This window comes from Delphinapterus leucas, chromosome 14, assembly GCF_059928025.1.
Source record: "Delphinapterus leucas isolate spDelLeu-1000000601 "Yukka" chromosome 14, BTC_Dleu_Yukka2, whole genome shotgun sequence".
Lineage (NCBI taxonomy): Eukaryota > Metazoa > Chordata > Mammalia > Artiodactyla > Monodontidae > Delphinapterus > Delphinapterus leucas.
The window spans coordinates 84,168,703-84,312,881 of record NC_143142.1 but is presented as its reverse complement, the minus strand read 5'-3'; the positions used below and the strand labels follow the sequence as shown (position 1 = coordinate 84,312,881).

At 37.5% G+C, this 144,179-nt stretch overlaps 1 protein-coding gene across 1 annotated transcript; it reads left to right on the top strand.

Annotated features, from left to right (window-relative positions):
- Positions 1-42,029: 42,029 nt before the first annotated feature.
- On the top strand, positions 42,030-128,025 carry NETO1 (neuropilin and tolloid like 1; the record flags this gene model as incomplete). The annotated part of the gene is made up of 8 exons (XM_089895315.1): positions 42,030-42,240; positions 46,937-47,185; positions 89,899-89,940; positions 90,020-90,186; positions 98,870-99,098; positions 123,215-123,328; positions 125,380-125,938; positions 126,895-128,025. Coding segments are annotated over 8 exons (1,632 nt in total), but the record flags the coding sequence as incomplete, so codon positions are not given.
- Positions 128,026-144,179: the final 16,154 nt, after the last annotated feature.

Genomic DNA, 144,179 nt, shown 5'->3' with positions numbered 1-144,179 from the left:
GGAGTGAAAAATGATTGAATTCGGGATTCTCCAAGGAGCATGTACCTAGGTAAGCACACAGGATTTTATATTGGACCCAATAATGCCCACAATGTAGGAATAAAAGCAAACCTGGTAAGCCAGTTATAAAAAAACCCTCAAAGCCAGGTTCCAGTACCTCAGTCCTTACTTGGTTCAAAATTATCTGACCTCATCTTAACTCCATTGCTGGAAGTATAATTCCTCTCTTGGGGAAAATAAAGTCATCTAGATTCTTAAATTATCTTTATAATTTTTCAGACACAGCTCATTATTCAGTCAGAAATAATAATGCATAAGAAAGAAAAGAAATGATAAAAATCAAGAGATAAAAATAAGTGTAGAAATAGACACGTGGGACATGACAATATTGCAATTCACCAATAAGAACTTTAAAATAACCATGAGTAATATAGAATATTAAGGGAAAATAAAACACTACAAGAAGTAATCAAGAGAAATTGTGAAAAAATATAAAAACTGAAACAAGACAATAAATGGTTTTAACACTAGTTTATACACACATGGGTAGAGGAACGGTAAGCTAGAAATAGGCTAGAAGAAAATATACACATAAAGGCACGGAGATAAAAACACGAAATATACAGATACACATGGAAGATACAAATAGAATATAAAGAAAAGGTCTTGAAACAACTGTGATTGGAATCTGAGAAAAAAGGAGGGAGGAAAAAAATGGGATAAAAGCATATTTGAAGATGCATTGGACGAAATCCCTCTCACCCCCAAATATGAAAAAAAAAAACAAAAATATTCGCATTGCTCTATAACCCCAAACAGGGTAAATATAAAGAACGCCACACAAGCATATCACAGCAAAACTTAAAATTTAAGATAAAGAATCTTAAAAGCATCCAGAGAAACATGGACTTCTCAACAAGTAAAGATAGAAGGTTTAAGAAAATGAATAATTACCTTCAAAGTAAAAAAACAAACATAATACTGATCCAGAATTCTATACATAGCAAAAATGTCCTCAAAAAAGAAAGGCAAATGAGTACATTTTCAGATAAATGAAAATTTAGAAGATTAGTGAACAGCAGATCTGCATGAAAGGAAATAATTAGAGGATTCTTCAGACAGAAGGAAAATGATCCCAGATGGAGACATGGATATGCCACAAGGAATACAGAGCCCACTGCAAGTAAATATGTGGATACATCTAAATGGCTATTGATTGAATAAAACATTAATGATAAAGTCTTGGGTATATGAATGTACAGAACAGTAAAATAATTGACAACAGTTGCATGAAAAAATAGGAGTTAGTTAGAGAATAAACCAAGAGTTAAATTGTTTTAAGGTCCTTGCAATGACTAAGTGTTAAAAGTCTACTATTTGGATTTTAATGTTAATGATGGATTTTATAATTTCTATATCAAACCCTAAAAATTAGTAAAATAATATATAATAGAGGAAGAAAATGAAATACAATAAAATTTGGTTATTTGAAAAATAGGAGAAAAGAAATAAAGGAGTATAAAGAGTTGGGACAAAAAAGTGCAAAGAAGATTGTAGATTTATGCACATATACCTGTAATGACATTAGATAAATGAGTAAAATTATCCAATTAAAACTCTAACCTTATCAAATTAGATTTTACAATAAATCTACTATAAGCTTCTTATAAGACATATCCTTTAAATATAAAGCTACAGATAGAGGGTGAAAATAAAAATATTGCAAAAGATATATGTTGCAAGTATGAAACAAAAGAAAGCTGGGAACAATATACAAAAAAACCTACCAGACTCAGTGTTCTTTAAGAAAAGATTACTGAGATAGAAACATTTCATAATATGAAAAAAATCAATACATTGGGAATATATAAAAATTCTAAATATGTTTGCGCCTAATAAAATAGCCTCAAAATATCCAAGGTTAAAAGAAAAACAGAATTAAAAAGAGCACCTGACATGTAAAATCACAGTGGAAGATATTAACATGCTGTTTACATGATTTAGTCGTCACCGATTAAAAGTGATGACTAAAGACAGGAACGATTTACTCCACGCCTGTCGCAGCGTCCTTATGAGTTTACAATTACATGGGTTTGTTGAATTTTAAATCTGTAATTAACATGTGAAATACCTGAGGACCAAAAAGAGCAGAGGTTTAAAATAAATAAGTTGGTGATGCTGTCAACAGCAAAGTATTATTTACTGTCCTTTGAATAAAAATGTATTCTAGTGATGCCTTTAAAACATCTCGAGTGCGATCATACCTTACAAAATAAAAAGGATCATGAAAAAATGAAAATAAATAGCCATGAAAGTTCATGTAAACATAGAAAAGGTTATAGAATCCTGGAGAAACAAGTTGACAAAATGAGTACTGCAAGAGGCGCTGGAGGTTTAAGAAATATATGCACATTGTTCCATAAAACATTGAAGGACCCAAATTTGTAGCAAATTCCACGGCTGTTTTAAAGTTGAGCTGTTATAGTAAACTGGGCATTCTTGATACTTGAGCACGGAATGTGTGCACAGGGAAAGAAAATAGCATTGCATTTTACAAGCACTATATTGTAAGTGGAAAATGCAATGTATTAAAGAAAACTGTATTTAAAATTGGCAAAGAAAAAAAGAAAGAAATGCACAAGCTAGTCCATTCTGAACTACACTCATGATAATACCCCTGAAATCATAGCTTTCAGAATAAGTGCCTTATCAACTTTAAAATGAAATTCTGTAGTATTGTGCTGAATTAGCTCTTAAATAATCTAAACTGATATTACTAGGAAAAGGTTAATTTGTCAGTTTCAGTGATTGTCAACTAAAAAATTTGAAATCAATAAAATTAATATCATTTCTCATCCCATTCTTTATTTTCTACTCTATGTAGACAATTTACATCATGCCTTTATATTTGACTAACATGGAGGTGCTTTGTATGGGAAATAGAATCTTTACTACTATTGTTTCCAATTTGTTAGATAACTAAAATAAAGATACTTTTAATAAAATTAAAAATGATTATTTCTATCTTTACAATTTTCAACAATAGAGTTTTTGTCTGAGAAAAAAATTCAATTACTTAGTAAGGTAGCTGTTTCCTGAAACTCTGTCAAGGATGATTTATTGTCATTCTAAAATGGCCCAATCAATAAGTTATGGAATGTCATGCATGGCACAGATTTCTAAGATTTACTAAAGACAAATGGGATGGAAGAGTACGGATGTTTCCGCTTGGTGCCTCCCTTCCTTCATCTCACAGCATTTTAGTGCCAAGCTCTGCTCCTAGTAGGGGTTTCAGGCTGTGAAGGTCCCACCTCTGTGTGGACAATCTGGATTTGCCTGACCAGATTTTTGTTACTTCCCTTTCATGGTCAAACTCAACTCTGTGCTTCTGAATCTGGATAGGTAGTTCTGTAGCTTACCACACATATAAACAGTGGTTTTCTAGAGGCCTATAAGTTTGTAATTACAATCACAAGTTACAATTTCAGGTATTAAATATCCTATCCACTGAAAATAGTGATGAGTAAAGAAAATCAAGATAAAAATGCTGTTAACGTTAGCCTATTACCAGATTTCTCATGTTGAGGGCCTTGTGCTCATAAACCAATTTTTTTTTTTTTTTTTTTTTTTTTTTTTTTTCTGTACGCAGGCCTCTCACTGCTGTGGCCTCTCCTGTTGCGGAGCACAGGCTCCGGACGCGCAGGCTCAGCGGCCATGGCTCACGGGCCCAGCCGCCCCGTGGCATGTGGGATCTTCCCGGACCGGGGCACGAACCCGTGTCCCCTACATCGGCAGGCGGATTCTCAACCACTGCGCCACCGGGGAAGCCCCCATAAACCAATTTTAACAGGTATCCAGTGAACATCAGTTAGAGGTTGTGGCACTTCACTGTATGTTATTCCTACTGCTTATAATATGAATAAAATGCTATTTTCCCATGATATGCTATCAATTTTGTTGCTAGGCATTGAGCAAAACAACGATGATAGTGAAAAATAAGCAAGAGCTTCACTTGGCCCAGTCAGATAAAAAGCTGTCCTCCCATGGGTCTGCTCTGACTATTGTTTAATGTCATAAACTTCTCAGTAGCTGTTGTAGCACAAGGCATAAATGATGGATTTCTACACTTCCAGAAGAAGGGTGGAAATTCCTTCTTTGCTTATTTATTTATCATGCATCTTCGCAGAACGTGTGGTAACATATCTTGTATGATATTTCAGGGACCTTACCAACCAAAAATATCTTGCCTTTCTTCTTTTTCTTGGATATCCCTAAAGACTAAAACCTCACTCCTTTATTTAAAGATTTCAAATTCTCTGTAGAAAGTTCGTGCGCGCGCGCGCGTGTGTGTGTGTGTGTGAGAGAGAGAGAGAGAGAGAGAGAGAGAGAGAGATTTCATACAAAGAGAAAAAGAGATACCCTATATTCCTTAAATACACTAAATTTAGTTTGAGGTGGGGTAAAATATAGAGCCACTGCTTCTCAAAATTCTGAATGGGTACCTCCAGTGTATCTGGGAACTCTAAGCCAAAGCAACTTATGAAAAAAAAAAAAACCACAAAATTTATTTTACATGTCTCATTTTATTCATAAAATTAGAATTTTTCTATTGTTTTGTTACATTTTATTACCCATTTCACAGAAACATATTTTCTCTATCCCATAGGTTTAAGAGAAAAACTCAGTATTATTTTTCAGTCCTAGTAAGAAGAGCAATCATTAAAGTGACTATCATTAGCTCATAAAAGTCTAATTCTAGTGATTTGTGGAGTCAATTTTACATTTATGATACTTATTTATGGATGGGTTTGTTTATTTCATGCTGAATTTCATTTGGGGGAATCTCTGAACAAATTAAACTGTTACATTTTAATGTAAATATATATCCATATGGAGGACAACTATCCAAAATGACCCATGATCAATTACGACAGGAAGGATCCACATTGTCTTGCTTTCAAAATGCCAACAGGATTATTCTTCAAGTTGTGATATTTTAAATTGAAATTGAAGAGGTGTGGAAATCTTTAAATACATACAGAAATATTCAGCGAGGACTCGATACAGATAAGGCAGTATATTCAATGTCTTGAGTGCACGCTAAAACTTTTTTTTATTTGTCCAACTAAAATCATATCCAAACACTTTGAAATTATGTCCTTGAGATCCTTGTTGAAGGATTCTGAGTAAGCTATCATTTCTTCTAATCAAAAAAGGAGTAGTTTTGTAGACCTAATAATAGTCCAGTGTAAAAATAATAATAGATAAGAGGTCTAGCTTAATCTGTTAGAAAAGTGAATGGATGGTTTCACAGAGATGTAGATTTCAATCAGTTATTAAAGAGCTTTTATCGAGGCTGATTTTGGGTGGTAGAACTTTGAATCAGTCCTCAGCTTTCTCTGCACTAACCACATAGCAAGTGAGTGCCTTGGAGAGCTTTGCTGGTGGTGATGTCCCTTTAGCTACAGAATGATGACAGAATGACGGCTGTCATTATCATTCCCTACTCAGTTGGAATGTGAGAGCTCTTTCAGTCCAGATCAGCTGCCACTGGCCACAATTCTATTTGCAACCATACCGGATAAAAAAGGAGCAGAAGGCTAATGAATGCCTATTTCTTTTCTTCCAGAAACATCATCACTTTGCAGAATTTTATATATTCAAAGCCACTGAATCCATCATTTTTTGTAGGAATGCCATAAAATACACTGAGTTATGTTACAATACTATTCTAGTCATGACACCAAAAAGGAACACGGTGAAGAAAGTGCTAGAACAAATCAATATCAAGTGTTCTTAGTGGATTACCTATCACTTAAATACATGGAAAATAATTTACATTGAGGGTCTTCTACCTTTAGGTAAAGGAAATGCAAGAGTTCTCAAGACGTAGCGCCTATAAAAGAAAACACTTTTGAATCATGCCATTACAAAGCTGGGATCAATGCTGTGGAATGGACAATACAGGCTTCAGAAGATATAAATAAGAGAGTGTTTCCTAAAGAAAATTAACTTTAAGACAGAAAATTAATGAAGAGTTGTTATTAGCCCAGTGAAGGGGGTAAGGATGGGGCCTGAACCAGGTAGAAGTTTCAAAATGACATTAATCAAAATAATAAGTAAAATATGTATCACCTATAATATATACTAGGCATTGTTCTAAGTACTTTTCTTAAAGTAACTCACGTAGTATTCGTAAGAGCCTTGTGAGATAGGGAATATTACTATTTCCATATTGTAGATAAGCAAGTTGAAGCCCAGAGATGTTAATTAACTTCCCCCAATCACACAGCTAATAATACTGGCACCAGATAATCTGTCTCCTGAGTCTTACTATGGCCATTGTCCAAAGGAGAAAGCCTCTCGGAGGTGTCAAAAAACTCTTTAATCAAGATACACATATATCCCTCCTGTCTCATTACAAGGTACATTTCCAATAACATTTTGCTTCTTATGCAATTTACAAAAGTATCATATATTTATATTGTTTTGATTATCTGTTTACCAATAATAATTATGGTACTCCAATTAAGAAGAAAAAAATTGACAATTTAGTGTCACAAGAACATTTTAAGTTATATATATATATATAAATTTATATATGTGTGTGTAGTATACAAACAAATACATATACATCTACATATATATGTGTTTAGTAAAATATTTTCAAAATTAAAGCATATTATTTTAGGATGGGACACTGGAGGGAAGGTAATATGCAATTAGAAATTCAAAAAGGAAAATGCAGCTATGTAAAATTCACAACTGTTAAAGATGAAATTTTTCTGTATGTTTTAAAAGGACTATGGTGAGTGTTGAGTGACATTGGTGTCTATAATCTATGGTATATATTTAAGTGAGAGGAAATAGTTGTAGTTCATATGTCAATATTTCCAATATTGCAAAATACGTCCTTTATAACTATTTAAACTTGAGATGAAAAACATAAGATACCAATTTAAATGTGAGAGGATGATGCTCAAGCACTTAGTGAAAGGATCTGTTTTCCCTCCAAAATCTAGAAATTTTATTCGTCTTACCTCCTTCCCATCACACGGAAGGAAAATGAGATAACCTTCAATTTGGCCCCATCCAAGAGGCGGTCACAAATAACCACCCGGAGGGTATTAGGAAAAAATAAATTACTCATGAGTTACTGATTAAATTCTTAATATACAGGGTATGAGAAATTAACTTATAATGTTTTTAGATTACAAAATGTTTTGGACGTCTGTATCTTTGCAAGACACATCTTGATGAGCCTTTCGGATTCTTAGAAATGACGTGTGTCTGCAGATGGGATATTTCACCAAATAATTTTTTTAGAAAGAAAAGACCCAAGAGATTTGTTCTCCTTTTCATTTTCACTTAAGTTCAACTGTTGTGAAATAAAAAGTATTTGGCAATGTATATTCTGAGATTTTTAAGAGCTATATGTCTATGGCCTTGGCAAGCTGCCAGAGTAGTATTCCAAATTCAGATGAAAACAGGTTATGCAGAAAGAGCTAACCCAGAGTGACTCAATAACGCTAATTATTTGAAACTCCTCATGAGAGTTAAGTACACTCTACAAGCCACTATCAATGTGACAGAGCTGTTCAATTCCCTTTATATTGTAATTACAAAAGAAGTAATTGTTGCTTTTCCACAGTGGAAAACTTTGTCTACGATTGTTCGTTCAACCCCACCCTGTGGCAGATGGAGGGGGGCAAATCCTCAGAGAATGGAAATGGTTCCCAGAGACCTTGTCTTTTTTTCTTTTTTCACACCTACCAGGTAACCCTAGGTCAAAACAATAACAGAAATGAAAACTTCAAATTTCAAACTTTCTAAAAGCAGAAGAGAGTCTCTGGGCCAGCATGGAATCCATCAGTGTTCTCAAAGTGAGGTCCCTGGACCGGCAGCATCAGCACCTCCTTGTTAGAAATATAAATTCTTGGGCCCCAACCCAAACCTACTGAGTCAGAATCTCTGGGGAGGGTCTAGAAGTCTGTGTTTTAACAAGCTCTCCAAGTGATTCTGATGCACACTAAGATCTGGGAGCCACTGGTCTGGAGGAATGTCCATCCTCTTTGGAGGGATCGAGCCCTGAATTTTAATCCCACTTCTGACACTTACGATGCATATAGCATCTTCTCATTTACTTAACATCTCTCAGTTTTAGTTTTGTCATCTATAAACTGGAGACAATATCAACTGAGGTGATGCTCTTGTAGAGACGATGAGGGTAAAACACCCTCTCAGAATGCATGGATTGCTCCTAAATCACCAAAACTAGCGGCGCCATAGAGGCAGATGAGGAGAAGGGAGAAGGTTTCAAGCCTAGGACAGAAGCAGCTCTGTTAGCAGAATCAGATGTATAACTGCACAAATGTTCTGAGAAAGAAAGCTATTCCTGGTGGCTGCTCTCTACCAAATGCCACCAACACACCCACCCATGCTAAAGGGCTAATAACTTGCCTAAAATTGATTGTGGTGCATCTTCCCAACTGGTCAGGTGCATTGTCTGAAAGTAACATGGAGTGCCACACACAAGACCTCAGGAGTAAGAGTATCTACCCAATTTGGCAGAAGGAGACAGGCAAGTTGATATCATTGTTGTCTACATCAGATCAGGAACATTACTTCTGGTTACATTTCAGTGTGAATGAGTTTTTGAGTTCACTTGAACTGGGCTGCGTCTTCTCAGATAGATGGGTGTTTATGTGTCCTAAATATTTAATATCCACTGCTCTTCACGTATGCTCACTGTCTTTACAATGAAAGGATTCTACGTGTTTGTTTCTGACTGTATCCCCAGCACTTAGAAGTGTGTCTGAACATAGCATCTGTTCAATAAATATTTGTTGAATGAATAAGGTTGTCTCTTTGCTATTTTCATTAGTATATAATCTTCAATTATAATTTTCAAGATACAGCTTTTCATTAGAAATGGAATTCTCTCCATTTTGAGAAACAATTTCGAAAATTTTACATTATCGGAAACCTATCATTCCTGTATGCTGAAGAGTCCTTTATTAGAACTCAACACTGTAGCCCACTTTCCCTTTTTATCTGAAGCACTGCAAAATGGCAACCTAAGGAAGATGCCTTTGTTTTCATATGATCCTTTTATTTTAATAGTCAACATTTAAAAATTAAAAGTACATGATGCCACATGAAAATACAGGAAAAGACAATTGCTCAGTTTTCTACAGTAAATCTCTATTTGGAATAATAAAAATAGTCAGCAATCCACAGATCTTGTAGGAAAAAACTTGAAGAAACTGCATAGAAAAAGGTGAGACATCAATTTGCTTTTACAACCTCTCTGACAGAATGGTCAAGAATACCAAGAACAAAAAAGGGAAGAATACAGAGCTCAGTAGGACAGGACCCAAGAACTAGACACCCCCGAAGGAGGGTGGTGTGAGGGACTCTGCCTTACAGCGACACTGGGGTAAACGTAGATCATTGGCTTATTGACAACATATTCATGAGAGATTGCTTGAAAAAATAACCCAAACCTGCCACTGCCGTCAAGTAACTCAAGAAAGAAGAAAATATAAAGGATTAGATTTATAGCTCTGCAGGTGGAGAAAAGTTGAAACTATTTTAAAGGAAAAAATCAGGAGAAAATAAAGGCATGAGCTTTCTGAGTTTATGTCAAGAAAGGAGCAATGGGAGATTAACATTCATTTCTGCTTAACATGGGTTATGTAGAATTTGGCACTTAAGTTATTTTACTCCTGGTTCCTGTTATTTTTAAGAATGTCATTTGTATTCATATCCTTAAAATGACTGGAATGAGGGGTATTTGGGGGTGGGAGAGACATCTCTGGGGCCATCGTTCACAGGTTTTTGTATCACCAAGGATCTTACTTCGGAATTTGGAGGATGAGTCAGGTCATCAAGGTGAGAGGTCAGAGGCATGGGCTTCCTGAGGTAGGTTATCCAACCCACTGCCTGAGCCACTGGGTTTACCGGCAAGACCATAAATTATATATTATTAATTAGATGTCCTAATTAGGGAGCCCTTCCACATCGCTTTGCTTGGACAAAGTCTTGTGTTTGATTATGGTGTGGACATTATATTACCCTAATTCATCCCCTCACTTAGAAAACACAAACTGGGTTTGCACAGTGTGACCTCTGACCTTCACAGACTAATCCATTGCCTACAAAAGTCTTATTATACACACTTCCAACCATGAATTGTATTTTCTTACAGAAATTTTATACAGCCCTCTCAATGTCAGATCCTTCAATTCAATTTAAATAGTGTTTTGATTGGCAGATTCCTTGAATGTAGCAAGCTTTGTTAACAATATTATTTATTCTCACTTTCTTCTGGTTTGAGAATTCTTATTTGTCTGGAAAAGAATTAATTGAATTGATACTACATCCTTTCATTTCTAAGCAAGTAGCAATCACACTCCATTGATGATGCTGAATAAAAGAGATTCATCCAAGAAAAGCTGACACAATTTCCAAAAACTTGAGAAGGTCCTTTAGGTAGATTATCCTGTATGAGCCATTCATCTACGGAGCTTATGGGGGAAGTTAACACAAATAAAGATGTAAACACCTGCCAATCATAATTTATTTCTGTCTCAATTTTAAAAATTTGTATGAAAGTAGCAAACTATATTTTAAATCAAAACTACTGCTATACGGCTGCTTTCCACGAGCTATCTATTTTACATTTGGTAGTGACATATATGTCCATGCCACAGGGAGATGAGCTTGGTGCTTTGTGACCACCTAGAGGGGTGGGATAAGGAGGGTGGAAGAGAGACGCAACAGGGAGGAGATATGGGGATATTTGTATATGTATAGCTGATTCACTTTGCTATAAAGCAGAAACTAACACACCATTGTAAAGCAATTATACTCCATAAAGATGTTAAAAAAAAAAAACTACTGCTATATGTATTACAGGTACATAATTCACAATGAATTCACACTGTGAAATTAATATCCAAGAAATAAACATCTAGACCTTTGCTAGTAAAATAGAAATTCAAAGAAAATTTTAGATATCTTACAAATACTTCCTAAAAGTGTTGCTAGTAAAATAGAAATTCAAAGAAAATTTTAGATATCTTACAAATACTTCCTAAAAGTGAGGAGAAAAGTGATAATACAAAATACCTTCTATAATAAAATTTTATTAGGTCTAGATATTTAATTATTACTTTAGTGGTTTTCTTTTTTTTTTTTTTTTTCTTTTTACACGGGCCTCTCACTGTTGTGCCCTCTCCCGTTGCGGAGCACAGGGTCCGGACGCGCAGACTCAGCGGCCATGGCTCACGGGCCCAACCGCTCCGCGGCATGTGGGATCTTCCCGGACCGGGGCACGAACCCGTGTCCCCTGCATCGACAGGCGGACTCTCAACCACTGCGCCACCAGGGAAGCCCAGTTGTTTTCTATTCATTGCTCTCAAGAGCATCCTAATATCCACTCCCAGTAAAATTTGAGCTAAAAATGAGAAGTATTTCCTGGGGGAATAAAACCTAAACTGACATTCTGTACTATTAGTGTAAATAATATTAGATTCTGATGCTTGGTCTACAGGGTCATATTTATTTGATTAATAAGTTTCAGTATTAATACCATGCCATGGTCATTTAAATCTATGGGGAAAAGATGGATTATTCAATAAACAGTGTGATAATTAGGCAGCCGGTTGGAGAAGGAGAATAATGAATCACAAGTTTAACGCTATTACCAAAAGAGGGCTTTCCAGGTGGTGCAGTGGTTGAGAACCCGCCTGCCAAATGCAGAAAACACAGGTTCGAGCCCTGCTCCAGGAAGATCCCACATGCCACGGAGCAACTAAGCCCGTGCGCCACAACTACTGAGACTGCGCTCTAGAGCCTGCGAGCCACACCTACTGAAGCCCGTGCGCCTAGATCCCGTGCTCTGCAACAAGAGAAGCCACTGCAGTGAGAAGGCTGCACACCCCAAAGAAGGGTAGCACTCCCTCACCACAACTAGAGAAAAGCTGGCACGCAGCAACGAAGACCCAACACAGCCAAAAATAAATTAATTAATTTTAAAAAACACTTTTACCAAAATAAATTGGAGAGGGCTTAATTACATTAAAAAATCATGAAATACTAGAAGAAATATAGATTAGGAAAAAAGTTGCAGTATGGAAGATCTTTGTAAGCATGAAACAGAAATCAAGAATCATTTTTTAAAGGTAAAAGCTATTACCTAAAATATTGTGATATTCTGCATAGCAAAAAATTACCACAAATATAAGAAAAAGTAAGGATGAAAATGAAGAAAAACACTTGTGACAAATATGGCACTGTAAGCTTTATATTACTATATATCAATAATAATAATAATAAATAAACCAATAGAAAAATGAGGAAAGGAAATGTCAGTGTTCTCTTCAAACAAGATTGACTTTTAATCAACATAAAATATTATTAACCTGTTTCCTTATAAGAAGAAAGAAGATGAAAAAGACATTAAGATGTCACTTTTAGGGGCTTCCCTGGTGGCGCAGTGGTTGAGAGTCCGCCTGCCGATGCAGGGGACACGGGTTTGTGCCCCGGTCCGGGAAGATCCCACATGCCGCGGAGCGGCTGGGCCCCTGAGCCATGGCTGCTGAGCCTTCGCGTCCGGAGCCTGTGCTCCGCAGCGGGAGAGGCCACAGCAGTGAGAGACCCACGTACCGCGAAAAAAAAAAATGAATGAAAAAGAAAAGATGTCACTTTTATCTAGCAGTTAGCAAAAATCGAAAGGTTTGATAACTGCTGGCAAAAGTGTGAAGAAAGAGTCATTCTCATATTCCCTATCATTTACTAAGAGGTAATTAAAAACAAACAAACAAGAAGACCACAAAACACAGTGGTCTAAAATAGATGTTTATTTTTCTATCATGTCACTGTCTACCCATTTCAGGGAGCTGTGCAACTCCTCTTCTCGAGTTCATTAAGGGATCCAGGTTTATTCAATTAAACTGTTCTTTTTCTCTCCAAGGAAGATACCCATCTCTGTGTAGTGGAAGATGGATCACTGGTATTTCTGCATTCTGGGAGAATGGAGGAGGGAAAGACAAGTCCCAGGACTAACGATTCCCTTCGAGCCTGAGTCCAGGACTTTCCCCACTCTGTGGGGAAGGCAGAGGCAGGCATTAGGGAACCTCAGATGGATGACAGTCCCTGGTGGGACTGAATATATCTGTGTATCCACCAAAGGTAGTGAAACACTTGTTTCCACTGCGTTTTGTCTGGATTCCCTGACCACATGTGCAAGAGAAGACAGTGACCAAGTGGGATGAGCCTTCTCTTCTCCTGAGCCTGGAGTTGACCAGGAGACCAGGAGGCATAGACTCACTCTTGGTGCCTGGACAGTGAACTGACAGTCCCCTGACGGCCAGCTGCTCCATAATCAGACCTCAATGGCAGATGACATTGGGATTTCCAAATGACATTGTCAGCTCAGGCCATCCATCAACTGACTATGAACCTCAAAGAGTAGGTAGAGAAAAATGGTGTTATCAAAGAGTTGAAACCTCATAAAACACCCATAATGACATAGAGCAGAGGAAGGTGACAGATGACGCCTACATATATAAACAGATAGACAAAAAAATAAAAGCTCAGGAGTACATACAAAGATTCAAGTACAAAAGACTTCCTGGAAATATGTTTTTTTCTAAAAAAAGGTTTAAAAAGAATATACACTATGCTATAGTATGACTGTGTGTATGTGTGTGTGTGTATATATATCCTTGGGGAGATATCAGCCATATGCATACATACATCCCCATATCCCCTCCCTCTTGAGCCTCCCTCCCACCCTCCCTATCCCACCCCTCTAGGTGGTCACAAAGTACCGAGCTGATCTCCCTGTGCTATGCGGCTGCTTCCCACTAGCTAGCTATTTTACATTTGGTAGTGTATATATGTCCATGCCTCTCTCACTTTGTCACAGCTTACCCTTCCCGCTCCCCATTTGCTCAAGTCCATGCTCTATGTCTACGTCATTATTCCTGCCCTGATGCTAGGTTCATCAGTACCCTTTCTGTTTTTTTTTAGATTCCATATACATGTGTTAGCCTACAGTATTTGTTTTTCTCTTTCTGACTTACTTCACTCTGTATAACAGACCGTAGGTCCATCCACCTCACTACAAATAACTCAGTTTCGCTTCTTTTTGTGGCTGAGTAATATTCCATTGTATATATGTGCCACATCTTCTTTATCCATTCATCTGTCGATGGACACTTAGGTGGCTTCCATGTCCTGGCTATTGTAAATAGTGCTGCAAGGAACATTGGGGTACATATCTCTTTTTAAATTATGGTTTTCTCAGGGTATATGCCCAGTAGTGGAATTGCTGGGTCATACGGTAGTTCTATTTTTAGTTTTTTAAGGAACCTTCATACTGTTCTCCACAGTGGCTGTATCAATTTATATTCCCACCAACAGTCCAAGAGGGTTTCCTTTTCACCACAGCTTTTCCAGCATTTATTGTTTCCAGATTTGTTGATGATGGCCATTCTGACCAGTGTGAGGTGATACCTCATTGTAGCTTTGATTTGCATTTCTCTAATAATTAGTGATGTTGAGCATCTTTATGTCTTCTTTGGTGAAATATCTGTTTAGGCCTTCTGCCCATTTTTTAATTGGATTGTTTGTTTTTTTGATATTGAGCTCCATGGCTGTTCATATATTTTGGAGATTAATCCTTTGTCCATAGTTTCTCCCATTCTGAGGGTGTCTTTTCATCTTGTTTATGGTTTCCTTTGCTGTGCAAAAGCTTTTAAGTTTAATTAGGTCCCATTTGTTTATTTTTGTTTTTATTTTCATTATTCTAGGAGGTAGGTCAAAAAAGATCTTGCTGTGGTTTATGTCAAAGAGTGTTCTTCCTATGTTTTCCTCTAAGAGTTTTATAGTGTCTGGTGTTACATTTAGGTCTTTAATCCATTAGGAGTTTATTTTTGTGTATGGTGTTAGGTAGTGTTCTAATTTCATTCTTTTCCATGTAGCTGTCCAGTTTTCCCAGCACCACTTATTGAAGAGGCTGTCTTTTCTCCATTGTATGTTCTTGCCTCCTTGTTGTGAATTAGGTGGCCATATGTGCATGGGTTTATCTCTGGGCTTTCTACCCTGTTCCATTGATCTATATTTCTGTTTTTGTGCCAGTACCATACTGTCTTGATTACACAGCTTTCTAGTATAGTTTGAAGTCAGGGAGCATTTCCACTAAGATCAGGAACAAGACAAGGATGTCCACTCTCACCACTATTATTCAACATAGTTTTGGAAATCCTAGTCACGGCAATCAGAGAAGAAAAAGAAATAAAAGGAATACAAATTGGAAAAGAAGAAGTAAAACTGTCACTGTTTACCGATGACATGATACTATACATAGAAAATCCTAAAGATGCCACCAGAAAACTACTAGAGCTAATCAATGAATTTTGTAAGGTTGCAGGATACAAAATTAATGCACAGAAATCTCTGGCATTCCTATACACTAACAATGAAAAATCAGAAAGAGAATTTAAGGAAACCATCCCATTTACCATGGCAACAAAAAGAATAAAATACTTAGGAATAAACTTACCTAAGGCGGTGAAAGACTTGTACTCAGAAAACTATAAAACACTGATGAAAGAAATCAAAGATGACATAAACAGATGGAGAAATAGACCATGTTCTTGGATTGGAAGAATCAATATTGTGAAAATAACTATACTACCCAAAACAATCTACAGAGTCAATGCAATCCTTATGAAATTACCAATGGCATTCTTCACAGAATTAGAACAAAAAATTTTACAATTCGTGTGGAAACACAAAAGACTCTGAATAGCCAAAGCAATCTTGAGAAAGAAAAACAGAGCTAGAGGAATCAGGTTCCCCAACTTCAAACTATACTACCCTATCCTTTTAAGTGTTCAATCCTTTCAGAACTATGTAGACTTAAGGGATTTAATTAGAAGCCCATCCTGTAGGCTACTAAAAGTCTTCTCAATAGACAGAGTAAATGTATTTAGAATGAAACTTCTTTTCAGGGAAGTGGTTGTCACATATACTTGATACATTTCAAAATATTTAAAATAACTATATCAATTTCAATAATTTTTGGTCCCTGTCAAAGTTTAAATGATAATCTTCATGAATGCATGTCAGTGCCCCATGTGCCATATGCTATAAATCCAAGGAGATTATTGAATTTAGTTATCAATATTTATACAGTAGCTTTTTTGACAAATGCTCGGAGAATTGTAAAGTAGCTATTATGTTTAGAGATAAAGACTATGAGATAGATTTGCTTCATATTCCGACAATGTTTCCTATTGTTTTAAGCCTATACTGTTGCCATAGTTACAGCATGAGGCTCAAAAATCCTCTCTTCTTTGTAATATGTTAAAGGATAACTTTATAATATTCTGGTAGACTATAATGTTCACCAAATATACCATCATATAAATACAGTTCTTATTTTACTATCAGACCCCACTACTTCAAACATGAAATGAGCAGGAATTTTTTGGTATTAACTATGAATAATAATGGTTAATATTTTAGGGATTCTTATCAAAACAAACTAAAGGAAAGGGAGAGAAATAAAATAATTTTTCGTTTAGTTGGTTTTGCTACATTATTACAATTATCATTTTTATTCACAGTACTCTAAGGCAGTCATTTGTTTTTCCAAATCAGTGCTTGAAAATTAGAATACAATTTATAATTTCTACATCAGTGGAGACTTACTGTGTCTTTGAAACAGTGAACCCTGGAAGGAAGCCCTTTGAAGCCCTGTCTTTCCCTCTTCCCGTATCTCAGATCTCTCAGACTAAATGTTCTCCACTCCCCCTTCATCATCGAATTCTGTGTATCATGAATAAGTCACTTATCTTTTCAGTCCTTACTTTCTACCTTGAGAATGCAAGGATGACAGAGAAGTATATTTGACATTTGACATCCCCCTAGCAAAGATAGGAAATGAATAAGATCGGATGTTGTGAGAATGAATGAAACTGCATCTGCAGAGAGAATGTTGAGCTTTTCAAGAAAACAACTAGCACGTTGCAGGTTGTCTGTTGATTGTAATTCATTCTTCAATTAGACAGGCAGGTATAAAAAGCAAACAAATGTAAAGAAACCCCTTGCCCCAAATGCCAACTGCTAAGAATTTTTTATCTTGAACTTCTTGATTTCCATTCTGCCTGTGCACTTTCAGGACAAGGTGAGTGCATTTGCAGCAAAGAAGGCTTTTGTTGAATAACTGAATCACGCAACTCTTCACAAACCATCTACTACCTATGCCTGCCTGAAGTTGCCTCCCTGCTCTAGTGGCTAATTCCTTAAACATACCAGTCGTCTGTCACACTGAAAAGTCCTATGAACGGCTTCAACATGATTTTTTTTTTTTTTTTTTTTTGCGGTACGCGGGCCTCTCACCACTGTGGCCTCTCTCGTTGAGGAGCACAGGCTCCGGACGCGCAGGCTCAGCAGCCATGGCTCACGGGCCCAGCCGCTCCGGGGCACAAACCCGCGTCCCCTGCATTGGCAGGCGGACTCTCAACTACTGAGCCACCAGGGAAGCCCCTGTTTTAGTCTTGACTGGCGGGTATCACCTCCTTCTCCTCCACCTGCTGTTTCTCCAGGCACCTTGTTCCTCTCCCAGCAAGTCTCTGCATTACACAACTTGTAGCAATCACTTAATGCAAAACAATATTTTTGCTATTTGATAATTCTTGAAACTGATTTAGGAAAAAGGGGATGGGATGAAGTATGACATGCCTTCTGGCATTACTAGTTGCAAGTTATGCATTTGATGTTTTATTTTCCTAATACCTAATCCATTTTTTGTGTGAACGTCACAGGGTACTTGTTCAAGGCCCCAATATTACAGAACTTTTTTTCATCATAAATGTTAAATTCCAATTCAGACAAATCTATACACAATTTTAAAAGCTGTATAATCAGAAGCTAAATTTCAATGTGTATTGGAGAAAAATTATTGCATATTTTATTGAAAAATAAAACAATAATAGCATGTATTATTCACTTACTGACAATTCTGGAGGTAATTTCAAACACCCAATGATTTCATCAACAACACATTTCTTTCAATACTCCATACCGCCGTCTTCAGATATTAACTTTAACCGTGAACTTGCTCCTTTATGGTCAAAGTGACCATGAAATCATCTCTTTATACATCTTCAGTTATAAAGATTTATATGATAATGCTCATAATTGCTGTGGATTTGCCTCTAGGCTGACATCATAATAAAAATATAATGGATGATATCATCTTATAACTCACTATTGGCTTTTCCTATAAAACAAAGCAGTTATTTATCAATAACCAACTAAAACATAGTGATGATGTTTTATTTTTTAAAATAAGCAAATTATATAATTTCTTTTGTATTTATCTAAAGAATATTTTGGTTAATTTAATTTTCCAAAGTTGGGTCTTACTCTTAAAATTTTTCTAAATGGCGATTCTAGTAATTTGATTAATTTAACAGATAAACATTATATTTAAGTCTTATATTCTACTATCATGTCAATTTTCTGTTTATTCATTTAACCTTTAATTCATTCACATATTAATTCAGTTTATTTATGTTTTCAATTAAACAAATGATAACATAGTGGGGAGGCAACACGATAAAATGTTCAAATGTGTGGATTCTACAGCAAAACCTTCTGTGTTTGAATCTACTCCTTGGTATATCATTCAGTCTCACTGTGTCCAAGTTTTTCTATCTGGAAAAAAGAGATAAAATGCACATACCTCATAGGGTTATCATCTTTGTATGAGTTAATATATGTAAGTTGCTTAGAAGAGTGCATGGTTCCTAATAATTACTAAATACAAATAAACAACTAAATACACACAACTGAAGGAAAAGATATACTTTTTCCATAATTGCCACACTTAGCTGTTTCTGTATGATTAAAAAGCTCAAGCATCAAAAGCAAAAATAGGGCTTCGCTAGTGGCGCAGTGGTTGAGAGTCCGCCTGCTGATGCAGGGGACGTAGGTTCGTGCCCCGGTCCGGGAAGATCCCACGTGCCGCGGAGCGGCTGGGCCCGTGAGCCATGGCCGCTGAGCCTGTGCGTCCGGAGCCTGTGCTCCGCAACAGGAGAGGCCACAACAGTGAGAGGCCTGCGTACCGCAAAAAAAAAGCAAAAATAGGCAAGTGGGACTACATCCAACAAAAAAGCTTCTGCACAGTAAAGGAAACAATCAACAGGGCGAAAGACAAACCTATGGAATAGGAGAAAATATTTGCAAGCCGTATATCTAATAAGGAGCTAATAGCCTCAATATATAAGGAGCTCCTACAATTCAATAGAAAAAAAAACCCAAATAATCCAATTTTACAATGGGCAAAGGACTTGAATAGATATTTCTCAAAAGAAGACATTTCTCAAAAAGAAGACAAATGGTCAATAGATACGTGAACAGATGCTCAACATTACTCATCATCAGGGAATTGTAAATCAAAACCACAATCGCGTATCACCTCATACCTGTTAGGACGGCCACTAACAAAACAAGAAAACAGAAAATAACACAGTGTTGGTCAGGATGTGGGGAAATTGGAACACTCATGCACTATTGATGGGAATGTAAAATGGTGCAGCCTCTATAGAAAACACTGGGGGGTTTCCTGAAAAAATTAAAAAGTGAACTACCATATGAGTCAGCAATCCCACTCCTGGGTATTTATCCCAAAGAACTAAAATCACAATCTCACAGAGGTACCTGGACTCCCATATTCACTGCTGCATTATCCACAATAGCTAAGAGGTGGAAGCAACCTAAATGCCCATCAGTGGATGAATGGATAAAGAAAATGTGGTTTATAAATACAATGGAATATTAGTCAGCCTCAAAAAAAATTAATCATGCCATATATGACTACATAGATGAACCTTGAGGATATTATTTTAAACAAAGAAGGACATAGTGCATAATTCCGTTTACATAATGTGTCTACGGAAGTCAATCTCACAGAAGCAGAGAGCAGAATTGTGGTTGCCGGGGGCTGGGAGTGGGAAGAAATGGGAGTTGCTGTTCAATGGTATAGAGTCTCAGTCACACAAGATGAAAAAGTTCTAGAGACCTACTCTACAACAATGTCCATATAAATAACAACACTCTACTGTATACATACAAATTTGTTAAAAGAGTAGATTTCATATTATGTGGGGTTTTTTTAAACCACAATTTTAAAAAAAAGTTCAATCAATTCAAACCCACAAAAACTGGGTTTGTTTTGGGTGGATATACCGCACAACCAATGGTCAGCTGATGACCTATATTCTCCATTTTCAAATTCTACTCCTGATGGGACAAAACCTAAAGAGTTTGGGCTTTGTGCTACCACACCTGCTGTCAATCTGACTGGAATAAGATTTTGTCAGACAAAATTAATGTAAATCATATTATATCAATTAGGACCCTTTTCCTGTGCAAATGACAATAAATCAATGCACGCTGACTTTTGCAAAACTGAACTTATTGACTCATAAAACCGAAAAACCCAGGAGTAGTACTTTAGGCACAGTTTAATCCAGAAGCTCAAATTATTTGGAATCATTCTTTTCTGTTCTGCTTTTCTCTCTATTGGCTTTTTTCCCCGCGGGTCCTAATCATCCCCAGGCTCACGTTTTCCTTTCCGGCAGCTGCCCGACCCTGAACGCTGCATGCTTCTTTCCAAGTACACCTGTGTTATCTTATATTACATATGTACCGTATACATAATATATATAGTATATCATCCTATGTAACATAAATATATATAGCATATAAGCACAAAATTATCATTACTGGGTAGTCTAGTAGGTTCAGTAATACTCAACAGACCATTTAGCCATATTATTAAAGCCCTAAAGTAAACATCCATTTGGCTCCTATTATGTGCAGATCCCTGTACCAATGGACTCTCTCTGAATATTTGACAGAAACAGTGTCATTGTATCATTTGCTTGATTTGCTCAAGTGTTCATCACTGATCAGTCGTAGAATTTAACGTATTAGTTGGATGACCCTAAATCACCCTCTACCCTGGAGGCAGGAGTGGAGTAATATATTTTTATATTTTATACTGTTTAAGGAAACTGCAAACTTGTTATATTTTAATAATCTCTTTAAAAGCTATGTTCCATATTTCATTTGTTTTATCCAAATTCTGCTTACAGTAATGGGCTTTAATTTTATATTCAGTATTCCAGGAGAGCAGATTTCCTTTTCAAGCACCTCTATCCATATGTATGTAGTTATGAATCCTAAGTTATGTGCCTAAAATTTTAAAAATGAGTCAAAGGTATATACTAAGAATAAATTATTAAAAAAATCCTCATTGCTAAGGGTAACAAGAACTATATGTTTCATCTTTAAAATAATGTCCAGATTGTCTAAGGAAATGCAAATCCTTCATTTCAAAAAGATGGACAAGCTGGTACTTGAAAGTAAATTCTAGATAGATAAGATATTACATTCTAACATATGTATACATATTCATTCCCTCTCTATCGATCTACTATCTATCTAATATATTTTCATTTATTAAGCACTTTTTTCCCATTTTAGGGAATCAAAATTATAATTATTTTATTCTTTTTGAAAGTAATCTATACTATTAGTATTATTACCTAGGTAAGTTGGCCTTGGATGTGCAAAGCATATCCTGTGGCTGTGTAAGGAGTGTTATTTTAGGACAGCACATTGGCTCTTCATGAATCAGTTTGACCTTCTTCTCTCACTCCCTGGCAAATCTACTCTGTTTATTCAATACCGAACCTTCTTGAAAAGGAAAGCAAACACTCAAAAAGAAGAAGCTTTATATAAGAGCTTTGTCCCTCCCTGGAGGATTTTGTCATCTGAAAACTAATTTGGGAGAAACTCCAAAAACAAACAAAAAAGATAATGTCTACTCACTAAGATGATTGTCATGACCACAAATTTACACAAATAATACATTTGGCATTAGTTTGATTACCCTTCTCAATTATTTGGAATCATTCCTAATATATATTGTAGGCTTCTGCAGCTGTAGCATCTATTACAAATATTTTTCCCATTTTTAGAGTTGAGGTTTCAGGTGGAATCTTCATGGTAGCTATATGAATATCGTGGGGAACACCTCATTCAAACTTGGAAATAAAATTGGTTTGTGGAGCAAAAGAAAAAACTCACTGGGTATGAATCTAACAGAGTGTGTACTCAATGTACAAAAATATGATGAGCTCTATTTTCTTATTTCTAAACTCAATCTAACCTCAAGCTCTAACATTTGCTCAAATACAGGAAGACAATTATTTTCTAAATTGAATATACATAACCACTTACGATTTAAAATTCACTTCCTAAATGCCATTAGCTGATTCTCGACTGATGACTAGGCTCAAGGATCACCATGTCCCAATGGCGGAAATTCTGTTCGTGTTTTGAAGGGAACAGAGTTATTAGTAGGACCTGGGAATTAATGAGCAGGTGCCATGCTGGGGAAAAAATGTAAATATCAGTAAGACATTTTTGACATGGGGGAACTTTCCTATAACTCAGAATTTAACGACTTGACAAGGACATCTAAAGCAAGCACTAGTAGCTACTAATAAATCATTGGAATATCTCTTTGAAGCGTTAAGAAAACAATGGCTTACAATGGATCAGCTGGAGATGCTGCTTTTGAGGGCATGTAGCACCCTCAAGAACCACTCTCAGTTTCTGCTAATAATCTCTTTCATCTCAAAATGGAGACAGGACTTCCCTAGTTAAGCCACGCTGAGATTTGAACCCAGCATTTAGTCTTGAACCTCGTAGCAGGTGAGGTTGGATTTTGAGAGAGCAAGCATCATTCTGTACGGCATTTGCCTTGGAGTAGGGAATTACACGGTTTTGAGACAAGGGGAGGCTGCTTTTCTTGAGCAATTGTAGATGAGACACCTGCGCTGACCCAGAGGATTTGGGGAAATCTGAATGTTCAAAGTTCCCAAGCACAGCCACCATGGTATCTCCATCACAGGTCTCAGGGTCTCACTTCCCTACCCCAGCCTGACTTTAATATAGAGATAGTAGCCATATGGCATATGCCAAGGCACCCTATTCTGTTTTCTATCCCAAATTTCCACAGTGCATAGTTGCTGGTCATCCTTCAGTATACTCCATATCCAATCCTTCTTGGGTTGAGCAATTACAAAAGAAGTCAGATGCTCTGGACAAGAGTAATACTTGGGACGGGGCTATTATGAGATGGGGCAAGGTATAGGGAATGGCTAAATCAAGAGGGAAACATTACAGTTTTTCTGACCCAAGACACACTCCAAATTCCCATCACCTAATTTCAGGTGGAGAAGAACAAGCTAAGACTTAAATTTTTGTTCTTTCTTTACATAAGCATCATATCAAGACAGTTTCTAGTCCCAAGGGAATAATGAAAAATGTCACAATTGCTGTGTAAGCACTCTGAAAGGATGCAAGGCATCTGCATGAGATAATCTTAGAACATCACACACTAATTTAGCCACCAAGTGACTACTCCTGAATGAATGACCTCAGGTCAGACCAGCAGGAAAACTACCCAACTGAACCCAGCTCAAATTGTTGACCCACAAAATCATGAGCTAATAAATGGATTATTGTTTTTAGCCATTAAATTTTGAGTTGGTTTATTTTATAGCAATTAATAACTGACACACAAGGAGAATATATTAGAAATATTGGGCATAACAATAATCATTGTTAAAATGTTAAATGAGTTGATTGAAACAGTCAACATTGAAGTACTTTCCCAGAAGGTATCAGGAAAAAAAATTCTTGGATATGAAGAACAGACGTAAGATTATGCACACATCTCAGAATGAAAGAGGGGTTAGAAAATAAAAAATGGGAAGAAATATTTCATGTTAATAATAACAAAGAATGTTATAGGACCTCGAACCAAAACCACATATGAATACTGAACAGAATATTTTGGCGAGAAAATAAGCAGCTAGAATAACAATAATAAAATTTTATTAAAGAAAAAAGAAATTTCTAAAAGATTATGAAGAAAGGGAAAAAGAAAACAACCAACGCAGATCAACAGAAACAAACACAGATCTCAGAAAATAAGAATTATACTGACAACAATCTTCTGAAAAGAAACATGGGGCACAAAAAAGTCTATAGAGCTATATTGTTAGTGTTAAAGAAAACGCACTTTGAAACTGAAATTTAAAAGCATGTAACCTATCACTTAAATTCAAGAGTGAAAAGAAAGATATTTTTAGCATACCCAATTTTAAAGAATGCTTAGATGATGTGTTATAGCAAGAAGAATAATGCCTTCAGGAGGCTATATTACTGTGTTCTGATATTAGTTCTGTATGTTTATCTTTTGAATTTACCAGTTTTGTTTTTTGCATATGATGTATTTGTTTTTAATAAATGCTTAATAAGAGTTTAAAATGAGTAATAAACTCATTTTGCTTGTTACATTGAATTAAATTTCTGCTTACATCAAATAAATTGAGCTTATGTTCATATGTTCCCAACCTTTGCTAATTTTAAATATATTTAAGCAGTCAGTTTCTGAGAGGATTGTGTTAAAAATCTTAAACTGCAATTATTATTTCATATAATTCACTATTTTTTCATTTGTTCTTTTTTACAAAATGTTAATCAGGCTACATTTTAGCTGTATATACGGTGAGGAACATTATATCAACTTGTCATATTTCTTTCTTTTCTATAAATATATAACAACATTTTTTTTCTCATGATATTTATTTTGCTTTGATTCTATTTGCTTAATATTTGCCATCTCAGTGTACATACCTGACTGGGACATCTTTTGCCCCACAGTGGCCACACCCCTGGTATCCCTTTAGTTTTTTTGTTTTTGTTTTTGTGGTCGCACTGCTCAGTTTGTGGGATATTAGTTCCTTAACCAGCGATCGACCCGGGCCCCCTGCAGTGGAAGCGTGGAGTCCTAACCACTGGACCGCCAGGGGAGTCCCGTGATGTTCCTTTATACTACACGCAGCCTTACAGTCACCTTTATGCTTTCCAGCCCAGAGATAGCAATGGGGCAGGTATGAGAGATCATATATTCTGAAGATGGGCTCCACAATATCTCCAGTCCCTCACCTTCTTCAATGTGACCCTGTCGCTTTGCCAATAGGAGGTAAATTCTACTTCTCTGTTCCCTTGAATCTGAGTGGACCCTGTGATTGCTTTGTTCAGCAGAATATGACAGAAATGATCATGCACTAGTTGAAGAGGACAGTTTCACTGGCCTTGCAGCTTCTATTCCCCGTTCCTCACAAGTCAGAAACCACTGTAAGATGTGCAAATAACCTGATACTACCATGTTGTGAGAAGCCCAGCCCGTGCGGAAAACACTGGGGAATGAAGCATCATTGCTTGAGAGTCAAAGAATGAAAGAGAGAAAAAGGGGCACCAAGGCATCACAAATGGGAGGAAAGAAGTTATCTTGGAAGTTGATCCTCAGTTCTAGCCACATCAGCTGGTACCACATGGAGCAGAAACAAGCCACCCTTCCCCAATCTTCTTGATGGTTTGTTGTAAGGCAAGGTCTTGGAGAAGTATGTTACACAGCAATATATAACTGGAACAGAATTTGTAGCTGGAAGTGAGAAGATGCAGGTGTTAAAAAAAAAATAAGGCTAAATCAAGTGTCATTGGCTTTGGGACTGAGCAGAAGTTGGAAGCCTAAAGGTTTGTAAGGAGACTTAGTGGGAGCTGAGGAGATCATGCAGAAATTGTTATCAGAGGCAGGAGAAAAGTTGACATGCATTGTACAGTGGTGGAAAGTTTAACAAAACTGCCACCTTCTTTAATTTAGAAAATAGAAAATATACCTAATGATGTGATGAATCTGAGCTTTACTAAGAAAATGCCAATAGGCTTATTTTAGCTGTGTGTGCTAAGGCACACCTAGAGAGAGAAAAGCTAATGATGGAACTGTTCACATTTCAAGCAGAATTTAGAGAAAACATAAAGGAGCCAGAACCTGCTAAATTCAAAAAATAAAACTTTTTTCATCCCCAGACTGTGCAGATAGCAAAATACACTCACAATTAAGAAACGACTTCAAAATAAAAGTTAAAACCAGGACATAGCCAGTAAAACAGGACTTCAGGATAAGTTCAAATCAAAGCTGCTGCTGTAAGAATCTTGATTAATAATTCAGCTAGAAGAAAAGGTCTCAAGAATCTTATATGTACATTGTAGATTCTCTCAACTAGACAACAGGGCAACTAATGATCTTAAAGGTATTATTCCACAGCCCCTAACTCTTAGCCCAAGGCAGAGAAGGAAATCTCTCAAAAAGAGTTATTAATGTGATTTTTACCTTATGGAGGAGACCCCAATAAGATCTATAGGAAACCCACAAAGCTTTTAAGAAAAGTGTATTGGCAGAAGTATCCAGAGCAATGAAAGGGAGAGTTGTGACATTATTATAAAGCTCTCTCAGCAAACCCCACTCATAGCCCCTAGTCTTCTCCATCTCTGCTGCAGGCTCCGGTTTTCCCAACTCAGGACACAACTATCTTCTGTTTTCTTGAGAGTTTCTCACATTATTTGTATTAGTTATTTTGCTTGGCTGTGATATATGCCACACTTTCTCAGCTTAGATATCTATAAGTATTTTTATATTGAGCTATAAAAGTATATAGAGCTTGATGATATAGCTATCCTACAGCTATTGCTATAGATAAATATATAGATATAGATGTAAAAATAGGTATAGGTACATGTATAGATATAGGTGTAGATATAAATATTATCCAGGTACCTAGGTTTTTATGGAACTGTTTCCATCTGCAAGACACAAAAATAGGTGTTTTTGATCACTGTGTTAATAAAAACTGGCAATAATTATTTATGCGTGCCTGACACTGTGCTCAGTGCTTTATCTGTCATTCCATTTTTCAATAACTCTATATATTTCTGTTTTAAAGATAAGAGCAAGTAGGCTAAGAAAGTTTAAGTGATTTTATATATCTTCTAATTTACAGATCTGGCATTCTAAAAAGACATTTCTGATTCCAGCGTTCTTAACTTCTATGCCTCACCTTTAAATATTGTAAAAATCTTATTAAAGAATTGCAATTTCTTCTAACAAGTCATATGGTTATTATTCAGTTTGGATATATGCAATGTCTACCCACCTTCTGTCTCCTTATGTTGTGTGTGTGTCTGTGTGTATAATTACTCATTTATTCCAGTAAGACTTTATAACAACACAAAAAACTCTGCCATTCTCCATTTTTACCTTCTATGTCCCAAGAAATTTGTGCTCCCTGAGCTTTCTCTTACAATGCACTTGCTATTTTCTTTAATTGCTTTTTGGATTTTTTTTTTAAGCTAAGGTCCATGGATGCACTTATTACACTCAGCAGTGGCTCCAGAGGCATGCACACTCTGGCTGGATGTGAGTAGTGAAAAAAGCAGAAGAAATTAAGGCTTTCCTTTGAACTCAGGTGAAAAAAATCCAAATTGAGTAGCAAGCTTTTTTTCCTACTTTTCTTCCCCCTGTGAGTTAGAAGATCTAGGATTCCATCAGTTATTAGGTTGCAAATAAAGCAGCATTGGGGAAATCTCTGCACTTCTTTTGGTCTCATTTTCTTCATTTGTAAAATGATAAGATAGGATAAGACTGAGGATTGCTCACTCACATGCACACAGAGGCCAGAAAATCACCACTCTATTCTGTGTCCTAAACAGTCAAAACTGGTATTATAAAATTGTTGACAGAGATGGAAACTATAAGTTAGTGCAGATGAGATGGTAAAGTGGAGCAGATATTCCCTACATAGTATCTCAGAGTAGTTGAGGATGGAGGAGATTGTACGAATTATCAATTGCTCATTCGGATTAAAAGGGCTGCTGACATTTAGGAAGGTCGGTAAACTGTGGTCCACTGAGAATTTTTAAGTGAAGCAAGAATTATCCAGAATTGGACTGAATAAAATACATTACTGAAAAACATCAGCTTATAACCTTTGGACAAACAGAACTATGCTGTGCTTTTCAATTACAAACTAAGATAATTTTAACTTAGTCTTCTGTGATTTTAACTCAGATATTAACTCGGTTCTCATAATCTGACCTGGTGAGAGCATCTAGTTCTTGTAATACCAAAGCATGTCTCCCACCTTATAAGTTGTCAAGAAAGACCTAAAAACAAACATGTTAAAATCTTCAAATTCATATTCTATGCATATATAAGAATTATTTTCTCTTTACTTACCTGTCTGTTTCTTTGACAAAGATCCACTGTGCTCAGAGGACTGTGTTAAGACAGCTTTCAGAGTGCCCCTCCAAATGCTACTGCTTTATGTCATTTCCAAAACCCTTTTCTTTCTTTTCACTCCATTAGAAAGCATCATTTTAGAAGGAAGTGCAATTGTGACAGGAGTTATGTATTGCATACAACCTAGTAATAACTGTAATAAATCCTTTAATTTCCCAGAGAAATATATTGAAAAATTAACTGTGTTTGTCAATTATAAAACTATTTTGAAGACTATTATTTTAAATAATACATTTACTAAAAAACATTGATGACGCTTTTCCTTGATTAAAAAAAATCACAACCATAACTATTTGGCAAAAATTCTGCTGCAGTATCACTCCTTTCTGAAATTGTATTTTTTTGCAAATTATTCTGCCCTAAAACTAGGGGAAAAGAGCTATTTCAAATTTCTCTTTTTGTCTTGCAAAAGGAGACATTTGGGGCATTTCCTTACAATCTATTGAGTATAACAAAAAGTGGACAATCAAAGAAAGAATAGATAGGACACACAAGAAGATGGCAGAAGAGTAAGATGTGGAGATCACCTTCCTCCCCATAGATACACCAGAAATACATCTACACGTGGAACAACTCCTATAGAACACCTACTGAACGTTGGCAGAAGACCTCAGACCTCCCAAAAGGCAAGAAACTCCCCAGGTATCTGGGTAGGGCAAAAGAAAAAAGAAAAAACAGAGACAAAAGAATAGGGATGGGACCTGCACCAGTGGGAGGGAGCCATGAAGGAGGAAAGGTTTCCACACACTAGAAGCCCCTTCGCGTGCTCATGGAACATTCTCCAGGATAGATCATATCTTGGGTCACAAATCAAGCCTTGGTAAATTTAAGATAATTGAAATCATATCAAGTATCTTTTCCGACCACAATGCTATGAGACTAGATATCAATTACAGGAAAAGATCTGTAAAAATACAAACACATGTAGGCTAAACAATACACTACTTAATAACCAAGAGATCACTGAAGAAATCAAAGAGGAAATGAAAAAATACCTAGAAACAAATGACAGTGAAAACACAATGACCCAAAACCTATGGGATGCAGCAAAAGCAGTTCTAAGAGGGAAGTTTATAGCAATACAATCCTACCTTAAGAAACAGGAAACATCTCAAATAAACAACCTAACCTTGCACCTAAAGCAATTAGAGAAAGAAGAACAAAAGAAACCCCAAAGTTAGCAGAAGGAAAGAAATCATAAAGATCAGATCAGAAATAAATGAAAAAGACATGAAGGAAATGATAGCAAAGATCAATAAAACTAAAAGCTGGTTCTTTGAGAAGGTAAACAAATTGATAAACCATTAACCAGACTCATCAAGGGAAAAAGGGAGAAGACTCAAATCAAGAGAATTAGAAATGAAAAAGGAGAAGCAACAACTGACACTGCAGAAATACAAAGGATCATGAGAGAATACTACAAGCAACTCTATGCCAATAAAATGGACAACCTGAAAGAAATGGACAAATTCTTAGAAATGCACAACCTGTCAAGACTCAACCAGGAAGAAATAGAAAATATGAATAGACCAATCATGAGCACTGAAATTGAGACTGTGATTAAATATCTTCCAACAAACAAAAGCCCAGGACAAATGGCTTCACAGGTGAATTCCATCAAACATTTAGAGAATACCTAATACCTAATACCTACAAGCTAATACCTATCCTTGTCAAACTCTTCCAAAATATATCAGAGGGAGCAACACTCCCAAACTCATTCTATGAGCCAACCATCACCCTGATACCAAAACCAGACAAAGATGTCACAAAGAAAGAATACTGCAGGCCAGTATCACTGATGAACATAGATGCAAAAAACCGCAACAAAATACTAGCAAACAGAATCCAACAGCACATTAAGAGGATCATACACCATGATCAAGTGGGATTTATTCCAGGAATGCAAGGATTCTTCAATATACGCAAATCAATCAACGTGGTACACCATATTAACAAATTGAAGGAGAAAAACCATATGATCATCTCAATACATGCAGAGAAAGCTTTCACCAAAATTCAACACCCATTTATGATAAAAACCCTGCAGAAAGTAGGCATAGAGGGAGCTTTCCTCAACATAATAAAGGCCATATATGACGAACCCACAGCCAACATCGTCCTCAATGGTGAAAAACTGAAAGCATTTCCACTAAGATCAGGAAGAAGACAAGGTTGCCCACTCTCACCACTACTGTTCAACATAGTTTTGGAAGTTTTAGCCACAGCAATCAGAGAAGAAAAAGAAATAAAAGGAATCCAAATCGGAAAAGAAAAAGTAAAGCTGTCACTGTTGGCAGATGACATGAGACTATACATAGATAATCCTAAAGATGCTACCGGAAAACTACTAGAGCTAATCAATGAATTTGGTAAAGTAGCAGGATACAAAAGTAATGCACAGAAATCTCTTGCATTCCTATACACTAATGACGAAAATCTGAAAGTGAAATTAAGAAAACACTCCCATTTACCATTGCAACAAAAAGAATGAAATATCTAGGAATAAACCTACCTAAGGAGACAAAAGACCTGTATGCAGAAAATTATAAGACACTGATGAAAGAAATTAAAGATGATACAAATAGATGGAGAGATATACCATGTTTTTGGATTGGAAGAATCAACATTGTGAAAATGCTTCTACTACCCAAAGCAATCTACAGATTCAACGCAATCCCTATCAAACTACCACTGGCATTTTTCACAGAACTAGAACAAAAAATGTCACAATTTGTATGGAAACACAAAAGACCCCGAATAGCCAAAGCAATCTTGAGAATGAAAAACGGAGCTGGAGGAATCAGGCTCCCTGACATCAGATTATACTACAAAGCTACAGTAATCAAGACAGTATGGTACTGGCACAAAAACAGAAATATACATCAATGGATCAGGATAGAAAGCCCAGAGGTAAACCCACGCACATATGGACACCTTATCTTCGATAAAGGCGGCAAGAATATACAGTGGAGAAAAGACAGCCTCTTCAATAAGTGGTGCTGTGAAAACTGGATAGGTACATGTAAAAGTAGGAAAGTAGAACACTCCCTAACACCGTACACAAACATAAACTCAAAATGGATTAAAGACCTAAATATAAGGCCAGACACTATCAAACTCTTAGAGAAAAACATAGGCAGAACACTCTATGACATAAATCACAGCAAGATCCTTTTTGACCCACCTCCTAGAGGAATGGAAATAAAAACAAAAATAAACAAATGGGACCTAATGAAACTTGAAAGCTTTTGCACAGCAAAGGAAACCATAAACAAGACCAAAAGACAACCCTCAGAATGGGAGAAAATATTTGCAAATGAAGCAACTGACAAAGGATTAATCTCCAAAATTTACAAGCAGCTCAACAACAAAAAAACAAACAACCCAATCCAAAAATGGTCAGAAGACCTAAATAGACATTTCTCCAAAGAAGATATACAGACTGCCAACAAACACATGAAAGAATGCTCAACATCATTAATCATTAGAGAAATGCAAAATCAAAACTACAATGAGATATCATCTCACACCAGTCAGAATGCCATCATCAAAAAATCTACAAACAATAAATGCTGGAGAGGGTGTGGAGAAAAGGGAACCCTCTTGCACTGTTGGTGGGAATGCAAATTGATACAGCCACTACGGAGAACAGTATGGAGGTTCCTTAAAAAACTAAACATAGAATTACCATACAACCCAGCAATCCCACTACTGGGCATATACCCTGAGAAAACCATAATTCTAAAAGAGTCTTGTACCAAAGTTTTCATTGCACCTCTATTTACAATAGCCAGGACATGGAAGCAACCTAAGTGTCCATCAACAGATGAATGGATAAAGAAGATCTGGCACATATATACAATGCAATATTACTCAGCCATAAAAAGAAACGAAATTGAGTTATTTGTAGTGAGGTGGATGGACCTAGAGTCTGTCATACAGAGTGAAGTCATTCAGAAAGAGAAAAACAAATACCGTATGCTAACACATATATATAGAATCTAAGAAAAAAAAATGGTCATGAAGAACCTAGGGGTAAGACGGGAATAAAGACACAGACCTACTAGAGAATGGACTTGAGGATATGGGGAGGGGGAAGGGTAAGCTGGGATGAAGTGAGAGCGTGGCATGGACGTATATACACTACCAAGTGTAAAATAGATAGCTAGTGGGAAGCAGCCGCATAGCACAGGGAGATCAGCTCGGTGCTTTGTGACCACCTAGAGGGGTGGGATAGGGAGGATGGGAGGGAGGGAGACACAAGAGGGAAGAGATATGGGAACATATGTATATGTATAACTGATTCACTTTGTTATAAAGCAGAAACTAACACACCATTGTAAAGCAATTGTACTCCAATAAAGATGTTAAAAAAAAAACAATTATTACTGGACCGAAAAGACACAAAACATGAGAAAAAATTCTTCTTAAGAGTGTAGGATCAATCTAGATACCATCTCTACTTCTCCTTGACCCTGTTGTACCAGATCGATGCTTTGTATCTGGTAGGTACATTTTTTTTGAAATATAGTTGACTTACAATATTGTGTTAGTTTCAGGTGTACAGCAAAGTGATTCAGTAATATATTTTTTTCAGATTATAGTCTATTATAGGTTATTACAAGATATTGAATATAATTCTTTGTATTATGCAGTAAATCTTTGTTGCTTAAAAAAAAAAAAAAAGAACTAAGGATACGGATACCACACCAAGAAAAAGCAGAGTTCCCTTTCACCTTAATCAAGTAATCACACATATGAATGTAATCTACAACTAAGTAAGAATTATAAACAGGACAGACATTTGGGGGGGGGAGATTTAACCAAGTTTGGGAGGCTCAAGTGTAGGGAAGTTATGCCTGACAAAGTAACAAGTTAACAAGAAGATGAAGAGTTAACTAGGCAAAGAGTTGGAGGGTGGTCAAGGAGCTTTTCGGTAGGAGAAAACAACATAGGCAAAGGCCCTGTGACGGGGCAGGTGGTGGTGGAGAGTGTCAGTGTGTTCCAGAAATTGAAAGAAGGTAGTAAAACTTAAATAAGAAAAACAAAGGAGAGTAGAGGACCAAATGAGGCAAGAAAAGTAGGAAAAGGTCACACCATTCAGCTCCTTATAGAGCACGCTGAATGAGCTTCATGTTTATTCTAAGAAAATTTCAAAATCACTAAAGTACTTTAAACAAGAGATGTTGTGGGTGTTCTGGCTACAGTGTCGAGAATAGTTTGGAAAGTTATGAGAATAGATAAATGGGGTTTATTACATATACTTTTTGGCAACATTCTGATCTACGTGTAATTATCTTGTTATACCTATGTATATGAGGTGAGTTAAGAGAAGACTTACTGGATACTGGGAAATTTGGGGCAAGGACCTAAAAATAAAAAAAGAATAGATAAATGACTGTTATTATAAGTATATAAAATATACTTTTAAAGTTAATTTATTTCCATTGCCAAAGCTTGTTTCTCTCCTCAGAATTATTTCATGAGTCACATATAAGTCCTGTCCTACTTTAACACTCAGGGTTAGAGTAAGTCCTTTTTTTTTTTTTTTTGCCTTTCTTAAAAAATAAATTTATTTATTTTATTTTTGGCTCTGTTGGGTCTCCATTGCTGCGAGCGGGCTTTCTCTAGTTGCGGCGAGTGGGCTTCACATTGCAGTGGCTTCTCTTGTTGCGGAGCATGGGCTCTAGGCACGCAGGCTTCTGTAGTTGTGGCCTGCGGGCTCTAGAGCACAGGCTCAGTAGCTGTGGCACATGGGCTTAGTTGCTCCGAGGCATGTGGGATCTTCCTGGACCAGGGCTTGAACCTGTGTCCCCTGCATTGGCAGGTGGATTCTTAACCACTGCACCACCAGGGAACCCATTTTTTGCCTTTTTTTAAAAAAAATTTTATTGGAGTATAGTTGATTTACATTGCTGTGTTCAACAAGTAAATCTTGTCTTTTATTATTTTCTAAATCATCCATATAATATCCAATAAATTGTTATAATAATAATACAATATGTCCTAAACTAGCCAAAGCAAGTAAATGTAGGTGATGCTATTAATTTATATACTTAAGGATAAAAAAATTTTACCTAACCCATAAGTATCATTCACACATCTAATTTAGCAATTTTAAGTAGTTTTGTTTTCTTTAATGGATGTTTTGACATGGAATATGTATATTTATCCTACAGCTTAATGTATTTTCTAAATATGATTAAATCCCTTTTTAAACTCTTGATGGAAGCTCATCTTCTCCCCAAAATAACAGTGAGTGGATATAGTACGAAGGTGGCTCCTTTACAGAAAAATGCACTTTTCAATCTCAATACATATCTTTAGAAATGTTCTTTTAGTTTATGCTGATTTACAGATTACTAGTGATTTAATTAGGCCAGTGGTTACTAAAAAATCTCAATCTTATTTTTATAAGCTACTGTCAATTAAAAATGAACCAGAAGAAAAATAAAGGTTTTTAAAAAAGTGTTGGCATAGATTGGTAGATAATGGAGTTATTTTTATTCCCCTCATATTTTTCCAGACATAATAATACATTTTTCTTGGAGGACAATTAACAGTAAATATGTAACAACATAGACAACAGCTACATATCTGCAAGTATAGGTGAAAATTGGTTAAGTAATGTGCTATGAAAGTTCTTGCCCACAAGAGGCTAATATTCTTGTGATATAATACAATACATTCGTACTAGGAAGAGAATCATATGTTATATTCCCTAGCCATTTTCATAACATATCCTGTCTAGTTTAAATGTGAGATTTCAAAGGTCCTATCTGTCTTCTATTTTATGAAGATTTTCTACTCTGTCAGGATACATTTACAGACTGAAAGGAAATGGCTTCATCAGTACTGCTTAAACCCAGTTTCCTACTAGAATATTGCAGATAATTTTCCAAAAAAATTCCATCATTTGGTGGCATTTATCAGGTGTCTTTGATAAACGAATATTATGACTTGTATAGTGAGTTAAAAAAATGGAAGAAACAGAACTTTACAGCTCAGAACTATGTCAATTAAAATATGGTAGGAAAATTTCAAGAAACTCATATAATACAGAATGTATCAGAAACACTATTGATTTTGGTCTTTTTTTTTTTTTTTTGGTAATGTCACTTATTTTAGCTATTAAAAAAAAATCCCTTGAAGATGTCAATACTGTGGATGAATTAATGAAAGATCCCTAGTGGGCCTGGAGCTTTATTATTTTCTATAGAGAATTACGTGTACGTAGCTAAATACTACTTACTTTTGAATCAGAAGAGCAAGTGTCCTACACCGATTCTTTACAGGGTTTTGGAAATCCTCCTTATCACTCATTGTTATAGGGTGCAGGCTCAAAGGAAACCAGTGACAGTGTAAATTGGGTTCAAGAGGCATTAATTCTGCCTTATATCCTATAAGTAGTCTCTACCGCAATGCTAACTTTGGAGAACTGTGACAAAGCACCCTCTTCTAGGACAGCACATTGAACTTATAAAAGCTAGCAGTTTATAAGCTCTCTCTTTCAACAAAATCACATCTTGAAATTTGGCCATATGTGAGCAAAACCTTCCCTTGGAGAAGCTGAACTTTTCCCATATGTCGGCTTTTCTCAGAAAGTAAAAACTCGTGGGTCTCCGTCAGGGAGGCAGCATTACTCAGCAAGCGGTAGTTCAGAACTCAAAAGTGAGAAGAGAGTTTGCCAAGCAAGCAGGATGTGGTGTATAGTTAAAAGTCCTTGTGCATGTGTGTGTGTAGGAAAATGAATGGACTTTTCAAGGAAAAAGTTGCAGCGATAACCTGGAAGGATTAGGGGAGCAGAGTAAAAACCTTAGCATCTGCCTGACTCTGTCTCTTGGTGAGTGAAGAAATGAATAGAGGACCTGAGAGCCTCTGTCACAGACCAGGTCCGGGATGTGCACTCTCATTCCATCAGCACTGAGGTTTGAGCAGAAGTGCAACCCTTCAGCCCCAGGCACAGCCCAGGAGGCAGGCCCCTATTTATGAGAATTTGATCTCAAATACAGACATGCTGGCCAATGGGATATGGGAGGAATAAAGACATGGACAAAAGGTTTGGGTGCCCCTCTTTTTTTTCCCCTGGGATTTCCTTCCTGAATTTCCTGGATCCCCCTTCAGATGCAAGGACCACCCACTGGTCTAGGAATATTTCAGTGGCCACTTCCTTGGCTACATTACAATGACCTGTGTCCTGGGAAAGCAAAGAGAAGGGAAAACATGTTAGACATACTTGAGTGGACGGATTTAGCAAAGACCAACTTTCCCTTCTTCTACCTTCAAATTGCTATTGAGAAATACAGTGGTTTCCCTTAAGAAAAATTTTAACGTCGCCACTGTTTCATTGAAGGATATTTTTTTCCAAAAACTTATTTTTATAAACAAGATTTTTGGATGCAAAAAATAATTACTATCCATTCTTAAACATGTCAACATTCTACTGCCAACTTGCGTCACTGACCAGTTTTCAATGACCCTCCCTCCCCCATCGGTGACCTGTTTCCTTTGTCATCTATTCACCATCTACTAACCGCTCTAACCGTGCACTAGCCACTCTTTCTCAACTCCACTCCCATCCACTCATCCCCCCGCCCTAACACACACACACACACACACACCCCACGCTGGCACAAGAATCGCACGTGGGTCACACAACTCCCTCGGGACCTTCTGCTATTTTCCCCTTTGATCCTTTTACAAGTACATACGTGGGCAGGTACACCCGGATTTTCTGAGACGCTCCTCCGGGCTCTCCATCCGTCAGCTCACCCCTTGCTCCTTTCTCGAGCCTGTAGCTCCCCTTGCAGGCACCAAGTTCAGATGGAGTTGGCGTTCCGCGGGCGCGCAGTCTCTCTCCCTCTCTGTGTTCTCTCTCTGTCTCTGCGTCTCTCTCTCTCTCTCTCCCCTCCCCTTTTCTCTAGGTCCGGCGGTCTGGCGTTCTCCTTCTCTCGCTCTAGCTCTCCATTCCATCCTGCCCCATCTACCCACTTTCCATTAAATGGAAGGAAACACACACACACACGCACACACGCACGCCCGCACGCAAGCACGCGCGCGCCCTTCTCTATTTGATCACTTTACCCCACCGTCGAGGGCCTGCAGCTTCCGGGAAACAAAGGGCCAAAAGCTTGACGGAAGGAGTCTTCGAGGTTGCTTCCAGGGCTCGGGGATCCCCCCGGCCTTGGGGGTGACCTCATTGCAAATTATTGGTCTGTAGACCTCTACCCTCTCCCAGCGGCTCTGCTGGGAAAATGAGGGCAGGACAGCAGCGAGCGTTCACCCGCACCCGCACGCGCGCACGCGCCCACGCGGGCTGCCCCGAGCCGCAGCAGCAGGTGCCAGAAGGTGGAGGTCAGGCCGGGAGCCCGGCGGCGGCAGCCGCCCGGCAGCCACCAGTCTCCGGGCCACTCTCCCGGCCCTTGCCTCTCGCTCCTGCCTTTTGAGGTGACCCTAGTCTTCGCAGCAAAGCGCCTCTCCGCTTTCTACCTCCTTTAATTCTCCCTACGCCCACCTCCTCACCGCCATCATCCCCAACAGGAGTCCCAGTCCGGTCTGCGGAGTGGCAGGCGCGGGGGCTGCGGCTGAGCGCCCCCGGGGTCCCGCGCCGCCGAGGCGGGGGCCGGGGGTCGCCGGCCTCTGCTTGACCCGGAGGTGCGGCTAGCGGCCGGTGGGCGCGGGCGGAGTCTGTAGCGGCTGGAGGGCCGGACGCAGCCGGGAGGGTAGGAGGTGGCGCTGCAGCGCCCAGGAGGGACTCCCCGCGCCGCGCGCTCCAGCCCTCCTCGGGCCGCCCCGGGTTTACTGTGCTTCATATTCATTTGTTTGCATTTTACAAACGGGTTTTTTCGGAGCTGTTTACCTAGCAACTCTTTTTTCTTTCTTCTTTCCTTTCTTTTTTTTTTTTCTTTCTTTTTTTTTAATTTCCTCTTTCTCTCCGAGTTGAACGCGCTGCGCGCGCGCGCGTCTGTCCATGAAGGGGTGGGGTAGGAGGCGATCTGTGTTTGCCTTGGGGGTTTTAAATATTTTGGGGAGGGTGAAGGAGAATTGCTAGAAGCCCGTGTCTTTGCAGGAGCAGTTTGTTGCGGGCGGCCTCCGCATCAGGCCGGGTGATAAAACGCGAAACTTTTAATGCTGCCTTTGCCTCCGGCGCGCCCCTGCCTCGTCTCCCAGCCCGAGACCGGAGTAAATGGCAAAGCCTTCACCCCCGAAGGGAGACAGAACCCGTTTCTTCTAGACAGATGGAATATGAGGGGTGGGGGACAGATCTACCGGAAATTCTAATCGTTAAAAAGTGAAAATTTGAACCCCGAAAGGGATTTTCACATGGCGGCCCCTCCCCCTTGCACGCCTTTTATCCCGCACGAGGATGCAGCTCGGGATTTGCCGGCGCGCTTCTGGCCCCCTCGGCCCAGGCTGGCCGAGTGACGGATCCCAGCCTGGTCCTCCCCCCGTCCCCCTCCCCTCCCCCCCGCCGGGATCGGAGCTGGTGTGCTGTCCTTGCTGCTGCCGCCGTCGCCGCCCCATTCCGCTGCGCACCAGCCCCGGGGGCGCCGGCCGCGCCGAGCTGCCCGATTTCACGCCGGCCCCGGGCTTCCCGGAGGGCCGCGCAGCCCCAGGCGATGACTCAGGCGCCCACCTGGTAACTGTCATTTTCCCGCTCCCCCCACCCCCACCGCCCTCCCGTCCCCGCCCCCCTTTGCCACCTCGGTTCCCCTCCACCACCCTCCGGCCCTCCTCCCAGACGCCCACCCCCCGCTCCTCTTTCCGCGAGATCGCAGAGGTGGCGCGCAGCCCGGCGAGCCGATGACCGACCCCTTCCTCTGGTCTTCAATGCCTCAGCGGAAGATCCCCAAGGGCTGGAGAGAGGAGGGCTGCTGGACATCCTCCCTCGGAGGCTGCTCCGACCTGCTGCTCGTGGTGTATGAAACTGGGGACTGAGCGAGCCCCAGCCGCAGCCGTCCGCTCCGTGGCTGCCGTCGGTCCGGACTGGGCCCCGCTCCTCTCGCCGCGCCCGCCGCCCGGCCCCGGCTCGGGACACCCCAGGGCTCGCCCGCGCGCCGACTGCCCGCGCGCCCTCCTGACGGCTGCGGCGGCGGCGGTGATGCAAAGGAGGAGGGTGCTGCCGCCGGCGGCGCTGATGGTGGCGCCCGGCGCCCGGGTGTGAGGCGCGCGTCACGGCGAGGATGCTGCTGGCCTCGCGGCGCTGAGAGGGCGAGCGCGAGCCCGGGGCGGAGGACGCACGGGTCCGGATCTTGCTGCCGTGTGGGCTCCGATCTCCTTCTTTCCTCTCTCACTTCCCCCCACCCCAACCCCCCTTCATTTGCTCTTGGTTTGCATATCCAAAACACCTCTCGACTCCGACCTCTCCCCGACCGCTGGAAGTCTCCCTGTCTCTAAATGGAATTAGTGGAGATCGGAGCCTCGGGTGTAACGAACAGACATGATCTATGGACGCAGTTTGTTTCACAGTGAGTACCTTTCCCGCCGCGCCGGGGCTCTCCGGGTGCCGTCCTCCCCGCCTGCCCTCCCTCGTGGCCGAACGCGCAGGGAAAGCCTGGCCACCGCCGCGCTCCCGCCGGACCGCGCAGGCCCCGCGAGTCTGGGGCAGATGTAAACTTTCTGTATCGCAGCATCATAGAACCGGCGTGCGGGCTGCGCAAGGCGGTGGTCACTGGATCGCAGAATCTGCCGCGGAAAACAGCCTTTCCGTGGGCAGGAACATCCCGGGGCAGAGCATGGCGAGTAGTTCGGGGGTGGGCACGTGCGCAAGAGCGAGGTGGCCTGTGGAAAGAGGGAGAGAGCTGGCCTGATAGTTCCTTTCGGGGGCTTCTGAGCTCGGCCGGCCCGCCTGCCCACCCCCGTGGGTAGTTTGTGGTTCACCTGAACGCAGCCCCCCAGGGGAGGGCGAGGGCCAAGCTCAACTCTTCCGGAGAGTAGATAGCCCTCTAGTGTTGCTTCACGAGTGTGTGGTGCGCGTGCAATTGGGGCGGGGGGGGGATTGGAGGAAAATAGTGTCAGAAGTCATCGAGTAAACGGCAGTGTAAGAAAATATATGGTGGAAATCTCACAGTTTTATAAAGCAAGGATTAGGGTGGCTATGCCACGCAAAGGACCGGCTTTGCCGCTGTGTTAATCACAGCACACGCTCCACAACGTGATGCCCGCAGAGCAGGAAAAGCTGAGTGAAAACACCCAAACTCTAGCTTGATACTGATGGCTGTACACCCGGGTGTGTGCGCGTGCGTGTGTGTAGGTGTAGAAACACGGCACGTTAAAGTAAGACTTTTGTTTTCCTACCTGAGCACAGACAATAGCAACGACTGATATTTTCATTTAAAAGCAGAGAGCCAGGCTAGAGTACAAAGTACAATACTTGACATCATTTCTCAAATACTGATAGCAAGGCCCACAGACTTTTCCTGGAATAATCTTTAAGCATAAATTTGTAAGATCCTGTAGTGAGCTTTAGTTAAGGAAAGCATTGTGAATTATACCTTCCCTTTTCCAAATGCGTTTTTAAGTGGACGTATGATTATACACCTAATGGAACTTAGGGCTTTTAGGTAATCGAGCAACAAAGTCAATAATAAAAACAGAAATAGAGAATGAAAAATCAGAAATTATGAAGACTAGATGACTTTCATGCTTTTCTCAGTTTTAGGCTTTGCAAAAATATTAAGTAACTCAAGGATATGGAAGTAAAACAGAAGGGCAAGTTTCAGTGGTCTTCGTAGATTTACTGTTAAGTTACAGATCAGAGGCTCTTTCTGATACTGGAAAAACTGACTCAGTAAAATGCTTATAGAAATAACCTTTCTCAAAATTATAAAATATTTCTGGATAATACTAAATATTAAATCAAAGTTAAGGCTAGAAGAGATTAATTTCAGAGCTTAGAAGATGCTGAGGACTGGGGTTACTTGGTAGTTCATCATTTTATAAGAAATATTTTTAATTATGCTGCTTAACACCATCAATCCACATTAGTCTGTTTTTCTTCTGTTCCCCTCCCCCGACCTGCCATAGGATTTTGCCTAAGTATTTATTTTCTAAAACACAATAACATGGTTGATGAAAATACAACTTTTCCTTTTCACCCTTTTACCTGCTGTCCCTCTTTCTTCCTTTAGAGATACTAGCAAGGTCATTCACACAGAGCAGCTCAGACATACTCCTGAAATCCTGCTGTAATGGGACATTAGTAGGTGACAATATTAACTCTTTAGTCTTGAAGTCTGCATTTGCCTTAGGAGTTTGGGTCTCAGCCATTCCTAACTGGCATTACTTCCTGAGGAGATTCCTAAGTTGTCCTGATTTGTACAATTTATCTGTACAAATTTGTACATTTTATCAGTTTTTGCAAGTTCTGAGTCTACTTGGAACAGTTAAAAGTGATAAAGTAATCTTCTTTGATATCATTTTATCTTTAAATTGTTATGTTGTTATAGAATTTGATCATTTCGGTGTACATTAAGCTTTCTAATTTTTCTTTTTTTGTTTCAGTTGTAGCAAGTTTAATCATCCTCCATTTGTCTGGGACAACCAAGCAAGGAACAGGTGTGTTTCTTTGGAAAAATGCAAGTGGAAGACCTCCAGTCACTTGCATTTTCCTATTTTCCCCACATTCTTAATATTCCAGACTATCTGAGCATTTTATAGTGTGTATAATTGATTGGTTTTGACTACGACACCATTTAGAAGTTAATTTACTAATGGATATTGTAAGAATGTCCTCTCTATTTTTAGTTTTATAAAAAATTGGATAGTGGCTTTAAAAAACAATTTTTTTTTTCCAGAAAAGCAAAGCACCTCAGAAACGAAGTCTGTGCAGTGTGGAAGTTGGACAAAACACGCAGACGGAGGTGTCTTCACCTCTCCGAACTATCCCAGCAAGTACCCCCCTGACCGGGAGTGCATCTACATCATAGAAGGTGAGGAAGCCACTGCCAGAGCTGGAGAAAACAGTCAGCCAAATCTGGCCACCTCTAAGCTTTGGATGGACAATATGCATATAGACATTACAAAAATTGGTTTTGGAGACCATACACATAAATATCTCTGAGTGAATCAAATAGCTGTAAAATCTGGGGTCCAGCTAATTATTGAAATTATTAGTAATGGTTTATAAACAGGTGCATTCTGGGAAATAAAAAGAAATCAACAGCAGTTCATTTCGCAGTTCATGTAATTGATTTGGAATTCTGCATTAATGGAATGGATGCATGGTTGGCATAATAGTACCTAATGTGTAACATTTTTGGCAACTAGTATTTTTTTGGCTTAATAATTAGTAGAATAACCCATACATTTGTTATTTTTCTCTTAAATAATATGAAGCACGAAAAACATATTCTCGTCGGAAGTACATCTATGATCATATTTTCCAAATGTCAGTCTGAATAGCAGTTGCCTTAGTTTGTGCTCACAAGTGATATTTTCGTACTTTCATGCCAAAGTCAGGATTCCAAATGATGATGCTTCTTTTCATCATTTTTTCCCCAGCTTGAAGGATAAAAAGTGCTGAAAAAGGGATTCAGTTCTCTTTGAACATTTTCCATTTCCATTACCCTTGTAGACACGTCTCTATTAAGGATGATACCGATACATGAACATTTCATCTAGTGATAGAAGTTTTCAATATTATGTGTTAGTACTTAATAGCCCAAAACTTTCAACCTCCCCAACCCCTGTGTTCCCCCAGCGCACACACACACACACAGAGTTACCTTAACAAAGACAGTATTTTTGCTCACTGTTTACTTATAAGCAAGGAACATGTTAATTTGATAGATCTTTCAAATTAAAAGATGTTCTGGTTAACTGATTTCAAGAATTTCATTTAGAAATGATTTTTTTTTGTAATTTCTGGGCCAAGATCTTTCCTCTCTTCTTGTCATGCTTCAAGTTGAACTTTTAGCAAAGATACACCATATTACAAGAAGAAGAGAGAGAAATAAGCTCTGATAATAAAAGCATAAAGTTGAGAAACTGAGCTCCGGCGGTTTTTCTTCCTCTTATGATAGATAGAAAAGGAGACTGAAATGTGGAAATTCTGGGTTAAAATTAGCTGCTCTTTCAGTCAAGTTAATATTACATATCTGTTATACGTAGTAATACATATACTGTATAATTGTATCGTGTAGTACTAGTTTAAGATCCTCGGCTGATTGACTTTGAGGATGTGAAAACCTACAGATACAAATACAGAGGGCCAAGTAAGGGACTTGAGACTTGAACATCCTTGGATTTTGGTGTCCAAGGAGGGTCCTGGAACCATCCGCCTCCCCTCTCCCCTGCTGCCTGCAGGGACCTAGGGACGACTTGTGTACGTATACATATATATATACATATACATAGATACTTAATCATAGAAATTTGGTATTTTTGTTGTCCCTACTGTACATATAAGGAAACTGAGGCACAGAAGGGTTAAATGTCTTGCTTAACTTCATATAACATAATCTGTGTTTTGAAGCAACAGTATTTCAAAACTACAAATTATTAAAAAGAATAACATCAGCTAATTCTCTTGTAATTCAGAAGAAAATCTTTGCATGTTAATTGTGCTTTCATGTTTATTCTTATTGATAATTTAAATGCATTGCTAACATTTGATTCTTATATCATGCACATATTTGCATTCATTCGTAGTCATGTCAAGGACAAAACTTAAAGTTGGGAAATAAATAGAACCTCCTGTCACTGTTAATCATACTTCTATACCCATCTTGAAATACTTCATACTTGTCTTTTTTCCATTCATACATTCATTTAACAAATATTTGCTGAACCGCTCTTGTTTAGAGAGTATTGAACAAAGTAGACATGGTACTTGCCTAATGGAACTTACGACATGGCCTGGGGACTATGCTTTTTTCAGTAAACAATCTCAAGTGGCCCCGAGATGAGCAGTTTTGGAATAGAGAGAAAGACAAGAAGTCTATAAGGAGGAAGAGATGCTTACACTCAGTCCTAAAGAACATTCAGGAGATAATTGTCCTCTGTGTAGAATAGCACGTGCAGAGGTTCAGAGCCACGGTGAGGTTGGTTACACACGTGTAGTATCATAGGGTGTCTGCAGAGGATGTAAGGAGTCTGAATGGCAGGTGGCCTCAGATAAAGGAGAACTTGGCATCCATCTTCCACCCAGGCAAGTTTGGACTTTATATTATAGACAAGCGAGTGCCATTGAAGTAACTCGAGAAAAAGAATAAGGTGAGATTTCGATGAAGAAACTAGAGGAAGAGAACATAAGCTGAAACTATTGTGAAAGGTGGAGTAAACCATAGGAGAAGCCTGAACTACAGAAGTGACATTGATGGTGGAGTCAAGGGAACAAATGAGAGGTATTTGGGAAACCGAGTCTAGCGTGACCGGATGTAGGGATGAGAGAATAGGCAATCTCAGGACTATTCTAAAGTTTTGGCTTGGTGATGTGTTACATGGAATTGCCATGTCAGATAAGGAATAGAGGTGGAGAAAGGGGGGTTAAAGGAAAAATAATGTGTTCCATTTGGTGTTTATGGAGGTGTCTCATGAAGAGATTGGATGTGTGGTCTTCAGTTCAGTGGATAGCTCTGGGATAAAAATATATATTTATAGGTGATAAATATAGTGCTTGCTGTTGAGGCTGCGAGCATGAATAAAATTACCCAAAGTGTATTTGGAGCACTTTAACTCTTTTGGAAAATCCAGATGCTTGGGTCTGCCTCCAGGAATTCTGATTTAATTGGGCTTAGGTGGAGCTGCAGACATTATTATATTATAATCTCTTTCCATTGGGATGCTAGTGGCATCCAGAGCCCTGGTCTAGAAAGAGAGGAAAGAAGGCATAGAATAGATTTCTGGAAAATGACATGTAAGGGAGGGCAGAGTAAGGAGAAAGTCAACACGGACTGTGAAGGAAAAGCCAGAGAATATCAGGATCGTATTTTTTTTGTAAGTCTCTAATTTTCAAGTAATCATGTATCTCAACTCTATATACATTTTGATACCCATGCATGCAAGGCTTTAGTTTCAAAGCCATTCAAGGGTGATATTCAATATATATTTAAGAACTGGTGTGGGGGGACAGTAGTCATTCCGAATGATTGCTGACCACGTGGGAAGCAGGCCCTGCCATGGCAGGACTTAACTTTCAAGTTTCTGGAGGTGATTGGTCTTTAAAGAGGATCAAGTGGCTAGAAAGCAACCGAAGGACTCAAGACAGCAGTTTACTAACTAGGATAAACGTGTGGATATTTCAACAACTGTAATGGCTATTCTGGGGGTACTCTGGCTGAGTATCAGCCTGGAATGCCAGAATCTTGAACAGTTTTGACCATGACATGGGAAGAATGGAAGGGCACTAGCAAATGCATCCATGTGGAGGTTTATGGAGCTGCTCACCCTATCAGGCTCTTCCATGGTTATTTAAAGAGCTGTAAACACATTTATGAAGATAAATTCATTTATAATTCACCCAACAAAGATTTTTTTTTGGAGAAATTCTCAGTGACAAGTATTGTGCATGAATGCTGAAAAAAGAAGGTGAATAGATACGGGTTTTGTCTTTAGTAAGTAGATGTAGAGAGGAGATTTTTTTTTTTTAAGCAAGATTTTCCCACATAAACAGGAGTTGGATTGGAGGTATATATGTACTCAAGAAAGTGGGAAAACACACGAAAGCCTAAAAGAGCATGCTGTCTTAGAAAACATGATATGCCTGGAGTGGCCTGAACTTGGGCTGTATGTGAGGTGAAAAGACCCTGGCAGGGTGAGTTGTTGGATACTTCTAAGAAACCTATATGTCAAGTGAATTGATCATTTTCCTATAGCTGATAGAGAGTTGCTGAATAAGTTGAAACCTGAGAATGACATGATAATATTTGCGTTCTAGGAAAATTACTCTTAATATCCCTCCACACACACTTCAATCTAATCAACACATCTAATTGGGACTATTTGAATGGTTTAACTCCATGCTGAACAGTTCTCAAGTTTCTGACCTTAAAACTGGATTCTCCTGAAGATGTGGGAAAAGTGACAGAGAGATGCCTCTCTACTTTTTAAACCTGAGTCAGCAGGTTTTCACAAAACTACTGTGATTTGTTCATTCTGTGTTAGATATTGAAGTGGTCATTTTATATCAGATAATATTTTGTGCAACATCATCAGTTTTAAGAAGCATCTCTTAGACATTATTATGGAAGTATTATCTCTAAGGATGCTAAGAATAACAAAGTTGCTTAGCGTTTCTATGCATATCACAGTCAAAATTTGATAGGAGTTATACAGATAAAATCTGAAGTAGAATCAGAGAAACCAAACTACGGATTTAAAAAGAACCTTCTAGGGCTTCCCTAGTGGTGCAGTGGTTGAGAGTCCGCCTGCCGATGCAGTGGACACGGGTTCGTGCCCCGGTCCGGAAAATCCCACATGCCGCAGAGGGGCTGGGCCCGTGAGCCATGGCCTCTGAGCCTGCGCGTTCAGAGCCTGCGCGTTCAGAGCCTGCGCGTCAGGAGCCTGCGCGTCCGGAGCCTGTGCTCCGCAACGGGAGAGGCCACGACAGTGAGAGGCCCGCGTACCGCAAAAAAACAAAACAAAAAGGACCTTCTAGACATAATCTTTCTTTTTTTTTTTTTCCAGCTGCCCCAAGACAGTGCATTGAACTTTATTTTGATGAAAAGTACTCTATTGAACCTTCTTGGGAGTGCAAATTTGATCATATTGAAGTTCGAGATGGACCTTTTGGATTTTCTCCAATAATTGGACGTTTTTGTGGACAACAAAATCCACCTGTAATAAAATCCAGTGGAAGATTTCTATGGATTAAATTTTTTGCTGATGGAGAGCTGGAATCTATGGGATTTTCAGCTCGATACAATTTCACACCTGGTAAGTGGGGGCTTGTTTTTTTCCCTATATCTTTTCCTTCCTTGATTTTCTATCTTCATACTCTAAGAACTTTTGTAAGACAACTTAATAATTTCCAAAGAGTTTCCCAGTTCTATTTAAAACCAAACCTACAATACTTTCTCTTTTCATTTCATTAATTCTGAAAGGAAAATAATTTTTCTTTAAAATTTAGCCTACACTAGAGGTACAGCATAGTGACTCAGGGGTCTTACATGGTCATCAGCAACACAGTTAATTAGGTGGACTTCCGTTATGCTGAAACGTGTAATTTGAGAGGCCGTCTGTAATAGAGAAACTAATTATGCATTGAATCCTAATAAACTTGAAAAGGCAATTGCAATATTGTAAAATGTATCCATCAAAATGATCTTTGGAGAACTCAAATAAAAAATTCATCTGTTCTGAAAATTATAATTTTTTTTTTTTTGAAAATTATAATTTTTAAAGCAAATGGGTCTTCGTATAAAGCAGTCAGTCTAATCTCTTTTTAGAAATGCAAATTCCTAAGAGTTGTGGTAAAAGGAAAAGTGAGCCCCATAGCAGCCAAATACCCATTTGCAAGGTCTGGTACCCATTAGCTGTTATTATATAATTATCTATTCTATGTCAGTTTTCCTTTTAACCTGTTGATATTCAAAAGGGTCTGTGATGTTGACTGGCTCACTTTATGATGAGTTATCATTTAATATAATAAAAATTGGTTATATTTTTAAACTGCAAGAACATCAGGCTGAAGCAATTTGAGATTTGATGAAGTCACTTTTTTTTGATGGAAAAATGACTCAACTTATATAAAGGACATTATTTATTTATAATTACATTTTTTTAAGTTTGTACATATTGTTTTACTCAGGTTATAAAAGACAGTAAATTAAATTGGAATATATGTAAAATTTGTTCAAGTTTCCATTCCATGTTACAGAGGTAACATCAGAGCAGGGCTATGATGCTCAGTTCAAGCACTAACATTTTTGAAATAATTAATATAAGATTAATGATGACTTTTATTGTGATATTATGGTTTAATAATATAATAATTAAAATAAGTAAGATATTAACCCTACCATATGCCTTAGCCTTAAACATTAGGAATATTTTTATAATATCTCTAAGAGATTGTGGTTTTCATTATGCTTTGCTAATAATATTGGATTGGTCACAAAAGTCATGGGTATTTCACATGTGGCAATCAAACCGATTCGATGTGTTCCAGAAAGGTGTAAACACTGAGATTACTTTATTAGTGCTAGAGTTTTCAATGGAAATATATATATATATTTTCTTAACTGCTAATTTTGAGTATAACTAGGATCTAAAAATAATGGCACATGGTATGATCTAGGCTTTTGTAAGTTATATTTTCACCTTGAGACTGGTGATCATGGGAACAACGTGAGGATCTAAAACTGTAGTTTCATTAGAAATGTAGGGTCAACTAACATACTACATCAACTTAAGCAATTCTGTCCACGTTTCTAGCTCTACTTGAGATACATAAATGGTGGCGTTCAATCTGATATCCTAGGTTTTCCAAAGCTTCTTTGTTCCCGAGCATTGTTCTTTGCTCCTTGTTTCTTTAGATCCACCTTGCTTCATCTGTAGAAGGAGAAGATTTTATAACCAGGAACATCTGAATCAGAGGGGAATGTGAGGAGATGATTCCATTAAGAATGAGTTAAGGATAGACTGAGGCTTCTGCTGTCACTCAGATAAGCTTGAGTGAAGTGTGCCGGGAAACCTACACTTGGCATCTGAGGGGAAAGTAGGACCATAAAAAGGAGTTGTGTAAAACTTCCATGACTGCACAAGTTGACACGCTATGGCCCAAGGACATTGCCTGAGTGACGCAGTAATCTACAGCTCATTCCATAAAGAGGCAATATTGAGGAAGCCACTTAGTTAATGTAGACGGAAGGGGGTAGGGATTAGTGATCATTTAGACAGCATTTAGGGAATAAGGAGTCAGGCGGGCTTTAGTTTAATTTGGGCTTCATTTTTACTTGGTGGTATGCTTCAAGCGGTGACCTGTGGGAACTGAGAGAGCTCCTCAAGTCAACTTAATCATTTACGTGATAAAGCATTGCTGAAATCTCGAGGGCCCCAGGGTGGGATGCACATTGGAGGAGAGATCTTCCCACCCAGTCACCCCGAGAACTGGACTCCAGCACAGCTGTGAGGAACACTGGTTTTGGAAGCAGGTTGGGCTTCCAATTCTAGATTTCTTATTTCTTGCTTGCTGTAAACTCTGGACGTGATCCTTCATGTTCTATGCTTCAATATTTTTATTTGTAAAGTAGGGATAATATTGATTACTCACAAGATTGTTTGATTATCGACCAATGCATATTTATGGATTTCTTCACTTCCTATGAGATCTCAACTGTTGATAGCTATTATTGTATTAATTTGATCACGTTTTCTTTAAAAGTAAAGGAGGCTTGGCGTAGTTTATTGGGAGAGCAAGTGTCCCAGACTTTTTAAATTACAACTTCTCTTTCCCTGATTTTTTGGGATGGATATGAAAAACTAATACCACACGATGTCACTTTTCCTTATTAGGTTTAAGTGGGCCTAAGTCTCCACATGAGGGTTATAGTTATTTCTGATAGCAGTCATAAAATATGATAGAGCAGAAATAGCAGTAGGAAGGCTAGGTGGTCTTTATTATTTTTGAGAATTTACCATAATCTGGAATCTGGATCTTAATTTACAGTCCCAGAAACTTGATGTCAGCACAGTGAGAGTGTACCTACTCTTAGGAACGAATCACATTAACCAAGCTAAATATACATATATACATACGTGTGAATGTACACAAATATATATACATACACACGAATACACATACATACATGTACATATATGTACACGCATATAAACATACATACTTTTTTTTTTTTTTTTTTTTTTGCGGTACGCGAGCCTCTCACTGTTGTGGCCTCTCCCGTTGCGGAGCACAGGTTCCCGGACGTGCAGGCTCAGCGGCCATGGCTCACGGGCCCAGCCTCTCTGCGGCATGTGGGATCTTCCCGGACCGGGGCACGAACCCGTGTCCCCTGCATCGGCAGGCGGGCTCTCAACCACTGCGCCGCCAGGGAAGCCCGTATATACATTTTTAGTAAGAATTCTTAGAATCACACAGCTCATTGTTTCTTGTAAGCGACCATACATGGGCATCCAGATTAGAATCAGAACATTGTACAGTGAGTGTGAAATCCAAATATTGAAGCATGTTTACTAGCATCCAGCGAAGGTACGTGATGATTCATCTTGATAACATGGACCATTTTTCCCAATGATGCTCTAGGTCCCAAATTGCCATGGGTCAGTACCCCTGTCCAGTCTTCAGCTTCAGCCATGCCTGACTGGGACACTAATTTGTGTCAACTCTTATCTCAAAACTTGTTTCTATCTCTTAATATCTGAATATCTTTGACTTCCTTTCTGAGTCAACTTTAAAACATAGCCTTTTAATCCCTCCCTCCTGCGTTCCTAGGAGCTACTTCTGAACTGGTGGTCGCTGAGAACTAGCCAGCTGGAGATCATGTGTGGACTTGGAGGGCAGGAAGGCAGAGCCAGAGAAGATGCCACAGATACACACTTAAAGGGGTTTTCCATCTTCGGGCACATTTTGATGACTCCGCAGTTTTTATGTTATGGATGCGGTTGTCTGTAGATACTGTGCCATTACCTGGGTCCACAGTGCAATGATGAATCACCTAGGAGTATAGTCTAGCATGCACAAGAAGGATCGTGAGACTGAGTAACAGTCAGAGAGAAGTCAGCCTGTCAAACCCCCAGGGCCTGCAGAAATGAAGGACAGTGTGAGGTTTGAAAAAGGGCCAAGGAACCCAAGAGCCCTGGTGGGAGCCTCCAGGTGATGCCAGTTGGGAAAACCTCTCTTCTTCCTGTGCAAGCACAGTTGTGTTGTGAGGTCTCCTCAACATACACTCTCCTACTTCCGTGAAGAGAAATGTCAGAATCACTGAAAATGTTAAAAGTTACATGATGCAAAATTTGATAACCCACAGATAATTGAACAAGAAAACATATAGAAGTGTTCATTGCAATAAACCGATACTGTTTTCTCATCTTAATAATGTTTTTCTTAAAAACATTTAAACCAAATGTGTTATAGAAAAATGAATCATGAGAAAATACTTTATAATGAAATTACCTTAATAATACTGAAATAACATTCACCAAACTCATAACGATGATTACCTTAGATGATGTGGGTGGATGAGAAGGAACTGAAGGGACTGAGAGAGAGATACAGTGAACTTCTATCAGCATTATCAGTAATGCTTAAATTTTTGAAAAGGATACAACATTGTTTTTGTTGCTACTAATGTAAATAAAAGTGTTTAAGATAAATCAAAAAAAGAGAACATACCATAGTTGGTAATTTTTAAATGAATTGCTATTAGAATTTAAAATGTATTTTTAAATGAATTTTTAAATTTGAATGGAAGTTTAGAAGAGGGAATACCATTTCTCCACAATCTACTTTTTTTTTTTTTTTTTACTTACACTGAGAATGCCTTTTCAGTAGAGATTAACTCTTCCCCGTATCCAGCTGCCCCCATGCCTCAATTTTCTTTGTTGGTTGAAAATATGAACTAAGGAGAAAACATGTAACTGTATTCGCTGTATCCCCAGTCCAGAGGCATATTATCAAGGACTTTATTAGATATGAAGAAAGAAGAACATCCAGGATGTTCTACTCCGGGGGAAAGTAACCCTTTCAATCTCTGTAGGAACAAATATCTCTTGTTAGTCTTGTGCTTTCCTTCCTAATGGAGAGATTTTCTCCTCTTTGCAGACCTAGAATGTGATGTTTTTGGAATCTTCCTCTTTTGATGTTATCTTTTCTGAACTAGTTTTATGAAACAAGGTTACACACACCCTACTGGAGAAATTTAATTTAAGGATTATGCCTCAAAGTACCAAATAGGTGAGGTCGAGTTAGGTATTGGCTTGGGAGTGAGTGGAGTTGTTAACTGTTGAAATTATTAGGATCTTTGTACTTAGCACCTTTCATCTGAGCAGCCCGAGGTGTTTTAGGGACGTTCTGCCCAACTCCTAGCCTCCTGAGAAACTCCACGCTGATTGACTTCAAAGGCAATGAAAAGGATACACTGCAGTACAGTGATTTAAATGGAGTGTTTTAAAAAGATTTCCATGCATATTAAATGAAATATATTATGTAGGTAAAATATTGTCATGGGCTCGATGTTACTTTAATTATCTAATGCAGTGCTTTTCTTTCTGTCTGAAATGTGAGTGCATGTGTGAGTATTAACCATGTTGAAAATTCCTAAATTTTCTTGTCTAGAAAATCAGACTTCAGATATATGCTTCGGTGAGAAAGAAAAGAAATATTTCACCTGTCTATTGATATCAGTTTTTCAACAACTAAACTTTAATTTGAATTTTGCACTAAAAGATGAAAGAAGTCAAAGAGGTTAATGTTAAATTAAGGACTTTGTCTGATTACTTTATTTTTAACATAGAAATAAAAGGTTGAATACATTTAGGTCAGGTAGTATCGTATTGTCTTTCTATTGTATTTACACTGTAGACCCAAAATATTCTAACGGCTGTCAAATGGAAAATGGATGAAACAAATTCACATTTCTCATTGAGGCTTATTTTTCAAGAAATGAAATTAAAAACTTGAGAGTCCCGGTAGGGACAAAATTATCAACGTGTAATAGTTACCAAAGATATTCGTGTGAGAGCAATTTCATCCATCTATCCTTACTCTCTTCTGCTCAGCCTGTGACTCGGTTGATCTGATGTGTAGAAAAGAGGGCTTAAGGGGAGGGCTGAGGAACAGAGAGAGAGAGAGAGAGAGAGAGAGAGGGAGGGAGGGAGGGAGAGAATGCTGTTTGGTCTAGGTGGGTGTTCAGGAGAGAAGTTGAGAGTGGGAGAGAAAATTTCCAGGATTAGCTCCCATCTGTACAGAGAATATTGAAAGCAGTGGCAAAGGAGAAGGAAGATTTTTAAAGAAGTTTCCTGTATGGAAAGAATGCCTTCCTTATCTTGTTGTTTCCTGGAAAGGTGGAGCAAAGTGTTTAGGTGTGTTTATATTTATTTAGTGGTTAATTGTTGGACTGCATGTTTTTGAATATGGTACATTTGAGACTGGACCACGTGGAATCTCAGGTATATTTCTATTGTAGGTGTGTATTTTCTTTTGATCTGAAAGAGACCTTGAAGTTCATCTCATTCAGCCTTTTTATTTTAAAGATAAAGGAGCCAATGATCTAGAGAAAATGTGTTGCCCAGGTTCATGAGCTCTGTGTAGAAGTTGAGTTACTGCTTGTTTATCAGTTATATAACCACTGTGCTGATACACCTTCTACAAAGGGTAGAGATCATGACTTTCATCACATCACATATTGCAAGTACTTTCAGTTTAGTTATATTAAGAAATTTAATTAAGGGATAATACTGTATCACCCATATTTCACCATTGCTGGTGTATGAATTTTAAAATTCACCTTTCCCCTGTTGCCTGAAATGCCTATTAATTCACAGTGATGAAAAAGACAATGATTTGTCTTCCCTCCCTCTACCTCTATTATAAAAATCTGCCTTTTCAGTCCTCCTGAGCTGGAAGTGTATGATTCATTTCCTGTTCTCAGATATCTGCTGTTACTGGCCTGGAACACACGTGTCTCTTTGACTTCTTCTGTGGCCACTCGCTTCCAGTCACCAACACCATCCCTCTCCCCAGGGCGGCTGCGTACAGCTGTCATACAGGACACTAGGTTGAGGGAGAGAGAAGGGCTGATTCCTTTCATATTCAGATGCCCAGGAGCAGACCCATATCCAGAAATGGGTACCATTTACTAATTGCCACAAGGGGGTCTTACGGACTAGCCCTGATCACGCAGTGATCAATCAGAACATCACCTCTGGACCCAATCACACAGTTGTGCCAACATCCAAGGACCAGCGTCCACCCTTCACTAAAATTGTCCTAAAGAGAAATGGTATCATTTGAGCCAGAGAGACATTCAAGAAACAAAATGAAGAAATAATGCATGTGTTCTATCTCCATTTTGCATTCTCATGTTTTTTCTAGGTGTCCACAGTTATCAGGCTTTTTGGTAAAATCTTCTCCTAGAAAACTCTTAACATTTAACTTATTATTGCATATTCAAGAAGTATGTTTTTCAAATGATAACATCCTACGTATTTTGCCTGAGAAAATATTATAATCTAGGTTTTCCTTTTTTAACATTTTTTCACAATAATTTGCTGATAGTTTAAGGCTTCTTATTTTATTTCTGTGCAAAATAAATCAAACAATTATCAGGAAAACACCCCACAGTGTTAGTTTCTTGACCAAAAATTTTTTTTATATTTTATAACTTGTATGCCATTATAGCTATTTAAGTATAGCTCATGTAACTATTCTTAAAGTGAATTCACAGAATAACTTAATTTTCACTAGGCTGTATATGCCACTTACATGTATTCAACAAATATTTATTGACTTACTATGCTAATACTGTAAAAATACAGTATGTACAAGACATTATCCTCCCTACAATGAGTTCAATTTCTATAAGAAGAGAAAAATCACGTGTAGTAGACAGACTAATGCCCTTCCTCCTTCAAAAAAAAGTGTCTATGATCTAACCCCTGGAATCTGTGAATATATTTGGCTACACGACAATGGGAATTGAAGATAGTACGTTGGATTAAGGATGCTAATCAACTTACTTTAAGACAACAATTTTGGATTATCTGGGAGGACCCAAGGTACTCACGAAAGTCCTTCTGTGTGGAAGAGGGAGGCCAAAAAGTCAGTGTTGGAGTGATGCAATGTGACCAGTACTCATGTGGCCATTGTTGGCTTTGAAGATTGAAGGGCCCATGAGCCAAGGGATGTGGGCAGAGCCTGTAGAAGCTGGAAAGGTGAGGAGCGGATGCTGTCTCGGGGCCTCCAGAAAAGGAACAACACTTAACGGGACACCTTGATTTTAACTCAGTGAGACCCATTTCAGATTTGACATCCAGAACTGTAAGATAATATATTTGTGTTGTTTGGATAAACTTGTGATGATTTGTTATAGGAGCAAAAGGAAATTAGTATAGCAAGTAAGTCATGTTTAAAATATGTGTTAAGATATGAGAAGTGATGTAAAAAGTAAACAAATGATGTAAGAATTCACCATTGAGACAGAGAGTATAACAATTTGAGTCTATCAATTCAAAATTTTAAAGTAGTTTTGTTCCAGATATAAAATATCCAATGCTCTCAGCTGGACTTTCCTATACATAAATTGATACTCTATTTCTATATGTATGTATGTATCTCTCTCTCTCTCTCTCTCTCTCTATATATATATATATCTTTTGATTTTATGTAAATGCCATCTTTATGCATAAATATGGCAGAACCCCCAACAAAATAGCAACTTGCGATTCTTTCCAAAGATGTGCATGGGATGCTGGTATTTTTGTTTGTGGCAATAATAGCTATTTGTAGAACCTGGCACTCTTCAAACCTCTGCCTCTTCATGGCATATCTGCCTGATGCCTTTGCTTCAAAAGAGCTATGCTGTCTGTTCCTGCTTGCTCACTTGGCTAGCTTCCCACCGTTCCACAGCTATGCTGACTTGCTTGAAATTCTGCTTCAGTACATCCTTATGGCATTTTCCCTTTCCAACTAATTTCAGACACCTCACTTCAACCAGACTACCACAAGAATTACAGAGTGATTATAATATAGTAGGACTATCCACAATCAGCAAGGCAAGCGCCACAAAAGAACTAAACTTGACTCTTTTAAGCGGAAGGACCTATTAGTCATACATATGTCACTTATATTCTGTTGTCTATTGATCATAACCCAAATCAGAAGACGGTTCTATTCCCTTGGAACTTTTCTTCTGAAATTTGCACTTCAAAGCCCCAAGGAATTTCTCTAAGTGATTCAAAGAGAAATGAGATACAGAGATCAGTACTACCTTAAAACATTCCCAGACTCTGTTATGCTTGCTGGTGCAGTCTGAAAGGAAAGTGTATTTCCTTTAGCGGATTTGGCAGGCAAACAAAGTAGAATTTGTAGAATGGTCAGTGGCTGTGCTGATGAACTAGGAAAGCAGAGATGGGGTTGTATGGGAATGGTAGGTAAAGTCTGCAATAGAGGGTTTCCCTGGGCATGAAAATGAACCAGGCTTGCAGAGATCTGCTGTCGTAGATAATTGTTTAACTGGTGAAAAAATTATTCTTAGCTATTTTTCATGTGTAAATTACTTTCCTTTAATAAGCATTTTCAAATAATATTTACATCTCAATTTTATATGAAAAGAAGATTATCATTTAAAAATAATACAAACCATGCTTATTTTTTGTTGACAACTGTTGTACCATTTGTATCATTTCCATTCTGTCCATTTCACTCGTTATCCTCTTGGCTCTTCTTGTGTTTCTGTGGCCACCCATCCCTTCTCAGCTCCTCTCGGCACCCTGAGCAGTGGCTACATCCCTCTTTCCTTGACAACTCATAGGCAGTGTGTCTCCCACTAGCTTCTACCTACTGCTTACCACCTTCTATTCACAGGCTGCTGGGTCCCCAGGTTCTACATTATGCCTCCTGACTCTGCCAGCCCCATTTTTTTGGTCTGCTCTCACACTTTCTAGAAAAAAATTCAGATATCATTTCCATCTTAACTATTTTTGAGCCCTTGATATAGGAGAAATGTAGTGATTACATGAATAAATAGGGTGTTCCGTTTCCTGTTCAAAATGTCAGTGTTGGTATTTATGGTCTTTGGGCTACACTTTTCACGTCTAGCTTGAATTGGATATCGGTTTTTCTTCTAACAATACTTACATGCTCCGTTTTAGATCATAAAGTAATCCACAATAAAGCCCAACTTTTTGTTAACTTAAGGCAAATTGGTTCTAAGAATGTGATTTGGTATGTTTTCTCATTGTCTATGGATGGAGTGTTCTTTTATGCCTGTGAGGTACCCATGTTCTAGAAAAGTTCCTCATGTTTTCAAGTTATTTTCAATGATAACCTATCTTTCCTCATCAGGGAGAAAATTAATAATTTGAGGCCATAATTTACAATACATATTTAACTGAAAAGAGTTTAATTTTGGTATTTCCTTTGAAATGTATGGGAGAATGATCATTTCCTTTCAGAGAATATTGGCACTGTGCTAAATCTTTGTTATAGTCTACCTGTATGGGTCTTCAGTTTTTCATTTCTGCATAAACCTATTTTTCTCAGTTTCATGGTTTTCTAATAGTTCCATATTATATGTATGTGTACATATATATATGTATACACATATATATATACATATATTAAACATGGCCAAATATGGGCCATAGTGCTAGATTGTCTAAGTTTTGGCTTGGAAACCTTCTCATTATGTGACTTGTGGCAACAGCAGTTTCCTTAATGTCTTAGAGTTTCAGTTTCCTCATGAGACCAGCATTTGACACATTATCATTATGGATTTTGCTACCTAATGATAAAGTCAAAATGTTAACATTACTTCCCATGTGACATGATATTCCCTGAGATCACATCTAGGCCTCTGATTCATTATTTCGTAGATTCATTCAACAACAAGTAAAAGATTATTGACCCATAATTGGTCCAGACTGTACACTAAATGCTGAGATACGAAAATGATTGAGATGCAGAATCTACTCTTGAGGAACTTACCGTGTATTTGAGGACATGAATCCTTATACCCAATATAGTGAGTGCCATGGCAAGTACACAGAGTGCTGGTATCTAAAGGATAAGTGGAGGCATCACCAGATGTGGCGCGAGATCTCAGTGGCATTTGCCTGCACACCCCTCACCGCATCCTCTGGATGGATCATGTGTCCTCCTGTGCTCACCCAGCCATAGCTCCGTCATGCCCTGTGACATGCATTATAACACGTCATACCAGACTTCTCAAGGGGAAGGAGCTTTGGTTTATACCTTTAAAATTTCTAGAGCCTCTTCAGTGTCTAGCATTAGCTGGTATTTACTGAAATTTATATGAATGAATATCTAAATGAGTTAATGAATGAATGACTGGAGTTAAGTAACCAAAGAAGGTAGAACGAGTGAGATACCAGGTATGGAGAAGTTGGTAAGAGGTATAGCAGGTAGTCAAGACCATTTGGAAAGTAGATGTGTGGCTTTGAAAGGAGAGGAGTTGAGGTGAGACTGATTCAGATAATGAATGGTTTTGTAAGCCATGGTGATGATACATACATAATTTTAGGTGAAGTGGGAAATATACTAATATTTTAAATTGAATTGCAATTTTTGAGACCTTTATTGCAGGCCTGTGATTTATCAGAATGTGGAGGAAGGATTGAGTCAAGAGAGAATAGAAGCACAGGAAACAAAGATAAACAATTAAAACAATGCAGGTAAGAAACTGTAAGAATCAAGATGAGAGTAGCATGTGCATCAATGTAGTGAAAGAAAAAATTTGGAATCAGTGAGATTTAGTGACCTATTAGATGTGCATGTTGAGAAAGAAAAGTAGAAATGACTGAAGTTTCCATCCTTAATGATTTGGTGATTATGTCATAACTTCTGTTGGAGAATAAAAGGATAGAAAATGCTATGTTTGTTTTTAAAGATGTCAAAAGAGAAATACCAGTGTGGTATCTTTGTGGGCACATTGCAAAGGCTGTTAGCAATTTAGAGCTGACGCACAGAAGAGCAGCCCGGGAAGGTTAAGAAGTGAGCTAATTAGAGGACTAAGCACAAAACCCCAACTAATTATGACACCCAAAAATTAAAATAGAACATTATATGAGTTTGAGCTAATACTCTTGTCTAAGTAAGTTAGAATACAAAATTATATATTTTGGAATTTTACATTTTATTTGGTCTTAGCTTCTTCTTTTTGGACAATTTTAGCCAGTAATCAATTGGCTTCAGTTTTTCTTTGAGTATAGGTGAACTTTAGCAATGCATTTTGTTTTTTGAAATAAGGGAAGAATATTTCTTCTGTCTCATGCTTGGAGTCTTCCAATGATTAGGGACCTCTTCCTGAAGGAGAGACCTACTTCCCTGAGACTGGTTACAAAGGATGAGCTTCCCTGGGATATTTTGAAAGGTGCAAGGGTAGATGTGAGCTGTACTGCATATTAAATGACAGATCATTTAATAATATTTTCATTTTCTTTCTGTAGGACTTTGCCATACTCCCTTTTAGGAATGATGTCATTTATTTATACTTACTTTTGAATACATAATATCTCAATTATCAGGATGATTTCAAGTGTCCCGCAAGATTTGAAGAAATACATTTTGTTTAATTTAATGAATAGGCCAGGGGTGGGAGGGAGAAAAGAAAAGAGTTACTTTTCTCTATTCATTATTTCCTTGTCATTCAGACCGTATTTACTACTTTATCTGTTGCTTGATTCTATTGGATTTATGCTAATTGCAATTGCAAGCTATGATATTGTAAAACAGCAATGGTATTCACTCTTGGCTACAGTTAAGATGGCAGGGATATGAAAGGGGAAATAATTTTGGAAAATAAAAATTAAATATATCCTACATATTTATAAAAAATAATTACTTATCAAAAGTATTTGGATTGTTTATTAGATAAAACATCTCCCAATTTTCTTAATGAAATTGTCCAGCAGAAAAATGCGTGATAAATGCAGTCATTCAAAATTAATTTAAATGAAATAATAGTATGATTAGGCAGTGATTCTTGCTTTCTACAATCTGATTATAAGATATTCATCGTAATAAAACTAATGAATTGTTGAGCTCTTATTATATGCCAGGGGTTGTTCTAAACGTTATCTCATTTGATTTTTGTAGCCCACCTATGAGGTATTGTATCATTGCCATTCTTGTTTTGAATTTTTGAAAAGAAATGTTTAAAATGTTTAAATATTGTGTTCAAGGTCATCTCTCTAGCAAAGCTGAGGTTTGAACACAAGAAATGTATATATTTAGGTATTATGCCCCGCTGTCAACAAATGTCTATTTGCTTCAGGGCTAAACTTCTCAAAAACATTGACCGTTTTTCACCCTTTGTGATTTTACTGTGGGGCATTGAGGTGTTTTCAGTGATCCTAGAATTTATCCTTTCGGTATATTTTACCATCTTTCAGACAACAGCAACATTTGTCCCTGTAATAATTAAGCAAAAAAAAAAAAAAACATTTTCCTTGGATTTTTAAAACCATAATTACAATATATTACTTTTATCATTGGCTTCACCATCATATATATCATCAATATTAGTAACCAATAATAAAAATAATATGACATCATTTATATCTTATGAATCAACTTTAAACCCATACAACTGATATTTATATTTGTGAAGTACATTATAATATGCACTTGCCATAGAAAATAATTAGTCCATTCAATATATGTTGTCAACTAGTTTTAAAAAGGTGAATAACAATTTCAGATGCTGAAATAATAATGGACGACTTCATTTTGAATATTTCCCCCCATAGGTGTACTACTTTATATTTCTGTGTCCTTTTTTTAAAAACTAATTTTTAAACAATTTCAAACTTAAAGAAAAGTTGCAAGTACAATGAGCATATCTTCCCACCCTCTTACAAACCTTTTCAGAATGCATTTTGTTTTAGTTAAAAAATAGTATCAGTTAGCTTACCTGTTCACTAAATTTCAGAAATAACTTAATATATTTCCACCACACTTTCTTGACCATGAATGTCAACATGATACAACCCCTTGTTTTAGTTGGTGGTGACAGGTGAGAGTGCCATGCGACACAGTATAAAGAACACAGCTTTGGAGTCAGCCAGGCTGAAGCTAAGACTTTGCATCTGGGAACTCTGGCAACATAGTGGCCAAAAAGACACAGATTTGGGAAGTAAGGTGAGCCTTAGTCAAGCTGCACTTAGGATACTGTCCAGCTGTTAACTAAAACATAACAATCAGCCTTTCTGATCTCATTTGCCATCTGCCAAGTGATTTTTACATTCACTGTTTGATCCGGTTTTGCAAGGATTGAGTAAGATCATAATGTGTGTAACCTGTTTGGTAGGATCCTTTGCACCATCTTCTCCCACCTTGGGCCTGTTTATGGATGGTTAGAAAACATTTTGTCCCACCATACTAGAACCACAAATATAATAACAAAGTCATGGATCCATACTGCAGATTTTACTGAAGGTTTCTTGTGGAGCTGGGTTAGGTAATTATTTCAAATATCAAAAAAGCACATTTTTTAAGTATTTATTTTAAATATTTGCTTTCCCTCCAAATATTCTCTTCCTCCCCTAACCTCAAATGCTTCTCAGTCTTTCCATAAGCCTGGCTTCAACCTTGGGCTCCCAAATCCCTCTTCTCCAGCTCCTTGATGACCAAGCACCAGCTAGAAGAAGAGCTGTCACCAAAAGAGAAGCCTGCCAAGAACTCTTCCCCAAATTTATGCTGCTGGTAGTGGTGAGGAAGGGGCTCCCTCCTTTGGAAGATACTTAGTATGGTGCCCGGGACTGTAGGGGTTAGTGGGCACTCTACAAAAGGTAGCTGATGGCTTTATATTCAACTATTATGCTAGTCACCATTCATCTGCTCTACTTAGTGACTACCAAGCTTTTCATTAGTCTCCTGCTGTGGTCATTTCTACTGTCAATCATTCTACCTTGAATCCCTAGAACAAACACTGATCTCACTAGAAATTTTACCTTCCCTTAAATTTACATTAGCCATAATCTTATACCTAGATTATTTGTTAAATCCCAGAGCATGATTTCCAAAAAAAACCTCTTTTTTTTTTTCCTTTACCCCTGAATATGCTGCTGGAGAAAACTCAATTTTTTTATGGAGTCATATAATGTATATTTGTGGACATGTTCTCTAGGCCACTAACAGACTTTCTGAGATCTTTATACATCATCTTCAATAATTATGTGCCTATTGCTTGTATCACTGAAAGAATAATCCTTGAAATATGAAATGTTTGGCATGCAACGTTTGTTTGTTGGGATGTTTGTTTTCGTTTAATTAGCACTCCGATAAGATGTATGATGGCTTCTAGATGTAGGGCCAATAACTGCTACATGTAGCAATTGGATGTTACTAAACCAAAGCTTCATACTTCAGAGTTATTCTAGCTTCCTGTGGGGATGAAAGTCGCATTGGTCTAGGCTAAACTGGAGACGGGGAATCGTGTGCAGTCCATTCATATCTTCCCTTTTTGTACTTTCCTACTTCTTCTTACCGTGCCTCCTCCCCCTCATCTGTTTTCAGTGTTCACCTTAGAATCTTATTTGCTGTCTCTTTCACACAGATATTTATTCTGAGTTAGTGCCCTGGCTGGAGAATGGCCCTATAAACCAATCTCTACTGATGACGAATATTATATGATGAGGAATTTTATTCACCCCAGCCAGAGCAATCTGCATTTTAAATGGTGATTTACAAGGACTGAAAAAATATGCTGGTCTCGAAGGAATGAAACATGGAGATTATACTTCTAGGCAATGGGACAGAGTATGGAGAGATAGAAACAGCTTCTGACTGTGAGCGCATTGCAGAATCCTTACCCCTGGACTCCATGTGTTCATTAACCGCATGTTCACCGAGCACCGCTATGTGTAGGCACTGGAAACACAGACACAGAGACTGTTCCTGTCCTCCGGGGGCAGGAGACTGACAGACAAATGTAACTGTGGTAATATAAAGGGCTGAATTAAAAACAGGAGCAACTTAATAATAACTTTTCTTGCTTGACTATTAGAGCCTCAGACAAAAATTAGCCTTTTCCCTCTTTTCTGTTCTTTCAATGTGGATAGGATCTCTCTATGTACACTGTCTCTATATCTTAGGGAGAGTCTATACTTTTTTGTGACAAGAATTAAAAGAACTAGGCATTTTAAAGGCATTTGGGGTGTTCTACCAAACTGAGAGAAAGTTATTTCACCTTCAAGGCACTTAAACACAGCACCGTGTTACATGACCCTGGATTCAGAACGGGGCCATGTGACCTTGGGCAAGTCCTTCACCCCTTTAGGTTTCCATTTGCTCATTCATAAAAGGGGTGTGTAGAACTTGCTGTCATCCAGTACTGTTGGAGCTCTAGCATGCGAAAATTGTAGAATCATTCACTATCTCGTTAAAAGTGGTTTTAGAAACAATGATCGCTTGATTTTTCAAAACAAATTTATGTTGTTTTCCATGTTCCCCTGTTTTATAGATGAGCAATTTGAACTTTGGAGCACGTTTTAGTCAGTTTGGGCTGCTGTAACAAAATATCATAGACTGAGTGGCTTATAAACAACAGACCTTTATTTCTCACAGTTCTGGAGGTTGCAAGTCCAATGCAGTACTTCCTAAGAAAACTAAATGCAGTCATAGATATCTTCACAGTAAGGAAGAACAATATTTTGACAATTTTTACTTTGCTGACTAATGCAAAGATTGTTTAATCTTAAACTCAAGCCATGGATATTCCTTCATTTACCTTACTGCACTTTCTCTGGAAATCCAATTCCATAGAGCGCTACTTACCAGGGATCCCCCAGATGTACACTAGCTCTTATATTTATGATGTTCAAACTTGGACTTATTAATTCCGCACTCCAGATGAACACCACACACTGAAAATTCTCCCAAGCTTATGTCTTTTCCTTTGTTCTATTTGTTGTTATTCAAGAGTAGCGTGGTTCACCCGGAAATTCAAATCCAAATTATATGAACCATGTTCAGTTTTCTTTTTCCTACTCCCTAAGTTCTCATCGCTCACCAAGTGCTTATGAATCTATATCCTAAAAGTTCTATGCTTTTCACCTTCTCCATTCCCACTCACATTATGTTTGTTCTGGCCCTCAGTATGCCTCATCTGGCCAAGTGTAATATCCTGTGCCCTTTTATTCAGACACATTTCCCCCGTCTCTCTAACCCACTCTTGCCAGAGTTATATGAGAGAATTCTAATTGTAGCCGTCTCCTGATTAAAACCATTCAGCATCTTAGCACACCATTTCTTATCATGACATTCATGGGCCTTAACAATCTGACGTCTGTCCAGGTTTCCTCCACCATTCTTTGTGACTCAAGTCCTCCATTCACAAAAAACTATTTGCAGTTACACTCTTCTGTGCTTTTGCACGTTTCTCCTGCCTAGAATGTCTTTCTCAATTCATTCATTTATGTATGGCACTTAGTAATCAAGTATGTATTGTGTACTTGTTCTGAATCAGTTTCCACCGTCCTGGGCACTGAGATCCACTGATGATCCAGACAAGTACACGTCTTCGTCTTAAAGATATTAAATATCTGGTTATAGATTTTAAATAACATATTTTAAATGATTAATTAGTTACAACAAGTCCTGGAACCAATCCTCCGTGGATACCTGGGGATGACTCTATGTATATCCCTCTCTTATTGCTCTTTCGCATTGCGTTGTAATTAACTATTTACGTAATTTTTCTCTCACTGAACTGTGAGATTCCTAAGGAAGTAACTGTGAGTCATACTTGTGTTCCAAACATTAGCCATAGTATCAACATATGGAAGAATATGCTTCGAGTATTTCCTTTTTCTCACCCATTTATTTCTCAACCCACTCCTATTTTTACTTGCATGTCCCAGTGTCCTCTTCAAATTCAAGAATATCAATATTTCCTTCCCAGAAAATTATGTTTTCCTTTCGTATTTCATGTTTGGGGTAATGGTGTCCCCAGTCCCTTGTCCTCCAAACAGCAAGCTGTGCAGTTATTCACCATTCTTCCCTCTTCTTTAACCTCCACATGCTTCAGAAATGCTTTCTAAATATTTCTTGAATCTTTGCCGTACCTTCCTACCTCAGCACTGACTTCAGGCCCTCCTAATTTCTTATCTGAGTTGCTACAACAGAGTTTTAACTTGTGTTCCTACTTCAGAATTGTCCCTCCCATAATACCCAAACATCTACTAGAGCAGGCTTTCTAAAATTCACAGCTGCTCATGATACTGGCCTAATTAATCTCCTTTGGTGGTGGCTCTTTGCCTCCAGAATGAAATCTAAACTCTTTAGCAGGACACACAGGGTATTTTGTGATCTTGCTTCTCTAGTCTGATGTCTAGATGCTCCAGTGCTCAGAACTCTGATCTAAAGCATCTTGAACCACACTCAGAGCACCCAATGCACCACTGTGCCACCGAAAACGCTGTCCATCTAGATGGCTCCTCCAGTCAGCAAATGTCAGATGAAGACCACCCTCCTCTGTGAGGTGCCTCTTGTGCGTATCCCTACTCTGGCGTTCATGGTCTTTCTATTACAATCTTAGTAGTCACTCCATCCTCCCTGACTAGCGTACTGTGAGTTCTTCAGCCCAGAAATTGTGCCCTAGGATTTAAAAAAATCACCAGTGCTGGGGAATTATCATATATTTAACTTATTTTTGCCCAAACAATGTGCCAATAAAAACTCAAGATAGTATTTTATTTCTCCAAGCAATGAGAGATTTGGAGATGATTTCAAGGCCCAAAATAAATACAGAAATAAATTAATGAATTACAAAACATGAATTTTCTCTAGCTCCAACCTCATTATGATCTGAATAAAAATGTTATGAAATTGACAACTAAATTATTTTCATTACTTCTGTGTTTCTCATAAAGAAATTAATATTGTTTAGAATAGTTGATTAACTTTTCAAAATGTCATATAACTTAAAAGTGGAATTGGAGCTGGGGCCCAAATGTTTTTTTCTGTGTTATATTGTCTAGTATAGACTGTATTTCTGTGGGAATGGTTTGCATTAAATACTAGAGATCTGCCATAAAGTTACAGATCCTTTTAACTGCCATCCTAAGGATTTTGCTACAGCAAAATATAACCTGTGGTTCAAAGGGAAGCAACTCACTTTGGAGAGGTTGGTTAAAATCCCGCTGCATCACTCTGTAGCCATTTGGCCTTTGGTGCCCTTCAGATCTCTCACCTGTAAAGTGGGAACAACAACACCGAACTTATCGGGTTACTGAGACTATCTAAATTATAAGGCATGCCGAGTTTTGGGTACACTATATTGAATAGATTGCATAATAAGCATTTATTGCATTTATTATTTTTCTCTAGATTACACATAAACACTTGAATCTTTGGTGAACATTTGAGCAAGAAACATGGTTAGATCTGTCTCCAGGGCAGGAAAAAAAATTTTCCAGTGGACACTTTTAGTCATATGCTAAATGCAACCTGCAAATTCCCTGTTTTGACTGAATGAATTCTTTAATTAAATGATTGTTTTGTCTTATTTTTCCCTCTTTTAATTTTACATATCAAAATCTACTTGCTGGTTGTCAGGGCCATCAAAGAGAAAAAACTAGGGAAGGGAAATGATAAGATAGTAACTTTTTGTTTTCTCTGAAAAGCTCTTTATCACCCTTTGCCATGTTCTTTTTAGATTACTCATCATTAATTATTAAAGTACAGCTCTTCCTGCATTTTACCCTGTTGAGAGATAATGTTCTTCTTTCATAAAATGTTTCTCCCTTGAATCTTCCTACCTTGTTGACTTTTCTTTCAATTCCTATAGCATACCCTTCCTAGACTATATCCCCAGATTTGGCGGTAATCTGGGGTAGTTACTTTTTATTGTTGTGTGTTATTCCGTAAGTTTCGTGTTGATATTTAAATATTCCTAGGTAGGTTTTACTTCCCTTGATCTGATTCTGTATCTTATTCAGGGCCTACCGTAGTTCTTTTGAAATCAATGTATACATAATGATTATAGATTGATGACCAGCGAAAAGAAAGTACAATAAATACTTTTAAAATCTTTAAATTAACAACACGTTTCAAATGAACAATGTTCAAACTGTCCAAAAGTATTTCTAACTTTTGCTCATTGTATTTGTTTCAAGTTATCGGCATAATAAACCACACATTAAAAAGTTGAATAAAATAGTATCACTTGCTAGTAAAAATATACCATTATTAAAAACAGCTTTTTATTACACTCCTATATAAGTGAAATATACATATAAACACCAAAGCTATACAATGTTAAACAGAAAGCTAAATTACAATAAATGATATTCAGTCTGTTTAGTACTAGCAGCCTATATAAACGTGAGGGCAGCCAGCGGAGTGTATTAGGCTAGTCTAGTCACATATCAGTCCCTTGGATCATGCTAATAAACCAGAAGATGTTGTGTGACAGAGATTATAAACATCAACTGTCAGATGTTACCTATGAGCTCAAGAGACAGAATTATAAGCCTTGCAGTATATGGGTTAATCAAAGCCTAAAGAAGATGACTTGGTGCTTTCTTAATTCGTATGCAATATAATTTAGAAGTGGCTCTTCCTAAAGAATAAATGTAAGTAAATAAAATCCGAAGTGTTTATATTTCCCTGAAAGAAATTTGATCTTTATGAGAGTGATGCAAACGACTCTAATTTCAAACCTGAGACATTAACTATTGCAAGCAATAATGGTTTTCCTAAAAATATTTTGAGTCCTACTGAAATGTGTAGGATGTTATGAAATACTTTTGTAAGTAAAGTTCAGGGACTACATTTGTATTTTATTTTCTAGGAATTATAAAACATTTTATGTTGCACCAAAATTTAAGAGTAAGCACATGGTAGAGCTAGCAGGAATCATAAAGACATCAACTAGTTCTTCTATCAGTTATTTATTCATGTGCTAGGCACTGGAGGTAACAAATAAATGAAACTCATAGTGCTTATATCCTACCTTAGGAGATAGAAGGCACAATGTGATATATGTCATAATAAAGATAACATATGGTTTAAGGAAGAGAGCTGCCTGAACTCAGACGAGGCTAGGTAACAGAGAAACCTTCTCAAGGGGTAAATCCAAATCCTATCTCGAAGCACTTAGAAGAGGAAGCCCTAGGAGGAAGGTAGAACAGGCCTTCCAGACTCTTGGGCCACAATGCCCAAAGACAGAAATATTGCTATTGCTTTTCCATCAAAACAAACAAACAAGCAAAAAGAAAAAGAAAAACTGCAAACGATTTGGCTTGGTTGACAAAAAGGCTGTGCACAAAAGTATAATGAATGATGTGTTTGGAAAAGTTATCCAAGATGAAAGTCAGTATTTGCTATGCTAGCGTATTTGAGTTCAGTCTTGAAACAGTAGAAACCACCAAAAGATTTTATATATGGAGATGATCATAGTTGAAACACAGAAATATTGTTGGATCACAAGATAGATAGAAAGTAAATTGGGAGAAGGCGGACTTGTTTATGAATCGGGAAGCTGTAAAAGATGTCCAGGTGAATTAACATGAGTTCTAGTGGCAGCACCAGAGATGGACAGGAAGATATAGCTTCAAGAGTTATGGAGATGTTAAAATTTATAGCGTATGTTCTCTGATTATATGTTAGGAGAAAAGACAGTGAGTTACATGGGAACATCTTTGGTTTGAGGTATCTTTGAAATACAGAAGTGAAGTAACCCAGTGTTTTTTTAAATTAACTGATGCACCAGACTGTAATTCTATGCAGAAATAAACCATTTTTAATTCATTGTCATAGCTCCACTTGTTGAATGGAATTTTAAGTTATAGGAGAGGTCTGATCAGTGGAGTCAATTGTGTTAGTCATTGACATGGGGGTGGTAGTGGAAATCATGGGTGTAGATCATATTGCTTGGCAAAAAATATATCAAGAAAGATAAAGAAAACATTTGAGTAGGCGTGTTGGCAGGAAAACAGACATGTTGCTGTTTGAGACACCTAAAATAAGTACTCTGATGGGTGGCTAACTAGTGTCAGAGCTTCAAGTGGTGGAGTGGGGCTACCAGAAACCAAGGGAAAGAGACCTTTTCAAGTAAGCTGGTTTGTGATGTATAAGATGGAATACAATTATCAATCCAATTTTTTGCATTTAGAAGAAGTAATTGATATTTCTATCAAATACAATTTTCCTGAGTGGTTAAGGTAGAATTCAGACTGCAGAGGATTAAGTGGTGAATAAATCTGGGCAACCAGACTTTATAAGTGTAGAATAATCTTCAGGAACCTAGTCTGTGAAAGGAATAATGTGATGGGAGGATGAAGAAAGAGTAGGTGTTTGAATCTGAGGCACAATGCAGCGGTAAGGAAGGGGGCGGTTAAAGTTCATCTTTTGTTTCTTCTTTATGCAAAACTTGGCATCACTAGGAATTAGCTTTAAGACAGGTTTTTCTTACGCCTTTCTTCTACCTGGTGAAATCCACCTCCTCTCTGCCCATCCTACCCCGCAAACGAAGTCTGCTCCCCCAGAATTCTGGCAGTCTTCTTTATTATATCTGCTCATTGGGGAATCTCAAGCCAAGCAACAGCCCCTATGGCCTTTGTTTTTTAGGTCCTTTTTCTACTTCTTCCTTGGGATCCTTGTTTAGATATCCCATTCCCTTTCAGTGCCCAATATAAGTGATATGACAATGGTTTTCTGAAGACATATGTGGTGTTACCGACTTTGCTGAAGTTCACACCTAGATGCCAGCCTCAGTTTCCGGTGTTTGGATACTGTCCATGGTGCTGAACATGTGGACGCAGATGCCACAGCTTTTGCCAATTTCAGCAGCACCGTTCCCACTCTCTCAAGTCCGAGCCAATACAGCCCTGCTGTTCCTCTCTCATGTGGAGGCTGCTTCCTCACCCATGCTGCTGCTTCCCCAAATCTGTGGATGACTTATATACTCCATACGATAGGATGATAAAGCAATAGATATTTTAGTACTTCCTCTTTGATTTCAGCCACATATGTAGCTCTGGGGACTGGACTGAGACCATCTCAGAGACGTACACTATGAACTCTTCCAAATCGCCCCTTCTTCTTTATTTGTACAACCAGGAGTCTCTCTCTTCTTGGGCTGAGGTTAACTTTCCCGTCTGTGGATACACTCCAAATATATTCAGATGTATCTTAACCTGCCTGGCTCAATCCTGGGGTAATGCATTTTAGCCTCAAACTGTAAGGAAGTGCTCATCCCTACACAGGGGCATGTTGTCTTTAGAGCTACACAAATGTGACAGAATGGTACACCAAGAGCCAGCGCTATCTTATGCTCCTGACTAAATAACAGTACGTGTGCTCCCTCAGTTTCAGAGAAGCTGGCCAAACATTGTTTTGTTCCCTAGGGTTTTTCTGCCCTTATTATTCCATTTATTTTTCAGTCCTCCTTTTGGCAAAGGAGGAAATCATTTGCTTGAATTCCTAAAAGTAAACATATGTTAGAGTAAAACAAACATAAATTTACTTTAACAGCTAAAGTAGAAGCTGGATGTTAAAATACGCATTTAAATTTCACAGGTTTGAATAATGTCAGGTGTGTCAGGAAAGTGCTAGGACTGTGAGAATACAAGAATAATAATAATAATAAATTGTATTATAATAAGATTTAATAACTAGTCGGAGTGTCTTGGATATTTCTGCATCTTTATTTTTCCATCAGAGAAACTGAGAATCAGCTTGTCACGTTCCACCAGAAAAGATCACTGTTGGGATTTTGGTTGGTCTGTAGATCAGCTCGAAGAAAGCCAGCATTTTTAATATGTTGAGTCTTGTATTTCATGACCATGGTGCATGGTGTAACTTTCCTCCTATATAGGTCTTATCTAATCTCTTTCACTGCCATTCAGATCTAAGCCTTTTAAAATTTCTTCCTTGGTCCATTCTTTTTTTTGCAATGATTGTGGTTTTCAATTTCTAGATGAAGTTAATTTATCTTTGTTATTAACTTCTAATTTAAGTTGTATTGTGATCAGAAATTGTGGAGTGTTCCTCGTTACCATCTCCTTTGTTTTCTGACCTTTCCTGTTCTCGGATCATTTTTCTTTGGGAATTACAACCTCAGAATTTCCTTTAGAACCAGTCTCTTGGAGGTAAGAATCTTCCCATGTTTACTTGCTGTCTAAATGTCTTTATTTCCCCTTCATCCTTGAAGGATCCTTTGGCTGACTGACAATTCTACGTTGACAGGTATTTTCTGCCAGCTCTTACCAGATATTATTTGACGGTCCCTTGGCTTGTGTTTCTGCTATTGAAAAGTCTGCCATCACTCTAACTGTCATTGCCTTTAATTGATATGGCCTTTCTTTCTGCTCCTTCAAGGTTTTATCTTCATCTTCCATTTACTGATTCTACTGCCACGTGTCTACGTGGATTTCCTTTTATTAATTTATTTTCCTGGAAGATATTATACCTTCTAGATCAGCGGCTTCATATTTTCCTCAGCTCTGAAAAATGTTTAGCTATTATGTTTTAAGATATTGACAATTTTCAGTTGTGTTCTTTAACAAATTTATATATGGAAATTCCATTTTCAATCTCTTTGTTTTCTTTTTAAATAATTTCTTATTGTATACTTCTTTTTGCAACTGTCTCTTTTCAGATCATCACATATATATCTACAGAAAGTATATTCTGTATCTGATGATTCCAGACTCTAAGATCTATTGCATGTTGTTTCTGCTGGCTGTCATGTAGAATGATGACCCTTCTCCTTTTGTGAGCTTTCTGTATTCTCTTTTAATCTATTGCCACGTGTGGACCAATTTACGGAAACTTTCCTCTTAAGATGGCTTGTTCTGCTTCTGATTTTTTTCTGCCAGTAGCAAATGGTAACACCTGACCAGTAGCACTTCAGCACCCTCGAAAGTGTTGGTTTCCAAAGTTCAGACCTCCCCTAGGAGTGTCTATATAGGAATCACGCATCAGCAAAACCCCCCTTTACAGCATGCTCAAACATTCAGACCAATTTATGTTTGAACTTCTACTCCCCAAATTCCCTTCTCCTATGGGCCTGTCTACTTGCCCTGGATTCCAGGTGTTTGTCTGTCAGCTACTGCAGGTCACGTCAGCCCAGGCTCCATCAGTGCAGCAAGGGCTCAGCTCAGGACTGTAGGATTGTTTGAGCCTGAGAATCATCCTGTGGCTAGTGGACCAGTGAGACCTCCAGGAGCGTGATTGTCATGGGACTATCTTTGGGGAAGAGTGTGGGTGTATGAGTGTGGTGCTTCTCAGAACTTCTACTCAATTAATATGACAAGAAACAGAAGTCCTCAGAGTCATTTTCAAACAGTTATTTTACTATGAATATATTGAACATCAAGAAAAAATAGACTAAATATAAAATTCTGCAAACCCACTTCTGAGCCTTTACGAATGTTGGAAGTTTACCATTAAGCAGGTAACTTGAAAATTTGAGAACAGCCACTAGGTGTTTAGAAATACTGTCTATGGTTTCCAAGCCAGCAAAGAATTAGAAGGGAATACAGAAAGCAAATGGAAGGCAGGAAGATTGGAAAAAGGAAATGTGAAGAAAAAGGAAGTTTAAGAAAACACAAAATTTGGTGGCAAAGATAAAGCCACATATGTTACTAATCAATATAAATATAAACAGAGTAAATTCACCAATTAAAAAAAAAACTGAGAAGTGGATTAGATTAAGGAAAATGTCAGCTATATAATACTTATAAGAAACACACCTGAAATTGATTAAAATATACATACACACATACAGGAAGATAGAAAATTAAGGAATATAAGAAGATAGAGAGGCATTAATGAAAAGAAAGCCACTGGTTTCTGATCTCTTTCCACATCTACCATGATTAGCTTAAGAGTTCATGGCTGGAGATTTCTTAATTTATTGGAACTTTCACAAGAATATGTGACAACTTTTCTTGTTCTATTATTCTAAAAGCAAGATGTAATTTTGTATTTAATCCAAATCTCTCTTATGGCACTTTAAGTCACTTTTCTAGTCTCAAGAAATGAAATGAATATTTGGGAACTATTCTCATGCAATGTTGTCCTCATGACAACATGTCCCATTGTTCAAAGGGGACACTAATTCATCTGTACCAAGTGTACAGAGCCAGATAATGGTAAGTTCAATTTGAGATCATAATTCTAAGATTGAGGCTCACAAAAATTTTATGAGAAGAGAAACATACTAAGAGTAGAACACCATGGAAATATAATTAGAAATAAAGTTACCTTCAGACAAGACCCAGCATGTGATTTGAGTGCATTACTTCTTTAACAGTTATTTCATGAGTACCCACTAAATGTTAGGAATTTTGAGAAATATGTTTACTGAGATTAAAACAAACCAAAAAAAACTCTACCTACTCTTAAAATACGTATCTACTCCATTAGGAGTTTTGGATGAGTATACATTATTGCCATAGAATAAAATGCTGTAATACAGACATAAGATTGTATAATAAAGTCAAGCCTTATTCCCAACAGAATATTTTCCACATGGCAGCCAACGTGATCTCTTAAAAATATAGTCAAAGTCATTCCTCCACACAAACACCCACAGTGTTTCTTTTCCATCAGAGTCCTTCCATTGCCAAGATGCCCTTTAGTAAAGGGCTAGAAAGTAAATATTTGGGGTCTACACAGCTTCTGTGGCATTTACTCAGCTCTGCCATTGTGGGGGGAAAGCAGTCCCAGACAATGCATAAAAGAGTGGGCGTGAATGTATTCCAATAAATCTTATTGTGGAAAATAAGATTTCTTTGAATATCTTTTTTTGAGGGGGAGCAGGAAGGAGGGCGGTTGAAGAATTTATTGCTACTGCTGCTTTTGTTTTTCTTGTTTTTCCAGAAGTTTGATTGTATATGCACTTTTAATAATTTCTTTTTTAAAAAGCTTAGAGAACAGTGTCTGCCAAGAGTTAAGTCTTCAGCTTTTATTCCTATGACAACCCATGTTGTTTTGATAATAGTAGCACAATTATTATCTATTTTACACTTAAAAGATGCACAAAACTCGGGGATAGAAAAGTGTCACTCTATTTCATAACTAAAATTATGTTCTTGACTCTGAGATCATAGTTTTGCTTGGCAGTAAACAACTTAATCTTATCCAATAAATTTTCTCTTTTTTTTAAAGTCATAGTCAAAATTCACTTCAATTCTTTTGATGCCTCCTCTGCAACTGGCTCTTGCTCTCTACTCCACTTCCCAAGTCCTGCAAGGACACACAAGAGGGGCAGTGTTCCTGACACTGTTGGTGTTTTGTTGCTGGTGTCAGGGCACTGTAGCTGCCATCCTTGCAGTCTGATCTGTGGCTTGGGTTGTGCCACTGCTTACTCTCCTACGTGGCTCACTCGTCAGTCTGCAGCTACCTGGCATCGCGAGCCCACGTGGGCTGACTCTCTTACCCGGTCCCCCTGCCTGCCTCATGATCAGCTCTCCCTCTGGGGCCCATCTCTCCCCGCCCGCTCCGGCCTCGTGAGACTTGAGCCCCAGTCAAGCTCCCACAGAACTTCTGACATCCCCTCTGTATCTGTGAGCTACACACGCATTCCCCTCTAGCTGTGAGAAGTCAGAGATGGTACGAGACCTCTGCTGCTCTCCTCATAGAATCTTCCCGTGCTGGATCTGGTATTAGGTATCTGTGGTCAGCCAGGTGTCTAGGGAACGTCCCTCACTCATCAGACCCCAGCAGGAGAGTAAATTAATCAGATTCTCTGCTCTTCAATTTATAGGACATTGGGACAATTTAGAAAACTCACAGGAAGCCAGCAGGTGAAGGTCCAGTATGTAACCTAGGTGAGCCATGAGCCGCATGTCCCATTCCAGCCCTACACCTTTCTCCTTGCAGTTCCATTATATTAAATCTTAGAAGGGCACTTTAACCCCATAGCAGGGAAGAGTGTGGACTCTAGGGTGAGATTACCTGCATTCAAATTCCAGTTTTGCCACTTTTTTGAGGCATAACCTTCACCAATTTTCTCAGTCACCTGAAGTCTTACTTTCTTCAACTTTAAAAATTGGGATGATAACCTCTCTGTGAGATAAGTATTGCTTTGAAGATTAATGAGATCATCAATGCACAGGGCCTGGCATATTGTGAGGGCTCACTAACCACGGCATGATTCTTCTGAGATGATTCCTATACTTTTATTTATTTATATAAATAGAAAGAAAGTGCAAAGAAAGCTCGGCTCCAGGAGACAAAATATAGGTGCTAAGGAATAGACAATATGTAATGTGTCAGCTAGACTTAGGGCTGTTTCCTAGGCAAGAGACAGGCAGGAGAGAGATGCAGGGCAGATTATGGGGACCTGTGTGTCATCTGTATTGGTCAGGGTTCTTCAGAAAAATGGAATCAAAGATACAGGCATATATATGAGATTTATTATAAGGAAGTGGCTCATATGATTATGGAGGCTTAGAAATCCAAAGTTCTACAGCTGGAGACCCAGGAAAGCTGATGGTTTATTTCCAGTTTGTATCAATGTTTTAGAAGCTCATCATTTTCTGTAAAGCAAACAGTATCAAATATATAAATAAACTAAGGTTTGTTAGAAATGCGTATACATCATTGGAATGAAATGTGTCACAATCTTCCCATATCACAATTTTATATGGCAGACATCTCTTATCCTTGTTGCATTGGACATGATTACCACATGATTGCTGTGACCTTACATCCAAGCACTCCAGAACAATTCTCAACATAATTTGAAAAGAAAGTCGAGAGACAAAAATTAAGGGAGAAAGAAGGTGAGAAGGAAGAAGGGAGTAAAGGGAGCCATGATTTAGATTTGCATGGCTTTACAAGTCAATGGCAGATAAAAAAAGAAAAGAGAACTCTGTGGAATTTATGCAAAAGAAATTCCATCCAAATCAGTGGAAAAACAGAACTCATTACAGAGGTGTATGTGTGTGTGTTTTAGGAATAGACTATGTATACATATATAACTGCCCTTCCATTTTTATATTTTTAGCTTATTTTAATTTTCCTGTGCTGTTAATATTGGAAATTTATACACATAATAAAATTGCAATGACTATGATGGGAGTTTCAAGAGAATGTATTACTTGTTGGTTTTATTTGACTAATAGATACATGAGAAACTCTTTTCATAAAGTTCTAATTAGCATAATATTTTATGGTATAAAATTTTCCCAAAGAAATATTGTAATATAGATAGTAACACTGTAATATATATTTTTATCAAGTCAGTCATATCTCAATAAGCAATGGATCCTCTAGGATAAAAAAATGCCTCATGCGTGTGTGTGTGTGTGGGGGGGGAGGGTATTTACTTATTTATTTTAATGCCTCGTGTTTAATTCTAAAATCTGAGAATACTAGGCTACTTAAAGTCTTCTTTTCTAAAGAATAGTCTTAAAATGGTAAAGGGAATATTTTGTTCTGAAAGCAAAACTATATATTGTTATTTTGAGGAAGAACTACACGAGAAGCTTCTACACATTTTCCACTCTATGGCAACCGAAGACTAATATTATTTAAGACAAAAAAAAAAAAATCGACAGGTCTGTGTGCAAGATAACCGCAGTTATCTCAAGGCTCAGCTGGATGAGGATGCACTAGCTCATCCACACAGCTCTTAACAAGGCTCACTCCTCACTGGCCGTGTGGGTTTCTCTGTGCGTTTCTCCATTGGGTAGTTCATAGTAAGTCTGTTTATGGGGTTTTTAATTTCAGTTATTGTGATTTTCTTTTCTAAATCGATTTGGTTGTTTTTCAAAAATGTTGGGCTCTTTTTGATAACTAGTCCCTGCAGGTATTTTCAATCTTGTTAATAATTTCTTTACAATATATTTTCATGGTTTTATCTACACACTTCCTGAATTTCTTGTTATTGAACATTGGTAAATTCTCCAGCTATATTCCTGCCTCTTATTTTCCAGGGACATGCTCTAGTTCTTATATCCTGATAATTGTTAAAGAAGAATATATCTATTACCTGTATGCTGTTCCTTTTGCCACAGACTTTGGCAAGATATCCCTTCATTTTCATCATTTTTCTCAAACTTTTCCCGAACCTTTTTTTGGTATATCTTCATAAAGAAATCTTCCCGTGCTCATTTGTTTTTCTTTTTTGTACTTTCTTTGAATTTTTCCTAGTGCCTTTCATTTGTCCCTGTGCTGTGGTAACCAAGTGGCCAGCAGTGGCTTAGCTATGCATGGGTCCCCCAGAGGAGGAAGTCTTGATAAGTCTCGATTGGTGGTATTCCTGGTGGTTCCTGGTATTGTAGAATGGGAATTCTAGGGCTCTGTGGGAGAAGTGGGGCTTCTCAGAGTGGTAAACCTACATTTACTTCACACCCCATGGTGTAGGACCTCCTGGTGAGGGCCACGTGTTAAGTGGATCCTTAGCCCACTCTCATTTTATTCTCCTCACCTCTAAATTCAAGTTCTCCTGGGCCATAAAGTTTATAACAAATAATGGGAATTAATTATAGCAGGAGTGATTTTCTTCAGATTAACTCATTGTGGGCAGTTTGTCCTGAAGAGTACTATACACTGCTAATTTCAGGTCTTACATTAGGTCTTTGATCCATTTTGAGTTGATTTTTGTATATGTTGTTAGGTTAAGGGTCAGACTGTATTATTTTGCATGTGGATATACAGTTTTCCCAGCACTGTTTGTTGAAAAGGTGGTCCTTTCGCCTTCAGATGTCTTGGCACTCTTGTCAAAAATCATTTGACCACATACGGGTGGACTTACTTCTGCATTTTACATCAGTTCAGCTCAAAAATTATATGCAAAGCACTGGATAAAGGAGGGACCAAGGCAGAGGCTGGCTGAGATTCTGATGCCCTAAGCCTTAGGGCTAAGGTGATAAGGGTTGGGACTGAGATCATAGCAGGCTAGAAAAGGAGGTTGGTGGTGAGAGATTTTACAAAAATAATTGAAAGCTCTTGGTATCTTGCTGATGAAAGAACAGTGTGAAAGAGTCAAGTTAATTTTGTTTTTGAAGTTTTCAGCTCAGAGAATCATGAGAAGGCTAATGATTGATAAAATGAAAAGTCTAAGGGAATAAAGCTAATGGGATCTCATCAATTGTACTCTCTGACTAAACAGGAGAGACCTAATTCTCTCTTTCCAACCTAAAATTTATGATATTGATTTATATTGCTATAGGCCATTACTTTGGGAAAACCATGGATTATTTTCATACCTCCTAATGAAATAACTTTAGGTGCCCTTATACTTGAAAGAAAAATGAGCAAAGGGAATGCAGATTTAGCAACTGTCTCAATAAAGAGCTGGGTCTTAAACTGTAGTCTAAAGGCAAACAAACTATTTCAGTTTTTATAATGCAACACTATTTTCACAATTACACAAACGTTTTTTAAATACCAGTGGAAAGAAATATCAGTATAGCATTATTAAAAATTCTAAGACATATTTCAATGAACACTTTAAATTGTGCTTGATATAGGCTGAAAATGAACTTGGTTCTCACAATCTTTAGGAAATGATAGATTTGGGGGCCGAATGGACCCTGAGAGTCCAGCTCTGCCTGGGGCTCTAGCATCTATAATTCTCCCCAAGATGGAGGTTACACTTCTGAGAAATAACCCTTTCTCAGAGATGGAGGGGTTTAGGGAGCGCTAGTCTAACTTTCTTAACAAGTGGTTCAAAACTAAGTACCCAACTCTGATCACCTGTATTCTCAAGTGAAAAACTCATTAAAAACACTGGTTTCAGACACTCATTGAAACCTGCAGAATCACTGTGATATTGGGGACATGTGTACCAGGGGGATGAAAAGAGATGTGAGAAATGGAGATGGAAAGATTATGAATTTTTTGTAACTGTTTAATTCCCCTAGACTTAAAATGGACCATGTTACTTGCTAGTGGAGAATGCAAAAAAGTGATGATCTTTTCAGTTTCCAGATAGTTGCATACGCCTAGGAGTAGACCTCTGAAACTGCCACTTGCGATATTAGACACACTGCTTTCTTACATGGCTTCATATATATTTAGATCAGCTCAATTTTACTGTTATCTAAAATTTGGATATAATTTTTGAGCTAAATTGACATGCAAGGGCTTTTTGTACCTAGTCTATGTTGTTATATATTAAGGGAAAAATGGATATCCAGAAATTTACCAGGTATCCAGCATTATTTGGATGTTTATAAAAATTCAGTAAGAATTATGCTATGACTTTTCTGCAGAAATTCTCCAGCTGATCTCAGGCATTTGAGATGAACTTCCCAGAGTTAAATACTTTCTAATAGAAATAATTGCAGTGTGAAGAATATACAATGAAGCTACAGCAATGGTATTTAATTTGTAAATAATGGAACCACATTTTAGAACCACAATAATATTTTAGGTATATACAAATAATATTTCAGGTATTTCTCATCCATCTTTCACCCAGGAGCTAAAATTCTGAACTGTACATGGACAAGATAACTTATATTTACACATCACTTTATACTTTAGGAAATCTGAATCCTATCCATTATCTAGTTGATATTTGTGAGTCCTCTGCTTTGTACCAAGCCCAGTTGATATTTTTATCCTAATCTCTTAGAAAGAAGCCTTATTGTTGTTACACAATACAAATTCAACATCATCAAACTTTCTGGTGAATTCTTCTTGATGAAATTAATATTTACCCTACCTTTTGATTTTATATTTTGGGTTTTCTTTTAAGTCCATTTTGTTTAATAGAATATCATTATAGTTTTCCATTTTTTTATTATTTGACTGGCATATCATCTTGTGCCCTTCTGATCTCAATCTTTCCACATCACCATGCATTGCCCATGGCTTTTATATAAAAGTGTGTGGCCAGGTTTGGGGATTTGAAGAGCAGAAGGATAGCTAGAACTCAAAGATACTGACCTTGGTGAAAGGAGATGAGGATTGTGACTTAAAAATAAGAACACACTTACATTTAAAGACACAACAAGGTAACTTCAGCGCCTTGTCCAGACTGGCAGAAATTCAGCCTGTTCAAGTCTTTCCATGGGCTTCTCCGGGATTTATCAGGAGGAGCCTCCTGCGTGCTCCCACACCAATCGATTGCCAACGCCAGCTTTTGGCTTTTTGCATTTGCTCTTTTATTCTAGTCCCATTATGGCTCTACCTGCCCATGGGCACTGCTAGTGCCTAGTATAAACACTCTAGTGTCCTTGCCAGGGGCACCAACAGAGGACACTCCCAAAGTTTCCAGTTAGAGGCTCTTCCAGTTCTATTTAGAAGGGGCTGAGGCTCATCAAATTGACTGGAAGCACAAAAAAATCTTGCCTTGAAGCTAAATTTGCTTGGCTTGTACCACTTTATGTGTCCGTAGTATATTTACTTAGCTGTAACTTATAAGGCTTTTTCAGGATATTTGCATTTATATTTTTAAATAAAATTGAGAGAATGTAATATTTTAATAAAATATTTTAATTTTTTCATTTTCAGTGATGTAATTATTTAGCATACAGTGACTTAAGTGGGATGAAAGATACTGTTGTAGGATAATGCCGTTCCTCACCACGCACACACACAACTTGCGGTGCCACCCCTGCTTTCAATTCTTGGCATATCAGAGCCAGGAGGATTCTGTTCCTCTGCAGCCATGTGCTACACGTGCTGGCTCAGGTTCCAAAACAATTAGTTATTCCCAGACTCTCAAATTGCTCTCATGAAGTAATTTCCTGTTCTGACTCTTCTAGGCATAAAACCTCAGATCCAGTTTCATACTACCTGCCAAAATATTTACCCTAAGCTCTTCTATGGTCAATGTTCCACCCTTCCTCCTGATTACCAGACAATACTTGCTGTGCATGTCAAAAAACGTGAATAGGTAATTGAGAAGGGAGTAAATGGGAAGTAATGGATAGAGAGAGGAGGACATTGGAGGTGTTTTAGTCACTAACAGTGCTGGCACCACAGTTGTGCCGGCAAGAAATGTCCATTAAATCAGTTCTAGTGAAGAAGGTGGTTCAGAAGACGGACTCATTTATTTGTGGTTTCACGTGATTTAGGAAGTCCTTATGAAGCTGAGTCTGGCTTCTGTACCATGACACCGAATTGAATCTTGGAGACAGAGTTTTGGGTGAAATAGAAAAGAATAGCTTTATTGCTTTGAAAGGCAAAGGAGGCCACAGCAGGCTCACGCCCTCCAAACTGCGTGTCCCGACCTGGAGGGGGTAGTGAGACGCTTTAGAGGAATGGTTCAAAGAGGGCGTGGTCAGCTCGTGGACACTGTTCTGATTGGTTGGTGGTGTGGTAATGGGGAGTCAGCATCATCAGCCTTGTGCTTCCAACTGTCTGGGGTCTACAGGCTTGTGGGCAGCATGCCTTTAACTCCTCCCACCTGGCAGGGGTTTCTGTATCTGCAAAACAGCTCAAAGATATTGGTCTGTGTATCCCTTTTTAGGGGGAACCAGGACCCTGCCCCAAGGCTGCACTATTTTTTCTTTGACAGTTCCTCCCTGGTCTCTGTATCCCCTCCCTTCCTTAATTAGCAACTGTTTGGACCTGCTCCTTGGAACTCAGGGAAGGTCAGGGAGGCTGAATGAAGCCCATTTCCTGTAATCCAGAAATGGGGGACACAGAAAGGCTTTTGTGCCCAGGAGATCCCGCTCAGTATCACTTACTGGATGAATGAATAAGGGCATTCTGAGAGAATTTGGTGGCAGGGGAGCGGTTTTCTAATAATCAATCAAGAACTTCCCTGGTTTCCTTTGAACAGAAAATTTAATATATTCTCTGATAGCTAATTCAAATATACAAACACCAGTTTTGGATGATCTAGTTTTTTAAAAATTGTCTTTATTATTCTTTTGGTGTTCTGATGACTTCTTCTTCCCTCCTTCCCTCAAGGTTTTTCTCTATTCTGTATAGTAGATACATATTTTCTGCATAGAATAATATTATCGCCTTGTGACTATCAAGAACAAACATTGTAAAAGCCTATTTAATATGAACACAGGCAAAGTCCAGCACCAGCATCTGTGCATTCATTTCATAAGAAAGAATATATTTTCTCAATATATTTAGAATTATGAATACAAGTATCTTGAGGAAACATAATATATTTCAGCTAAGTAAATAAAATAAGGAAGCAATACATCTCTACAGGCCATGCAAATGTCAATAATATTTTATGGGGCTTGCAAGCTTCCCTCCTAAAATTCTCATAAGTTTTGATTTCTAAAACTCATATATGAATAAATTTTATGTTAAACTAGAAAAAAGAAGTCATGGTATGTAAACTCTATGCCAACATTAAGACCCTTAGGGAGGCAAACTCAGTATGAAGCTGTAATTGTCATAGATAACAGTAACCCTTTAAAAGAGGCTTAAAATAATTGTGCTATGAATTTTGTACTAGAAAGATGTTTCTTCTAGAGAAGAGTGAAATAAATTGGATTAGTAACTTACTATGATGATGCAAGCTATCTTAGTACTGCGCTGTCAAGTCTTTGTTTTTGTTTTTTGCAATCGATTTTTCAAACAGCATCTTAAATTCAGTTAACCGATTTCCAAAACCACAAACAGTGCTTTTCAATCTTGACTAGGAAGCAAGGTGTCGACAGTGATGGACTGAAGGCAGGTAAAATAGGACAGGAAAGTACCCATTGAAGTGGACAGTTAGTTTTGATGCAAAAGCTGATTTAATAAAGATACGCGTACAGACATTACAGGCTTTCAAAAGCAAGCAGAGATGAGAAGTGGAGACGTTAGGAGCGCATGACATAATTCAGGATGTGTGAGATGGTGGAAATTTGATGAAAATATTGATTATCTTTCTCTAAGACTAGCCCGTCAGGTGGTTGAGCTGTGCATTGCAAACATATTAAAGTATCAAAGTTGATTTCTATAATCAGAGGGTTTTGCAGGTATAGTTACATGGCCACGTCAGGCAATTACATTTTCCCATAACTGTTCTAGCAACGCTACTGTGCTCTGTGGTATAACGGCACACTTGTGCTATAAAAGCCTAAACCAGGGGGCTTCCCTGGTGGCGCAGTGGTTGAGAGTCCGCCTGCCGATGCAGGAGACACGGGTTCGTGCCCCGGTCCGCGAAGATCCCACATGCCGCGGAGCGGCTGGGCCCGTGAGCCATGGCCGCTGAGCCTGCGCGTCCGGAGCCTGTGCTCCGCAACGGGAGAGGCCGCAACGGGAGAGGCCACAACAGTGAGAGGCCCGCGTACCGCAAAAAAAAAAAAAAAAGCCTAAACCAGCATCTTGATTTTAGCTAAGAAAAATATGTTTCAGAACTACTTAGTAATTTGTTCAAAGTTTTAGGCTTAGGATCAGAACAAGTTTATTTTTCTAAAGTTGTTGAACCCCCGTTTTGTTCATTTGTAAAATGAAGATGCCTCTGATCTTGATTTAGTCATAATCTAATCAGATAAACAATAATTTACTAAAAGTCCAACTACAATGTGGCTAGCATTGTGGAAATTTCCTTGGAATATAAAATAAATGAATTGCACAGTCCTGAGTTAATAAATTGTAAGTTAGATTTTTGTTGGGAGAAGGCATTTACCCATAATTCAAAGATGGCGTTCATTCAGGCAGAAGTTCTGAAATATTTTGGTCTCAAAAGACCTATCTTCTTCTTCTTTTTTTTTTTTTTTTTTTGCGGTACGCGGGCCTCTCACTGTTGTGGCCTCTCCCGTTGCGGAGCACAGGCTCCGGACGCGCAGGCTCAGCAGCCATGGCTCACGGGCCCAGCCGCTCCGCGGGATGTGGGATCTTCCCGGACCGGGGCACGAACCCGTGTCCCCTGCATCGGCAGGCGGAGTCTCAACCACTGCGCCACCAGGGAAGCCCAGCCCTATCTTCTTTTAAAAGAATACTGAAGACCTCAAAATGCTTCAGCTTATTTAGCTATATCATTCAATATTTATCATATTAGACATTTAAACTGATAAAATTTTAAATAGCTATTTATTAATTCATAGAAAAATTACCCTGAAAACCAATTATGTGTTAACATAAAGCATATTTTTAAAAACTGATTAAAGTGAACATATCTATTAATAAATATTAAAATAATAATTAGGGGAATTACATTGTTTCACATTTTTGTAAATCTAATGTCTAGTTTATTAGGGGACAGCTAGATTCTCACATGTGCCTCTGCATTACATCTTTGCAGTGTGTTCTTATGGTTGAAGTATATGAAGAAAATTCAGCCTCACAGAGAAATGTAGATGGAAAAGGGAAGAGTGTTTTCATAGCCTTTTCAGAAGGGTACTAGCGCAAACCTCAAAAAGTGATAGTTTCTTAAAGGTTAGTTGCAATGGGGAATGTGAAACTATATCAGTCGAGTTTTTGTATTCTGTTAACATTAACATCAATTAATGTATTTTTCTCTTCAAATGCCTCTTTTACCCATGCATAGTTATTTAACACCAAACATCACTAGATGACAGTTATTGGATCACGGGTATATGCCGCTCTTCCAAATGCGGACATATTTCATTATTCAATGTCAAAAAGCACACTTGTTCACATAAACAACAATCACATTGAAAAATTATTTAAGTATGAGGAACTGTCAGATACACAGTGATGGATACATTTTTGTTTGATCGGAGGTGGAATTTTATCTTTGGCAGCAAATATTTTCAATTTGTTTTCCTTAAAGTCAAAAGATTCACTATGTTCTTCCTGCAGAAAAGTCAGCAGATTCACTGCGTTCTTCCTGCAGAAAAGATATGTATTCAAAATGTTACATTTTTAAAAATTAGCAATTTTGAGTGCCTCATCAAGGAGACTTTAAAGTAAAATTGGTTTTTTTACCCCCCGAGAATGCATGGAGATGAATTATACAATGACTACTAACAGCTGAGGTTTGGTGCCATTGTCTTGATTCGGGATAAAGCATCAGCAGTTTTATTCACCACTGCCTTTGCACTATCAATGCAACTGTCAACACAGATGTTTCAGTATGTCATAAGATTTAAAAGTCATCCAACATTTGGATATTTCAGTACTTCTTGCATTTGTTGCCAAGCATTCGCATGAAAGAAGATCTGTGATGATTGGTCCATGCTGACACTGAACGAATTCAAGGAAAATAAGCAAGCTTAGCCATGTCTGTACATCTGTCTATCTGTTAGACAAAAGTGAGGTTCTGTAGAAAGATATCAGCTCTGTTTCCTTGTTTAAAGCTGAAACTTTCTATCAGCAAGTTACTATATGGTTGGAAAGCAACGGCGTCCTGGGTTTGTTTGTTTTTTTTTTTTAACTACTTTTCAACCAGTAGACATTCAGCAATGGCAGCTGACTAAAGGCATTGCTTTATTAGTTTCTCAGGTCTTATGTGTGCTTCTCCAGCCAATGCAATACAATAACCTACTTTGTAACATGTTTCAGTGACTGTCATTTTTAATTTGAAAAGTGTAACAGATGACTTTTAGCTTTTGATTTTGTTTTGTTTTGCAATATTATTTTTTGTTTATTCAAAATTTTCCCACATAAAAAGTTATATGTAATAACCATATAATTATATAACATTATCTCATATACTTTTACAACTATTATATTAACATGTGTTATTTCACCATAAAATGAAAAAATATTATTATTTTTTTAATATTTAAAGACTCATTGTAGACCTTTATTAGGAAAATTAGAAGACTTGCTTTCTCAACCCAACTGCACAGTTTAACATCTAACGATGCTGAAAAAGAAATTGGAATAACAGAGTTCTCTGACTCATGGAAGTGAAGGATCTACTCCAAAGAAAATGAACTAAACTCTAAATAAGAAACAAAAGTGTAATGAAATCTGTTCTTTCCCAGGCTTCAGAGATGTTAACATTTAACTGACTGTTATGCAACAGGACATTTTTGAATGGTATTATTGCATTTGTTCAGTTGTGGCATAATTTTGAGGTCGATCATTAAAGAAAAAGAACTGAATTTTTCAACCATAAATGTGATGAGCTCTTTAAAATCCGAAAATTAGCTGTTATAGCTTTCCAACTAGATGTGCAAAAGCCACCAAAGCATCTTACAAGGTAAATTGTCACAGTGGCTGGAGAGGACACACAATACTGAGAGAGTTTTAGCTTTTAAAGAGCATATTAACATCTACATTTAAAATATTCAATACTTCCCAAACAATTATTTGTCTCAAAATAATGTTGCGATCAAACTGTCACAATAAAACTACCAGAAAGTATTTTTCTTCCTAAATCACAATAGGGCAAATTATTGACATCAATGAGGCTGAAGGAAAGATAGCTTTTGTCTTCTTTTCATTTCTTATGTGAAGCTTTTTCATTTGATTCAGAGTAGAGTTCTCCTTTCCATAAGTAAGAGACCGCTTTGAAATATCAGTTTCATTCTTTTCTCCAACTTTGGATATAGACAGTGTAATGGTGATGGAGAAAGTGAAGCTTAGTCTCCTCCATCTCTGACAAGTGTCCATCCTTCACAGTAAGAAACCTATATGATAAATATATTTTATTTCAGGGGAAATACTGTTAAATTTCATAATACTTACACTTTTATCTATGTGTGTGTATTTATAAAATAGGACAGAGAAATTCTAATTTCTACTAATTCTAGCTGTGCTTCCATGTAGGCTCAAGACAAAATTCAAGATTTCAAAATTAGAATGTATTGGACAAAAATGGGGTTACAGGGATTATAGCAGGGAAAATTAAAGATAACATGTCATTTTAGTAGGATTATGAAACACTTTAGCCTTTGGGTCCCATGAAAGGGTCTCATGGGCCCTAGGGGCCCTTGACCATAACTTCAGCCTTGAACAACGCTGGGTTGGGGAATAATAGCTGTAATAACAACAACAAACAATCGAAAACCTCAGTAATTTCACATTATTAAAGTTTACTACTGCTTGCTCATTTAGCCTAATCAGGAAAAGGCTGTACTCCACACATTCATTTAGGAATTGGAGCTGACGGGGTTCTATGTCGTCAATGTCTGCCTTCTGAGGTTGACCAGGGGAGAAAGTGGGAGTGGATCATTTTTTCAAGAAGTTTTTATGAGCCCAGCCTTCAAGTAAACTTCAACGCTTTGTCCACATTTCATTAGACATGGTATCCCCAGCTGCAAGGGAGGCTGGAAACATAGTCAGCTGTGATGCAGGTTTAGTAAATAGGAAGTCAGTCTTGAATATAGCACCTAATTTGATAGATCTCCTGTGAGAGCCTCTGAATTGGAAAAGTTTAGGTATAAAGCATTGTACGTATGTCAACAATATAAGAAAATCAAGTCGGTGTAATGTAATTTCAATAACATTCAATAACATTTATTGTGCACGTACTATGTCCAAGCAGTGTCCTTGGTTCTGGATAAAGGGAGGAAGAATAGACGTAAAGGCCCTTGTAGAGCGTACTTCCTTATAGTCTAGTGGGAGTAGGTGGTCAATAAAAAGCTAACAACTGGCAAAATAATTGTGATAAAAGAAACCATGAAGGGAGAAAAGAAAGTGGGAGTCAAAGAAAATGGGAGTCAATGACCCTTGGAGAGGGTCCTCCAGAAGACCTTTCCTCAGAGAGATTTGAGCCAAGAACTGAAGGATGAGAAAGATTCACAGGTGCGGAGCCCTGGGGAGAGATACTGAAGACGGAGAAAAGAGCAAAGGTCAAATTGCTGAGGATGAGGATAGCCTAGAATGTTGTAGAAATAGAAGGGGTCCATGTGTTTTGAGAGGAAAGAGCAGAGATTAGCGTCTAGGGTATGTTGGCCCAGGTGGTCTGGGGCAAGAACACACAGGACTTTATAGTCCGTTACAGAGAGTCGTGGCTTTAACTTAAGGGCAATGGAAAGCCCCTTAAGGTGCATTTCATGATTTGATTTGTATTTCTAAAAGTTTATTCAGGTTGCCTAGTGGAGAATAGATTTGGGGAGCTGTAGAGTAGTAGATGACTATTAAGTCCAAGGTCATCGTGCTTCTGCATAATAATTTATGTCATTGCCCTGGACACCCTGAAGCAATAAGTCAATCTCAATATTCTTAAATTCAGTGTAGGCTGTTTTTAAAAATTGTGTCGATTATTTTCTGCCGTTTATTTTGCAGCTCGTAGGGGCCATGTGTTACCGTGATTGTGATATTACTGGTGCCTAATTCAAATGGAATTGCAGAAATGATTTTTTCCTAAAGATTGTTTTTTAAACAATCAGTGCTCTCACCGTTAATACAATGACAAAAATACATTTTCAATTCTCAGAACTGGAATTTCTCTCAACGTTGTCTAGCATGAGTTATAAAAATGACAAAACTTCGCCTTCAAGCTAGAGAAGGGAATGCTAACTGCGTTCTCACAAGAGTCATAGCAACAGCCATGCAAGGCTGAAGCATTCTCATCAAAAAGGAGATAGTGAGTAGCAATACTGACCATTATGAAAAGTAGTAAAAAGGATATAATAAAGAATCCAGATAACTGGGGTAGGCAAGCTCGGTGGGTGGGTCTCTTCAATACCAATAAAAGTGCTTAACCGTGACAGCCAATCTGAGTAATTCTATACAAAACTGTTCTTTTCTTGTACATAGTAGGTATTACATATACATTTCTCGAAAGAATAACCAAATATCCATTGATTTAGATGAAGGAAAAAGATCTCTGCCAGGAGGAGGCCTGACCCAAGTAGACTATGTTGTCCTCATTTCTGTTTCTTTCATGGATATGGCATACGGGTATTTCTTTCTGTCTTTCTTTTCCAAAAAAGCAAAAGAACTGTTTTCAAAACAGTTATACAATACACTGGTATTCTAATAGTGTCCTGCAATAAAGTGAGTCTGAATAGGTGATATAACTAAACTGTAGGGGGGCCAATCCAGGACTTTCAGATTCAACAGATCAGTGCACATTGCTGTTTAAAAACAAACACACAAAAAATTAAATATTTTCTTAGTAGAAAAAACAAAAAAACCTGTAGTGACGATGAGTACCCTAGTAAAATCAGCCGGCGGTTACGGATTTGGTGCGTTCACACGCACAGATGCACTAGGAAGCACACTTAGGTACACACGGACATACACGCACACATGGTTCTAATATCCAGGACTAATTCTATCCAGAAAGAGCGCTACCCTTTCATATTTCAGCCCTAGACCATTATTGAGTGGTGTCTTATGAAACATTTCTAACTTTGTTAAGATTTTTGATTTATCACTAATACCCTAGCAGCAAAAAGTAATTAAAATTCACAGTCATCTTTTATATTGAATACCATGTGTCTCCAAGATAAATCATAGCCTCTGATGCTCTCACCCATAAATAAGAGAAAATCAATTCAAAGTAACTGAGATTATAGGGATGTGTATTGTTTCAAAAGAGCAAGAAGCCCAGAGAAGTGCAACTCCAGGCGAGGTGAGTACAGTGCCCCAGTGATATTCTTAAGGACTCACGGTTCTCCATGGTTCTATTCTGCTCATCATAAGAGTCAGCAGTTTCTTACCTTAGCATCTGTCAACATCACAAGTTGCCCACCACACATGATCCCAAAGGCTCCAACACAAACATGACCACAACTTGAGCTGGGAAAACTGTATGCCTTGTGTCTATTTATTATCAAGGAAAACGTTCTCAGAAGCCCTCCAGTAGGCTCACCTTTATGTTACGCTGGCTGTGATCAGACAAAATAATTGTATCTAGAAGAGATGGAAGTTTACCCAAACCTTGAACTATCTATGGATACATTTTACAAAAACATCTGTTGTCTGATTATAAAGAAAATGAGTAAGATTTTTACTTGGTTATTAGATGAAGTAATGACATGGGGAGGTTTTTTAAAATGGCTTCTTGATAAAAATCCTGTAGTAATAATATTACATTATGTAAATTAACATTTCAGTCTTAACATTATCATGCACTTTTTATTTAATCATTTAATTTCCCCTAGTATATTTTATAAGGCACATTCCTGAATAATTTAATGGTATCTTACTCAACCTCATTTTAAGTCATAAATGCAGAATAAGACTAATTGTCTTTTTCTCAATTTTTAAGATCCTGACTTTAAGGACCTTGGAGTTTTGAAACCATTACCAGGTTGGTAAAAGAGATATTTAATACCGTTCAGAGGCCTTTGTTTTCTGCTATGATATATACTTTCGGTTTATTACTCAAGCTCCATTTTTGTATGTTTGTTTGGCATTTTGTTATTTAGTGTGTGAGTTTGAGATGGGCGGCCCTGAAGGCATTGTGGAGTCTATACAAATTATGAAGGAAGGCAAAGCTTCTGCTAGCGAGGCCGTTGATTGCAAGTGGTACATCCGAGCACCTCCACGATCCAAGGTCAGTCTCAAGGTGAAATTCAGGTTTGACAGTTGGCCTGCAAAGTGTCTCCAGCGTGCACTGCTTTGAACCAACTGGACATGCTTCATTCATTTCAGAGTGCAATCATAAGCTATCATTTTCTTTTAGTTTTGAATTGCAAATCGCCTTCCTCTGTTTAATGTAACTTTCAAGGTCATAAATAATACGGAGAGGATGTTGGAGAGCTCATTGGATAACCTGGATAAGAGACTCTGGGGTAAATCTACCTCTCTGAAAAGTGCATTGAAATGTCATATATAAGCTATGGTTCTGAGCATAACTTATGTCCTTATTGTCAGCATCTGTAGTTTACTTGCTTTTTAACCTAAAATCGTATCTATGGAAGAAATTGTCCAGGGCTCACAAAGTCATGTGTCTCTGGAATATAAAATAAACCTGCAATAGGGCTGAGGGACAGACAGTGGTGATCAGGACCATGAAAAAGAGACAGCAGGTCCTTAACTGCCTGTTAAACTCCTTGATGATCATCATGAGAAAATGTTGGTCCAGCATCACCAAGTCCTCCATTTTCTTCATAATATGCCCAAAATCTAGATTTTATGTTGATTACCTTGATTTTTTTTAATTTTATTTTTTGGCCATGCTGCACAACGTAACGTGTGGGATCTTAGATCCCCGACCAGTGATCAAACGCGCATCCCCTGCAGTGGAAGCGTGGAGTCTTAACCACTGGACTGCCAGGGAAGTCCCTGATTACCTTGATTTTTAAATGTTGACGATAAATTTTAAAAGTGGGAAACATTAGACGTATTAAACTAAATATATTGTGGGCCAGATTCAGACTCAGATCACTGTTTTGGAAACACTTGTTTAGAACAACCCCATTCATTCTATTATGGATGTATCTTAAGAAATATTGGGATGAGTAATTTTGTGCCAGTAGCTGTCACAGGTTTAGAGTGTCTATTATTTGCTTATTCTCCCTTTATTGTCATCCTTCATTTATAGAATATAGTTACAACCAAGCTTTACTGATTTATTAGATTTGGAGTTGCCCATTTATTGAGGTTGAAACAGTTTGTTAATTAATTGACTTAGTGATGCTATAAACTCTCAAGCACTGTGCTGAGGAAATGAAAAATTATGCTGTCCTCCTGTTTCCAGTTTAATCCTTAGACAACTATGTATCAAAATAATCCATGGAATATGACAAGATCATTATGGTATTTATAAGGTGTAGTAGAGTGAGGGAAAGGACCACATATAGCTGGTGAGGAAAATCAAGGGTGGAATCAAATTGCATTGCAGGGCGTCCTCTGAATCTTAATGAGAAATGGTGCTGTCAGGTAGACAAGGTGGGAAAGACTCTCCATGTAGAGTGAATAGCATCTGGAAGGTCATAGGATCATAAGAGAGCATGCTTTTTCAGGAATTAAAGGAACTGCATGTGACCAAATGAAAGCAGAACTGTGGAGGTGAGTGGTTAAGCCGAAGGGCTCTGTCCATTCCCCTAAAGATTTATCCTGAGTGCATTAGTGATACATGGAAGAGTGTGAAACAGGAAAGTGATGTGATCAGATCTGCATTTTTGAAGAACAGATTTTCCCTGTCTAGAAAAGACAGAGGTGTTAACACCTCAAGCTAGATACAAAAGAATTTGGTGGCTGGATATTTAGGATGAGGGAAAAATAAAACTCATCTCTGAGGGAGTTGGTATTTCAGGAAGTATTTTTGTCCTTCTTCACTTGATTACCCATGAATATGTCTTTGGGGTTCGCATATAATTTGGAAGTGTGGAACACTTTCCCCAAGCTTCTGGTTATGGAGATTCAGATCATGGTCCAAGTTCCAGCTTTGCCACTGCAGGTCTCTTTGCATCTGAACAAGTCTTTAAAAAGTTAATTGCATTATGAAGAAAGACACAGTGATTCCTCCTTCAAAAAAAAAAATCCAAGGCTACTGGTGACGCAAAACCCAACCCAATGTGAGAGCTAGATTGCAGTGGATTATGCTCCCTTACATAATCTGTGGGTTCACATGTGCTATTTATTTTCCTTAAACTCTATGAGTGAAAGATTTTTTAGATTTTTTTTTTCAACAGGGAATATTTGAGTCCCACCTCATGGTCATAACTAGCACCTTTGTCACCTCAGTGTCAAAGAGACAGTTTCTATGGGATTGCAAACACACAACCATTTCCTTCCAGCTGGTAAATAGACTGTCTTCTGTACAATTGCAGAACAACAATACCCAGTGTACCTGCCTGTTACAGAATTTGGCATTCTGTGACCCAAAGGGGAAGCCGCCTGCAGAGCTGGCTCTATTGTGACAGACTTTCTCTGTTAGATTAAAGGTTAGGGGATAGGAAGTGGCTTTGAATAACTGTCGAGAAAAGCAAGAACTCGAGATGACGGCCTATGTGGGCTTTCTATTTATATGGAGTTCCTAGCAGCCTCGGAGAACAGACTATCAAAGCACAAGTTAAACCTGAAATGGCTCATGTGAATATTTGAATGATAACTAGTGACGGAAACATATTACACAATGAAAGTGCAAAATAGCTTACCGGGGTTCTATTAAAATTTACATCAAGTGTATGTTGCTTCTCAGCCTCTTCACAAACAGAAAATACAATATCTGATATTTCCTTTGTTTGAGAATTGTAATACAGACGATCTCCTTTAATTAGAATGCGATTAACCCAGATTTCTTAGAAACTGGAATACCAGAGCCAGAAAGAAAGTTGGAAATACGTTACTGATGTGTCCTTTAACAGATGAATACGTTGAGTCAGGATAGTGAAGTTGGTTAACGATGGGATGTCGAAATATGCCTCTGTAAGCAACGCTTTGGTTTTCATACAGATTCTAGAGCAAGGGTAGTAGGAGAGTATTATGGTGTCTAGTTCTGGATCTGGTCCAATAAAGAATCATTAGAGAAGAATGTTGGATGAGCCCATCGTGGTAACAATGTTAATTTCATGAAGGCTGAGACTTATTTCTCTCTAGATACCCAATACCAAGAAAAATCTGTCATTCAGTTAAAACTCGTGGAAAAAATAAACTGATGTGTACGTATCTAGAAAAATGGACATGGTGACAATCTTCAAGCATATGAAGAACTGTTAGGAGACAGAAATAAGAGGATAAGGTTTAATCTGCATGTTTTCAAGTACTGCAATTTATTTGTATGCTTGAATCTAGAGAAATATTCAATATAAAGAAGGTTTTTGTTTTTTATTTTAATAATGGAGATGCCCAAAGATCAAATGAGATTCCATGGGAGGAATCCAAGTAAAATTTGGCAGGGATTTTGTATAATAATTAAAAAGTCAAGTAATTTTTTGGCATAGATAATATTAAACTCCTTTTAAGACCAAAACTTGATGAATCTATGATAAGTAACTGCTTAGATATTTGATGAGTTAGTAAAAGGGCTGAAGCCAGTTCTCCATGTCCTGACTCGAAGTCCAGTGTGATGTCACAAAACCACACTATTTGGGGAAACTGTCAAATTTGTTAAGACAAGAAAATAAATAAATCAAAAGACTTTTAAAAGTGTATACGTGAAGGTAATTAATTTAATGATTAAGGTCTTGGGAGAATAAAACTAGCTTTTATTAATTACCCATCATTTAAAACTTCAAATTAATTTTTAAATGTTACTTAATTCAAAATACTTTGATTAAAATTAGGATAAAAAACAGAAAAACTTGACAAATACAATAAATCGATCTTTTATAGTGAAGTTGAGTTTTCAGCCTCATATGACCTTAGCAAAAAAACACAGTCCAGCTCACCAATACTTCTAACCTATAGATAATATATGGGCATTGTTTGAAGCTGCTCAATTTGTGGTAATTTGTTATGGGATCAAGGAGAAAATTAATGCAACAGGGGAAGGGTAGCAACAATAATTGTTGACAATGATAAGTTTAGGGATTCTAAAGATTGAGTCTGCTCTTAGTATCTCCAAAATGAAAATAAAAATTGGGTAAACAGATTGAAAATCTTAACTGATTAGATAACTACCAATGCTTTGGCTCAACTTTGTTTTTAAATGAAATCTCAGTTTTGTAGCATCAGATTTTGGAGGGTTACTCAGATGGACCTGAAATATTTTGATACTTGTCTGTGCATGCCAGAAAACCATTTTAATATGGCTGTATCTGGGCTTGTTGTGTGGGGTGTGTGTTTTTTCAATAGTATGATGTTCTGGTTTTTGCCTCCAAATAAAGTGCTACCCTCTAAATTCATGGGATATCCTACCTAAAATTATAAGGCCTGGCAAGTCCAGCCACAAATAAAAAGCAACCACAGAAGTCCTGGGTTACACGCTTTTCAGAATGTAGCTTTATTTATCAAAGTGTAAAGCAATATGGAAACCGTGGTTAGTGTTTTTCAGACTGTGGTGTATTTAATTTGTATTTATCATGGAGAAAACGTTTCTGGCAGATCTTAAATAATTGCGCCAAACAATGATTGTATCTTGCATATCATTGTGACATGAGAGGAGAGAGCCGGTTGAATGGTTGGTATTACACATTTGCAAGTATATTAACTTAGTAAATCGTTAGCTAGATTTACTTGCTTTAAGTATACGAAAGGGATTCTGCTGTCTACATTAGTGTGATTTGGAAGACAGATATTACTAGAAATTGTTTATGTGTTCTGAAGCCTCCCACGTCCTGTTCAATAAATCATTTTGTCAGCTCAAACTCTTTGTGATTGATTAGAAAGAAGAATGCATCAAAATGATTCACGGAGAGGAGATTGTAATCTGACTATTTTACTGGAGTTATATATGATTCTGTTTATCACTTTCTCTTTTCTTCAGCAGAGAGACTACGAGCTTTCTGTGGTTTTCTACCTTAAGTGAAAACATTGTCATATGGCATTCTTCCCCTTAGTGATATTATGGCACAAGGTTTAAGCTGATGAGATATCATCTAAATCCTAATGTAGGGAGGGTTTTTATATGATATATACTATAGCTAGTGTGGGAAAACTTGAGCACTTTTCTGGCTAATGGCATTTGGCTTTTGAAGCAACAGCTCTGTACCCAGTAAAGCTAATACCCACTGGAATATTTTATTTCTTTTTTTTAAACTATTAAAAAATTTTTTTAATGATTGAATGCTTCAGAAGTGAATATATAAAATCTAGTGACTGTAATCGTTCACTTCCTCTATGAATAGTATTCTGTCTAATAAGAATAGTCTTTAGATACAGAAGGTTCTTAGACTTCAGCCATTGCCCTTCATGTAAGAATGCAAACCATTCATCTCCCGTGGAAGTTCACACTCTCTAGAACTGTCAAATGAGAAAACATGGGCCGAATATGCAAATTGTCTTTCTAACTACAGCAGTATTCTTCTATAAGATAGTCTTATTTTTAAAGAAAATTTAAGACAGCCATTTACTTCAGAGAGACACATTTATTTTCTGTGAATGTTATTCATATCTCAATCGTCAATATGTTTCTTAGCCCCTTTAGAAAAGTAGAAATGGTTTTGCTTTGCTTGCTTATTTGTCGATTTTGTTGGAGTTTGTTTTTATTCAAGACTATAACATTCTTTCTGGAATATCAGTCTTTGAAAATTTTCAAAAAAATTATATGCGGCTGCAAAGTTTGATACTAAGAAGAAAAGTGTCAGGCATATCTGAGTTCAATACCAATCTATTACTAAAGGGCCTGTGTCACTCTGAGAAAGTTACTTAGCTTTTCTAAACCTTGGTGTGTTTTTTCATTTTAAAATAGTTATTATAATAGTGTGTATTACTGTTGAGAGATTTGAGTGAAATAATGTGTTAGCTCAATGTCTTAAGTTATTGCCAGTACACGAAGCAAATACTAAGTTAGTATGTTAAGTTGTGTTTCTGAAATAATTGTTCAGACATGTTCGGCCACTGAATCACTCAACCTGAAAATGTCACAGGATCAAATATCTTTCTTTCTTGAATTAGTCAAATGATTACTTTATTTTTCTTTCTGTGGGGATGGTGTTTGCTTTTTATAGCTTTGTAAGAGCATTGGAGGGAGGGGTTTTCAGTTACCCTACTCAGTGTTTTCTCCTGTTAGTAACTATGTACGTTTACAATTGTAATTGCATATTCTTTTGAGGTGTAATAAACTGTGTTGGAGTCATTGTATAGTATTTGAGAATATAGATATATATTTGATTTTTGTTGCATTTAACAACTTTTTTACTTCCTAAGAATACCTAGATTTTATAGGTATTTACATTTTTTATATTTTTATAGTGTTTTCAATTTGTTTACTTTTATTCAGGATGAGGCTAGTGAAGAGCTCTTTAAAACAAAAGTTTAGGATTTTAATACTACTTAAGGCTTTCACGTTGATTTACTTATTTTCCTTGAGCAAAAGCTATTTTGTCTCCTGTGCTCCAGCTTCCTGGTAAAGGTCATCTAACTACAGACCCAGTTCCTTTTTACAAATCCCTGTGAAAATTTGAAAAACAAACCAGTTAGTAGAAACTTGGAAGGTTTAACATTTTCAGATATGCCTTCCTAGGGTGGACAATTTGGAATTTTCTGGATAATTTTCAGGAATGTAACATTTGGTTGAGAAGAGTGCATCCAAGATGGGCTACATGAGTAATATTTGAACTTTCATAGAATAAAACAAAGCAATGACGGAGGAATGAAGAACAGGCAGGCTTTCCTAGGCTGTATGTTTTATAAGATTGCAGTAATGGCAGTTAATTTAAAGTCAGTATCAAAGTATTTGGGAATTTTGGGATAGCTTCCAACTGAGATGTTATAGATTGCATATACATGAAAACCTGCTCACCATGCAAAGCATAATGAAACTACAGTGCTTTCCATTATTTCTTAGTTTTGTCCGTTTCCCCCTATTTTTCTCTTTTTGTTCTTCCTCCTGAGAGTTATATGAGGATTTCCTGCCATGGGACTCACATTTTATTTACACTCAATTCCTTATAAGTCTGCAACATATGACGTATATGCTTTTATGTCATAGTTTAGAGTTATAAATACCTTGTTTTGAAAATTATTGCATGTCATTTTCTACTGCAAATAATAAAATGTCAATTATTCTATGTAATTATCATGATTTATGGCACTCAAAACAAAGTCTGGTGCATAGGTGCCCAATAAATGTGAGACAGATGCTGAAAAAATGAAGTTAATAAAGAAAACCGAATTTCCAATCAGTAGGTCATTAAATGTACATCCGTGCAAATTTTATGGAGTGAGTGCTTAACATACATAGCACATGGTGTAACACTGAGAGTCAAATAAATACACCACCACCCCAGCTTTTCAGGAACACACAGTTTAGCAAAAGGTACATATAACCTGTAACTAAAGCTTAAAATATGTTCAAAATACTTCAGCACAAAGGGAGAATCATGCCACCGTGGTTGGGGAGGGGGAGGGCTGAACATTCTTTTTATAATATTATTATTATATAAGTTACAGGTGTACAGCATTATAATTTACCACCTGTGTACTCTACGGAGTGGTCACCACCACAGGTCCAGTTACCATCCATTCCCATACAGTTGACCCCTTTCACCTGTTTTGCCCACCTTCAACTCACTTCCCCTCTGGTAACAACTAATCTGTTTTTTCTATCTAAGAGTCTGATTTTGTTTGTTTGTTTTGTAGATTCCACATATGTGTGAAATCATAGCGTTTGTCTTTCTCCACCTGACTTACTTCATGTAGGCATAATACCTTCAAGGTCCATCCATGTTGTCACAACTGGCAGGATTTTGTTCTTTTTTATGGCTGAGTAGTGGTCCATTATACATAAATATTTATCATTGGTTGAATTGTTTGTGATTTTTAATGCACATTTGTGCAGAGTCAAATAATATCTGATGCTCTTAAAACAGTATGTCTGAAGCAGTATAATATTGTGGAAGGATTATGGACTAGAGAGTTGGAAGGAACTTGTGTCTAATTTGCAATTTATACCATCCGAGCCTGCATTTCCTGAACATGACAATAAAATGGGCCACTTTATAGAGCTGTTGGGAGTATTTAACAGTAATCTATAAAGTAGGTTATACATACGGTACTTTTTACTCATTAAGTGTTAATTTAATTTTTATTTACGTGGACTTAAAATGCCTTGACCCTGTTACGGTGAGAATGATCATAGATTAGCTGTGCTTTTTAAAATATTCTGAACCTCAAAAATGAAGCAGCATAGTTATGTGAAATAATCTAAACAAAGTAAAATCAGAGATGGTCTTTTGAAACCATTTCTGGTTTTGTTTGATATTCGTACAAATTATTTATTTCCCTGAATTTTCGGAGGTGAATTGAAGCCACGGATCTGTAACAAAAATGTATCAGGAATATTTAAAACACATTTGTGCTGGTTAAAATAAAACAGTGTGTAAGTATGAAAACTAATAACTGATTCCAGATAAGTTTTGAGAAGAAATAAGGATCATTTGTGTAAAACTACTCAGCTATGGGAAATGGTACATTTACCTAAAGAAAGGACAATAACATTTGAAAACAATTTTAAACACAAGTTGATTGATCTGAGTCATACATCTTTACTTTCCACAGGGAAAAAATAATAAGATTGATTGCAATCAAGACTGTTTTGTGAGACAGAAAGAGAAAGGAAGTTCTGGTGCTTAGTGAACTACTTTCCTATATTCATTCTGGGAAATTATCCTATCTTTGTTGTTTTACAGATCTACTTACGATTCTTGGACTATGAGATGCAGAATTCAAATGAATGCAAAAGGAATTTTGTGGCGGTGTATGATGGAAGCAGCTCCGTGGAGGATCTGAAAGCCAAGTTCTGCAGCACCGTGGCCAATGACGTCATGCTCCGTACAGGTCTCGGGGTCATCCGCATGTGGGCGGACGAGGGCAGTCGCAACAGCCGGTTTCAGATGCTCTTCACATCCTTTCAAGAACGTAAGAATCTCTGCACTTCACTGTTTATCCTTCGAATGTGTCAGATGATGCAAATCTCATAAACCGTTGATGGTGTTTTCTTCATGCAGTTTGAGCACAGCAGGCTGAGCCTTAGTAAGTTGTTCACATCGCTGAGATTCCCTTTCCTTCAGTTTGGTCCAGGGACAGGAGAGTTACATATTACCTTTTGATTACCTATATCGGCATATGCATCATAGCCTTGCTTAAGACACTTCACACTATTCAATTGGGAAATGATGAATTTTGTTTGTCTTTTGTTTAGCTGTTACCAAGCTATGGAACTGAGGCAGCAGCTTCCAGTGAAGTTTAAGTCTTAAAAACCTGCATAGAAATATTTGGTAGGTTCTCTTTAGTAAGCTTCTCTTGCCATCCCATTGATTTCAAATAGGTCTGTGACTACAGAGCTCCTATTAAAGTAGGCAAAGAGGGAGAATTGCTTGGGAAGAGAGTAAATAGAAAAAGTTCCAGAAAATAGTTTAAACGGCTCAATGGATGACACCCAGAGTTACGGGCAAAGCACAGAAATTTTAGAAAATCATGTTCTAACAAATACTGAATTATATTAATAGATATATGTTTGAACTGTTCTTTAGAAGCTTCGAATAATTCATGTTTAATAAATTTATACAAATGAAAAATAAACCTAAGAAATTCAGCTTTAAGGAATCAGTCCTTTACCATTTGAAACTATACATTTTTTTAAAACAGAAAAGACAATGTTTTTGAAATGTCAAGGATTTCTCAGTGATAGGCAGAGCAGTCACTGTTTTTTCAATTCATAAATGTTAAATGTATTAGACGATTACTTTGTATCATAAATGAATAGTTTGGGCTTTAAGTTGCTCTTTAATTACCCAGTTGGAGAATTCTAGGGCCCCAGAAGTACTGAATGTCAGTCTTTCTGTATCTTGATACCATCACAGAGTATGTTAAATCTCCCACCCAAGATTATTGCAGATTTCAACAGCACGTTGCTATCTATGTCTTCACTTCAGGAGTTGATCAAAATGTTAGAACAAGTGCGTCTTTATTTCAGCAAGGTATCTGGCCAAAAAACCCTCATCAGTTTCTTGTTTGGAATTTGAAGAAATTCAGGCTGTAAGATAGCACATTTGGTGTTTTCACCGATGATTGCTTTACCATATCCGGCCGATTGTGCCTTTGGTGAGGCTCAGAGTGTACCTTATTCAATATTTTTGTCTGTCTTGGATAATCACAGATTGAGAACTTTCTAATTTAACACATATGGAAGTTCTAGTTAATACGTTAGTTGATATAATCAAGTTTTTAAAACTATCACAAAAATATGCAATTTTTATCAAAGCTATGCCATAAAATGTAGTACGGATAAATTAAAATATGTATTCTTACGTTTCATATATCAAGTAAAGAAACTCTGACTCCTAGGACTTCCTAAGGTTTTATTGCATTCGAACTCAACATAAGCCAATAATTTTTTAAATAATTGACAAAAAATATCTAATGCAGTATTAGCTTATATTAAGGAAAATGCAGTAAGCAGCTCAAAGAAGATACTCCTGTAGGAAGCTGCACTGGTCAAAATGCAAATTGCATAGCCTGTTCTCTTCTGGGTGTTATTACTGAGGAGCAGAGTCATCAGTTAGAAGAGGCTGACCAGGATGCAGAAGCATCTAGAATCATGGGAAAAGGGCAAAGGAGAAGGAATGTTTATCTTACAGATTTCTTTTTTTCAAAATGTGATAACTACCTTAGACTTAGGTGGGTGATATGGATTAATGCTTGAGAGGTAAGATTAATGTTTGTTAAATTAATTATAGGAAACTATTTGAGTGTAATTTAGGAAGAAGAAATGTCTAGATCATAGGAGCTGCAATATTCCAAAATTGAATGGGTTCCCACAGAGGATATTCCACAGAAGGCTATATGAGAAATGGGTTCTCATCGGGCGTGAATGGTGTAGGGGAAATGTCTAGGTTGGATAGGGGAAAAGGAAGACTAGCTAACGTCTAAGGTCCCTTTCATCTCGAAGACTAAGACCTGTGAGACTTTAAAATTCTGCTTATATAAGAAATGGTGAATTATATCATACTGGTAAAATTCTGCTTATATAAGAAATGGTGAATTATATCATTAGAGATATTTTTGAGCTAAAAGACAGAGTTTTCATTCTGTAATTAAATGATCTCTGGAAGTCATTCAAGTGGGTGAACTTTCAGTGACTAATCCAGAAGAAACAGGGTATTCTCCCTAAGAAAGCCACTTAATGTTCCTACACAGTGGATGGATGATCATGCTCATCTGAGCGAGTATTACGTCGCAGTTTCCATGATTATCTCATAAATTTACAGGAAGCTTTGATTGAAACAAATTTATCCTCTGTGTCATGTTGCCTGTGCAGTTTTGTTATGATATTTTGTTTTTTCTGCCTTGACTAAAACTGTGCAGAATTACATGCCTACGATCAAAGTCAGCATGTGATGGAGTATATGGGTATAGACTAAGTATTTTTGCTTTGAAATCAAGGTATTCCCGATAAAAGATGAAAAGTTTCAGAACAACAGGAAGTAGACTTCAATCAATTCTTTTATTCAGAAACGAGTGATTCTAATCTTTATTCCACATACACACACATATGGAATAAAGATGAGAGATGTGAATCAATGACCAGCTTTTTCTTACTCAAATAATGAGAAACCACCTTGATATTTTTCTTGGTTCCTATGTTTATTAGGTGGTATCCCCAAGTGCAGTGTTGGAAAGTGCTTAGGGTGTAACCAACACTATTCTAATATCTGTCAAAACGTCTTATATTAGGACCATAGGATATTTTTAGGAGTTAGATAAGAGCTTAGAAGCCATCTATTTCTATCTCAAACATTTTATGAATTCAAACAGAAAAAGAAAAGACCCAGGGAAGTTAACTGACTTTCCCTGAATACCCTCAACACCATGCTTAATGATTTGAAAACAGCACGGAGGCAAGAATGTAAGACCTGACTAATGGATGCAAGTGGGAATATATTTTCAACTCATTTTATTTTTACATTTGTATCTGAATAAATTACAGTAAAGGGAAAGGATGAGTGTATAAGAGAGAGGCGTAGAAATTCTTACTATGAGTCATCCCACTTTGAGGTTTCACAGGCACCTTAGAAGAATTTTAAAAGTCTGGATTAAATGCCAACATTTGCAACAATGAAAACTATCCTCTCATATAATGGGAGGAATATAAGATCACTGAATTGAGAAGTATTTACCTTCAACTGTGTCACGAGAAATAACATCTTCCCTAGATAAGTCCTATAAATATCATACTCCTGCCCCTACTGTCTTGCTAACTCTTCACCTCAGCCTTTCCTCAGCTCTGCCTGAGATTGCTGCCCTGATTAATGGTATCACAGTGCTGTTGGCTGCTGTTAAAAAAATGTTTAGAGCAACTTTGAAACCTATCAACTAGAGAACAAACAACCAGTGTTATCACCAAATAGGCACTGTCTTACTTCATTAGGTTATAGTCTTTTGAATACTTCAAATGGCCTCTTGTACTCAGAATGCTCAGTCCCCTCTTAAATAATCTATACAGTGGAGATGAACACATATATGTGCAGCCGAAAAAGACCTCAAATTTTTAGGTATTAATTTTGGATAGTATTCTCTACGAAAGATGACTTATTCAAACTTTAAATATATTCTGAAATGAAGAGGAAAACGTATTAACCACTGTGACTAATTTGCTTTCTTGGGTCAAAAATCAACAATTCGGAGAATCAGGTTAGAAACACAGCTGAGGATAAAGAAGAATGAATCCAACTTGAGATAAAGACGGAACAGTTTGAATAATTCTCACATTGATCTTGAAAGTATGCTATATTTTATTTTAGTGACTCAATTTAAGATTGCCTATAAGAATAGAGTTTTACACATTTGCATCACATTTTATAAAGACGTTGGTCTTGCTCTAAAAAATCATCTACAATTTTTTGAATTGATTATGGTTAGTGTAATTTCAATGTTGAGCATACTTATACGTGAAAACGCATGATCAATTATGATAGAACTGTATATTTAAGTATTGTATATGTATAATGGAGACATTAGTGAAATGTACCTCTTCACATTGAGTCACAAGCCAGATTTTCTGGTCCTGCCTTTTCCTGAACACACCGTGAATTTGCAGTAACTAGAACGAATGAATACAATAGTGATATCTCATTGTGACTTCTGAAGTTCTACCTTCAGCTGCTCTTCGGCTCTTATTTACACCATGATAAAATCTCAATCACTTAATGCTTGATTAATGGGCAGCATATTTCTGTTAAAAACAGACATGCAACTAAAAAGAGATGAAAAGAAAATTGTTCATTTTAAAGATGTGGGAATAATGTTTACAATAATTTGCTAAAATGAGACTTTGTATTTCATTTCATATCAATTTATGGCAAAAGGCCACAGAGTCTAAACTACAGATTTATTTACAGTAAAGAAATATACATACAGTAATATTTAATTTCAAAGAGGAGTTGAATTGAAGGATTCTGTGGAAGGCACAGAATCCTACAATATCATTTTGTAATTAAATTATATTCTATGGCAAAAGTTATTTTGCTGATGTAAATAAGGTCTTAGTCAATTGATTTTGAGTTCATCAAAAGGGAGATTATCTTGGGTGGACCTGACCTCATCAGGTGAGCTCCCCAAAATAAGGTGAAGCATGAGTCAGAAAGACTGCTGGCCTGGAAGAAGAAAGCAAACAGGTATGTTGTGAACTGCCTGCCTGTTACAGGGGTGAACTCTAGGAGCTGAGAACATCCATAGCCATTGACTAGCAAGTAAATGGGGACCCCAGCTGTATAACTGCAAGGAACTGAATTCTACCAACAACCCGAATAAGCTAGGAAGACAACCCTGAGAATCAGATGAAAACCACAGCCCCAACCGATGCCTTGATTTCACCTTGTAAGATTCTAGCAAAGGATCCAGTACTTGGGCTTCTGAAATTGTGTGATAAAAATTGGGTGTCGTTTTAAGATATTAAAATTGGGGTGATTGTTACACAGCAATAGAAAACTATTGCAGATTTTGGTACTGTATGTGAGATGCTGCTATAACAAATACCTAATAGGTGGAGACAGGTTTGGGATCAAGCAGTGATCATAGGTTGGTTGAATTTTGAGAATAATGATAGAGAAAGCCTAAATTGCCTCAGACAGGTGGTTAAAACATACCTGGACTTGGAGGGCTGCCAGTGGGGCTCAGATAGAAGTGAGGAGTATTTATTAGAAACTGGAGGAAGGGCGATCCTTGTTTTGTAGTGGCAGAAAGTGTAGCAAAATTGTGTCCTGCAGCGATGTCAGAAGGCAGACTTGTAAGTGACAAGCATTGGCTATCTATAACTAAGTAGATTACTGAGAAAAGTGGTGGAAGTATAGCCTGGTTTCTCTTGCTGCTTATAGTAACATGAGGAAGGGGAGAAATAAATCTAAAGAATTATTAAACGAAAAGGAATTAGGACTAGATGGTTTTTAAAGCCCCAGCTTCTCCAGATGGCAAAGATGTTAAAAGTTAGAAATGACGCTGAAAATATGGCAGAGAGAAAAGGCTGAATATGACTGTATAACCTTTGCTCAACCATCAGAAACATCAAAAGATCTCAGTGTTTAGTAACTAAAAGGCCCTTCAAAGAAGAGGTTAAATTTGGACCTTATAGATCCTCTAAGTCAAGCTAGAGGGTCTCCAGGAGCGGAAGGGCAATGACCCTCAGCCATTACAGTGGTAACCAAGGGAGCGAAAGGATTCTCTCAAATAGATTTATGGGTGGGGCATTTGTCTAAGAGAACAAAGCCCAGTGAATTTCAAGCAAGACCCACAAGGCTCTTGAGAAAATTATTTCAGCAGAAACACTGTCGGCTTGGACTGAAAGGAAAGGAGAGAACCAAATGAAAATAGTTATCAGAACCCTAAAGCTCTAGTGGCCTGAAGCAATCTGATACTGTTACTTTTAACATGATATACATGTTACTTTTCATGAGAAAAGAAGGATGACTCAGGGAGCAGAACTGAGAGCCTGGAGAGCAAAGTCCACAGCTACAGAGGCATGGTCCTAGAACTGGAAATATAATCAAGAAAAATCCAGCGTTTACCCTGCTGGTTTTCAAGACTGGTTGTGGACCAGTGACTCCTATTTACTCTTCATTCTCCTTTGAACCAGAATCTCTGTAACTATTTTCTGATGCCTGTCTAACCATTGTGTTGGCAGTTTGGGGAAGGTGGCTTGTCTCTTTGGTTTCATGGGTCTACATGGAGAGGAACTTTACCTCAGGAACTGAAGTCCAGACTCCTTCAAGGACTGCCCCCAGGAGCCTTGTCTGCACAATATTTAGGTGACTTAGATGGTGAGATTTCAGACTTTGAGCTGGTGAGATTTAGATGAGATTTAGGACTTTGAGTTGATGCTGTAATAAAACAATACTCTTGGGAGTCTTGGGAAAGTATGAAAGTATGGGTTCATTTCTGGGCTCTCTGTTCTGTTTCATTGATCTATGTGTCTGTTTTTGTGCCATACTGTTTCTATTACTATAGTTTGTAGTATAGTCTGAAGTCAGGGAATGTGATACCCCCAGGTATATTCTTCTTTGCAAGAATGCTTCGAATATTTGGGGTCTTTTGTGGTTCCATACAAATTTTAGAATCATTTGTTCTAGTTCTGTGAAAAATGCCATGGGTATTTTGACAGGAATTGCATTGAACGTGTATATTGCTTTGGGTAGGATGGACATTTTAACAATATTAATTCTTTCAATCCTTGAACACAGTGTAGCTTTCCATTTGTGTCATCTTCAATTTCCTTCACCAATGTCTTCTAGTTTTCCAAGTACAGGTCTTTCACCTCCTTGGTTAAATTCATTCCTAGGTACTTTATTCATTTTGATGTAATTATAGATGGGATTGTTTTCTTAATTTCTCTTTCGGATAGGTTGTTATTGATATATAGAAGTGTACCAGATATCCTGGTTGATCTGACAATACTCAACAAATATTGATAATAATCTTTATGCCCTTTTAAAAGAAATTCTAAAGGTCAGGGATGGAAGAAGTCAGAGACATTATAAGCAGCAGCCAGTACTCCTCCTGGCCTTAAAGGAACACACTGCCATGTTACAGAAAGGGCCATGTGACAAGAGAATGATGGTGGCCTTTAGGGGCTAAAAATGCCCCCCATTTGGCAGCCAGCAAGAAAGCAGGAACCTCAGTTCTACAGCCACAAGAGACTGAATTCTTCCAACAGCCTGAATGAGCTTGAAAGAGGCCTCCATGCTCCAGATGAGAACCCAGTACAGCTGCCTCCTTGATTTAACCTTGTGAGATCATAAAGAGAGACCTTACCCAACCCAGACTTCTGACCTGCATAGCTGGAGATATTAAGTGGGTATTGTTTTAAGCCCAAAAGTTTGTAATAATTTATTACTCAGCAATAGAAGGCTGAAGCATATTTGTTGTAATGATGGGTAATTTTTAATAGAATGGATAACCCAAATGCAATCTATATACGTTACTTAATATATTGATTAAATATATTAATAAATATAGTATTATTTAGTAATGTATTACTGTTCCTAAATTTGGTAGTTCAAGACATGTGACAAGATAGAACTGTAGGCAGTATAAGAAAAATAATCACTCCAACATCAGCTTGACCCTAAAAGTTGAGCAACGACTACTGTTTTACCTAGTCATTGATAAGTTTTCATTTTTATACTTCTCTGTGTTCCTCCATTCATTCTGTCGTTCCTTCAGTAAACAAGGAAGTGCCCAGGCACTGATGGCATGAAGATGAATAAGAAGGTTGCTCCTCTTGAGGTGCAACCGCACTCATTCAAATTGAATTCAAGTGTGTAACTCACTTCAGCAAACGTTCCCTTGTATCTGGTACTCTGTCCCTCCCGCCACACACTTTCTCATTTACTTCAGTAAATTACCCACTAAAACACTGTATTCTAAGAAGCCAAATTCTCTTCTTGTATAGTTTTTTTTTAAATACATTTAAATAAATAAATTTATTTATTTATTTATTTATTTATTTTTGGGTGTGTTGGGTCTTCGTTTCTGTGCGAGGGCTTTCTCTAGTTGCGGCGAGCGGCAGCCACTCTTCATCACGGTGCACGGGCCTCTCACTGTCGCGGCCTCTCTTGTTGCAGAGCACAGGCTCCAGATGCGCAGACTCAGTAGTTGTGGCTCACGGGCCTAGTTGCTCCGCGGCATGTGGGATCTTCCCAGACCAGGGCTCGAACCCATGTTCCCTGCATTGGCAGGCAGATTCTCAACCACTGCGCCACCAGGGAAGCTGCCTGTGTAGTTGTTTTTCTCCATCATTTGTTCATACTAGTAGGATCCTTACTCTTCTGTCACCATAATTGTTTATTATTTCACTCTTCAGTTTTATTATCTTATCCTTTCTTGTCTGGAACACGGTTTGGCCTGCCATCTGCCTCTTGTATAGCCAATTTGCATTCTGTCCTAGGTAGTGCAAATTCCCCATTTTGTAATGCACCAGTAAAATTACCATATCACCTCAATAAACTAAATTTAATGGCTCCTAGAGGGAAAAATATATATATAGATTTTAATTTGATTATTACTGTAAAAGTGCACAGAGGTCAGTAACACTGAGAAAATACACCAAAAAAAAGGTGGATAATAATCAACTCTCAACAATAATATTTAATTTTCCCTCTAGAAAAATCTAGGCAAAACACATTTACAAGTTTGGGGTAAATGCTAATATCAAAAGGCATTATATTCTGTATGGATTTCAGCAAGGAAAGAAAATTGTAAGTGCTAGAGGGAGCAAGGTGACCAATTACAACATAGATTTAAATGTAAATTAACATTTTATGGGTATAGATCTCCAAGCCTCATCATTATGAATTGCTGTATTTTTAAAAGATTAAGACGACTTTATTAATACAGGAATTATTTACTTATATATGTCTTATAGCAGTGTAAATACCAGATGGCATAGATTTAAATACCAACAATACACAAAATATGATGGGGAAATTGCTGACTATGTGTCAGGTTTGGGCATATCTCAATAAAGTAGACATAAAACACACCATGGGTAAGGGAACATGTCACTATATACAAATATACAAAATTCAAGATGTATTATTATTTAAATTTTTACATTTAATTTAAATTAAATTTAAATAAAAGGGAAAAGCTGAGCTGGAGGACAATTAGCAACATAAAGGATAGGCAGTGGGCAAATATTATTATCCTGTAAAGAGTACAGATTGTGGGCTTCCCTGGTGGCACACTGGTTGAGAGTCCGCCTGCCGATGCAGGGGACACAGGTTCATGCCCCGGCCCGGGAAGATCCCACATGCCACGGAGAGGCTGGGCCCGTGAGCCATGGCTGCTGAGCCCGCGCGTCTGGAGCCTGTGCTCCGCAACGGGAGAGGCCACAGCAGTGAGAGGCCCGCGTACCGCAAAAAAAGAAAAAAAAAGAGTACAGATTGTATGGTGTGTAATCTATAAAACCACTGAATCACTATGTTGTACACCTATAACTAATACAATATTGTAAGTCAACTATACTTCAAAAAAATAAATAATAAATAAGCAACAATAAACAAAAAAAGAATACAGATTATATAAGACAATAAGAAAATGTTATATAGCAATAGAAAATGGGGCAAATAAAGTAAACAGTTAATTCATAGAGAAGCGTAAATGGCCTACTGGTATAGGAAACAAACACCTATTCATATTAGTAAACAAAAAGACATAAATTTCAATAAGAATGAGACATCATTTTCAGGTATCAAATTGTTTTAAAAAATTAGCAATGATGAAATACCCAGTTTTGGAGATGGTGTGGTGAAATGAAAATTTATGTATGCTGGCAGGAAAATAAAAGTTTTCTTAATTTAGCACTATATATCAAGATTCTAAAACAGGTAAAAAACAAAAATAGGGTCTTACCTGTTGATCTAAAAAATGAATCTAAGAATAGATACTAGTGATGAGAATGTTTAGAATCATTGAAAAAATGAAAATTTCCTAAATGGCTTGGTTAAATGGTTCTTGAAACATGCCTATATTCTTGTAACTGCTACGACGATGTGTTAGATGGATACTGCCAATAAACTATATTAAAAAATAAAATTCTAAAAACAAGTGGCAAGCAAAACACATGTACATTACAAATACATTCTTGTAAACGTGTGATAAATATTTAATATACAGTATCTATTATATATGTAATACATATGTATAGAAGGCAGTGCAATTAACTGATTATTTTTAGGATGAGGCTTATTATCAGTATTTTATGATTTTTCTACAACAAAAAGCTGTTGTTTTAGTAAACATTTTAAAAGCAATAAATATAATTTGATACGACTTTCTGAAGGGATTTATTAAATCTAGGAAAACAAGATATATACATTTTTTCTTTTTTTAAATTTAAGTATATTTGATTTATAATATTGTGTTAGTTTCAGGTGTACAGCAAAGTGATTCAGTTATATATATACATTTTTTTATCAGATTATTTTCCACTGTAGGTTATTACAAGATATCAAGTTATACATTATTTTCTTTATTGGGAAAATTAAGGTTCATTTATGATTTCAGAAAATAATAATTGATCATTGGAGGTTTTGTGGGAGGGGTGATAATTATGCAACAGCTGAGGATACCACATTTCTGTCTCATAACATGCTCTTTTAGACTTAAGAGTCACTACAGCCTACAGTAGAATTTCTCCACCATTTACCTTAAAGACACACTTAACTGAGGGCTGATTTACTGCATGGCAAATGCTGATGGCCAAGCCCACATTTCTGCAGCGTCCTTAGAACAGTAGAGGTAGAGTAGCATCAGCCCTTTCTCTCGCAGGGGATATGAATAAATGTTTGCTCTGATATTTTAAACTAGGTAAATAATTAGAAAATGTTGCTCTTAACACAGTTCCCAGCTAATTGTGACTCACAAATTGTCAGGGTGTCCTGGTTCCAAACTGTTGCTCTTCCACCTCAGAGATCTCTTTCCTCCCTTTTCCCGCTTCTGACCTTTTCTTCCCCATTTTGATATTGTGCAGCCATAGCTACATCTGTGGAACCTAGTGGGGCAGGTCTGTGATTACCCTGAGAAATCAGCTACGAGTTTTCCTATTGCTGCTGTAACAGTTTACCACTAACTTAGTGCCTAAAACCACACAAATGTATTATTTGAAATAGGTTTCCCTGGGCTGAAACCGTGGTGTCAACAAGGCCACCTTCTAGGGGAGCTCTAGGGAAGAATACATTCCCTCACCTGTCCCAGTCTCTGGATTCCTTCTATTCCTTCTTCAAAGCCAGCAAGGTATCATCTTATCTCTTTTTGCTACGTTGTTAAATCATGTTCTGTCCCTGGGAGCTTCTAAATTCCTCTCGTGAGGACGCCTTTGATTACACAGGCCCCTCCTGGATAATCCAGGCTAATCTCCCCATTTTGAAATCCTTAACTTTATCACATCTGCAAAGTCCCTTTGCCATAAAAAGTGACATTCACAAGTTCTAGGAATTAGGGTGTGGACAAACTTGGGAGCCATTATTCAACTAAACACAATAGGTTAGATTTTTTTTATTATTATTAAACTGACAAACTCTTGTCTGAGATTATGAAAACATAACTTAGTTGACTTGAAGACCAACGGTTCATAATGCCAAATGGTAATTGTATATCTAAACACGTGTTCCCTTCATTCCCTACCACTGAATAAATATTCTTCTATATAAAGAAATTATTTAAAAATTAAATATCTTTTCACTACAGAAAAATACAAAAAAGGAATGTATCATGAAGATATCAATATGTACTTTTTGGCAAGTATACATGTGTTTGGAGACTTTAAGATTAATGTTAATATTTTAGAAAGAAAATCACAAATCTGTCATTTGAAAAAATAATTTTTGTTGTTTAAAAATTATGAAATAGGATGAGAAAATGTGTAAAAGCATGAATTTGGTGCTGGTCAACTAATTTTTCCATTTTCCTACCTGTAACACCTTGACATTAAACGTGAACTCTCCAGAAAATGAGGAATCATTACAGGACAGCTGTAAGTTTTAAATGTATGTGTCTAGAACGGAGCAAGTAGTCAATAGATGGTTCTACTATTCTGTCTGTTAATGGGATAACAGTGTACTGAAACTTTTTAGAGTCAGTAGTTTCTTACTTTCAAATATAATGAGGCTTTTGAGCAAAGGAAAATGATATAAAATTGTATAATCTGCCAGAGACTCACCCTTCTCTCTTTCTTTTTAAGTGTTTAGTTGAGTCCTGTTGTACCATTAAAAAACAACAACAACTGTCAGACATATCTTATTATTTGAAGTTAATTCTCGATGGACATTTATTACTGGATTTTAAATTATTTGCTCATTTAACTCAAATCACTGAAGAAAAGTTATACATATAGATATATAGTTTAGTGATATAATTAAAATTTTAAATCAATTTCCTCAACTAATTTTTAGACTAAAGATATTAAATAATTTTGGCTACCATATTTATATGTTGAATTACTTAGAAAATTTTGTAGAATTTTCATTGAACTTTTTAGATCAACATTGTCTTTAGTTAAGTGTCTGCCAGGGATCCTGGGACAAGAATAAAGGCAGCAAATTCCTTGTAATTTTTGGTAGGATCCTTGGGGATAATATATATTCATCTCTCTTTTTTTTTTTTTTGCGGTACGCGGGCCTCTCACTGTTGTGGCCTCTCCCGTTGCGGAGCACAGGCTCCGGACGCGCAGGCTCAGCGGCCATGACTCACGGGCCCAGCCGCTCCGCGGCATGTGGGGTCTTCCCGGACCGGGGCACGAACCCGTGTGCCCTGCATGGGCAGGCGGACTCTCAACCACTACGCCACCAGGGAAGCCCTATTGATCTCTTTGATTCTGGCTTCACAGCTACATAGTTTACGTCTGTCAATGAAAATAAACAATGTATGTTTGCTATGGAGAAAGGACATTATTATTCCAAATCGTTAGTCTTTGAACTAACAGAATCACAAGCCTGAGGCTATGGTGCTTTGTTGATGCTTGGCTTTAATCCTTATTTACTGCAAGCCCTCCTTTGGGGAGTTGGCATGTTCCATAATGAAACCAAACGTACATTAATACCTTTAACAAAACGATGAGTCCACCCTAACCACTGTTGCATATATGAGTGCATCAGCTATGGAAGCAAACCCTGGACCCCATGTCCAAGTCCTAATAATAGAGTGCAGACCCCAAAGAAATATAATATCCTAGTTACTGTAACTAGAGTCACATCTAATTGCACACGATGAAGAAATCATGGGGTAGCTGACCCAATGCAGACATAATCGTAGTATAAAAATGTATAATAATTTCTTGGCATCAAATGGAATGGATAGATCGTGACGTGGTCCTTGCCCTCTGTGAGTAATGAAATGGCCTCTATCTATGGAATATAATTTTCTCCTGAAGGTGCTTCTCTTTTCATCATAGCGTGTCTTTTGCAACAGTAGGAATATGCAATTTTAGCAGAGAGATTGGGGGGATCTAATAAATGTGAGTGGGATTAGGTTGTGAATAGAATTTCTTGTATTAGAAAAAAGATTAAGCTATAGCTTAACAATAACACTGGATATCCTGACTGATAACTGAGTCACATTGGAACATAGAGTTTTGGAAGCAGATGTTGGTCTTTCAAAAAAAAAAATATGAAGCTGACGAAAGAGGTGACGAGAAGATGCACAAACCTATTTCTGGCCTCAAATCTGGTCAGCATTTTTCAAGTAAAATGCCATTTCCTCTAATTGCATAGCCCAAGGGCCATTGCATGTTTAAAGTATGGTGGCAGGGAAATTATTCCATTCATTTTGGGAAAAACAAAACAAAACAATTGTTTTGGGAGGCAATTCTAATGGCCAAATATATTTAATTTTTTTTTTACATTTTCTTTTTCTGTGATTAGAATCTCACCGTTAGAAATGGTATTTAGCAGCAAGCTCTACATTGTTTTAATCCAGTTTTTGAAGTCTTTGAAAGCTGACGCAGAGGCTCACTCATAATTGGGATCTCTGATGGTTTAGATATTTTCTTCCATCAAGTTCGTGAAGAAAAGTTTAGCTATTCCTTAGAAATTAGAAGCATTGTTAGAATTTAATGAGAATATGGCATATCCATTTTACTGCTTAAAGAAGTTTTGTTCCAGTGTCTCGTGGACGAGTATTTATTAAGGACCTATGATACGGCACCTGATGTTCTGAGCGCAGTGATAAATTAGTGAACAGAACAACGCCTTTGCCTCTCATTCTTATTAAAGGAAGCTAATGATATACAAGAGAGTAACTTTAAAAAGATGAACTCAAATCCTAATAAGTGTTGTGGAAAAACACAACACGGGGTAATGTGCTGGAGAAAGATGTGGGCATGAGTGCCCTGGGTTGTGTTGGGCGATCCTTGTGCTCAGAAGTAAGTTGGGCAAAGATTTGGGGTAAGCAAAGGGGTACTAAGGAGTTTGAGATTTGATTTCACTTTATTGGGAAGGTTTTGGAGTGTTTTAAAAGGGGATGAATGAAACTCCACCTGATTTACACTTAAATATCCAAGGCTTCTCTGGCCACTGTGTCCGTGGATCCATGTAAGAGACCATTTGGTGAAAGACCACTCAGAAGTACCAGTGGAGACGTTACCAAGAGCCTGGAGTTGAGAGAGAGCTGACAGACCTACAGGACAGTTTGATGTGGGTGCCAGGGCAGAGAGGACTCAATGATGACCTGAGCCTTTAGCCTGGAGCGAGGAGATGCCCCTTAATAATGTCGGGAGGGTGTGTGAGGGGGGAATTGAGGCAGGGAAGAGGACTATAGGATGATCACCGTTATCTGAACCCATCCAGCCATATTCCATTTGAGATGGTAATTAGAAGGCCAAGTGGGGATGTTACTTAGGGATTTGGATGCACCGAACGAATCTGGGTCTCAGATAGCAGTCAGAGCCGGAAGTGTGAGCCCATGAGAATGAAGCCAAATGCAGCCTCTGTACTCTGACACCAAATTAAATCTCAGAGACAGAGTCTTGGGTGAAGTAGAAAAGAATCACTTTATTGCTTTGCCAGGCAAAGAGGACCACAGTGGGCTAATGCCCTCAAAATGTGTGTGGACCTGGAGCGGGTAGTGAGAAGTTTTATAGTCATGGTTCAAAGAGGGCGTGATCGGCTCGTGGACTTTCTTCCGATTGGTTGGTGGTGAGGTAATGGGGAGTCAGCATAATCAACCTTCTGGTTCCATTCAGTCGGGGGGGGGGGCGGGGGCTACATGCTCGTGGGCAGCATACCTTTAATTTCTCCCACCTGCTGGCGGTTTCAGTATCTGTAAAACAGCTCAGAAATATTAAGTATATCCCTTGAGGGGGGGACCCAGACCCTGCCCCTAGGCTGCTCTATTGTTTCTTTTGACTGGTCCTCGCTTCCCTAATTAACATCTATTTAAACCTGCTCCTTGGAACTCAGGGAAGGTCATGGAGGCTGAATGAAGCCTATTTCCTGTAATCCAGAAATGGGGGACACAGAAAGGCTTTTGTGCCCAGGAGCCCCAGAGGGTCCTGCTCGGTATCACCAGGAGCCTGACTGCAGGGGTCAGCCATAAGGCCTCAGAGGGCAGGGAAAATCACCTTTGCACCTGAAAGATCAAAATGATTATTGAATAAAAGTAACTGAGTTTTTCAGTGTGCCAGATTTTGCTATTTAGTAAAAATTAATTACCTAAATATATAATGCAGGTACCTATCACATTTACATAATTATAATAACTTTAAGCTTTGTTCCCGTCTCTCAGGCAAAGAAAGTGATAGACTGTAGAGCCTCTAGACTGTCAGAAAATTTTAATAAATCAATATCTTCAAGGGTGATACAAGGTGAATTCAGGAAATGAAGCAAGGACATGTAAACGTACTCCCAGCTCTTTCCTCGTTCTGATGCTTCTCCATGCATTTTTGTGACCATTTCCACTCCAAGTTATGATTGGGAAAATAAGAATAAAAAAGAGCAGAAGTAGAAAGCTCAAAGACATGGGTGTGTGTGTGTGTGTGTGTGTGTGTGTGTGTGGTCTATTCTCACACAGGCCGGCACATAGAGGCGTGAGCTTTTGACAAACCTCAAATTAAAGCGGTTAAAAGATAAGAATTTGAGAGAAGCAAGAAGCAAGGAGAATACCTGTGGAATGAAACAAGATATGGGTTGGGGGCTGGGAGATGGGGGCGGGGGGTGGCAGGAGCATCTGATCTGAAGCCCCAAGCAGTTTTTAAATGGTATAATGATTTTTAAAGAAAAATAGGATCGAGCATCTCTTCTATTTCCAAATTTTCTTGATGAAAATATGATGTAACTTGACTTTGAACAGATCTACCAGATGATATTTCATTAACAAGAAAGCAGAGGTATTTGAAATATCAAGGTTTCAGAGAGAAATCTGACAGTTTTTATTTCCATTTTGTTTTAATTTTCCCTGAGTGGCATTTCTGGACTTGAAAAGCAAGGTAGTGGGTGAGGAAAGAAATGACTCTAATGGAATGAGCATTAGTGCTGGTAGCATTAAATAGCGATTATGAATTACGTGGCTTTTAATTACAGAATTGGAACAGTATTTATAAGCATGTGACATGATACTGAAAAATGATATATCCATGATTAGACCTTTAACATTATAAAATATATGTTTGGTGATTCTTTATTATATTTTAAAATAAAATTTCCTTTATTTTGAGTGTGTGGCTGCCCTTCTTCCTCTTGTCCTCCTTAACCTAATTAAAATATGCCCCAAATTCATGTGTTTGTCTCCTGATAACGTTTTTACTCCTTAAGAATCAGCAATATGTAGGTATAAAGGTTGTTTGTCTCAGATGCCATCATCATTTAAGCATCTTGAAGGACTGAAATGCTATTTCACTGAAGAATGGTAAATGTTCCCCACCTAGTGGGACGAATGGGAACATACGAGGATTTAAAAGTAGAAAAAACGTCCAAAAGAAAACAATGAATTCAGTGAAATATTGAGTTCATTAAGTATCTTTAAAAGTAATAAAGTATAAATATTATGTGAAATCTATTCTTTTACTGGTTAAAATTTGAAAGATAAGATAGACTTGTTTGGATTAATATTTGGCTTTCTTTTCATGAAAAGTTATCAGATTTTTCCCAATCATAAGAAGTACCTATATGTGTATATGTTTGTGTATATACACACATATGTATATGCATATATGAAAAAATTTCCCAACGAAAATTAAATATAACTTGTAAATATCCTAGAAATAGTCATTGCTAACATTTCAGCTTAGTATTTCCAGTAAAATTTTTTGTATGTTTGTTTGCATGTGAGGCTTTATAATTTGAAACAATTTGTATCCTTATTTTTCACGCAACTTTATACCTCAATAATTTCCATACTATTCTCTGACCCCTTAAGAATTAAGAATCCTACCACTATAATGATTTTTGAACCCTGGGGCAACACTTGCCAAGCTTTTGTTTTTGATCTTGGTTTTGTGTTGTCTGTTAAGTGGTATACAAATAAAATTGGAGATGTTTGGATTAAACATGGTTAAGCATACGCTTTTGGGCGTATGACTACTCTAAACAAGGTGCTGAGGATCACCAGAAGGGTGACACACAGGAACACACTGTGTTTCTCAGTCTTCCTACTCTGCAGTACACATCTTCCTTGCCAGAGCAAACTGTTGAGTTAAATTTCGTGTTTCCAAAGAATTTGTTTTGAAATATTTAGATAACTGTTCACTTAAGGTATTTTAAATTGGAATTTTAAAATTGGGCTTAAAGGGCCTTTAGATAATTTCAAAATCTGCATCTGTGTATTGTGTTCCTCTGTACTGAAAATTCTGTTAATACGATTGTAGGACAAATGTCACTTTTATCCAAGCCTCAGCTTCATAGGATCACTAAAAACTTCAGAACACTCCTGGCTTTATATTGGAAACAAAAGACCAAGATCCATTCTCTTTTACACACTGCTTGCCTTAGTTTCCCAGGATGGGACCTGAATATCTCTCTTTACAATTTGGTGTTAGAAAATGCATGTTATCTTGATGGTCTTGTTATTCTGGGAATGATGGAATATCACTAATACCTTATATAGCTAAACCTTCCTCCTATAAAGTAGTACAAACATTTAAAATCTCCATTTGCTATTGTATCGATATTTCACATGCGTAGATTCTGTTTTGCTTCTTTTTTAGAATTGAACTTTAAGAATATTTTACACTGGGTATGAGTGTAGCAAAGAAATATACCCCCAAGATGTTAAAATATCTCAGTCAGGAAGTCATAGTTTTAGGAAAGTCCTGGGCATGTCTTAGAAAGGTGTGTTTATTGTGTACTTGGATATAGAAAATGGAGACTGGTTATAGACTATTTTTTTCTTTTTACATGTAAATAATACAGTAACACAGAATCAAAGGCCTTGACGCTGAAGGGCTCTGGTGTATTGTTCACTTTGTTTTCACATTCAAGTATATACTAAGCTCATATAATGACTCTTAGGAGAGCCAGAGGGTAAGAACCTTCTGCAAATTGTAAAGTTAATTGTTTGTATTACCTGTCATTGTGCTACTTCAGGTACTATCAGAATTAATTTAAAACCACTTTTTGAATCATAGAAGGGAGTTGTCCACTCAGTCCTTGGGATTGAATTTTTGTGAAATACATAGTGTGCTAGAATAAGGACTTGGAAGTAGATATAGTAGGAAAATTATTAAAATAAGCATTCCCCTGTCGTTTTTGAGAAAAGGATGTTTCATTATGCATTAGTTTATTTTTCAGTTTCTTACAAGTGACTGTAAACTGGGGTGTTGTAGAACTGGTACACACAGGTAGGGTGGAAGGCACTGGTGTGGTATGTCCAGCAGCATCCCTTTAACTCTGATTGGTCAGTTCCCATGAAGTAATGATTGTTAAATATTTTAAATATTACTCCCAATATAACATCTTATTGATCTAGCATAATCCATTTAATTATATTAATTTTATTACAATATTTTACTATCTAAAGAATATCTGCTGTTTTGTCACATGAGAAAACAAACAGTTCTATGTATAACTCATCTTTTTAAACAGCATTTATTGCGTGCTCTTCTGCATAAAGGGTTGTGCTCTGTTCTTTCAAATTTGCATTCTCATTTAGTCTTAACAAGAGGTCTGTGAACAACCATCGTCACTTTACAAATTAGGAAATTGAATATAAATCCCTTAACTTTTATATCCTGTATCTCCTTAAACTTATCCCATTATATAGATGTAAACTGAAAAGTGGAAAAATTTAAGGAATATTTGCTCAAGATCACACAACTTAGAAGTGGTGAACCCAGGATTCAATCTCAGACATTTTGAATTCACAGCCTCCGTACAATACTTGCCTTTTAGAACAGCTTACTATGACAACTACAGTGCTTGCGTCCATATGGCCGGCACTGTCCTACATTCTTTGCATAGTTAAATCACTTAGGGAAGCATTATCTGTCTCCCTATTTTATAGATGTGGTAACTGAGTAAGTGCTCATGGAAGACGAGATCTCTCCTTAGGAATTATCACTCCCTACAGCCTGAGACGCAGCCCTACCCTCTGTAGTGTTGTCAGGACTCTACCCCAGGATGAAGTGCCTGGAGAAGCATTCTCTAAGCTTCAAGTTCATGGACAGTTAACCTGGTCCAAAAGGGATGCTTTGCACAATTGCATATGTGTTAGTGTATGAGAGAAGAGGGGAAAGTTGGGAAAGACTCACTTCGCAGTGTTAAAATATCCATTTTCTATGTTACCCGAATGATTTAAATCAATAACAATGCTGTGCTTACACATATGACATTCTTTTGGCTGACTAGCATATTTCACTACATTCCATTTCTGGCTTTTCTCAAAAAGAAACACTTAGCATTAGATGCGGTTGATAAAATGGTGATGTTCAATAAACCCTTCCAGAGAAGTGAGTTTGCAATAGCTGCAGTCATTATGTCTAAATATGCTTTTAAATAATTCAGAGTCAAAAAGCAATGCGAATACTTTCTTCTGTGTACTTAGTTTTTAACATCAATATGAGGCTATGTTTGCTATTCTGAAAGCAACAGAAGACCTAGTCCCAGAAATAAGTAGATTCATCTGATCATGGAAACTGCCTGTGTGAGTTACTCTGAATTTTGAGGATTACGTTATTGGCTGCCCTTTATTATTGGTAAACCTTAATTTTGAGTTTCTTCCAGATAATTTTAGGGCATAAGGGGGCTGGTTTTTAAGAGCCAATAGCTTTTGACAATTATATTGAATTTCTAAGTAGAATAAGTTCTCTAAAAATTGGTAGAATATGTGCTTTTCCAGCAATAGTAAGAGAGCCAAATAAATGAATGGGGCTTAGTTTCTGAGAATGTCACAATTTGTATTGTATTTGAGGGCTAATTCTCCACAATAAACACACCTGTGAGATTCTTCTGTTCTCTAGGGTACTCAGGTCGGCAGCCTGGCCAGAGCTAAACTTTTGCTCAGTGATATTAATCAATTAAAAATATCTGTTGACTCTTTACTCTGAGCCTAGAGATATTAAGCCACATAAGAGATTACAAGTAATTTTTTTAAAAGCATGTCCCTAGCCTCAAAGAACTCATGGGGAAGGATGATAAGCATATACTAAGTGCTAAACTCTTAAAAATTGTAAGTAGAATAGGATTTAAGGAAAAGATAATTTTCTGATAGATTGGAACGATATTTTAAAACTGTAAAGATCGTACAGTTCTGATATGATTTGCATAGCAGAGTGGAGAATAGGTATTCCAGGACAGAGAGAGGGAGGGAACTACATGGCCAATGAACCAAAGATCTCAGGAACGTGTGGGGAGCAGTGGGAAATGCTTATGTGCAGAGTGTATGTACTCAGACACCCTTGAAGGAGCAGTGAGGACATGGCTTGATTTGGGAGGCAGGAAGGTGCCATTTTATGCTTTTAGCAGGAGGTAGAACTAAGAATCTTTATTGAACTATTGTGTGTCTGCCTTTATATGAGAGAAATATTCAGATATGCAATATAAAGAAAATTCAGAATCCAATCGATTTTATTTTTGGTGTCTATGAGACAAAATTAATTTTTGTTCAAGGCGTATGTTGTGATACATTGGTTTCTTAGCCACTGCTAAGATTTCCTTGTTTGTTTTTGTTTGTTTATTGTTTGCACAGCAGTTCTGTAAATGTAGCAAAAGTAAGGAAGAAAAGATGGAGTAGTACTTGGAATAATAGTGATTTTTTTAAGGGAGAATGATTTCAGTTAACTGGCACATTTGTATAATTATTTGATGTAAAGTAGTGTGTCAAGAATGTGATTCATTGACAGTACTGGATGATCTGTTCCATTCCCAGTCAAACCACCAATATTTAATGATAACTGATACTGGCACATTGATTGGTGTTTTGTAAGACTTTTGCAACAGCAGCAGAAACAGAAGCAAAATTACATTTGGAGAATTTGGAAGCCAAATCTCTAGTGTATTTACTAACATACTGTTAGTACTAACATACTTCACTGTTGCAGAATGCAATGCCATTTTTATCTATATATTTAAAAATTTAGGGCTTCCCTGGTGGCGCAGTGGTTGAGAGTCCGCCTGCTGTTGCAGGGGACGTGGGTTCGTGCCCTGGTCCGGGAAGATCCCACATGCCGCTGAACGGCTGGGCCCGTGAGCCGTGGCCGCTGAGCCTGCGCGTCCGGAGCCTGTGCTCCGCAACGGGAGAGGCCACAACAGTGAGAGGCCCGGGTACCACACATACACACAAAAAAAATAAAAACAAACCCATCCTATTTAATAGTAATTGTAATAAATTTTCCAGCTCATTCTGGAAGGTCAATAAATATTTATGCTCTTTTCGGGGTATTCTTTACTTGATGGATTAACTGTACTTTCAAAACCACTGCAATTTATCAGGTAGTAAGTGGATTTTTTTTACATTTTCTACTAAAGCAATTTGCAGCTGCTCTAATCTATTTGCAGAAAACTACTTTTTTGTTCTGTGTACACATTTTGACAACATTCATTACCTGCTAAACAGACCACATCAGTTCTGCAAAATGGTTGACTACAGAAATTCAAATTTAGTTCCTTACTGAAAAGCAGATTTTTGCAGTAATAGATTGGATCATTACATTTTACACTATAAAAGCTTTATACCATGTTGAAAGCAGCAGCACAATAAAATGTTCAGCATGATACTTTGCAAAATGACTACTGCATCTGCGTCTTTTCTACTCTTTAATACTTTGTTTTTCAAAACGACTATTACATCTTTTTTATTCTTTATCCAGGGACTTGAAGGCAAACCAAGCAGAAGGAAGAAGAAACTCTCCTGGGAATTGGGACTGGGTGGGGTGGGTAGGGGTAAGGGCTTGGAGAGTCAGGGGAATGCTTGGCTCAAGTTACCCTTGTCTTTGCCACACTTTTGATTTTCAAGACTTGATCATTTATTTATTTTAATAAATTTATTTATTTTTGGCTGTGTTGGGTCTTCGTTTCTGTGCGCAGGCTTTCTCTAGTTGCGGCGAGTGGGGGCTACTCTTCATCGCGGTGCTCGGGCTTATTGTTGTGGCTTCTCTTGTTGCGGAGCACAGGCTCTAGACGCGCAGGCTCAGTAGTTGTGGCTCACGGGCTTAGTTGCTCCGTGGCATGTGGGATCTTCCCAGACCAGGGCTCGAACCCGTGTCCCCTGCATTGGCACGCAGATTCTTAACCACTGCGCCACCAGGGAAGCCCTTGATCATTTGTTTTTTAATGATTCCTCTAGGAATGTTAAAATATATTAAATTACCTTACGCAAAGCATTTTCTTAACAATTTTCATTAATATGGAAAATACATTTAAGGGAGACAACTTTCTTAAAAAAAAAACAACCCTGCAATATGCGGTTTTGAAGGTGAAAATTAATTATAACATGACTGCACTGTTTAGATAATATTGCTCATTGATAAAACTTTACTGATTGATGAACCTCTGAAAATTATGTGTTTTGTGTCTAATATATTTTTCTAGAATACCTATCCTTAAAAGGGCCACAAAACTATAACCGAAAAAAATCAATGCTAAAATTACATTTTATGAGATATGTGGGATGATTACAAAGATAAAAACAAAAACTACTTTAAAGGACTGTCTACATCAAGCTATAATGGCATCTAAGCTATAATTCATAGTGTAGCATTACTCTAGAGATGCATTATTATAAATGACCAATTACTCTGACAATGAAAGAAGTGTATTTTTTTGTAATATTGAAGTCATAGCTAACATTAGACTTTGCGATATTAGACTTGTCACTAATTCTCTTATTTCTATAGCCAAATTGTATACTTCTTGGAATTCTTATTTTACCTCCCAATGCCCTAAATGTGCATTGTAATCTGGAGCGCATGGACCATTGTACCTAAAGTTAGTAGAAAGTGTGATATATATGCAAAGTAGGCTAATTTCATCACCGTATATATTTTAAACGTTGATAAGAATAATGCACATTTTTTTTATGTTCAGAATAAATTTTCCCTTGTTCTGAATCTCCATGATATTCTTTGCTTCTTTCATATGCTTAAATAATATTATACTTTCTTAATTAGTATTTTGTAAGCATATACTTTCCAAAATATTTCCATTAAACTAAATCTTTTTTGCACAGGACAACCAAATTGATACATACAGGATTTCAGTGTAAAAAATAATGTTATGCATGTGGTCGGCACTTAAGTTTTGCTAAATGAATGCACCAAGTTAAATAAAAAACAGAAGAACCCATACTGATAATGTACTTCATTTTTATGATGGAAAACCTCCCGTGCCAGTTTTATAAGCTGAGCACATCTAGAAGAACTCTAGCTCTGTTAGTAACACAAGGAATAATTACCGCTATGGCAACACTTCTGAGAATGGAATGTCAGTTCTACCATTTTTCTCAATTTGACGGCATATTATCACACTAATCTTTTTGTTTTTAGATTTGCAACGTGAGTGATTTACAACTGAGCATCAGTTAAAACTTTTTTCTTGCCTTTTTCTTCTCCTTTTTAGCTCCCTGCGAAGGCAATACGTTCTTCTGCCACAGTAACATGTGTATTAACAATACGTTGGTTTGCAATGGACTCCAGAACTGTGTGTACCCTTGGGACGAAAATCATTGTAAAGGTAATCATTCGTCCCTGGAATCTGCAAAATCCCTCTACCTGTAGCGTGGGAAGAAGTTTATCCAATGTTTATATGTATCAGACAGCCTTAAAAATATATTGTATATTGGCTTTATGAACTCCTGTAGGTTTTATAATTGATTTGTTAGCCTTTTCCTTTGCTTTTACTCGCGCTGTAACCAGAAGTTTTCACATTCCCTAATGCACAGTGGACTGTCCTTAGCACTTGATGTTCATTGGCAAATCTCCTTTTTGGAGCCTGCAGCAGGGCATTGGAGCTTTTCGTGCAAAGCAGCGTTTCCTATCAGAAGCTCCTTCATCTGTGGCTGCACCTCTCACTTATCCAGTCCGTCTTTACCAGACATAGTGCACATACTCTAGAGATAAAAGTGTATCGAAGGAACATTAGGGCTTTCAGGTACCTAAAGCCACTTACCTCGACTTCAATTTTCCTACCAAAACGCTCTTCTTCCTTTCCAATGAGAATCGCTTCCAATGTTCCGGCTTCCTTCTCTAGCCTGTACGCAAAGGTTTGTTTACATAGAGAGCATCCCTCGGCTTGGTTATGAATGTTGCAAGTTTTGGTTAAGTTCAGAGTGCCACATATCCTCTTTTGTTCAGATCCAATATTAACCAGTTTGCAAAGGAAAAGAAACGGGCAAATAACGCTCCATGCTTGATGTCCAATATCTTCTATTAAAATGCCCTCTGTGGATAGAAGCAGAGAGACGTTGCCACAGTACCCATGGTTCGCAGGGTCAATAAGAGAAGCCGATCCAGTATCACCTATTTTGAGGAGATGGGCAATGATCCATGTTGTGTCCAAGGAACCACTTTGGAATGGATGGGAAATTAAGCATTTTGTGAAGAACCTTATACAGCACTGTTAGGGATTCGTTGTACTTGCCTAAAGTGGGCCTGTTTCCATGGTTCCTGGTGGCCCACCTTTTTCCATGGACAAAACCTCTGCGCCACTGCTCTGGATGGTAGGGTGGGGCAGGGACAGTGGCTCACTTCTCTGAGAGGAACACCCCTGCTTTATGAAGAAGGCACTCGGTGAGGATGGAGAAAGGGGCCATCTGGTCTTCTGCTTGTCTCTTCAGGGAGCTCGACGCTGTGAGTGAGCTGCAGCCAGTGTGACCGGGGCCCTGTATTCTCAACCTGCTGTGCCTGGTGTAGACCTTCTTTCCTACCAGTGGGGCCTGGGAGGAGGAGGGGAGACCCCACATTCCAGCCACTCCTGCCTGGAATCGAGCATCTGCAGTATGGATCTGGGGGTGGAAGGGGCATTGAGAAATGCAGGTGGCTCGCCCTTCCTGGGGAGGTACCGTAGCTCCAGACTGGGGGCCTGTAGGGAGAGGAGCCTTGTGTTGCCTGAAACCACCCTGAGTAGAGCTTCTAATGGGATAGAAGCTTCTATTGGGATAGCTTCTATTGGGTAGAGGAGCTCAAAGGCCACAGACCATCCCTGTTCATAAAGAAATTCAGTAGATTTTCTTGAATAAATGTACCTCCCTTAAGACAATTTCCAGAAACCTTAAATGTTACTTTTTTAACTTTTACGGTGATGGGGAAAGACCCACAGAAGCCCTCATGCCAACATCCCGGAAGTGTCTGTCTTAAAATGTAATCACCTTCTGGTATCAGAATACTGTTACTTAGACTTCAGTTATCCACATCAGGAGTAAGTTCAGAACAATTTAGGTGTATTCATGTTCCCATTAGCGGAGTTTGCGGGGTTTCTTATACCAAGAGAAATGTTTTTACCATTACCAATTGATTCGCAAATGACATCCTAAAGGTTTTATAAGACCTTCTTCAAAACATATATTTACATTTAAAGTAGAGATGCTGTGCAACGGGAGGGCCGTTTCTTCTAAGGCTAGAAGATAGGGTTCTTGTGAAAAGTGAAACATTTTGTTTCTTTTTAAAGACTTGTTTATGTTTAAGACAGTGAAAGTTTTATGCTCAGCCTGTTTCATTTACAGTTCGACTACCATATTAACGCGTGGTGGGTTGTTTCTTGTTTTGTTCACTCTCCTCAACGTGTAGAAAAGAGGAAAGCCAGTCTGCTGGACCAGCTGACCAACACCAGTGGGACTGTCATTGGCGTGACTTCCTGCATTGTGATCATCCTTATTATCATTTCTGTCATTGTGCAGATCAAACAGCCTCGTAAAAAATATGTCCAAAGGAAATCGGACTTTGACCAGACAGTTTTCCAGGAGGTGTTGGAACCTCCTCATTACGAGGTATGCACCCTCAGAGGGACAGGAGCTACAGCTGACTTTGCAGATGTGGCCGATGACTTTGAAAACTACCATAAACTGAGGAGGTCCTCTTCCAAATGCATTCATGACCATCACTGTGGATCACAACTGTCCAGCACGAAAGGCAGCCGCAGCAACCTCAGCACAAGAGATGCTTCTGTCTTGACAGAGATGTCCCCACAGCCCGTCAAACCCCTCATCCCACCTGTGAACAGAAGAAGTATCCTCGTCATGAAACACAACTACTCCCAAGATGCTGCAGATCCCTGTGACATCGACGAGCTTGACGAGGTGCCGACCACGAGTCACAGGCTGTCCCGACACGATAAAGCCGTCCAGCGGTCAGTATCTATAGATTTTTTGATGAAAACTATAACCTGAAGACTGAAATGCTTCCAGAATGTTGTGTTCTATTTTGTCTTCATTTTTCAGTTTCTCTTTTTATTAATGACTTAAAGCATAGTATTTCAACTTCTGCCTCTTCTTTTCCTTCTTCCGTGCTCTCCATACTTTTCCTAAATCCCGTCTGTGTACATACGTGTATGTGTGTGAGCACACACAGACCAAAGAGATTTCATTTATTTCTATACAGAGATAATATTTATTTCTATAAAAATTATGGCTCTAATTTATATGGCTAATTTGCTTCCATGTGGTCATAAATGTTGCTCCAATCAATATTTATAGATTTTAAGATACGAGATGATATTTGGAAATAATTGCCTTACCGAGATGGTTAACCCATCTTGTTGAATAATTTTAGTGTAAAAATAACATATTTTGCAATATAATGTATTATATTTTTGGTATGAAAGTTAAAACACTTTTTTCCACATATCACATAATACTTACATTACAAATTGCATATGATAGCATGGTATGCTAAAACAAGTAAACATTGATATTTAAATGTAGCGAGGATTAGTAGAAACAGTTTTCTTTTAATATGGAGACAGTATTATCTATATTGTATTATTAGGCCTAAAATTAGTAAAGGAAAGATTTAAATTGAGAAAAATATTATTTCAAATTCCCAAATCCAATCTTCCTGTGTTATGTTTTGCATGCTTACTAGCATTTAGTTTATTTTGTAAATGTACGTAATTCCTCAATTCAATATATATTCTCAAAACCTAAACTACTTTTAGTTGATTTAATATTTTTGCATGCTGATGGAAAAAATTTTATTTCCACAGTTTTATGAATTTTTAGGGATGCTTTTAAGTAAATATTTGTGTGCTTATTTATTTTCTGTGAAAATATTACTTTGTTGAATGAAATAGCCATAACATTCCAGGTTCTGCCTCATTGGGTCTCTAAGCAAACATGAATCTGAATACAACACAACTAGGGTCTAAAACGAAAATTCAAGGTAAGCAAATGCCCTTGGTTCCTTCTCCCACTTTGTTGTACTCTGTTTTGTTTTGTTCTGTTGAACTTGTCTTGTAGTTTTTTAGGGAATGTGCTATTTATTCACTCTTTCTTGAGATATGTGTTTCATAGCATTTCACAATTAGAAATATACGGGATTCAATGCTGATGGAAGGATGATTCTTAGTATACGTATCTTTAAAATAAATGTTAATATTCTTACCATCAAGCATTGTACTACAATGTTATTGAAAAGGATGTTAAGTTAATAAGTTAAATTTTATCTATTTTAAGGTAAAGATACAAAAATTGGTGAAGTCTTAAAAGAAATACCAGAAGAAACCCAAGGTTTTCATAATTTAAAAAAATTGAATACTGTCTCAATATAACTGAAGTCAGTATATAAGACTGGTAATAATGGTATTGACTGAATTTGGCAACATTCCACTCCAAACTCATACACTAAGCGTTCTGTGGTACTTATATAGCTTGTGCCCGTTATTTTTGCATGAATATGCAGCTTATTTCATCAAAATTAAATGCAGCATGTTATGTCAAATTTTATAATATAAAATTTGAATGCTTGATAATGTAAAATGTCCCATAAATATCAGTTGTCTTTGTGTACATCTATTTTGTCATCGGGTACCATAATGGCTTTATTTTTAGCGCTTAGAGCCTATATCTCTATTAGACTAATTTGTCTCCAATTAAATGTGCTTGACGGTTAATCTCTTCAAAACTCTTCAGACCTATCAATTATTCTTGAATTAGGTGAATGCATTTCCATGCTCTATACTACTTTGATAAGTTGGTGTAGTTGTGTGCATATTTCATCGGGAGAAAATGTTTTAACTGTGTTTTATTTTCAGACAAGAACTATTTATACAAACATGGGGACTGTGAAAAGAAAATTCTATAGTGAATTGTGAAAAGTGGACATATTTCTAAATTCATTCCACTGCCTTTATCCAAACTTAAGAATAACAGACATTTGTTATCCCTTCAGCAAGACATACCCACTGCACAATGATATGTTCATTTCGTAATTTGGTTGCTGGCCACCAAGTGCTCCTTAGTTTTTAAATACATTTTGAGATTTACTGGAAACTTGAAGAAATTAATTCCTGATTAAGGCTATCCCAACTTTATTTTTACTGTCAGTTTCACTTTGTTTCTATGTTGTTTTATGTCTTTGTTAGATAATTGTACATTGTGTGATATGTGAAAAAACACGATTTTGGATGAACTTTGTGTTACATGTACATTGTTTTCATTATATAGACTGCTTGAGAATAGTGCGTTCCTGAGTGATTTTGAACATGCTACAGTGAAAAGTGAGAATATGGACCATGGAAACACCAGCTAGAGGTTTTATGGACTATAAACGTCTGTTGTTGTATTAAGATTAAATGCAGCCCGAAGTACCGAGTAAAATTACTGGATTGCAATAAGAAAAATCTCATTTTTTGTCTTTCCTATATACCCCCATTTCCTTTCTTTTTAAAAGAAAATCAAAGGAAGATACCGAGTTTCAGAGATAGTTTTGAAATCAGGTATTTTACCGTTCATACCCTTCAGTAGAAATGATTTTTGATTAAGCACTTAGCAATATGATTGATTGACAGTTTGAGAAAATACCCTGCATGTCAGCACTGGATATTTGAATTGGAAAGATATCCTTTTTATTAGACACATTGTAAAAAGCATGCATTCTCCAATACTGCTGTTACTCTTCCATTGCCTTGTGTCATATGCTTGCTACTTGTAACTTTTTATATAAAGATATATAAAAATGTATAATAATTTCCTAACTTGAGTTAAGAGAAATGCTTTCTTCTATTAGAGTGATAAAAACTGACTTACATAAGTACACACTTTATATCTACTCTTTCCACACTTTAGGCTACAGGATGTCCTTTAGTATTAAGACACACTTCTTCAAAATTTGATTTCTAAAACTTTATGGAGTACTCAGTCCACAAGGCAGTCAGAAAGAGTTAAATTACCTGGGGTAAATAGGATTTCTACATTACATCAAAAGCATATGATATACTGCAGCAACTGGGAGCATTTTCAGGATTGGCATGTTGTCCTCTTTACAACTGATTTTGTCAGAAGAGTTTAAGAAAGTGGACATTGTACCACTATCAAGTGCATTTAAAAGTGCCATGTTTTTGTGCTAATCTGAATGACGTAGCTAGTGAACTAGTTAGTCACCAGTAACTTGGTCACCAGGCAAATCAAGCCTGCAAGAAAGGGAGCCAATATTCAAATTACCATGTTATTGTCTGACCCACAGAATTTATTTTCAACATAAACATATAACCTCAATATGAGATGTCTAACTAAAGCAAGCACCACCAAGACCAAGACAGCATCTCCTCTTCTAAGGTTTAGGTTTTGCCCAGAATTCTCGATACATGGAATAGCCCATACCTAAAGAAAAAGAATGCTAGTTAAGCATTTAAATATTTTTTTCAGTATTAGAAAATTAACAACAGTTCATAAAGTAGCTAAAAGTAGCACCCTTGCTAGCGTACAATACTTACAAGGGGACCAAGGCCCTCACTCTTGCTTTCTTAAACAATTCAAATTTCTAAAATTCTTTTTACACAATTTCCCAAGTATCTCAAGGCCAGAATGACTAGCTCAGACTGTTAAAATATCAATATTTATCTGGCAACTTTAAAAGGAGTTACTCTTGCTGTATAATACCAGATAAAGTCAATTAATTATAAAACCTATAAAAGCATGTAATATCTTTTCCACCTTCAAAAACTCAATAAAACAGGAATCATGTCTCTCCCAGATGATGGATCTTATTACCAATCCTATTTACATATCTAGACTCTTCAACAAAATTATAAACTCAGTGAAGGGCAGTACTATCTTTTCTTTCTTTCTTTAAAACCTTAGTAAGATTTTACCATAGACAGTAAAACTATGTCACTACTTGAACTATTTTTATTAATTCATTTTTTATGTGAAAATGAATATAAGTGATATTTGCAAACTGCTTCCGAGTCAGCTAAAAGTATCTATCTTGTTTTATTTACAAAGAAATCCATTAATGGGGAACCACAGATTTGAGATATCCTGTAGGAACATACCCAGAGTCATTACTCCCACAGCAAAGCCTTGGGCTGCCACGCGCATGTGGATCAGGTGAATAGACACTTTAGTATTGCCCCTGCTCTTCAATTTATATAAACCATATGTAAGGATTGCTGCAAAACCTGCCATTCCTGTAAAACAGACAGTCACAAGATGTCAGATGCATGGGGGCAGGGAATCAAGATGATTTTATCATCAATCAATGTTCTATTTTTTTTTATAAGGATGCTTTAGGAGACCATTAACCAGCTAACATACAAATTGAGTTTTTAATTTTTCCCCCTCAGAACTAAAAATCCACAATTGGAAGCAAACAGTAGCAGATCCAGAAAGCTAAGGTCATCTTTAAAATGTGGGCTTGCGAAGCCAGTAACTAAATTCCTTTAAGCGTGCCAGGGGAGCTCTTCTCTGTCCTACTTCCATTCCCGAAGGCAATCAGTTAATGTGGTACAGACTGTAATAAACCATAACTGTGAGTATAACAGAAAAAAAAAACTTTATGGAATATATTCTCCTTTTAGAATAGGAAAGTCTTTTTTAAATGCTTTAAAATCACAAGCCCTTTTATGACCCAAATAACACAATTCTGAGTTGTCCTTATACTCAGGCACATATATGATTCCTGAAAGCTTACTAATCATGGTGTGTTTAATATAAATAAAAGAAAATAATATCATAATTAATTGCTGTTGAATTACATACTCTATAAAGTTTGATTTAGTGAGCGGGTACTTTTAAAATATTGAATGTGTATTCTCAGAAAATAATTTCTAAACTCAGATTACTGTAAATCGGCTTACCAGCATTTCCCAAACGGCTGAATTCTACAGAATTTTGTCCCAGAAACACAAAGCCATCTGGTCTATCACAATGCCAACCTGGTAACTCAAGCAAGCTCCACAAAGCCAATAGATGAGTTATTCACATACATCCCTGTTAGGAATTCAACTTCACATGCATTACAGAAACAAATAAATGGGAAAGAAAAAATTTTCTGCTAGAAAAATTAATTATCATAGCAATTCTGAATAGTCTGTATTGAAAAAATGTCAATCCACAGAATTTGATAAACTGGTAAATAGAAAAAATATATCGAACATTATAAAGAAAGATTATTTTCTGTTGTTTTGCTATATATTTTATATACATTATGTTGAATTTAACCTTTTTTGTTTGACTTGACTAATTCTTTTATTATCATGCCTATTTTCATTCCTTTTACTTCAAAGTTGATGCATCCAGAGACTTTTTAAAGTGATTAGCCATGTTTTATATTACTGTCTCTATTTAGAAATCTTCATAAGACCCTGTACACTTTGAATGAATAATCTCAAAAAGGATGATATACATGTGAACCACTTACTATCCACTGTCCTTTCAACTGTCCACAGGACTTTCATCTTTGCAGTTCTTCTTAAATAAGCAGAATGCTTCTGACCTGCTGGTTCACTGCTGAAAGGCTATTTGCACCAGAAATCAAGGACTTAAAAAATAAATCCAACTACATTAAGTATAATGATAAAGATAGATTGCTTACACATATTTAATACACAACAGCTCCATAGGAAAACAAAAATATTGAAATGAAGAATAGGCCTCTTCAGTGGTAATACTGAGAATGTATAACTCAACATATAATTGGGCATTGCATAATCAGAAAACGAGATGGTGATGGCTCTGAGGCAGGGGCCTGGAAGCATCCTGTTGTCCCTGCCTCAACTCTAGATGCTGGATCTTGAGTGTGTAGGGGCTCCATGATGCCTGGGGGTTTCCTGAAGGAAGGTCTTTAAAAGCCAGTATTGAAATCTACCAACACATTAAAAATTCCTGTTTACTGGCTACATCAGACCCTGTCACCTGCATATCAACCTTTGGTTTATATTCAAGTGGAGAGACACGTGTAGATATGGCATGGGACATTTCAAGACTTCCAAGATGTTTCAAATCAAGTTATTTTAATAAATAGTTATATTTTTTGATAAAGTGAATTCAGATATTACTTGCACGAGTGCTTTATTAATCTCATAAGATGCTTCCTGATAGCGTAATTACACACCGTGTTAGTTAATTTGAAAATAGCTGTTTTTGTTTCATTTCCCTATGTTTGAATTCACTTTCAAAATCGGGGAGGCATATCATGATTATGTGCAACACCTATGAAACCCTGAATTAAGCTTTTTACTTCCGTCCAAGTGCATTTTATTTGCCTAATTCAAGGTTGGCATGTTGATTTGGAATTATGATTTTTGTGTACCTGATTATATACACAAGCCATTTTTATGCATCATATTGGAAGATAGACATATGTAATATTTGATTTACCATAATTCAATTCCATTTGATTAGATAATTAAAATGTGGCTGTAAACTTAATTGGAGATCAACGTCTTTGGGCTTTTAAAGGAGAACAGTCCACATTGTGAAGATGCTGGCTTTTCTGTTTTGCATTATTTTTTCACCAGAATTATTTCAATGACTCCATAAACCATTATTCTTAGCATTTAATAAAGTTAGGTCTTTGAAATTTCTTAAATATTCACTTAATATTGAATCAACTTTTTCTATGTTTTTCATTTAGGAATTTGGCTTTTCCTCAAATTTGATAGCATTTTTAAAATTCCACAAATGGATTTTCCTCAACCTAAGAATATCTTAATAAATAACAAAATATGATACTGATTCCTATTCCTTAATTAAAGTAATGACAAATTATTTATCTTTTGGTGGTAAAATAAATAATAGCATTTTATCTTCTTTTGAAATTTGTATATTTCAATGATGAAAATGAATCCTGTCAGATTCCAACTCTGGAGGGAGGTTAAATAAAATCATGAAAATATTCTGAATGCGAAATGCATATGATTTGAAAAGTGAGTCTCAGTTTTGTCCAACTTCGCTGAAGCGAGTTAGTTTCTGTATCATGCCTACCTGTGCATTCTTCTTCCTTTGGCTCATTTTTGGGATCATACTAATGGCCCAGAGGGTCCATCCAAAAAATTGTCAAATAGATAAAATAATTTTTAAAATCAGACTTGAATTAATTATCAGTTTCTTATCCATTTAATTAATAATTCCCGTTTCTCTCTTAAAGGTGGAATTAAGTAGCAGAATAAAATATATTATTAAAATAGCCAGAGATGTGTTTTTATAAATAATCTTGTTCAACAAATCAGAGCCCTTTGCTAATATAGAATTATCCTGATTAATTTTATTAATGAGTTTGTTTAAATTGTACTACGGATTTCTTAACTGAATTTTATTATTCAGATAAACCCAACAGTGTGATAGAAATAACAAATCTAGGTGACTGACGTCAGGCACTTGTAACATCTCAGCTTTTTTTTTTTATTATGGCCTCTGGTTCTGTACTTTCTTATGTGTTATTAAAGAAGTAAATGCCTTCTTAGTATGCCTTTAATTCCTCAGACTTCAAACTTACGAGGGCTGGTTTCCAGAAGGTTCTTATTCCTGCACTAGTATGATCATAAAGTTAAACCACTCCTTTGCGTCCATAATTGTGCAGCCAACATGTTCCTGTTTATCCCCAACTTCTATCACCTCTCCAAACTCTGAAGCATGTCGTTTTACATTGGTTCATTCTTTGGAAAAAAAATTTTTTTTTGCCCTCTTCTTAATAGACACATATCTAGACACAAAATGTAAAAGTGGTCAGAAAACATAGCATATAAATTATTTAAAATAAAACTTTCCTTATTACATCACATTGTAAAATTTGTGCTCTTTATTCGCTTTCTCCTGAGTTAAGTTTAATATCAATAGAGCCAGCGTTTTTCTTGAGCCTGTACAATCTATATACCAGGATTCTTCCTAAGTGCTTTGGGGATGAAAATAAAAGGTGACGAGCTAGTGGGAAGCATAATTATGGAGCCTTATAGAAGGAAGGGTTCTTAGCGGAGCTCAATAAGGAAAATGAAGCTCAAAATTATTTGCTAAGCTTTCCATCTTGAAAAGCTAATTAGTTGCTTCCTGCTAATCTGGCATGGAAGATGAAATATATTCAACTGTCAAGAGAATACAATACCGAGAATGTTTTATAATAAAGAAGTCAGTAGCACAGATAAGGGGGTAAAATATATTCTCAGAGAGATCAAGAGTTGCTTGATGAATAGTTGTTCTTCTAAGCAGGCCCTGAAGATTGAGAAACATTGTCAATGGTGGAGCAGGGAGAGATTTCCACCTAGAGAAGTTAGAGCAGAGAGGGGTCTCCCAAGGCCATGTAAATATTTGAGATGGCTGGATCATAGGATTAGACAAAAGGAATAATAGTCAATATAGTTGGAAGAGCAGGTTGGCGTTTACATCATGATCTCTGATTGCGGGTAATGCCATCCAAAAGACTTCACGTTTTAGTCAAAAAAGAATTTTAATGTCTCTTAGCAAAGTTGGGCTGAAAAACTATACTCAAGTAGAATCCTCTGACAGCAGTGTATTTGCTAAACTGAGTGAAACTGGAATAAATAAAGGAAATCAAAACAATACAGACACAAGATATTAAGAAAGAACAACCGATGGATTGTTAGATACCCAGAAGTACCTGTCTTACTTTCTATTTGTTTTCTACCATTTTTTTATTATTTCAAGATCATGGTTGGGTAACTAGCCAAAATACTGAGGGTTGTATGCTAGACACCATTCTGAGAGTTTTTCACGTGAGTATTCCTTTAGTCATCTTAGCAATTGTTATCATTACGAATACTAATAATACTTGTTGTTACGGTTGCTTTATTGTTATTCCATTGTACCTATAAGGAAACTGAAGAGAGTTTTGGCAGCTTTTCTAAGATTGCACAATAAAAAATGATACATCCAGGCCTGAACTCAGGCTGATTAACCCCAGAATCAGCCAGCAATCCTACTGGTATGAATACAGCCCTTTAATATTCAATATAGTATATGCTTCACTGAAATAAGTTGATACGTAGTCATAGAAACCCCATACTTCTGTGTTTTCTCATCTGTAAAAATATGTATTATAGCAACTTCTCTCCACCCTATAGCTTTTGAGGACCAAATGACAATGCATTGGAAGATACTTTTTATACCCTATGATACATTATAAATAAATCATTTTTCCTAAGTCATGTGTAAACTTCATTTTATAATGGACATGGGACAAATGTATCACCTATACAGAGCAGTAATGAAAAATAACTTCCGGCCTCCTCTTGTCCACAGTGAAAATGTATGACTTCCAGAGTCCACTGATTCTTATTTCACTTGAATGACATTCTTCCCCAGTGCTTATTTTATTGCATCATCTTATTGAACAATATTGAACTCCAGAGCTCCTAAGTGATCCCAAAAGCCCTAGTCAAACAGAAATACTAACACTTGACAGAAAATTCTGTTTTTCAATCCCAGACAATTGTTTGGTATACATTCGCATGATAGCCTAATAGTGGGATAAGCAAGCAAATAGATCGGTAGGTGGATAACTGCAGTCTCATAACCATAATTATGGTATAAAAATGTGGTGTAATGCAGTGAAAATAGCTTTTCAACAGGACAATTTCAAGTTTTAGTTTCACTTCATACTTCTCACTTGCTCTTAAGGACGTTGTTGGAATCCTTTGAGCTTTGCTTCCTTTATCCTTAAAATAGAGAGTCTATACCCAATAATGAAAGTTGCTCTGAAAATCAGAGATGACACCATCCATAAACAAACAACATGAAATTGGTGGTACCAATATAGGGGCTCTAGTTTTCACATTTGTGTCTTACTAGTTTGTACTCCAGAGTGGGCAAAATGTCTCCTCTATGCCTGACTTTTGTCCATCTGTGAACCAGTCATTGCTGACAAAAATGGACTTCTCTACCTCCGTGATCAACCCTGGGTTTAGACAACTCGGGAAAAGCCCTCACCTTTCAAAGGTGACATCAGTTTAGGACGGATTCTTAGGACAGGACCAGATGGAAGGAGCGTAGGGGTTAGTAGGTGGGAGAGAATGAGGTTAGCCTTTGCCTCTTAGCTCTTAGTGTGCCACCATCTGGCATAAATGAGGTTGACACTGGAAAAGACATCAACACAGATATGCTATTAACGATGTGTAATTGAGAACTGCTAATTTCTAGAATTTAAGGATTTGAAAGTAGGCATCAGGAACGAGCAATTTGGGGATCCTTCAAAATAACTGTTAAGTGCATAGTCAATACGGCTCTGCTTAGGTGAGCAAATGAGTACAAAAGTTACATTTAAATAAATAAATACATTCTACTTGTCGCAGAGAAGCGCTGTCCTGACCTGACACGTGGCTTATATTCATTAGCCTTTCCTTCTAGAAACTACAGAATTAGGCCAGATTCAAAAGTAAACTTAAAGAAGTGTGGTTTAATAACCATTGTTATGGGCACGTTATCTTTCTCCTTTTTTAAAAAAAGTTTAATTTGCAGGTTGTGTTTTCAAAATAAACATACACAAAATACAAGAATGGTAAGTTTTAGAACACACAAATTTAGAATAAGATTTAAACAGAATTGCTTGACATACATATCAATTCAGTATACTTACAAACCATGGGTCTCTCTAGATTTTTATATTCTTACATATGCTAACTTTATGAATAAAACTGTCTTTTTAAAAAATCACTCTTTAAGTGGCAGCTTTTCCAAGTAGATCATTCTTGTTAAGGTGGATACTATGAACATAGTTTCATACAATATACTTGCCCAACTTTTTGTGTTTAAAAAAAAGAGTAATGAACTCTTGTTAATTGATAATATTTTATAAAATATTAATGTACTTGTGAGAAAACGCCTTCTCTCTCTACAAGTACTCCTTTTTTATAGCTAAGGTTTTTCTCCCAGCTATGTTGAGACTTTTATACGATACATATAGATATTTCCTGAGCCTGTGCTCATCGTTTAGTCACTCGTAAACAGGCATCATTTTTTGAAGGACTGTGCTGGTTGGTAAGAAGTTACATCTCATCTTCAAATCGACTCTGCTCTGATTGGTAGGGCTGGGACTCTGCAAAGGAATCATTCCCTCTGCCAGCTGATCCCTGTTCAGGTCTCCTAACAGAGGGCAGTAGAGGAAGATGCGAAGACAGATGAGGACCTGAAACACTTTTACGTTTGCCTCCTGTTCCTGTCAGCATCCTCTAAGAAACAGAACTTGGATTCACCGGCAGCCTCCAGCCTCCTTCAGCTCTCGGAGACCAAGCCTCCAAGCTCCCCCTCAGAAGCATCTGCACCAGCTTGGCGTGTCCTCCTCAGAGCTCTGAGCCCTGCCATGGAAGGACTCCTTCTGGACTCTAGATTCTGAAAACTTCCATTCATTTCCGTTGTTTCCTCAGTCCTAGAGCAAGCCAGGCTCTGGATGGCTTAATATCGGCTACGTCCCTATTCCCTCTTCATTTTTCCAGTCTTCCAAACCTGTGTAACAGATTCCCAGGATCACAGTCTCTCTGTTGATATATCTACCATGTCTTCTGTTTTCCTGACCCAAAGATTATGATTGATTTTAACTGGAATGTTTTTCCTTGCTAAGGCCTTTTTAAAATTCTAACCTGAGATTCTTTTACTTAACTTATGACAACTTTGCCTAATTAAATTTCACACAAGAATGAAGCGTTTGGCTAAATTATTTCTGGAATATTAGTTCTACAGCATGAGACATTCAATTCTGTATGAGAACAGATACACATGTGTATGATGAGCAAGTGTTCCCTTTCATGGGGTGGGTATTCTTCAGTCCTCATGGGGATTTAAAAGGGAGAATAACAGCTATATTAAAATGACAGTGAAATGAAAAAGCATCGTGGGTCCTCTTTCTAATTTATATTCCTGACCTAAACAGCTCTAGTCAACTCTTCTTAATTTATTTATGTGGACCAAAATCAATTCCTATGGATCTTTAAATTTTTTTCTTTATTCTCTGGGAGTAAAGCCCTTTTTAAAATGGTTGGCCAGTGCCTTCAGGAGAGCCTGGAGACCCTGCCCTGGTCTATTAGACGTTTCAGAACATTTTCTAGGAGGGTTAATAACTTAAATTCTAACTAATCAGCCACAGAACTTCGAAAGTTAAAATTTTCTAACTTCAGTTTTTCACAGGGAATGACTTCAAATCTAATCACCTAGTGATAAGAATTTTAATCTTTGTAAAGTCAACCACCATCAAACTTTTATCTCAAGGGAACAGAGAGACAAATAAATGTGGCTGACAGGTGCATTGAGTAATTTGACTCAGTCTGGGGTCTGTTAAATTTTGAGTCCCTGCAGTTTGTGACTATACAGAAGGAAAGATCCATTTTTCTGGCTTAATTGGATGAAACTAGAGCTTGCTATGATAAGCTCCTTTCATACAAAAAAATATTCTCAATACTACTTAAATTTGGATTTTTCCCAGAACACCCACCTGTACATATTCCGGTTTTCTTAGTGAGTCTAGCCAACTTAGCCATTTCTGAAGGTACAAAGAGAAAAGGCTTTGTCTCAAAAGAGCAATGACCAGCGAAAGTGTAGCTCTGTGTTAAAGTACTAAAAATAAGAAACCATGGTTGAGTGTTCAACTTGTGTGAAACACTGTTCTAAATATTTTACAGGTATTTATCCAGTCAATCCTCATAACAACCTTATAAAGTAGTTATTATTCGCTTTATTTTATAGATGTGAAAATGCAATCCCAAGAAGTTACATAAAATACCCAATCTCATGTAACTAATAAATTGTAAGGCCTGGATTTAAACTTTGGAGGTCTAGATACAGAAACTATAGGCTTAACCACGCATCACTTTGCTTCTCATTGATTACCCACTTCTTAATTTTAAGAAATGGGAAATAAAATGTTAGCCACTAACTTAAAACCACTCTTCCTAACCTAGTGAGCACAGACAGAGGAGAGACAAGGAATAAAAGATAGAAATAACAGCCAATTCTCCTTGGAAACATGCTTTAGGAATTCCTGATGAGAATCACTGCAGAAAAGTAATGGGGAATAATCTTCATCTGTGGAATGATTGTAGCATGATGCATTGCACTGTCTAGGTTGCTCGTGATAAATGTATTTACAGTTTATGGATTTATGGTACAAAACCTGCTAAACACTGACAGAGTCAGCATGCGACTATCTAAGTAATAAATGGCAATGTTTCCTAACTGAAATCTCTCTCTCAGTAAGCGACGCCCTACATGGCCCCCTTAGAGAGGTCCTATGCTTAAACTGTGTTGGGTGGTCCCACGGCAGCTATAAAGGACCGAGAGTCTTGGGTTTGCATCACGGTACTTCCGCACGCTTTACCTTGAACTCATAATTACCTGTATCCTTTGAAGTATTAGTGAATTTTGATCCTGTGTAACACGTGATTCTTGTATGTCTGATTTGAGAGTCTGACCCTTTTTGCTGTATCAAGGCGTTTCCTGCAGTTCCTTCTTGGAGCTTTTTGGAGTTCCAAGAAGCTCAGTGCCTAAGCTGTATGCTCCTTTGGCTCGTCTTGGCAGTTACTGGGGGATTGTTAATTTATTCAACAAACATAACATAAACAATAGCAACTCATTTACTAAATATGAATTGCAAGCAACTAGGTGCGTGAAACTGTTCTAGTCACAAAACAGATAAAAATATTCACTCTTTTGTGTCATGCAATCTAGTTAAAGGAAACATACAGTAAAGAACAAACAATAATGATAAAAAACCATTTGGCATGTTATGAATGTGCCTTGCCCAAAGAATTAGGCATACTGGGGGGACAGAGTGTTGAGATACAGAATTGGTATTTTATGAGGAAAAGACATGAGCGTCTCTGGTAGTGTAATGTTTGACCAAAGTCTTAAAGAAGCAAAATAGTGAGCTGTGAATATCTGAGGGAGGATGTTTCCTGGAGCTCAGAAAAAGTTTGCCTGATAATGTTTGAGAGGACGGTGTGGGAGGAATGGAGTGAGAGGGTGACAGCAGCAGGAGATAAAGGGGGAAGCAGGTGGGCATGAGATCAGATAGGGATGATCAAGCAAACCTTAAGAAATTAAAGTTTATTCGGACAGAAATGGGAAGGGGCTGAAGGGTTTTAAGAGAGCTGAATATGGCTAAGCTCTACCTGGTCTCCTCTGTTGCAGTGCTAAGAATAGTTTATACAAGCGTCAGTGTTGAGGTCCGTGAGAAGAGCTAGAAGGCATTAGTGCATCGACAGTGCAGGTGAGAGAGGACGGAGTGTGGTGACCTGTCAGGGAGCAGTCAGGAGAATCAAAGCCACTTGAAATATCCAAGCCATGAAAGACATAGCTAGGGATTAAGGTCTTAAATAAGCTGTGGAAAAACCCGAAGGAGCAGAGTTCAGAGAAGTTTCACCAAAGGTCTCAGCCTGAAGCACCAAAGGAGCTCTGATGTCTAGAAGATTCTGCAACTCTCAAGACTCTCTGGAAAACCCTACAAAACCATTGGCGTCTACAGAAGCAGACTGAGGAGGGGAGTTCTGAAAAACATGCCTGCACATATGGAATATCATTACACACCCACGCCTCCGGCTGTATATGTCTTTGGAGGAGTCTCTCCCATTTGGCAAATCTCACATGAGTGCCCATCGCTGACAAATCCTATCATTAACTTACACTTTCTAATATTCCTTAACTAGGAATTATTACCTGTTTATAGTCTTGCTTTCAGTGTAAACTTCTTTTCCTATGCCATTCATTATTCAGTGGATGGGTAGAGAGGGAAGATAAATATTTGGTCTTACTCTCTCTCTGGAAGTAGAAGTCTACCGTAACGTATTTAATTAAACAAATAATTAAATTGTTTATTTTTATATTTTCTCTTCCTACTGGTGTACCAGCTTTTTGAGGGAAAGAAGAAACTTTTTTCACTTTTTGTAACCCCAGAAGATAGCATCATTCCTGGAATATGCTGGATGCATAATTAACACTTTTTGGTGGAATGAAAAACTTTTCCATAATAAGAGGAATAATCGTAGGGCAAGCTAATGCTAGTAGGCTAAGAGAATCAAGATGAACAAGTAGAGAGTGTATATTAGGGTGATGTACACTGAGAAAAACTTAATTTAAAAAATTTTGAAAAAAGCAACATACACTGAGAGAAAGTATCCATATGCAATTATGATTCAAATTTGAGTGAGTTTGTGAAGGAAGTATTGGACCAAAAGGGTGTAGTGTGAAGAAAAGAAAAATATATAAGAAGCAGGAATTTTAAAAGTGCATGCAGGGCACAGCCAGGCTTAAAGGAGCTACAAAACATTTTGAGTATACCATTTCATTTTTTCTATTAGTTTTTTTTTTTTAATCAGGGAAATCTTTCAACTATTCATGATGGACTTGGAAAAAAAAAGATTCGAGATTTACATTCTTCTCAAAGTTTACCAAGAATGATTGAATTCATATGCTTGTATTTTTTTTTCAGATACCATTACATTTCTTGGTGCAATTCTTTGCAAATAGATGGCTCAATCTTGTCAAGCTCTGAAAGGATGTATCTAAAGATTATCTAAGAAGTTATTTTAGAAATTGTGCTTTTTAAAAAACAACAATGCAATGACAACAAAACCCTTTTAGAACCAGACTGGATTCATTGCTTTCCATAGAGTATTCTCAATTTACCTGATGGCCGTGCTCAGATTAGATTATGGCAGGAGCTGGAGCTTGGTCACAGCAAAGGCAAAACAACATGTGCATCTGTTAGGAGGATCTGATTTCTCAACAATAGACACCTAGTTTTCTCATGTCAGAGTGAGCATTCTTCCTGAAAATGACAAGTTACTATGAAATAAGATAAGGTTAACTATAAAGTGATTCTTGGACACACATTGTTTTCTTTAATGGTATCCTGACTGTAATTCTGAAGGAAGATACTATTATATTCTCCATTTTACAGGTAAGCAAACCGAGTCTTAAAGAAGTCAACTGATTTATCCAGTTCACAGAGCCAAGAAATACAGGGACTCCCAGACGTTTCTCACTGACAAACTCATTTCTACCAAAATGATGACTTCATGTATCGGGCCCGGAGATGTGCTACTGTTTGATATACATTATCTAATTCAATTCTCAGAACCTCACTATAAGGTGGATATAAGTAACCCCCATGCTTTTCCTCGGGGAATTGATGCTCATTGACACTATATGACTAATGTCAAGGAAAGGATTTAAAACCATTGGGAGGGTTAAAAAGAATAACAAAACAAAACAAAATAATATGCATGCATCTTCATCTCTATGAAAACTAACTGTCCCATCAACAGTGAGTTAGTTATTTGGTTTCTCTTTATAGGAATTAAGTTGGATTGTCTGTTTTTAGTGAAGCACCACCAACACTCTCTACTAGGACTGGAAGCTAGGTTTCACAGTACTCCTTCCCTCTTTGGCTCAGGGTTAGAGTTTGTCAATGAGAGGAACTCACATAGGATTTGGAAGGAGGAATGGAGTGGGCGTCATTCGTCTCAGGAGGTCCCGGTGGGCAGATGCAGCGGCTTCTGGGCCATGTCTGCAAGCTCCCAGTTCTCCGCGGTGGTGACCAGACATGGAGGCTCCAAAATCTCCTGAGCTCTGCCTTCTCTCTGACCCCTGTGCTTCAGTCCTAAGTCCTTACGGAACATGTCCTCAGTCCTTCAGCTGCTGCCTTCCTGATCTGTACTCCTCATCTCCTCTCACATCTGTGGAATCCCCAATTCCTATAGTAAATGCCTTATTCTCATAATGCTATAGAAATTCTACTTTCCTGACTCAACCCAGACTAAATACAAGTGGAAGATTTGTACTGTGTACTGGTATTGCCAGTAGAGGGGCAGTGATTCTCTTCTGAAAGAAAAAGAATGTTCATTGGGTGGAATACACTTGAAATTTTTTAAATTATATATATTCCAATAGGCTTGCTTAATGCAACCCAGTTAACTGTAGGGAAAAAAGAATAGAAAGCATCAGAGAAATATTCAACATGTTCAAGGAAGCCTGTGTATCTAAAATGAACAAGTTTCCCTAATTGCTTTTTCTGATCAAGTAGTGCCTTTGGCTTTGACATGAGGTGAATTGTGCACAAATATGCAAAATGATTTTGATGTCATAAAAACTGAAATAGTAACAATATTCTTATCAATATCTAGGAATGAGACTAAGGATTTAAATATGCTGACAGTAACGTTGGTATATTACATATGACTATATTTTTAAAGTTTGTACTCTAGAGAATGTATTTCACTTTTTATTATTAACACAGCTACCATTTATTGAGAACATACAACATTTGAGCCCACTGAGTTTACAAGAAGTTACATATAATTTTTGTGATAGATAATGTAGTACAAGAACATGAAAATAACACTTTCAGGTTAGCACATATTTAAAAAGCCTGGATTTTTAAAATCATAGGTTGTAAAGCTAAGGTCTTACTATGTACCAAGTAGAAGCATATTGAACTATACATGATGGAAAAAAACACACCTTCTTGTGTGCAGAGTATACAAACCTAAACATATAAAATGATAGCACTGTCACTGATGCTGTCATAAAGATTAATGCAGAGGAAGTTTTTTGAAATCAAAACCTGCTATTAAATGCTCAATGCAGTTACCATTATGAGATTCAGGTCCATCTCTCAGTATCCACTAAATAAAGATTAACAGCCTTCTCTCTATTGCCGGTGTTACTTATTCCCATTCTATCTATGTCTCTGAGGAATAAAAGAATCTTTATCCATAATACTGCTGCAAAGTTATTATTGAATGGAGTTACTATCAATGTATACAGAAATATATAATTTGACTCTTAATAATCTAATCAAATACTTATATACCATGCTGCCTCTTTGTGACTAAAACGGATTATAGACAAGGTTTTGTTACATGTAAGTGAATACTGACTCGTGAATTCAAAATACAACATACTGAGTACAGTATTTCCAAAGATGGCATGAAAAAGAACTAGGTCTATAATACGGTAAATGTGTAGTGAACGTTTCCCACACGGCGTCATGGAGAACGTATCAGCGGCACGCTTGCTTTTAAGAATATCGCTTAAAATGACGCCAAAAACACCTAGTTTCTGCCTCTTTTACTTGAAATGCTGAATCCTTTGCAGTCATCGCAATGACTGTGATGAATTGCACGAATGCCCAAGAGAAAACCTACCTGGTGA